This window comes from Ammodytes marinus (genome assembly GCF_949987685.1).
Source record: "Ammodytes marinus genome assembly, chromosome: 24".
NCBI lineage: Eukaryota > Metazoa > Chordata > Actinopteri > Uranoscopiformes > Ammodytidae > Ammodytes > Ammodytes marinus.
The window spans coordinates 1,550,480-1,694,658 of NC_137228.1; the positions used below are offsets into that span (position 1 = coordinate 1,550,480).

At 44.0% G+C, this 144,179-nt stretch overlaps 10 protein-coding genes and 1 long non-coding RNA gene across 11 annotated transcripts; 2 read left to right on the forward strand and 9 right to left on the reverse strand.

The window, feature by feature from the left end:
* The first annotated feature begins 4,426 nt into the window (after positions 1-4,426).
* On the forward strand, positions 4,427-38,477 carry LOC307269846 (uncharacterized protein). The gene is made up of 5 exons (XM_080052927.1): positions 4,427-4,698; positions 7,017-7,532; positions 26,271-26,780; positions 30,602-30,840; positions 35,860-38,477. The coding sequence occupies exons 1-5, from the start codon at positions 4,506-4,508 to the stop codon at positions 36,628-36,630; spliced, it is 2,229 nt and encodes a 742-aa protein (XP_079909053.1). The 5' UTR covers positions 4,427-4,505; the 3' UTR covers positions 36,631-38,477.
* A 988-nt stretch (positions 38,478-39,465) lies between these two features.
* LOC307269982 (histone H2B type 2-E-like) lies at positions 39,466-39,843 on the forward strand (the record flags this gene model as incomplete). Its single annotated transcript, XM_080053096.1, has 1 exon — positions 39,466-39,843. The coding sequence occupies one exon, from the start codon at positions 39,466-39,468 to the stop codon at positions 39,841-39,843; it is 378 nt and encodes a 125-aa protein (XP_079909222.1).
* Positions 39,844-58,382: 18,539 nt separating this feature from the next.
* On the reverse strand, positions 58,383-58,694 carry LOC307269989 (histone H4; the record flags this gene model as incomplete). Its single annotated transcript, XM_080053111.1, has 1 exon — positions 58,383-58,694. The coding sequence occupies one exon, from the start codon at positions 58,692-58,694 to the stop codon at positions 58,383-58,385; it is 312 nt and encodes a 103-aa protein (XP_079909237.1).
* Positions 58,695-65,290: 6,596 nt separating this feature from the next.
* Positions 65,291-65,602, reverse strand: LOC307269669 (histone H4; the record flags this gene model as incomplete). The annotated part of the gene is made up of 1 exon (XM_080052671.1): positions 65,291-65,602. One exon carries the CDS (start codon positions 65,600-65,602, stop codon positions 65,291-65,293), a length of 312 nt encoding a protein of 103 aa, XP_079908797.1.
* A 6,360-nt stretch (positions 65,603-71,962) lies between these two features.
* On the reverse strand, positions 71,963-72,274 carry LOC307269775 (histone H4-like; the record flags this gene model as incomplete). The annotated part of the gene is made up of 1 exon (XM_080052810.1): positions 71,963-72,274. One exon carries the CDS (start codon positions 72,272-72,274, stop codon positions 71,963-71,965), a length of 312 nt encoding a protein of 103 aa, XP_079908936.1.
* A 6,598-nt stretch (positions 72,275-78,872) lies between these two features.
* Positions 78,873-79,184, reverse strand: LOC307269807 (histone H4-like; the record flags this gene model as incomplete). The annotated part of the gene is made up of 1 exon (XM_080052857.1): positions 78,873-79,184. One exon carries the CDS (start codon positions 79,182-79,184, stop codon positions 78,873-78,875), a length of 312 nt encoding a protein of 103 aa, XP_079908983.1.
* A 7,911-nt stretch (positions 79,185-87,095) lies between these two features.
* LOC307269796 (histone H4) lies at positions 87,096-87,407 on the reverse strand (the record flags this gene model as incomplete). The annotated part of the gene is made up of 1 exon (XM_080052839.1): positions 87,096-87,407. The coding sequence occupies one exon, from the start codon at positions 87,405-87,407 to the stop codon at positions 87,096-87,098; it is 312 nt and encodes a 103-aa protein (XP_079908965.1).
* Positions 87,408-117,023: 29,616 nt separating this feature from the next.
* On the reverse strand, positions 117,024-118,824 carry LOC307270084 (uncharacterized protein). The gene is made up of 4 exons (XM_080053226.1): positions 118,542-118,824; positions 118,221-118,380; positions 117,943-118,070; positions 117,024-117,842 (listed from the first exon to the last, which is right to left on the reverse strand). Exons 1-4 carry the CDS (start codon positions 118,641-118,643, stop codon positions 117,519-117,521), a joined length of 714 nt encoding a protein of 237 aa, XP_079909352.1. The 5' UTR covers positions 118,644-118,824; the 3' UTR covers positions 117,024-117,518.
* A 169-nt stretch (positions 118,825-118,993) lies between these two features.
* Positions 118,994-120,130, reverse strand: LOC307269810. The gene is made up of 3 exons (XR_013845518.1): positions 119,998-120,130; positions 119,754-119,890; positions 118,994-119,088 (listed from the first exon to the last, which is right to left on the reverse strand). It is a non-coding gene; the product is annotated as an uncharacterized lncRNA (long non-coding RNA).
* A 9,246-nt stretch (positions 120,131-129,376) lies between these two features.
* On the reverse strand, positions 129,377-129,688 carry LOC307270055 (histone H4-like; the record flags this gene model as incomplete). Its single annotated transcript, XM_080053191.1, has 1 exon — positions 129,377-129,688. The coding sequence occupies one exon, from the start codon at positions 129,686-129,688 to the stop codon at positions 129,377-129,379; it is 312 nt and encodes a 103-aa protein (XP_079909317.1).
* A 9,310-nt stretch (positions 129,689-138,998) lies between these two features.
* On the reverse strand, positions 138,999-139,310 carry LOC307270127 (histone H4-like; the record flags this gene model as incomplete). The annotated part of the gene is made up of 1 exon (XM_080053293.1): positions 138,999-139,310. One exon carries the CDS (start codon positions 139,308-139,310, stop codon positions 138,999-139,001), a length of 312 nt encoding a protein of 103 aa, XP_079909419.1.
* Positions 139,311-144,179: the final 4,869 nt, after the last annotated feature.

Below are 144,179 nucleotides of genomic sequence, written 5' to 3' on the forward strand. Positions count from 1 at the left end.
CCCTGCTGATTACTTCCACCTGGTCTAACCACACTCACCTGCTCCCCATCAGCTATTAGCCCCACAGTATATATACCGGTTCATTCCCTCAGTTCCCTGCCAGATTGTCTTTGTGTTACATTGCTCTCCAGCCATTCTGAATTCCTGCCTGTTTACTTGCCCGCCTATTCGTGTTTTGACCCAGCCTTTTTGGATTTCGGATTATCCCTTTGCCTGCCCCTCTTGGACTTGTTGCCTCGCTACCACCTGGTTTGATTCCTAATTAAACTTTGTTGCAATACCTGAACTGTTTGTTGTCGTGCTATTGGGTTCTGGCCTGCCATTTTGGTACAATCCTGACACTATAAGGCTCGGGTCAATATTGTTAAAACGCATATTCTGTCAAATATGTTATTTCTGTCTACCATCTTCCCACCACCACCCAAATTTCTCTTGAACTCAAACAAACAGTGTGTAAAGCTTATCTGGGGCACTAACCGAGAAGTCACAAAAAGAAATTTAATGTGGAAAAGTAAAGAAAATGGAGGCTTGGGGGCTCCAGATCTTAAAACAAGTCTCATCATCCCATTCATAAAAAATGTTTCCCATGCACTGAACAGAGATGCCTTTTGGACCCAAAATAACTGGGGCCATTGGAGCAAACAATATGGAAGAGCCAGGTCCAAAGCCCCATACTTCAAGATTATTTTTGGTGATTATGTTACAAAATATAAAGAACTGTAAATTGCATGGCTCAGCCACCAAAGAAATATATAAAACAATAAATAACTATATTAATGGTGGATGTGTAGAATACAGAGACACAAGTGAGGATGATAAACCCAAAATAAAAATAAACATCTTTGACAGGGTACTGTCAGAACCCATAAGAGACAAAGTCTGGTTAATATCAGTGTGGAGACTCCCTGTGAGAGCGGTAGTCAAGTGGAGCTGTTTCGTTAAAACAAAAAAATGTCCTATCCCTAATTGTGATGAAGACGAAACTGAAGAACATCTGTTGCTCCACTGCTACTGCTCCTCAGACATAAGGAGCAGAATGGCTGCTATAGGTTTCAACCCGCATTCCAATGTAAAAGCTGTAATGTATGGTCTTTTTCAAGAAACCTATACAAATAACAAAAGAAAGCTCTTCTGGCTGATAATGTGTATTATAAATACACACATATGGAAAACGAGATGCAAATTAATATTGAACCAGACAGAGATAACGGGTGAAGCAGTTTTTAAAACTATTGTAAGTGAACTCAGGCGCAGGAGGACAGTCAATCATCAGATTGGAAGTCCTCTGCCCTGGGACATTTTACGTATTTAAGATTAACCATTGTCTGTGTGTTAGGGGGCATCTCTACAATACACTTTGTTGTGCTTACTTGATTTATCGAAGGCAATCCGTTTCCTTCATTCTACTGAGTAAACATAACTTCAGACTAACTTGGTTTGATTACGTTAACTGCACTTTCCATTTCCAAGTAAATATAACTCAACTTTAAGTAAACTTAACCAGAGGATATAAAGTAAACAACACTTTTTAGTTAAGATGTGGATGGATGAGGATTAATGAAGAAAATTGTATAAGCTTCACATGTGCAGGCAGCTCATGTCAAGTTGTCCCTTCCAAGTTTGATGGTAAATTAACAGGAAAGTTCAGTATTTTTGAAAAACATTACCGTTCCGTAACATATCAGCAAAGGACTGTCATTTAACAAACTGCCTTTTATATTAACAGTTAAATGCTGTTTTTATAAATAACAGGTTAATGCTGATGAAATCTTGCTGTAAATTTACAGCAATTGTTTACAGTGCAGCCAAGCACCAGTGAATATCTCCTCACAATCTGACCTGTCTGTAATGTGTGCGCGCTGAACAAAACAAAAGTGTGAATACACAGCTTAGGCTCTGTTAACTGGTAGGTAAACAAAGGGAATGTGCGCTCACAGTACGAACAGGTAGCAGATTTTGTGGAGATATTCACTGATTTTGCCAAAAAGTGATTTGTCAAAAAACATTCTCCAGAATGTCCTATGTTTTTAATGGCCACTTCAAATCAAATGGAGCATTGTGGCCACCTACTGTATCCTTATTTTACTTATATTTCTGAGATGTTTCCAGTGTTTTGTAGAAAGAAGATCATGATGTATCTTAACACTATCTTTTCCAGAGTTATTTGCAAACACTGTTTTAATGTCCAAGACAGTGTTCTATTCCTTCACGTTCCAGTCCATTCCTCTATGGTCCCTTCTCACATTAGTCTGTGCTTATCTGTAACACATCAGGTGCTGGTGTGAAGCATACAATTGATTTGGTTCCTATACCTAATGTCAAGACAATATGAATATACTTCTTATAACTTATTGGGATTCGTCACCCCAGGGGGGCTCTGTAGTAAGCTAGTTGTACAAATCAGTTACATTTTGCAGTTAGAAGGGTTTATTAGTATTTTCATGTTTCAATTGATTTTAATGTCAGTAAACATGTTCATGTGTTGTATGTAATGTCATTGTATGGTTTGTCTAAATGGTTTGAAAAAATATAATAAAATATTCTAAAAATAGGCCTATATGTATCTAAAATAAATATCTAATATTTTATAATTTATTTTAAAATAAATTAAGCAAAGAAAAAAATAATTGGTTTACTCTGTCTCTGTTTTATTCCCCGCTAAACGCTCAGTTATGCTCCCATTGAGTGCGTAAATAGAGACATATGATTTCAACGTTTTATTTTGTCACTGCCCTCATTCTTCCATGCGTCCTTTATGTTGGAATGGACATTAAGCAAATGAACCACTAGTGGGCAGCAGAGTCAATAGTTACTCAAAGAGGAAGACAAGAGTCAAAGAGTGAATGAACTGGAAGAAACCTTTTATAATAGGTCCATGGAAGAAACAGCTTTAGCATAAGTCATAAGATGACTGGACATGAAAAGGAAATTGTGCTTCATTGTGGACATCCTCGACTTTCTTTTTGAAGGTTATTCGCAGGCCCGGATTAAGAAGAAAGATTACACTAGGCATACCGCATTTTTTCGGGCCCCCTTCAAACGGATACTTCACGATTTGGTGAAAAACTACGTACATTTGAACTGCCACAAGAGTAGGCTATTATGCTCATTCATTTGTTTAAGAGTTGCGCGTTTGTAAACGGGAGTAAAGAGAAACGTAACCGAGTGTGCGAGCTCACTGCAGGAGCATTTCTGTAAGGTGCGTGCAGAGTCCAGTGTGGGAGCAATTTTTCCAACTGGATGAAAAACAGTGCAGTGCAATGCTTTATTCAGCATAAAGTTAAAACGCTCGTGCAAGCCTGATCTAACACAAAAGCCTTGCGCGAGCGAAGCAGCGATTCACCTGGTGAAACCTGGCGTGGAACTCTGTGGTGGGTAACGGCGAAATTCACAGTGAGACATCGCCGGTCTGAGACGCCGCACAGAAAAACTCTGGTTTGACGACTAAAATTATAACCCGGGAGCAGAGCCGGCCCAAGCCTTCATGGGGCCCTAAGCCGAATTTGATTAGGGCCCCCCTCTCCAATGTTATCGTGGTCAAATGATTGACTATTGTTAAATGTCATTCACACACCCAGTTCATCCCTAGTGCCTCCAATGTCCAGTTTAGTGAAAATAGTAGCCAGCCGAGATCCTGACTCTCCTAGGGGGGTCCGGGGTATGCCCCCTCGGGAGATTTTTTTTACCTTTTTAAAGTGAAATGCATGAATTTGGTGCACTTTGAGAGGGAAATTAAGAGGCTAAATCTGAGGAATTTTGTGTGAACAAACAATTTGGAGATACTGGCTCGAATGAAGTAGAAATAAAAGCTATCGAAGAAAGACATGGATTTTCCATAAACATATTAATATAGAAAAAATATAATATATAAATAAAATAAAAAATATAATTCAGTGTCCTCTGGGATGGTGCTTTTTTTTCTTTTACGGGACATATTTCTCTTTAATATTATGAATGCATTTAAATGCAGTGAGAGGAACGAAGCAGAAGAACTCTGTTGTCCAGCTATCTTTTTTTTCCACAGATGAGGCTGAAATAGGCTATAGGCTACAGTATACACAGTGCATGGGCAACTGAGGGCAGCCCAATTTCCAATTTTTTTAAATAAACTCAATACCGAGTGATAAGTTAACCTCGGATGAACTGATTAAATTAATTGGCTATTAACTATCCAGACCAAAAATTTGTATTCCTTTTTTTGTATGATAACTTACATAATATGATGTTAATATCAAAACACATACCGTAAAAAAAAAAAAAAAATGTTCCTTCTCACTGGGCCCCCTTGTGGAAATGGGCCCTAGGCACGTGCCTAGAATGCCTATGCCTAGATCCGGCCCTGGTTATTCGCCCTGTTTCCCCGGAACCGGATGTCCCCCTCTTTGTATTTGGGTCGTAACCAAAACAGCACAGTGCCGTTGTTTTGTTGAGAGAGGAGATTTGATACTGATAAAGAGTTTGTGACGGAGTTTGTGGAGACAGAGTCGTCGTGACTGTGGGGAAACATGTCTAAAGCGGATATGGTGAGAGTGTTGGTGAAGCAGCGACTGAATGCGGCCGCTGAAGAGATATTTGGGCTGTTTGAAAGAACCATAGCAGAGCACGAGGAGGAACGTTGTCGTTTAAAGAAGGAGAACGAGCGTCAACAAAAACTACTGGACGCTGTTTGGAAGCCTGAAGTCCGGTTATACTTAGCAGGTATGTTCCACATTACAAGTCAATCAGGGAAAACACTGGCTAACACATATGAGCCACAGTGAGCGTGAAGTGAAAAGGCTAACTGATGCTAAACTATGCTAACTAATGCTAAACATGTAGCCCTCCTGTAGTCTATTGGTAAATGGAAAAAGGGCCACCGTCGTTTTAGCTACTAGATTTTATTTGATATTATTGGATACTTTTTTAAACTTTAATATATACTTTAGATAGATTGAGGGATGACCCTCATTTGCAATGACGTCAAGTCAATCAAATGCAAAGCAAAAACAACAATATACACAAACAATGTAAATACATCAAATACACAACTGATAAAGAGACAAAACAATTTAGACAGTGATGTAGAATGACTGCAATTAAAATTAAATTAGTGAAAGGACAATATAGCCTCATTAAAACAGTTACAGGTAGAGTTTGGCAGATTTAAGATAATATGTCTAAATTTGTTAAAGGATATGAAGGTATTTATCTTAAATTGTTGCTGTAAGTTGTTCCAGGAGTCGGGCACTAAAGCGAAAAGCTGACTTTCCAAGCTCAGACAGGGCTTGTTGTGAGACATGAGCATGTCAGTGGAGCGGATCTGATAAAGCCCATCTGAAATTTGCTGCATTACAGTCAAACAATGTGGTAGCTTCCCGGTCAGGGCTTTGTACAATTTGCCAATGTGCGTCACGTCTCTCTTTAAGAGAGGACCACCCAACCTTCTCATACATTGCATTGCATGCAAGCTTAAAGGTGAAGTAAGTGATTTATTTATTTTAATATAAGTTTTAAATCGCTCTTTATTCATACAGTGATCACATAGTGTGCGCGTTTCATAAAGCCGATCTCTCAGTCACCCGCTCTGCATGTAATCGGCAAATAAACTTTTCGGGGATCCTGAAACTGATATCCAATCAGAAGAGAGAACGCTACAAACCGGCACCTGTCTCACTGCCGGTGCACGCGCAGAGCTACAGATCGGTGAATGTGTATGGGCCTACAATGGCAGAGCAGGTACAAATCCTTCCCAATGTCTGTTTTGATGGTTTTTATCATGTTTTATCACACTTACTTATATGAGATGATGCTAGATAACTCGCTGCTGGAAGACCGCAGTGCATTAATGTGGTGACGTGGGGATGAGGGAGGGGACTTCTAACTGCAGTCAGTGACAGGAAGTTAGCCAAACTGACCATTCCGCTTACTGAACATTTAAAGAGATTTTTTAACAATGAAAGGTTAAAGATTGCTCTGACTTATTCATCAAATCAATTTCTGTAGTTAAAGCTTTGTAATAGTGTTTTCAAATATGTGATCTGACTGGGGATAAACACTTTTTGGATGAAATTACAGAATATGGCCGCCCTTTAAATTTTTTCTTTTGCTTTAGCCAGACAATAATCCAACTACATGTTAAAGGGCACTAGAATACAGGAAATCACATCTAGGCTGGATTCAAACGTGCAGACTTCAGTGGACCTGCGGATTACACAGCTTTTGCGACCGTATCAGGGAAAGTCCACAATTCCTCAGGGTTTGTGTCCAAAACAAGCGTTAATCTAGTTCACTGCGGACTTCCACTTAGTCCACTGTCTTCATAATTTATTTAATCACAATGCATTGCAGTTAAGACGAGATGTATTATCAAATAAACCAAAGCAAAGAAATGACTAAAGTAGGGTATGAGTATTATGTTCTAATGTAAATGAAAATACAAACAATGCTATTAGGCTATATCATTATAAATGTACATTGAATAACATAACTATGTAGATCTTAATGCATACTTGTAGTCTAATAAACTTCCAAGATTTAGAATTGTATTTGTTAGATTTCAGATCAAACAAATACAATTTGAAATCTGATAAATTCATTTGAGTATTAGATTATATCAACATAAATTAATATGTTTATTATAACCATATCACACCAACATTAAAGGAACGCTACAATTTCTCCATCAGTTTTTTATTTGGGACCTTTTGAATTTCCCAAAGGACCCACTCAAATCACCAACCATCCATCCACCCACCAACCCTAGCTCCCTATCTTTCCATTTTCCTCTATCTGCTTTTGTCCTCCTCCAAACTACCGTCATTATATCAGCCTTTAAAAGTCAACTATGGCCCACCTCTAATCTTGCACGTCTTGTCTAAAGCAAATGTTATGGAAATATGAATCTTTTCATTTACCAGCAGACAGATGACGGCACTTTGGATTTTTAGATGCTGTTTCTTACATCAGAGTCTCCATGTTAAGTTTGTCTTCAACATAAACTCATGTGGTTTTCCTTGTGTTTGGCCTTTTCCCTGCAGACGTCCAGCAGCTTGTGGTGGTTAAAGAAGAGGTTCCCCCTGAGCAGCAGGAGTGGAGCCCCAGTCTGGACCAGGAGGAGCCACCACCAGAGCCCCCACACATTAAAGAGGAACAGGAGGAAGTGTGGAGCAGTCAGGAGGGAGAGCAGCTTCAAGATATCATCAAGTTCCCCTTCACTCCTGTAACTGTGAAGAGTGAAGATTGTGAAGAGACTGAAGACGGTGGAGAAAAGACCTTGAAATACCACTGGATTTCTGGATCTCAGCTCAACAAAACACTTGAGGTTGTTGGTCCTTGGTCCTCACAGCTTCATCAAAGACTAACTGAACAGATGGAAACAGCAGCTGATGGAGAGGACAGTGGAGGACCAGAACCATCCAGGAACTCCCATCCAGATCCACATTCACAACCTGAGACTGAAGACCAGCCTGAAGACTCCTCTAAGTCTGAAGACAGGGGTGATGAGTCTGAGGAGACCAGAGAGCTTCAGTTGGGTTTAAAGAGTGATATAAAAGGTAATACTTGAGAGAAAGTACACAGCTGCTCTGAGTGTGAGAAACAGTTAAATATGAAAGGGACATTTGACAGAACACATAGTCATCCGCACTGGAAAAAAAAATCAAAAGCTGCGATGTTTGTGAGCAAAGATTCACTTGGTAAGATCAACTCAGAAGACACAAGACACAGTGTGTTGGCCTTCAGTGCTCTCAGCTTCATAATAACCAAACTGAACATATGAAAACAGCAGCTGATGGAGTGTAGGAAAATATTTAGTGTACAGTCTACAAAACTTATATTTACAGTCAAAACCAAACAGCTGGGTAATGTAGCGGTATTAATATAAAGTAATATGCACCTAAAGATGCAACATAAATGGCCCAATTTCCTAAAGAAAACAATACATTAACGAGGAAGGGTCTTTACTAGGGATGGGCATTTTAAGAAATTCAATTGATCGATCATCGGGAAAATTAACGAGCAATTATCGAGTAATCGTTATCTTTTTTTACATATTAAAAAATGCCAACAGAACATCCAAAATACAGCGTGTTTACCATAGACTGTATACAAGAGGTTTTTACTCAATTACATCTTTATTCCAAGATCTTCTAGGCAAACAACAATCTATTAAGACAAGGCAACTTTTTAAAATAAAATAATAATAAAATGCGGCCCGAGGCTATGAGCCAACAAGGAGCCAATGCTACGATACCTTTAAAGTTTAAACACATGCGCCTCCTAAGATGCTGCCAAAGACTGCATAAGGGCACGGCACGTTTCTCTGAGTGATAAAGGACCTAACGTTACTTCATCTAATCATCATCTAAAATGTGCAAATTAGTTACCTGATGAAGGCGAAGTAGGAAAGCATAGACGCTAAAGTTAGCGGCGCTAACGTCACATGTTAAACAGGGTCGGATGTAGGCTTCAATGTACAAGTGGTACATAATTTGGTTTGTTTAAGTGTTGTACTTATACAAGGTTTCACAATGCTTAATGCACTTTGTTATTTTCGGTTCTAAAGCTGTCCGGTCCGATGCCAAACTTCTCCTTAACTTCTTCCTGTTTATGTTTTGACATTAGGGCAGCTCGCAGGCTGCTGCCTCTGCTGGTAGAATGTTTAATTGCTGCCCATACAGTCTTTGGTGCTGCCACATAGTGAAACTCATTGCTGTGCTGCCGGACTCCCATTGTGCAACACAACGGCTATATGATCATAACAATTTCACGTGATCGACAATATTCTTAACGAGCAATGATCGATTAATCTATTAATTATGCCCATCCCTAGTCTTTACACACAGCAATGCAATACTACAGATTGAGGGGAAACGGAAACCTTTATTAGGTACACCTGTTCAATTGCTTATAAAAACAAAAAGCTAGTCTTACAATCACATGGCCGCAACTCAATGCATTTAGTCATGTAGATGTGGTCAAGATAACATGCTGAAGTTAAAAACGAGCGTCAGAAAGGGGATTTAAGTGACTTTTAACGTGGCATGGTTGATGGTGAAAGGCAGGATGGATCCATGCTTTCATGTTTACACCAAATTCTGACCCTACCATCAGACTTTCACAACTGAAATTGAGACTCATCAGATCAGGCAAAACTTTTCCAATCTTCTATTGTCTAATTTTGGAGAGCATGTGTGAATTGTAGCCTCAGTTTCCTGTTTTTAGCTGACAGGAGTGGCACCCTGTGGGGTCTTCTGCTGCCGTTGCCCGTCTGCTTCAAGATTGGTCGTGTTTTGCATTTAGAGATGGTATTCTGCATACCCTGGTTGTATCAAGTGGTTATTTGAGTTACTGTTGCCTTTCTATCATCTTGAACCAGCATGCCCATCCTCCCTCTGACCTCTGACATCAACAAGGCATTTCTGTCCACACCAATGCCGCTCAATGGATATTTTTTTCTTTTTTAGGCCATTCTCTGTAAACCCTAGAGATGGTTGTGTGTGAAAATCCCAGTAAATCAGCAGTTTCTGAAATACTCAGACCAGCCCTTCTAGCACCATCAACATTGCCATGTTCGAAGTTACTTAAACCCACTTTCTTCCCCATTCTGATGCTCGGTTTTAACTTCAACAAGTTGTCCCGTCCAGGTCTACATGCCTAAATGTATTGAGTTGCTGCCATTTGATTGACTGATAAGATATGTGTTAACAAGAAAATGAACCGCTGTACCTAATAAAGTGGCCGTTGAGTGTATATAACATGAGCATGTCAGTGGAGCGGATCTGATAAAGCCCATCTGAAATTTGCAGCATTGCATTCAAACAATGTGGTAGCTTCCCGGTCAGGGCTTTATACTGTAACGTATGCAAATGTGTGTCACGTCTTTCTTTAAGAGAGGACCACCCAGCTTTTCCATATAAAACCCAATGGTGTGTGTCATAAGGCAAGTCAAGGCAAGGCAAGTTTATTTTTAGAGCACATTTCGGACACAAGGCCATTCAAGGTGCTTTACATAAGCAATAACAAAATACATCAAGCATAGAGCACACATTCAAAAAAGAATTTAAGCAAGAACAAAATACATCAAGTATAGAGCACACATTCCCAAAAAAAATAAAAATAATAATAATTAATTCAAAATGAGAAATTAAAATTTCAGGTTAAAACGGAAACAGAACGGTGATTTAAAAGAGCCGAGTGTTGAAGCGGACCTCAAGTCCCCTGGAAGTTTATTCCAGAGCTTGGGTGCATTAAAACTAAAGGCTGCCTCTCCCTGTCTGGTCCTTACTCTGGGGACTTTCAATAGCCCAGTCCCAGACGACCTGAGAGCTCTGACTGGTTCATAAGGGACCAGTAGGTCAGATATGTATTTTGGCCCTAAACCATTTAGGACTTTGTAGACCAACATCAATATTTTAAAATCAATTCTTTGGTTAACAGGAAGCCAATGTAAAGACCTCAGAACTGGGGTGATGTGATCCACTTTTTTGGTCCTAGTGAGGACTCGAGCAGCAGCGTTCTGAATTAGCTGAAGCTGTCTGATTGATTTTTTAGGAAGGCCAGCAAGGACACTGTTACAGTAGTCAAGTCTACTAAAAATAAATGCATGGACAAGTTTTTCTAAGTCCTGCTGAGACATTAGCCCTTTAATTCTCGATATATTTTTAAGGTGGTAGTAGGCTGACTTAGTAATTGATTTAATGTGTTTTTTGAAATTTAAGTCGGAATCTATCACTACTCCAAGATTTCTAGCTTGGTGTGTGCTTTCTAACATAACAGATTTAAGCTGTGCGCTGACTTTTGATTGTTCATCCCTGGCACCAAAGACAATTACTTCAGTTTTGTCGCTGTTTAATTGAAGAAAGTTTTGGCACATCCAGCCATTGATTTGTTCAATGCATTTACTTAGTGCTTGAATCGGACTATAGTCTCCTGGTGATATGGTTATGTAAATTTGTGTGTCGTCTGCATAATTATGGTAGCATAATTTGTAGGGCTGCCCCCTGAAAGTCGATGATTCGAATCATCAGTCGGGAACCCCCGCAGTCGACGCAGATTCTTCAAGTCGAACCATCGTTTTTTTTTTTTTTCAGCCAGTGTACATTATAATAAAAGAGAAAATAAGAGCAAAATACTGACGTTATCATGCCAGGGCAATAGGTGGCGGTAATGTGTCACGTCCCTGGTCACATCAGGCCGCCATAGAAGAAGAGTGGTGAAAACTAAAGAGGAAATGGCAAAAGAAAAAACCAAAGCAGATGTATACGTTTGCGCTGTGCAAATTGCGCGCCATATATGCCTATTGATTCTGCTCTGCTATGTGCTGTAATAAAGATAGGTCGCCTTGGAAACAATTAAGCCCCAGTAGACCGCGAGCATCTCGTCTTTTTTACTCGTGCAAATCACCATTCTCTGCAGCCGTCACCGGCTCTGTGTTGTTTCCCTCTCACTGGCTCGCCGAGGCTCGGGCACGCTCGCGCTTCAGCTGCGCTCCAACTCCCTGGTTCACTCGTAATTTTTTTAATATATCCAACCTGGAGGTTGTTTATTTTAAGCTCTGTTTTCGGTGGTCTTAAAGTCTGTTTTCAACTGTTTTCGGGTTGACGGTTGGTCAAATATCTCACTCCAATGCACTTTTCTGATTGACAAATAGTATCACGAATAGTCGAATCTCTGGTTTGAACAGGCAGATCCGATTCGACTGAGAAAATTCTGAGTCGGGGACAGCCCTAATAATTTGTTTTTGTTCATAATCTGAGCTAGCGGTAGCATGTATATGTTAAACAGAAGAGGCCCAAGAATGGAACCTTGGGGGACCCTGCATGTAATATTTGTTCGCTCGGATGTGAAATTGCCTATTGACACATAGTAGTCTCTTTCCTTTAAGTATGATTCAAACCAGTTTAGCACAGTTCCAGAGAGTCCAACCCAGTTTGCTAGTCGATCTAGTAATATGCTGTGGTCAACTGTGTCGAACGCAGCACTGAGATCCAATAAAACTAATACAGAGCTTTTGCCACTGTCTGTGTTTAAGTGGATGTCATTGAGGACCTTAACCTGAGCAGTCTCAGTGCTGTGGTGTTGTCGAAAACCTGACTGAAAGACATCAAAGCAGTTATTCATTGCTAAGTAGTTATTTTGCTGATGCTGAACAGCTTTTTCAATGATCTTGCTTAAAAATGGTAGGTTGGATATCGGCCTATAATTGTTCATGAGTGATGTATCTAGATTGTTCTTTTTTAGGAGTGGCTTGATGACAGCTGTTTTCAGGGCCTGTGGGAATACACCAGTGCGAAGGGACATATTGACAATTTCTAGGAAATCTTAGGCCATACAGCTAAAAACAGTTTTAAAGAAGCCTGTGGGCAGAATGTCAAGGCAACAGGAGGAGGAGTTCAGGTGTTGTATAATGTCATCCAGGTTTTTCTTGTTTATCAGAAAAAACTCTGACATGGCATCTGAATTTGTTTTTAAATGGGTACAGAGATAAAACATATCTTGAACCTGGTATTGATGCAGTGACAGCTTGTCTTATTTTATGAATTTTCTCAGTAAAGAAGGAGGCAAATTCATTGCAGGCCCTCGTGGAAAGATGCTCAGACGCTACTGCCACAGGAGGGTTTGTTAGCCTGTCAACAGCAGCAAACAGGGCATGTGCATTGTTGCTGTTCTATTTCGTTCCTACTGACCGCCAGAGGCGGTGCTTACAGCACTGGATGTTCCATCGCGCGCATGCGCAGGTCGAGATCTTTATACCAACAAAGTCACCTGTGACACCTGGGTGACTCCGGGAATGTATATATTCCGGAAGTCACCAGAGGTTCTGTTCCTTCTATATTCTCGCGGACTAGCAGGTCGCACACATTGTTGTGTGCTAATATACCATTAGCTTGTCGCAAGTAGCTCGTACCTAAGGGTTGGTGCTTCGATTTGACTTCGACCACCAAGGGCTGCGACTTGCAATTCGTTCGACTTGGCTGCGGCCGGTAGGGGTGAGTAAAGTGTGAAGGCTACGCGTAGCCCGAGGCTACCGCGGAAGCTAATATCACCTTTCCACCTTGCTTTGATTAGATCAGGCGGCGGCTGGGTTCACAGTCGCCGTGTTATTCTTTCGTTCGCACCGTTGCTTGTGTGTTTCGCTAGCCCGGTTGCTAATTGTATGCTCGAATGTATTGTCTTTCTAGCATTGTGCACTGTTGATCGGGTGCTACGTTCGCCCCGACCGGTTGCCTACTCTGATTTAATCGACAGCGAGCGGCTTGGGGTACCAAGCCGCCGCCACAGTACTTTGTAGCATTGTCGCACTGTTGCTCGGCTGCTGAGTAGCCTAGAGCGGCTGCATAGGCTACTTAATTTGCTCGTCAGGTGCGGCTTCGGGTCAGGAGCCTCTTTCACTGTTGTTCGCACCGTTGCTTGTGTGTTTTTCGCTAAGGCGGTTGCTAATTGTATGCTCGAATGTATTGTCTTTCTAGCATTGTTGCACTGTTGATCGGGTGCTACGTTCGCCCCGACCGGTTGCTTACTTTGATTTAATCGACAGCGAGCGGCTTGGGGGTACCAAGCCGCCGCCACAGTACTTTGTAGCATTGTGAGTAGCCTAGAGCGGTTGCATAGGCTACTTAATTTGCTCGTACCAGTGGGTGAGCCGTGCCACACACTAGTATGGCTCGCCGGTGGACGAATTAGTTTCCTAAATCGCCTTCACCGTGTTATTTTAGCCGTGTCACACTGTTGCTCGTGTGTAGGCTGCTGTAGTGTGTCGCCAGTTGGCAGCTTAGTTTCACGGCACGGGTGTCGTGTCTGTGCCGCTGTGTTATTATAGCCGTGTTGCACGGTAGCTCACGCCTTAGCCTGACTGCATAGGCTACTTAATTTGCTCACCAGTGAACGTCGTTGCCGTCACCAAGAGCCGCTGACACTGCCAGGGGACTGCAGATGGAGAATAGCATTTTGGCTAATTCTAGCATTTTTTAACCCATGTATGATCATGTGGTTTATTGATTTGCACTGTCCCCTTCTTAAGTAAACTGAATTCAATTGAACTGTGTTATTTAGGGGGTCGTGGGTGCGCTCTCGTAAAGCTCGATTGCCTAGCCTACTGTAATTATGCTCGCCAGTGGGCAGCATAGTTTTGCACAACAGGTCGCATTGTTGCTTGGGTGCTCTCGCCTAAAGCTCGATTGCCTAAAGCCTACTGTAATTATGCTCGCCAGTGGGCAGCATAGTTTTACACAACAGGTCGCATTGTTGCTTGGGTGCTCTCGCCTAAAGCTCGATTGCCTAAAGCCTACTGTAATTATGCTCGCCAGTGGGCAGCATAGCTTTACACAACAGGTCGCATTGTTGCTTGGGTGCTCTCGCCTAAAGCTCGATTGCCTAAAGCCTACTGTAATTATGCTCGCCAGTGGGCAGCATAGTTTTACACAACAGGTCGCATTGTTGCTTGGGTGCTCTCGCCTAAAGCTCGATTGCCTAAAGTCTACTGTAATTGTGCTCGCCAGTGGGCAGCATAGTTTTACACCACCACCGTTTTATTCTAGCGGTGTCGCACCGTGGCTCGGTTGCTCTCGCCTGAAGCCCGGTTGCATACATTAGTTGCTAGCCAGTGAGCGTCTTATGTTTCCAAGGGCCGCCTTCACTGTGTTATTGTAGCTGTCACACAGTTGTCGTGTCTGCGCAGGCTACTGTAATTGCTCGCCAGTGGGCGCTATAGTTTTGCACCGCCGCTGTATTATTCTGGCGGTGTCGCGCCGCGGCTCGGTTGTTCTCGCCGCGGCTCGGTTGTTCTCGCCTGGAGCCCGGTTGCATACCTTAGTCAGATGCATATTTAGTTGGCGCGACAGTGGGCAGCTTACGCCTTCATGACCTCCATACAGTGGGGAATGGCCATGACAAGTGCCCTGCAGGTCTCAGGGTTGAGTACCTGAGGGAAGCGCTGTCAGATAGCCCATGCATGAACTGTAGTTTCATGTCTCAGGCACTTAGGTTGCTAGGTAGAGGCTCTTCTACTAGCCTCCAACCAGCGGCAGGCCCTCAATCCTCCGTTCCTGTGTGCCTCCCTCTGAGCCTTATTCCGCTCAGCTCCGTAGATGCTGGCCAGATCTAAGGGCTCTCTCCCATCACACTGTGACAGCAGAGCTCTGGCAGCCATGCACAATGCTGATAGTTAGGGCTCGGACTGGTTAGCTCCGATTGAGCCTGCTAGCATCCCTGGTTGTCTCCCCAGACGAGGCTCTGAGAGCCGATGTGCGCTGCCCTCGGCCCCAGTGCCGGATTTCAGGCGATCTCCTTATTAGGAGTTACGACATTGCTGCCTGTGTGGGCCATCTGGGAATTTGCTTTCTCACACAGTCCTGGCTCGGTCGCTAACCATACAGGGGTCAGGTGCTGGTCACTCAGCATGGACCCTCAGTGATGCTTCACTGCAGACTTTGCATTATGACTTAGGGAGCTAGGCAGGTTGACGTCAACTGTGACGTCGTCCCAGTCGGAGGTGTGTCGACTGACCCTCCATTCTCTTTCAGTGATCCCAGGCCAGACGTTCGGCCAGCTGCTCTTCAGGCCCGGTGCGAAGTGTCCAGGTTGACCAGGCTAGACAGTAATTGCACGCTGCGACGTGCACCTCTGCCTGATTCCAGGCCGGGAACCTCTGTGGTACCCCGTGCCAATAGCTTCAACCACGTTTAGGTGGACAATCAAGGGGCCAGTGCTTCTTAGCACATTCTGCACAGTGCCGTACACTGCGCTACAGCTGCATTTCAGGCGCCAGGAGGTCGGCGTCCAGCCTCCGCCCTCCCCCAGAGTCCTTGGGGGTGCTACTCGATGCTCGGTAGGTTCTACTCAACCGAAGTTCAGGTACCAGGAGGTGGGGCGGGGTCGCCCCGTTCTGGACTAAGACGGCGGAATCAGTGCCTCACGATTCTTCCTTTCCCCATGCTGCGTGTTGCAGGGGTACTCCAGTCTATCGCTCAGGCGGACTGGGTTGTGTCATAGCCCTGAAAGATGCTACTTCAAGTCCCTACTGCCCAATGTCACAGGTGGTCCTCCCCTTTGCATTTCTGGGCAGGGTGTACCAGTTCAGGGTTCCTCCGTTTGGGCCGTCCCTGGCTCTGCGGATATTAGACAGTGTGGCAGCATCCCTTCCACCATTACAGCTCAGCTGGTGCTCGAGTCGGCGGCCATGCGAGCCTGCCTTTCTCCATAGCGCGTAGCTACCGTTCAGCAGCTACTACAGCACTCCATGCAATGGAGGCTGCTGGAGTACAGCCTCTTCCTTCGACTGATAAGTAGGCTGACCTCAGCATAATCTAATTATCATTATCCAAGCTGTCCAAGTTCCAGGTGTCCGGAACACAGCGATAGAAAAGGGCCACCCCCGGGGGTGGAGACTCCATCCGGGGGTGGTGGGCATGATTGGGACAAGTATGGCAGGGCAGTGGCATATCTCTTTGCTTCCGAAGAGATGACCCACTGTCCCCCTGGGTTCTCCTAGATGGAGAGGACCAGTCCCCTAAGGCAGGATGCTCTGGCTAGTGCTTGGCCAGTCATCCTGCTTTGTGCATTTCCTTCGCACCGTTGCTTGTGTGTTTTTCACTAAGCCCGGTTGCTAATTGTATGCACGAATGTATTGTCTTTCTAGCATTGTTGCACTGTGATCGGGTGCTAAGTTCGCCTAGACCGGTTGCTTACTTTGATTTAATCGACAGCGAGTGGCTTGGGGTGAGCCAAGCCACCGCCACAGTATTTGTAGCATTGTCGCCTAGAGCGGTTGCATAGGCTACTAATTTGCTCGTCAAGTGGGCGGCTTCGGGTCAGAAGTCGCTTTCACTGTGTATTGAGCTGTGTCCCACCAGCGTGGGCTCTCACCTAAGCCTTGCGTGCATAGCTTACTTATTGCTTGCCAGTGGATGAGCCGTGCCACACACTATGTGTGTAGCTTTTGTTACTGACAACACTGGATGGGGTCCAGCATTGCAGTTACAGCCTACGTTTGGTGGCTCCACATTGGCCAGGAAGGCCATGGATCCCAGCGTTACTAAACTCCTCAAGGAGAGCCTTGGTGCCTTCCAGGGAGACAGGACCTTCTGTCTCAGGTAGGCGGACACATGTGGCACCCGAACTCGGGGCGCCTGCAGCTGTGCGTGGGGCTCCTGGTAGCCAGGACCCACTGTTGACGTATTGCGACCAGTCAGAGGTCCATACCGTTTTAACTTCAGGGGCACTCGCCACTACATGGCGCTATGCAGACAGGTGGAAGTTGTTTTCACAGTGGTGCATGGCACATGGCGAAGTCCCATGGACTTGTCAGTGGTAGTGATACTACACTTTCTGCAGTCTGTGTTGGGCAGCAGGACAGCTGCTTCCACCCTGTGCGTCTATGTGGCTGCGATATCGGCCGCACATGCAGGGGTGGACAACCAGACGGTAGGGTCCCACTACCTAGTCAGGCCAGAGGCTTCATTCAGCCACCATGACCCCTGAGGGCACCATCATGGGACTTACAAGTAGTCCTGAGGGCCTTAGGTCTACCCCCATTTGGGCCGCTGAGTCAGGCAGACCTGACGCGGCTGTCTATGAAGACGGCATTCCTCCTTGCCATTGCGACTGCAATCGGTCGGTGAACTCCATGCCTCGGCAGTGAGCCAGGCGTGCTTGCTCTGGCATGCAGAAGGGTCAGGAGTGGTGCTCTCGCCAATCCATCCTTCCTATCCAAACGATTGTCTCCCCACCATGTAAACCAATCGATCGAGTTGGCTGCTTTCAATCCCCTGGGCTCACCAGGGGGTGCAGAAAGAACGTCAGACCCACTGTGCCCGGTGCGGGCGCTTAGGGCATAGGTTGTGGCAACAACCAGCTTGCGTAAGACAAATACCTCTTTGTCTGCTATGGGAGCTGCGGGAAGGGGGCTGCCCTGTCCAAACAGAGACACTCCCACTGACTTGTGGAGGTGGTCTTGAATGCATATAGAGCACAGGGGCTCCCCATGCCTTGGCCGTTGAGTGCCATTCTACCAGGAGTATGGCTACATCAGGGGCTGCCTTGAAGCGGATTTCACGGCAGGACATTTGCGCCACGGCTACATGGTCTTCATCATGTACGTTGCGCGGCTCTGCAGAGTAAATGTTGCTGCACCTCATCCGGTGGGATGACAGCTGTCTTGTTGATGGCTGCAAGCCCTTAATTGATGAGTACTCTTCGTGACCTTTTTGGTATAAGTCATCCAGTGCTGTAAGCACCGCCTCTGGCGGTCAGTAGGAACGAAATAGAACGATAGTTACGTATGTAACTACGGTTCTATGAGTTCCGGATGACCGCCAGAGTTCTCTGTCACTCAGACTTCTCAGACACCGCGAGAAGATCCAGTTGGAACAGAACCTCTGGTGACTTCCGGAATATATACATTCCCGGAGTCACCCAGGTGTCACAGGTGACTTTGTTGGTATAAAGATCTCGACCTGCGCATGCGCGCGATGGAACATCCAGTGCTGTAAGCACCGCCTCGGCGGTCATCCGGAACTCATAGAACCGTAGTTACATACGTAACTATCGTTTTTGGTGATGATGTCAGAGAAGAAAGACTGTCTTGCATTTCTTAGTTCTAGGTTAAACGTGCGTAGTTTCTCTTTGAAGATGTTATAGTGAACATTTAGATTTGTTTTTCGCCACCTGCAGGGTTCAACATAACTTTTTTTTCCTACTGGCCCGCCGGGCCAGTGGATCCGAGTTTTACTGGCCCCTTGTATATTTTCACTGGCCCTGCACACACTTTTTTTTCTTCATAATTTAGTGTCAATCATTATAATACCTGTATTAGAAAAATAAAGAAAATAACCAGATCTAAAGGGAATATCTATACTGTAACAGTATATATATTCCCTTTAGATTTGGTTATTTTTCTTTTAGTTAATTATATGAAATGTTGATATTGCTCATACACATAATATAAAACCAGGCAAACATATTGAATTTGAAGCCTACAACTGAAAGTATGTTGAAAGAGTGGGCCAGTATTTTAAAGTCCAGTAGTTTGATGGTTGTTTTTATTCTTTAATTTGGGCAGTTTAATGAATAGTTCACCTGCAGAAGTCATGTTCAAACATAAAAAAAAAATAAGAGATGAAGGTCTGATCAGTCTTTGTGGTGTGGTAGGCTGTTTTTATTACTTTCTCTATGCATTAGGGATGTGAATGACCGAATGACCGGTTTTCCACTTGCGCTCAAGTTGACTTTAAAAATAGAATAGAAATCCGAAAATCAGGGGGTTATGCTGTTTTTTTAATGGGAGATTTCACCGTATATGCGAGTTCACGTCTGGTCGTGAGCGCGCAGCGAGTGTCACTTCTCCATGAAGTGTCAGCTTCACATAAGAGTCCAGTGTGGGACCATTTTTTCAAACTATTGATAAAAAACAATGCAGTGCAAAATATGCAGCATAATGCTAAACGCTCGTCTAAGACTATGACGTTAAATCACCTTAGAAACACACAATGCCTTCGTCCGATCACAGCAGCGTTTCACCGTGTGATCTCGCTAGCGAGTGAGCCGTCGCGCAGATGAACTGTGGTTTGTGGCTAAAATAATAACCGGGGATATTCCCCCCGTTAGCGATTTCAATGGGAAAGACTTCCGCGATCTGATTGAATGTCTCGAGCCTGAAAACACAGTGCCAAACTGCGCGACTATAGGAACTGTACAGTGAGCGGAGTCCCTCCGTTGGTTTCTGTCTACAACCGACACAATCACCGGAGACGCAGTCACAGCGTTTAAATAAAGCCTCTCATTTGTATTACCATTGGGGCTTGCATGCAAATACTGTAACATAATGGCGGCAGCTAAAGGAAAAGCGCAGTTATAATTTTCTGCACCTGAACCTCTGCTGTGGGAAGAAAGAAAGGGGGCAAAGCAAGTCGATTGATTTGTCGACTCGCAGGCGGACGGTAGGCAGCTCTGCCAACGGAGCGAGAGTGCACCCGCTTGTTGCTCCGCCTGTCAAAACGCCCACGCATCGGTTGTCCACTGGCCTTTCATTAAAAAATATATTTTATATTAGGTTTATTATATTGAGTCTTAAATAAACACTGCTTTCATTCCGACTCTCAACGCGCATTTCAATGAACCATGATGTAGTCACAAAAAGATACTGAACTGTGATTGGCCAGTCACTGGCCCGGGCGGGACAGTGACTGGCCAATCAACTTGCCCTGCATATGATTTTACTGGCCCCGGGCCATCGGGCTATACGTTATGTCGAACCCTGACCTGCGTTCTGCTTTACGGCACTCTCTTTTTTCAATTCTGACCTGAGGGGTATTTCTCCAGGGAGACCTTTTTTTACCAGAGATGATTTTCACCTTGGTGGGTGCAATAGCATCGATAACATTTGTAATTTTTGAGTTGAAGTTACATACAAGCTCATTAACTGAGATACAGGGGAGGAGCGGGGACAGAGAAAATGCCTGGATAAATTGTTCACTCGTATTTTCAGTAATATACCGTTTTTTGATAACCTTTGTTTTTGCAGTTGTGTGCAAAGATATTGTACTCCCAAAAAACAAACCTGAATGGTCGGAGAGACCCACATCAGACACTAAAAGGTTTGAAATGTCCTGGGGCCGGTTTCCCAAAGCCTTCTTAGAGCCTTCTTAACGCTACGTCATTCGTAACCCCTACGTAGAGTTCCTACTTAACATTTCGCCTGTTTACCGAAACGTTCTTTGCTACGAATCTCTTTCGTACGTCATACGTTGGTAAGGTTGGTCCGGAGCGCCCTCAGAGCCTTCTTAGCTCTACCGTAGGGACGTTTCAGCTCTCACTTGTGTCATTTAACTAATAAATCTGACTGTATTTCATATCAAACGGACACAGCGATGACTGTATTTAATAACAAACTGTTAAAAACTATCCAACTGTATATAGCGTATATCACATTTAAAGTATGCTATTAGATATTTGAGCAGAATACCATTCACTCTGATTCACAAAGTGTTCAAACTATATGAACAAGTACATAGTCATCTAACTGACTTGACAATCAGCATTAACTGAATGGATGCGATGTCCGTCAATATGAAAATACTTTATACGTGATACACTATAGCCTGCAGTCGGATCGTTTTTATCAGTTTGATATTTAATACAGTCATCGCTGTGTCCCTGTGATATGAAATACAGTCAGATTTATAAGTTTAATGACAAGTGAAGTCCCTGCGATCGCTGTGGCATCGCCACAGATAGGCTACTACAGACCCCCACATATCTTTCCGTTAAAGCACCATGCGTAAAACGGACACGAGTGACATCCCTGTTGCGCATGGAACTGCCACAAGTCATTCATGAAGAAAATAATTGCTGGAAACAATCTTAATCTCCTCCGCTGTTTCTATATTGTTCTATAGCCTAGGCTACCCTTTTTAAATCAGTATAGGCTATGGTAGTACGTTCGACCATGGTTAACAGAACCATCGCACTGTGTTCCACACACTGCGGAGCTGTCAGCTGAGCCGGCTCAGCTGACAGCTGAATCTGACTGTAACAGGCTTGTGGACAACAGTCCACAAGCCTGCTTTTCGATGTTGGTGTAGCCCGCAGGGAACCAAGAAGAGACCAAAGGTCCACAAAAAAACACTTTTTAAAATAAAATTTACCAAAATTGTCCCAAAAATAGCTTGGAGAAGCGGCGAACAGACAGCGCCAGCGTCCTCTCCAGCTGATGTTTTTGAATAGCTGGGCTATTATAAGCATCCCCTGTGATGAATACACTCACTGACTGACTGCAGTTGTCCTCTTCACTTACTGTAACTCAGTGACTTTATGACAAACAAACTTCACATACATAGCATTGCATGCAGGCTTAAAGGGGACATATTATGAAAAACCAAACATTGCTGGTGTTTTGGCACCCTTTTTAGGTTATTGGGGTCCCTACCAGCACACACACGCTTCAAAAAAACCAATATGTCAGTTTCTTCTGGGATGCTTATTTAAAAAAAGGGGGGATTTGATGGTCTGTTCCAAAAAACACAGACTGATGACGAAATTGGTCGGTTTTCATTAACATAAATACTCCCACGGGAAAGCTCGCCAGAAACTCAGTAGTTGATTGGCAAATCAAGACGTCCCCGTTCGTAACCACACACACCTGGAACTGCACCTGCTAATGCAACAACAGAGTAGAAGCAAGCCGCAGTGTTAGCTCATCCTCAAGCTACCATCACACCCCAGCCTCGAAGCAGACCGGGGCTGAATGGATTTACTTCATTTTGTGTTAGGCTATGCTCAGCAAAGGTTGGCAATCTAGTGTGATCTGCCGTTATACTGGAGTGTGGAGGAGATTGTGCCTGGAAGACTGAGAGACACCATCTCTCCTCTGGAAATGTAAGTAGTCCTATTTAAAAAAATAAATAAAAAATCTGTCCGTTTATGAGTTCAATGTGTGTAATGTGCTTTGATTTATCCCTCCTATAATAACCAACGCCGACTGAAACGAGATAATGCCGCTGGATTAAGTAGTTAGCGTTAGCGATTGCGTCCGCTAGCTTAACCGTTAGCTTTATGCTAACGTTTAGATCTGTGAGTCTGTCCATGACAGCCCCTGTGTGAAAAACAGACGGGGAAACTGTACGGTGTGTTGGAAACTGAAAAGTATTTGTTTGTTGTTGACAGTTTGTAGTTATGCAAGCAGTCGTGGTACATGCATCAGTAGGCCTATTACATCTCCAGTGTTTATGTACACTATAAGAAACATGAGTTATTGAGCTTTGAGAATTTTAGGTTATTCGTCAATTTGTGTATGGTCTATAAAATTTTAAATGGTTTGGCCCCACAGTCATTATGTGTTTTTGTCCACGCTCGCTCGTCAAATTCCATCAGATCCACTAGAATATCCTCCATACGAGATTGTACCATACCATTTCGCCGCACTGTAGCGGGGCAATCTGCTTTTTGTGTAAGAGCCACAAACCAGTGGAATACCTTACCTGACGCCGTAAGGGGCAGTAGCTCTCTCAGAGTCTTCAAATCTAACTTAAAAAATCTGTTAAAAGCTGCTCAGCTCTGCAACCACTAATTTGGTCCTTAGACTTGTTTTTGTGTGTGTGGGCGTGGGTGGGATGAGGAAGGTGGGGGGAGTTGCATGCAGACGTGTGTAGCCATGTTGTTGTGGTGTTTTATCCCTGTATACTAATAATCTGTCTTGTTACTGTGTTTTTTTTGTGACCTGCCAAGGGACTACAGATGCAAATTAACTTAAAGCTATAATCTGGTATAGTGCATCAAATGGCAACATTTATGTTCTAACTGTACATTGTCCCTTTTTAAATAAAGATTTTAAATTAAAATTAAATTAATAGACAGGAATAGCCTACTGTAAGTTGCCTCTGCTGCTGTTTGTTTCCTGTCCATTATATTTCAAAAAGCACACAGTATCACTCAGAACTCGTTGCTTCTTGAGCAAGGGCTATACTGAATTTATTAGTAGCCTATCTTATTTAATAATCGAAGAAAATGTTTCATTATTTTGTAGCTTTGCCATAACTACAGATGTATGATGTATATTTCAGCTAGGCTACATGATATAACATTGAATGTGTCATGTTTTACAGATATGAGTGACCTGACGGACCACACTATCTGTTCCATCAGAGGAGACTGTTCACTGGGTGGGACAGGTGGTCTTTTTCAGGGCCCACCTGCAACAACTGGACAGTTACATACAAGTTATGGCTTTGCTTCTGTTTGATATGTACACTTTATATTTCAATTTCACTGGCTATGAATAAACTGCTTTATTTTTAAGTATGGTTTTGGTCTTTTTAAAATGTAATGATACTGTTTTATAAGAAATCTTCAGAGAGATAAAGGTTTGAATTAAAAAAACGTATAAGTCAATGCATGTAGATCGGTCAGAAAACTAGTCCAACATCCTGACTATGAAAATGTGAGTTTCAAGTAATCCTTTACTACACGAAGCAAACAGTGACAGTTAGCAACACAATACATTTTTTAACAGTAAAACTTTATTATAAACGAGTGATCACAATACAAATGATACATTATCTATTGGATATTGAAAGGGTGTCAGATAATTTGCAGCTCTGACTAATTATTTCTATACTTTTATTTTTTTACAAAAGATAATGCCTTTCCAGTGAGTCTTGACATGATACATTCCTTTCCTGCTTTTTCACTCCACTGGGTTGTAGATCATTCCCCAGTTTAACCTGTAGAGACATACATAAAACGTTGTATGTTACAAGTTAGAAGTTTTTTGCATAAATACTTAGCTCATATTCTGTTATTGACTGTGACATATTTAAACTGTATTTACCTGAGGATAATGTCAGGGAAACCAGAAATCTTGATGCAATGTTCACAGTTTTCAGCTCAGACTCCTGCCTGACCAGGTTCAGTTGTAAAGCTTTTGGTTTAGAAGTGGTAAGTGTGCTGACATTTGCTGTAGAAATGAAGCTAAACAGGGGTTACGTTCTGAATCGCATACTTTCTACTGTATAGTATGTAGAAAAAAGATTTAGGATGTCCCGATTCTTGTGGCCAGATTTAGGATGGTTAGAAGTACCCGGATGTCCTACTTCATGCGGCCAAGATTGTTAGTGTTGAAAACTGCATCCTATTTGGGCGATTCTGACCCACAATCCAGTGCGCACGTGAAGTGACGTCACATCGACGAAGCCTCCATATGAAAACAAACGGGGATGCGCCGGATATAAAAGCAAGAGGCAAGATCAAGGCGCAATGTTATGATGAAATAAGAGAGTAAATTATGTCCCAATAGTTTGCCTACTGCATCCTAACTAGATTCTTTTTATCGTCGGATGTAGTATGTAGAATAGAAAAAAGAAAGATTATGCGATCCGGAACGCAACCATGGTAACATCGATCTCCATGCTGCATTGGCCAAAAGTAAACAAAACTGACAGCTGGGCGTGTGCCATGCCCATATAGGTTGGTATAGAGTAAATGAGCAGGGCGGTGCATGCACGCCCATGTAGATCTGACCAGTCAGAGCAGACTAGGATTTTTGCGAAGGGGGGTAGATGTCAAAATCAACCTTTTGAGATGGAGAGCAGAAGAGGCTGGAAAAGGCGATGAAGAAATGGGAAATGGTAGAAAACGAATGGGTTTTTTGAAGAATAAACCATTAAAACCTTTTCTAGTAGACCTCGGAAATATACATTTAAACCAGAGTTTTTGCATAATATGTCCCCTTTAAAGAGATCCTAAATTCTTTAAACAATGAAAGGTTAAAGATTGCTCTGAATTATTCATCAAATCAAATGTTGTACTTAAAGCTTTGTAATAGTATTTTCAAATATGTGATCTGACTAGGGATAAACACTTTTTGGATGAAATTACAGAATATGGCCGCCCTTTTAATTTTTTCTTTTGCTTTAGCCAAACAATAATCAAACTACATATTAAAGGGCACTAGAATACAGGAAATCACATCTAGGCTGAATCCACAGTTTAGAATTACACAGCTTTTGCGTGTGTGTCCCCGGGAAAGTCTGCGAGTCCTCAGGGTTTGTGTCCAAAACAAGCGTTAATCTAGTTCACTGCAGACTTCCACTGAGTCCACTGAGGGGGTAGACTTCTCCGGACTTCATCATCTTCATCATTTATTTAATCACAATGCATTGCAGTTAAGACGAGATGTATTATCAAAAAAACTAAAGCAAAGAAATTACTAAAAGTAGTAGTAAAAATGCTATTAGGCTATATAATTCTGTACATTGAATAATTGAACTTTGTAGATTCGAATGCATTCTTGTAGTCTAATAAACTATTCGGATTTAGAATTGTATTTTTTTATTTCAGATCAAACAAATACAATTTTAAATCTGATACATTTATTTGAGTATTAGATTATATCATCATAAATGAATACATGTTAATTATAACCATATCACACCAACATTAAAGGAACACTACAATTTCTACATCTGTTTTTTTATTTGAGACCTTTTGAATTTCCCACAGACCCACTCAAATCACCAACCATCCATCCACCCACCAACCCTAACTTTCTTCTTTTTTCCTCCTCCAAACTACCGTCATTATATCAGTCTTAAAAATAATCAACTATTGCCCACCCCTAATCTCTTGTACGTCTTGTCTACTGCACATTTTTTAGAAATATTAATCTTTTCATTTACCAGCAGACAGATGACGGCACTTTGGATTTTTAGCTGCTGTTTCTTGCATCAGAGTCTCCATGTTAAGTTTGTCTTCAACATAAACTCATGTGGATTTCCTTGTGTTTGACCTTTTCCCTGCAGACGTCCAACAGCTGGTGGTGGTTAAAGAAGAGGTTCCCCCTGAGCAGCAGGAGTGGAGCCCCAGTCTGGACCAGGAGGAGCCGCCACCAGAGCCCCCACACATTAAAGAGGAACAGGAGGAAGTTTGGAGCAGTCAGGAGGGAGAGCAGCTTCAAGATATCATCAAGTTCCCCTACACTCCTGTAACTGTGAAGAGTGAAGATTGTGAAGAGACTGAAGACGGTGGAGAAAAGCCCTTGAAATACCACTGGACTTGTCAGCTCAACAAAACACTTGAGGTTGTTGGTCCTTGGTCCTCACAGCTTCATCAAAGACTAACTGAACTGATGGAAACAGCAGCTGATGGAGAGGACAGTGGAGGACCAGAACCAGCCAGGAACTCCCATCCAGATCCACATTCACAACCTGAGACTGAAGACCAGCCTGAAGACTCCTCTAAGTCTGAAGACAGGGGTGATGAGTCTGAGGAGACCAGAGAGCTTCAGTTGGGTTTAAAGAGTGATATAAAAGGTAATACTTGAGAGAAAGTACACAGCTGCCCTGAGTGTAAGAAACAATTAAATATGAAAGGGACATTTGACAGAACACTGAAGCGATCTGGACCGGAAAAGTCTGATCTTCAATGAAAAGCTAGTATCTAAGTTTATTAGTTATGTCCTATTAAACCTGTATTAACTAACTTGTAACACGATGCTTTAATTACAACCTTTTTCTTCATAAAGAAATATCCCCTTCTCTCACGGTTTCTGCTGAGCGGCGAACCCGGGCTCCTGCGGTGAGCGTGCGGAATTCTAACCACTAGACTACCAAGGATAGTTCTATAATGTTAAAACTTGTTCTACTTAAAACCACCGTGTTCAGCGTTTTACTTCATCAAAACCTATTCATCTATATAATGAATCCTGTTTAGGTATGAAATTTAACACTTTATATTTGATTCAGATAATCATTCACCACTTTTAGGCAGAAGATATCCTTCACAAATTATTTATTTCAGTTTTATGCAGCCTATGCTTCTTAACCCCGCTTCCTAAAAACAGAACATACAGTATCTCACAAAAGTGAGTACACCCCTCACATTTCTTCAAATATTTCATTATATCTTTCCATGGGACAACACTGAAGAAATGACACTTTGATATAATGTAAAGTAGTCAGTATACAGCTTGTATAACAGTGTAAATTTACTGTCGCCTCAAAATAACTCGACACACAGCCATTAATGTCTAAACTGAAGGCAACAAAAGTGAGTACACCCTAAGAAAAAATGTCCAAATTGGGCCCAAAGTGTCAATACTTTGTGTGGCCACCATTATTTTCCAGCACTACCTTAACCCTCTTGGGCATGGAGTTCACCAGAGCTTCACAGGTTCCCACTGGAATCCTCTTCCACCCATTCATGACGACATCACAGAGTTGGTCGATATTAGAGACCTTGCGCTCCTCCATCTCCCGTTTTAAGAAGCCCCAAAGATGCTCAATAGGGTTTATGGCTGGAGACATGCTTGGCCAGTCCATAACCTTTACCCTGAGCTTCTTTAGCAAGGCATTGGTCGTCTTGGAGGTGTGTTTAGGGTCATTATCATGTTGCAATACTGCCCTGCGGCCCAGTTTAAGAAGGTTGAGTGCACGTTTTCAGCGTCATACCAAGAGGTTGGCTTTGGAAAATAGACGTATGAATACTGCCAGCATTGCTGCAGGTCTTGAAGGGGTTGGGGGTCAACCTGTCAATGCTCAGACCATACGCCACACTCTGCATCATACTGGTCTGCATGGCTGTCGTCCCAGAAGGAAGCCTATTCTAAAGATGATGCAAAAGAAAGCCCACAAACAGTTTGCTGAAGACAAGCAGACTACGGACATGGATCACTGCAACCATGTCCTGTGGTCTGATGAGACCAAGATAAACTTATTTGGTTCAGATGGTGTCAAGTGTGTGTGGTGGCAACCAGGTGAGGAGTACAAAGACAAGTGTGTATTGCCTATAGTCAAGCATGGTGGTTGGAGTGTCATGGTCTGGGGCTGCATGAGTGCTGCCAGCAGTGGGGAACTACAGTTCATTGAATGCTAACATGTACTGTGACATACTGAAGCAGAACATGATCCCCTCCCTTCATAAACTGAGCCGCAGGGCAGTACTGCAACATGATAATGACCCCAAACACCCCTCCGAACGACCACTGGCTTGCTAAAGAAGCTGAGGGTAAAGGTTATGGACTGGCCAAGCATGTCCCCAGACCTAAACCCTATTGAGCATTTTTGGGGCTTCTTAAAACAGGAGATGGAGGAGCGCAAGGTCTCCAGTATCCACCAGCTCCATGATGTTGTCATGAATGAGTGGAAGAGGATTCCAGTGGCAACCTGTGAAGCTCTGGTGAACTCCATGCCCATGAGGGTTAAGGTAGTGCTGGAAAATAATGGTGGCCACACAAAATATTGACACTTTGGGCCCAATTTGGACATTTTAACTCAGGGGTGTACTCACTTTTGTAACCGGCAGTTTAGACATTAATGGCTGTGTGTCGAGTTATTTTGAGGGGACAGTAAATTTACACTGTTATATAAGCTGTAAACACGCTACTTTACATTGTATCAAAGTGTCATTTATTCAGTGTTGTCCCATGAAAAGATATAATGAAATATTTGAAGAAATGTGAGGGGTGTACTCACTTTTGTGAGATACTGTATATACTATTTCAAGATTTAAAACGCCTGCGTTAAATCCGGGAAGGAATTAGAGCATATTCTCTCCTTACAGAGAGGTTAGTTTTATGAGGTTGTGTGTGTTTTAAATCAGTAATGTGCCGTAGTGTGGAGTCAGATTGTACTTACCTCCCCGGGGGGGAAACGATCTCTTTGAAGAAAAAACCTATACCTAAAGTCCTTCTGTTCCAGCTATAAACTAATTCAAACTGAGGCTTTACAACATTTTAAGGGATTTTATTTACAAAATACAAGAGAGTATAGAAATATTACATAAAATGGACAAGAAAAGAAAATAGGTTATATGCCTAATGTACTCATCAAATGGAGTATTTGTTCATTTCCCCCAATAGATGTTAACTTGGTATTTTTCACAATTTGCCAAAGCACAAGATCAGAGTTATTGCATGCTCTCCAATTGTATTCTTGCGCCTATCCCTAATCTAAAAACCCCGCTGAGTCTGTAAAAATGGTGAGGACTTAAAGAAAGTTTCCCTTACATTTACCTAAATTCATTCACTTAACCTCTGTTAATTCCATCACCATTCTATAAGACCCCTAGTCTTATATTCCCCATCTAAAGTTTAAGAATTTTACCAAGTCATCTGTGTCAAGAGTTTTAAAGAAGTGTTTTAAAAGACTCTGCCTGTAAGTACTTCGAAGTCCAACATTTTTCAGAGTATTTTGGACTCACAAAGTTTTTCTAAGTTTTTCTTCTGCCTCCATGGTTGAAGGGACAGATAGAGTGTGCTGGAACAGAGCGTGACAAACTATAGAGTATATAGTAGTGCCCAGTTCTGCTCAAAACGTGCTGTTATATAGTGAACTGAGAACCAATGAGACTTGGAAGAGAGGGAGGAGTGAAAAAGGAACAGCTGCACGCTCCCTCTACTCCTTCCTACTGTATGGCCATATAAGGTCCTTCCCCCTACTACTTCCTATGGCCCTATGGTCCTCCCCCCTACTATGGTCAGCTTTTAACCTGATGAGCATTCACACTCTATTCTGTTTCATTAGAAATATCCTACTTTTACCTATGACAAAAAGATAGTAAGTAAAAAGTTGCATCAAGGTCACCTCACTCAACAACACATAGTCATCGGCACTGGAAAAAAAACTCAAAAGCTGCAATGTTTGTGAGCAAATATTCACTTGGTAAGATCAGTGCTCTCAGCTTCATAATAACCGAACTGAACATATGGAAACAGCAGCTGATGGAGTGTAGGAAAAGATTTTGTGTACAGTCTACAAAACTTATATTTACAGTCAAAACAAAACGGCTGGGTAATGTAGCGGTATTAATATAAAGTAATATGCACCTAAAGATCCAACATAAATGGCCCAATTTCCTAAAGAAAACAATACATTAACGGGGAAGGGTCTTTACAAACAGCAATGCAATACGACAGATTGAGGGGAAACGGGAGGTATGGACATTTAAGAGGGTACAGACAAGGCGATGTGCAGGTCATTTCCACTGGAAACCTGAATAAGAATGACAATGAATACAAAAATAACTAAGATAGAACTTACGAATACAAAGTTTAAATGAAAGTGCATTTTTAACTCTGTTACACATATGCTTTGAACACAGCTTTTAATGTGTGTGTCTGTTGTTTCTTTGACAGGAGAGCTGCTTGCTGTGGACTCCCTCCTGAGTCAGACTGGAGCCTTGATGATGGACCCTGACACTGAGGAGACAGAGGACATGATGGAGGAAGAAGCTGGTTCCACTCTAGCAGGTCTCCTCCATGAGCCGCATTCCTCTGCCTCCTTCCAGCCTGCTGCGTCCTCCTCCCAGCCTGCTGCCTCCATACCACCACCAGATGTCTCCGCACCACCACAGACACCTGCTGATGACTCTGGGGTACGTAGAAAATGTGATGTAAAAAATGTAATAATGCATAAATACAGTAATACAATAAGTGTCTGTGCTGTCCCCACTTAACTGCTCTTACATGTTGCTGTTCATCTCTGTGGTCTTCAGGCTGTGGGCTGAGCGGAAAACTCGCCGAAATGTTTTCATTATTATTATTATTATTATTATTATTATTATTATTATTATTAGTGCATTAAGAGCGAGGGAGAGAGAAGAGAAGGGACAGTCCGCGAGTGAACAGTTACACAATCAACTGCGCGGATCACGTGACCTACTTTCATCGCAGTGTCCAGCTGTCTTTAACATGTTGCCAACTGCAGAGTTTTTCCGCTATATTTGCCGACTTTCCGCCATAGCGCTATGGCTGTTAAAGTCCAGAGAGACACATCTTGCAACTTAAAAAAAAAAATGTGGTCACCAGAGCAGAGTAGCAGCTGCTGTCTACCCCTCATCGCTGACAGCACTCACTCACACGGCCAGTCTGATAGCTTCCCCCGCCACCTGCAGCAGCCAGCAGACAGACAGCACCGTGTCTGCTCTGTGCACGTTTTTAAACATGTACATTGTTTTATAGGTCCACATTCAATAGGCCAATGCATATCTATAACAAAGCTAATCTTGTTGTTATATGGCAACAAAGAAAGTTTGTAAATAGGCCTAGTTAATTTGTAAACTACCTGGTCAGCATTTTCTGTTCAATTTGCCTCTTTCAGAATAGCATGTTATGCAAATTAGTTGATTATGTCATCTAGCTACTACTAGTTACTTTTGGGCCAATAACAATTTTCCTTACAGAGGAGTCAGCAGAGATAGAGGAGGAACAATAAGAGGGCTCAGATGTAGGAATGTTTGAAGGATTTCACATGGTGATGCCAAATCAAAAACACAATGAACTGTATCATCTGTTGTCAGTGTGTTCCAAAACATGCTGGAAATACAATATCAGTAGGCCTCATATAGTTCAAATTGGGAAACATGTGAATAGATGCGTTCCAGCTCCATTTAATGTGTCCCCCTAAATGTTCTGCTTGCGCCCCTAAAATGTCGTCTGGAGCCCTGGACTTAATTAACTGATAAATAAAACTTTTGCCGTGGTCGTTCGGCTATGAACCTGGTGCACTTTGAGAGGAAAATGAAGAATTTAAATCTGAGGAATTTTGTGTGAACAACTGTTTCCTGTGTAGTAGGCCTACTCATTTTTGGAATAATTTGGCAACACTGGGTCGGATGAATAAGAAGCTATTGAAGAAAGACATGGATTTTCCATAAAAATATTAATATAAAATAGAATATTATGAAAATAAACATCCACAAAGTTGTGATCTTTCTATCTTATAAATGTAAAGTAATTTATTCTAAATGTTTTTAAATACACTCAATGTCTCAATAGATTAAATCAGTCTATTTCTGTCATCAGAATACTGAGGAAAGTTTAAAAGAATGAAAAACATGGTTCAGTATTCCTCCTCTCCTCTGTCTGTATCCTGCTATAGGGAGGAGGGGCTGCTAACACTAGTCTCAGTTAGCAGCGCTATACAAGTATGCATTATTTTATGATTCATGGCAAAGACAGACAGCTTGATTTATTTAGCTTGTTAACTGCTGAGCTAGCGTGCTGTTCTTCTCTGGGCCGACATAAGAGATTAAAATATTGCGTGTTCACGTTTAATGCAGGTTGAACAGGTGTAACCAACTGATTTGACAATATTGGGCTTACAACTTGTGTTTTATTTCACTTACTTGCAGTTACAACGAGCGTATTTCATGTCAACTCTGGTCCTCACGTTTGTAGCGTATTTCACCGAAACGCTCGTCCACCGTGAGTGATGCTTGTGTTTGTGCACCGCTGACGCGCACGCACACACACACACACACACACACACACACACACACACACACACACACACACACACACACACACACACACTCACACTCACACCACAGCGTGGAGCAGGCAGATTATTCAGAGACGCGAGGGTGGGGGTCTTCTTAGATCTTGAACTCTCTCAGTTAAACTGACTTTATTGAACAGTATAAGATGAGAATTCAGTTTAACATTTATGAGTCAGAGGCAAATGGAAAGAGAAAGAGTAATGTTTGTTTTTCTTGTGGAGTAGAGGTGCAAGAGTAGCCGGCTGGAAATGCTTTCACGCACGGCCGGCGCTAACGGAAAACACTGTGCACCTACTCAGCCTCAGTTCTTCATGTCGGGTCTAGAATATAATCTTTCATCTTGGGAATCTCAGGAATTTGATCGAGTTTGAAGAAAGTAATTGTATTCTGAATCATTTGGAGCTGTATTCTTGCCCAGCTCGCTCAGTTTGTTCTTCATATATAATCTTTCAGTTAGGGCCTGTGTCCACTTTGCGGCTTTTTTCGGGGCGAGAGAGAAAACGCTGTGAGTGGCGGAGGAAAAAGCTGTTTGTCATCTTGTCCACTGGCACTGTCAGGCAACACTGGTTTCACTGTTTAGGCAAAATAAGTTTCTCTTCCGTCTTCTGGGTTGCCAAGGAGTCCCGATGATCTACTCTCTGATTGGCCCATTGATAAAAACGCAGATGACAACCCCGACTCTTTTCTGAAAAGTTGAGCCTTTTTCAACTCTAAACGCTTGAAGCTGCAGCACTAAAAGGGTGAAACGCTCAGGAAAAGGACGCTGGGCACTGCAGCTTTTTTCCGAGACGCTCGCCTCTCATTGGGAATCAATGACGCTTGTGTGCGAAAAAGGCGTTAGGTGGACCCCGGCCCTTAAAGTATAAGTTGTGGACATTACATTTACTTTATAAAGGCAGTAAACTACTAGGTAAAGTGTGTTTTAACATCTTTAAAGGTTCACCTAGACTCAACTAACAAATTAACTGACTCCTGGGGTCTACTCTACAGGCCACTAAATGATATGTGTAACCGGTTAGTAAATCCTAACTCTATAGGAAAAATCAAAAAACTTTTTTAATCTTTTAGGTTTTGAAAATGACTTCAATGTGTTCTGGAAATTGTTGTCTTTTATTATCATGTAATAATTTCTTATGGAGAGAGGAATCAAAATATTGTTTGAGAGGTAATGAAGGAGGGTTAGCTCAAGGGTTAAACAGCATCTAAGAATGTTATGTCGATTAGAATACAGGGAATGAGGAATGAGTCACCAGTTTCTAGAACAACAGTCAAATAAAAACACTATAAGGCTAATGCTGCGAACACACCGCACTGGCAGCGCGGCGAGATTACATACAAAGTCAATGTACTAGCGCGTGGCCGTGCGTCCACCCAAGAATCGGCGTCCAGCGGCGTGGCCGCGCCACATCAATGCGCGTGAATCGAAGGCGCTGCCATTTGCGGCGCGGCGAACATATGCGGCGGACACAGAAGATGAAATTATTTATCTTTTTGGCGTCGCCGCGCCGCGATAGCCAATCAGCGTTGAGATTGCCCGGTGGTCTGCAAGACGAGGTGGGCGTGTGGAGTGAGGACATTGGGCTTCCAATACATTTGGCAAATATGTGTATTTTGCATCTGTTTAGCTGTTGGTTGTACTTTAGCCAAGATAGCACCAGTTAGCAAAGTGAAACTCACCCAGCTGTGTGCTGTTCCGGAGGATAATATGAACCCAAACTTGACGGCAGTGTCCGTGTGGAATTCCAATATAGTACAGCGAAGCACCGGTGTTGTCCTCCGTCAGACGCGGCACACTTTCATTTCAGGTAGGCTGATGTCTGCCTTTATTTTTGCAGCTGAGCACACACTGCTGTTATTATTGCGTTTGGTATGTTGCTGAATTGCTGTTAATGTGTGTGTATTTGCGATAGGGGTGCGTCTTCAAGCTGTTTTAATGTGTGACATGACTGCCGCTGGTTACACAGTGTACCTACATCTGTATTTTTTGGCACAGCTGGACCATGTTGTTGTTGTTGTTGCACCATAAGTGTGACGGGTCTGATCTCGGCGTCGGCGTCAGGAATATATGGCCCAATATGATCAAGCGGCGAGCCTCTTGCGTTCACGCGGTCAACCGCCGCCTTCGAAGAGGCGGCATGCGGCGGCGGCTACGGTGAATATGGCCCAATATGACCAAGCGGCGAGCCTCCTGCGTTCACGCGGCCAACCGCCGCAGGGGGCCAGTGCGGTGTGTTCCCAGCATCAGGCCTCACATAATTCTATGAATCTTGAATAAAGAAATAACTAGAGGCTAGATAACACTGTACACTTGGGTTACTTAATAAATAACTCATACTGAGCTAAGCTATGCATTCATAATATACAGAAACAAATATCCTAGAGTCACATACAGAATATTCCACTCAGACAAAATAAACAAAGTCCTGGTGACTGTGTATAAGAGCAGATCACACATAAAGGCAAAGCGCAATTGTGCCGCCTGCAGGTCAGAACGGCTACACTGCATGTGAAGGACATTCCCCTTTCACATGGAAAGCTATCAATTAACTACCATAGCAACCTAAACAGCGCTGCTTTAACTTAGATTAGAACCAAGGAAATTCAACGTCAAATTGGCACATACAAATGCGTGACAAAACTCACAATAAAGAAAACAAAGCAGCAGGCACTTAATTTATCAAGAACTTAATACCCGGAGTATTATACACAGTAAACAGACAGATAAAGATGAGCCGCCTGCTGGTGCACACTGACATGAAGCTCTCACTCAGACACACACAGCAGAAACTAAACTTAACTCACATGCTCTATGAAACATCAGCAACAGTGCAGCAGGCACCCATAAAAAGTCAAAGCCTGTTATACAACATTGATACTACTCTGTTATTGATATAAAACATTGTCTCTTTCTTTCAAGTGTCCCTTCTGTGTGATTACTGGCCCCATCCTAATGTGTGTGACTTGTGTCTCCAATGTATTTGAGTATTAAAGTCCTTGTCTTCTTTTCATTTGTTGTAAAATCCTAACGATTCCCATCCCTACTGCTGACCCTGACTGCACATCTCTGCCTCACTCATACTCTGTCTTTGTATTTCTGTCTGTCTGTCGCTACAGAAACAAAAAGGAACAAAGAAACCTAAACCTCACCGCTGTCAACAGTGTAAGAAGGAGTTCAGGTCGAGGTGGGCCTTAATGATTCATCAGAGAATCCACACCGGAGAGAAGCCGTTCAGCTGTGACCAATGTGGCAAAACATTCACTGAATCAGGAAACCTCAAAAGCCACCAACATATTCACACTGGAGATAATCCGTTCAGCTGTGACCAATGTGGTGAACCTTTCACTCAAGCAGGAGACCTCAATCCCCACCAACGTATTCACACCGGAGAGAAGCCGTTCAGCTGTGACCAGTGTGGCGAAACATTCACCACATCAGGAACCCTCAAAAGCCACCAACGCATTCACACTGGAGAGAAGCCGTACAGCTGTGACCAATGTGGGGGAACATTCACTCACTCAGGAGACCTCAAACGCCACCAACGTATTCACATTGGAGAGAAGCCGTTCAGCTGTGAGGACTGTGGCCAGAGTTTCACCCACAGAAGTTCATACAATAAACACAGAAACATCCACACAAAGGAAAAAATCTACCCTTGTCAGCATTGTGGGAAAGTCTTCAGTTCCTACGACTCATACTGGCAACATGAGCGTATCCACACAGGAGTCAAACCACACCAATGTCAACACTGTGACAAACGGTTCTACAGATCGTCTCACCTCTCAGTGCATGAGCGAATCCACACAGGACACAAACCGTACTGTTGTGTCAAATGTATGAAAAGCTTCACCCAAAACTCCAGCCTGAAGAGGCACAAGTGTGTTTAAACCTGGAGCGATCAGACCATGATGTGTGAACTCCTCTGTGCATTTCATTTGATTTAAGAACTCACTGAAGGAACTAGGGATGGGCATAATTAATCGATTGCTCGATCATTGCTCGTTAAGAATATTGTCGATCACGTGAAATTGTTATCGATCATATAGCCGTTGTGTTGCGCAGTGTGAGTCCGGCAGCACAGAAATTAATTTCACTATGTGGCAGCACCAAAGACTGTATGGGCAGCAATTAAACATCCTACCAGCAGGGGGAGATACTATAGAAGTAGGAGACAACAGAACAGGCTCAGGCAGCAGCCTGCAAGCTGCCGTAATGTCAAAACGTAAACAGAAAGAAGTCAAGGGGAAGTTTGGCATCTGACAGGTCCATGGGACAGCTTTAGAACCGAAAATAACTAAGTTCATTAAGCATTGTGAAACCTTGTATAAGTAAAACACTTAAACAAACTGAATTATGTACCACTTGTACATTGAAGCCTACATCCGACCCTGTTTAACGTGTGACGTTAGCGCCGCTAGCATTAGCTGCTAACTTTAGCGTCTATGCTTTCCTACTTCGCCTTCATCAGGGAACTAATTTGCACATATTGTTTATTAGATGAAGTAACGTTAGGTCCTTTAACACTCAGAGAAACGTGCCGTGCCCTTATGCAGTCTTTGCCAGCATCTTAGGAGGCGCATATGTGTTTCAAGGTATCGTAGCATTGGCTCATAGCCTCGGGCTATCACCAGCGCCGCATTTTATTATTACCAGTTGCCTTGTCTTAATAGATTGTTGTTTGCCTAGAAGATCTTGGAATAAAGATGTAATTGAGTAAAAACCTCTTGTATACAGTCTATGGTAAAACGCTGTATTTTGGATGTTCTGTTGGCATTTTTTGAATATGTAAAAAGATAACGATTGCTCGATAATTGCTCGTTAATTTTCCCGATGATCGATCAATGAAATTTCTTAAAATGCCCATCCCTAGAAGGAACACAGGATCACATCTGATTCATGAATTTCTGACATTTTGTGAATTTTAACTGTATTTTGTTCAGAATCATGGCAGTCCAAAATCACGGCCTACATTTAGGGGTTATACACTAATATAAACATACCTGTGAATATTATATTCCATTTCTACCAAGTCTGTCCTGAAAATGACAATGCATTCTACACACTGCTCCTTGAAAAGGCAAAATAAAAGATTGGAAAAGATCCCCATTTGAAAAAAAGAACCAAACCAATTGAAATATTCACTGAACAATATTTGTATTTGTTTCCATAAATGTCTGATGCATTGAATGTAACACATGAAAAAAGCTAAGATGTGTATGATGTAAACTTTTTGTTTAAATATGAATCATTTTCTGCCTTTTATTTCATGTGTTTTGGTTTAAAGGGTTAAATCTTGTGTTCACATAGAGGTGAGAACTCGACTCAACACCAATTGAAAACTCAAATTAAACTGTAGCATCAATTTATTTCAATAATTTAAAAATATCGCTCTGTGTAAGGCCACAGAGATCAGCGTGGTTTGATATGATTCAAGTGACACTATTATTATTATTATCTTCATAGTTGTTTATTTTGAACCAGCTGAAATAAAATATTTCCAAAAAAAAGACTTTTGAAGTAGATGTTCTACCTTTTCTCATGGACCCAAAGTAACTGATGTTTTGGTTTTTGAAAAAGGATTCTTTAATCACATTTAGAATGACCCTGAAGCTAACTCTGTATTCTTATATAATCATCTTTTTTTGACTTTTTAATGTTTGCCTTTTAAAATATCGTAAAAGTTGTGTATCTTTCCAATGTTAACATATCTCTAACATATCTCTTCTTGCATTAATCACGTTTCATTATTTTGAATCAATTTGAGGTTTTGATGTTGTATTTAATAATCAGTTTGTTCATTCTCATTAGAATCTGTTTATTTAAACATTTTTATAATCACGCTCACTCTGGTTAATGAACAGGTTACACATTGCTCCTTCACTGCTGAAGGTTTTGAGCTGTTTTGGCATTTTATTAAAGATTGGACTGAATAAATAAAATACATTTCAGCTTTGTTTCTGTAGAACAGATAAAAGACAGACACGTCTGAATTTCATATGCATTTTATTATCAGAGTTAAACATCAGCAAAAAATAATGTACTTTTTCTCTTCGTCATGTAATAAAAAAAATCTAGGGGATAGAACAACCCTAACCCTTTCAATGTATAGGGATAAAACATCTAAGAATTATATGGAGAGTAACCCCATTTTTAAGAGTTATTCTGATCCCATCACATAACTATGGAGAAACTGGGGGGTTGGGATGGATAGGAGTTTGAAAACAAATCTACATGTGTTTCTTATTGAGTTTTTTTTGCACTGTTCATGCTTTATTCGACACATGGAGACAGAGATGATATGGGGTGGAGAAGGGTTCACATGCAGAGAACGACCCGGGCTAACCCTTTGATTCTGTATAGTTTCCTGTTAAGCCTTCATTTGTGGCGAAGGCTGTGTTCGAAACGGCCTAAGTTCTCCCTCCTACATACTCAACATGTATATACTACATACTGTCTACTTAACGATCGATTGTGGATGCAAGGTTCATTGGACCGTTTACCCTTTACACACAACCAATTCAAATATATAAATTCATGATTAATCTTTAACATGTGCTCATAGGGACACATACATCGTGTCTGCGCATGCTCAGTCTAGAACACCAAAACAGTTAATCCTGTGCGAGGGATGACACATTCTAATTTACATCAGGCAGCATACAAAAGCAGCCTCGCAACTACACTTCAGCATTCTATTCAGTTGATCCTTCACTGATACGAACATGCCTGGAGCAGAGACCGTCAAAGCGCCCAAGAAGGGCTCAAAGAAAGCCGTGTCAAAAGCCGTCTCCAAGACCGGCAAGAAAAGGCGCAAGTCCAGGAAAGAGAGCTACGCCATCTACGTGTACAAAGTCCTGAAGCAGGTCCACCCCGACACCGGCATCTCCTCCAAGGCCATGGGCATCATGAACTCCTTTGTGAGCGACATCTTTGAGCGCATCGCCGGTGAGGCTTCCCGCCTCGCTCAATACAACAAGCGGCGCACCATCACCTCCAGGGAGATCCAGACCGCCGTCCGCCTCCTGCTGCCCGGTGAGCTGGCCAAGCACGCTGTGTCTGAGGGAACCGAGGCTGTCACCAAGTACACCAGCTCCAAGTAAAACACCCCGACGCTATCCAGCGACACAAAGGCTCTTTTAAGAGCCACCCACATCATCAAAGAGTTACAACGTCCTAAAATAAATTATGAATTGTAAAATGAAAAACTAGTCTTGTTAGAAGGCTAAGACAGTTTTTCACCAGTATAACAAAGTCATTTTCAGGACCATCCATATATATTTTTCTTCATAATGGATTGATTCAATATACTGAACTTTGACCCCAGCACTTAACAAACATTCAATTTTCTTTATACAGTAAAATGTACAACATGTAAAGCAATCATGATTACAACAATAGTAAAGTGAGACTGAACATGGAGTTGCTAAACTTGTTGGGTTGCATTGTGGTGGATGAGAGCTTAATATTTGTGTAGGGGAGAAAAAAAAGGATTATGTTTACAGGTAAGATTTATAAATAAATAAAAAATTACCCTTTTTATATCCAGTTTGGTTCTTTATAGAGCAGTTTTGAAGTGTTCTCATTGATAAGCTGCCCTTAATTAAAATATAATTCACACATTCATCATGTGATACAAGTATATGGTCATTAATGTAACTTAACATAGGCTACTGCCCACACTGTCACATATCTCTATTTCATAACATAAGTTTGATCTTGATGCACATGATCACTCTGTACAACTGTACAGCTCCCCCACAGTAAATGGACAATTGTATTTATTTTTATAATTTATTTATGTTATATGTATAATCTTTAAGATGCCTTTTCTCCATATTAACTTTTATGACATAGGCCTACTGTATGTGACACACAACCACTGCACTATTCTGGTAAACTATTTTTCTATATTATTACACTTTTCCTACAACAAGTATTTGAATTGATTCCATGGGATAGAAAATATGACTTGAATTGAGTTGTATTATCCTGTAAAAATGCTGTTACATTTGTTAAAGACAGGAAACCTACAGATACACTGAAGCTGATTACAGTGATATATTAATTATCACCGTGTGTAGCAGAAAACAGAAACATTTATTGTTATCTACAATTATAGCAGAAAATAGTTGGGACAGATGTGTTGAAGAGACATGTTCTCTGCAGTTGCTCTGTGCATTACTTAGTATTTAGAATTGATCTAATGTAAATATTGTTTAGGTTATGTTTATCTTATTCTACTCTATATTTTTTCTTTTTTTATCGTTCCTATTGCACCCTGGGCCAGTGATGAACGCCATTTGGATTCTGATGTCTTGCATATATCAGAACTGACAATAAAATACTTTGACTTTGACTTGACTTGACAGGCTATATGGGCATCATTTTGCATATTTGAAAAAGTCATGCAATCTTCAAACTGCCTATATTAATCATCGACCAAGTCTCCAAAATATCATCTTTAATCCCCAACATATTCAAGAGACTAGACTAGAAATGGTAAAAGTTAAACTAGGCTAAATAGGCATATCAGCCATTATGTAAGCTATTAAAAACTATTTGTCTATACACCTATTAACTTATTTTATTCTGCGGTTTACTTTGCAGCACTGTTCCTTTTGTTGCCTTAGCAACCTACATTTTCAAAATGTGGTACTAACAAAGAAATATCTTATCTATTAACAAGGAGCCAATCATCTACAGTCATAGCAACAGGGGGCGGGGTTTAGCGAAGTGGCCGCAAGACTTACTTCGAGATCTCGCAGCTCATTGTGACCGTCTCGTGCTTGAGAGCAGCAGCCACAGAGGAGAGCTGCTGGATCTCAGATACCAGCAATGGAGGAGGAGGACAACCAGAACCCGGAGCACCGACGTCCCCACGAGACAAACAGCAGGCTCGCGCAACGCTCAGGTCAGTGCTCATGACGTCACACTACAGACACGAGGGACACTACTGGCTGTGTCTGAAATCGCGCACTTCTGTACTTACACTTACTTTTTTGAGTGCACTTTGCGCAAAACCGGAGAGTGTGCCAAAATGAAGTGCACTGTAAGTTCCTCTGTCGTGCACTCAAAACGGTTTAAAACTTGAGTGTGGAGCGATGGACACTTTCCACACTCAACGGCCGCCATCTTGCCTACGTAACGGAGAGGACGGGACATTCTAATCAAAATAGAGGAGCTTGAAGCAACCGTGGAGACGGACGCGCTCCACAAAAGTTGAATTATATATTGTTTTAGTTTTTCCGCGACTAATGTGCCTGTTTTGGCTATCGGTAACGCAAGCAGAAAAAAATACCACCGAAGAAGAACTGTCAAAATGCAAAGTAATTTCCGGTAGGTGCGCGACGGCAGTTTGGACCAGGCCCCCAGGATGCTGCCTTCTCCGAGCAGCCAGCATGGACATGTGGCCAACCCATTGGTATTGCATGATAAGGGGTGGAGCTTATTTTCATGCGGCCTGTAGGCAGATGTCCCTGTCCACATAGTACAAGCAGCGAACAAGATTGTGTCTCTGCACATTTTTTCTGGATATCAATCATAGGCTCATACTTATCTTTAGACCATATACTATTAAAATGTAAGTTTTCTCATTTCAAAACGCCACCTCAAGCGTTTTATTAGCCCAACGGCTTTTAACGGCTTTCAGTTTGTTTTCGCCAGGCTAGATGCTACAGAACGAGACACCCGCCTCCAGTCCGGTACGCTTGCCGCCCTCTTTCTTGATAGGTCCATAATGCCGCTACGTCCATGCTACGTAATGCTTTGGGCCGCATGGAATTTCCGGATTATACTTCCTTGTTGCTTCTCTGCGCCTATGAGCAGCTTTCATAGGAATGAATGGGCGCCATGTTTCAATACGGTGTCCATTTCTTTATATGTCCATGGTTTGGACAGTGCTCTGTAGAAATGAGAGCACTGCGTCTATAAGTAAGTGTACTGTAGGGATAATAAAGTGCACTCAATGTAAGTGCACTTACGTAAGTGCGCGATTTCAGACACAGCCCTAGACTCTGTGGACACAGGCTATTTTGTAATTCACTGTGTATTTAAAAAATAAAACAACACATTTAATTGAAAGCAAAGTCATATTGGTCTCTAGAATTTTATCCAGGTTAGTGGCAATCATCAACTTCCTGTCAGAGAGAAAGCTTCCTCTGCGTGGCCCCTCTGACACACTTAATGAACTAGGACTAGGCAATGGACATGTCATGGGTCAGGTTCAGTTAATGGCTCAGTTTGACCCTGTGATGTGGGATCCTCTTAGACCAATCCAAGCTAAGAAAGCCTCTGACACGTACCTGAGTAGTCTCATCCAAAATGAAAAAAAGCTAGTGACTTTTGTTCATCCCTTGTATGGAGTATCTCAGTATGCGCGATATAAGGTACATTAGATGCAAGGGCCCCCAAATGACTGTTCGCCTGGAGCCCCAAAATGGCTAAGTTCGCCACTGTGCACAGCTTCATCATTTCAGTGACGCAAGTGAACTAGGTTACGGCACTGTCAGCTACCTCAGGTTCACCAACACATCAGGAAGGATCCACGTTGTATTTGTGTTGGGAAAATCAAGAGTGACTCCTCTCAAACAGATCACGATACCCAGGCTGGAGCTGACTGCAGCAACGCTTGCAGTGAAAATGGATCGGATGCTAAGGAGGGAGCTACAACAGGACCTCGAGGACTCTGTTTTCTGGACGGATAGCACAGCGGTATTGGGATATATCCACAACAAAAGAAGAAGATACCATACCTTTGTTGCCAACAGAGTTTCGTTGATCTGTGAACTATCCCAAGACAAACAATGTTAACTCTAAGGACAACCCAGCCGACGACGCTTCACGTGGGTTGAACATGGAGCCATTCTTGAAGTCGGTAAGATGGCTGAAGGGACCTCAGTTTCTAGAGAAGGAGGAAACTGATTGGCCTGAAATCCCAGAGAGACTAGGACAACTCCCTCCAGACGATCCCGAGGTCAAAAAGGAAGTCTCTGTAAACATTGTTAGTGTGGACACTAATCCAACCAGCATGTTGATTGAGTATTACTCATCATGGAACAGACTGAAACGAGGGATTGCATGGATGTTAAGGATACAGGCACTTCTCCTTCTACTTCGTGACCGGAGCCCAGAGTTGACCAAATTCAAGTCCTTGAAAGAAAAGATGAAGCATCTTAAGATGGAAACTGGAGCACAGGAGCTGTCTGTGGAAGACATCAGAGAAGCGGAAAACTCCATCATTCGCTTCGAGCAAAGACGCTTCCTACCTCAGGATTTTGCCCACTTGGAGAAAGGTATGCAAGTGAAAGCAAGTAGCTCCATTTGTAAACTGAATCCAACTCTGGATGAGGGCATGTTGAGAGTGGGAGGGCGGATAAGCAGATTGGCAATGCCGCTAGAGATGAAGAATCCGATTATCCTGCCCAAAGGTTCTCGCATATCCATGCTAGTCCTACTCGACATTCATCAGAGAGTTTGGCACTCTGGAAGAAGTCAAATGCTCTCCACACTGAACCAAAGATATTGATTACCTAGTGCCAACTCCTCCGCCAGAAAGATCATCAAGAGCTGTGTCTTCTGCCGGCGGATGCAAGCAGCAGCTGGAGAGCAGAAAATGGCCGATCTTCCGAAGGATCGTGTATCTCCAGACCTACCACCCTTTACACACGTTGGGATTGACTATTTTGGACCCATAAATGTAAAGCGTGGCCGGGCACATGTGAAACGCTGGGGAGTGATCTTCACTTGCCTGGTTAGCCGGGCTGTGCATTTGGAAGTAGCAGATTACTTGGACACAGACTCGTGCATTAATGCTCTGCGCAAGTTCATATGCCGCAGAGGACCAGTCACCAGCATACGCACAGACAATGGGACCAACTTTGTTGGAGCGCAGAAAGAGCTGCAGAAATCTCTTAAGGAAATGTGTCACCACAGGATTCAAAATGCATTGCTGAAAGAAGGTGTAAGATGGAAATTCAACCCCCCATTTGGAGCCCACTTCGGTGGAGTTTGGGAAAGGCTGATTAAGCCGGTGAAGAAGATTCTGCATTCTGTCCTAAAGGAACTAGTGTTGGATGATGAGACTCTGCAGACTGCTTTGTGTGAGGTTGAGTCTATCATGAACGACAGACCGCTAACAACAGTATCCAGTGATCCTAATGATCTGGAACCCCTCACCCCAAACCACCTCCTTCAGCTGAAGGCCAAACCAGTTATGCCACCGGGACTATCTAAAAAGGACGATCTGTATTCCCGGCGGAGATGGAAACAGGCACAGTACCTCGCTGACCTCTTTTGGAAGAGATGGGTAAGAGAGTATCACAGGTCTTTCTATTGTGTTCTTATCAGTTAATGGGTGACATAATTTATATGTAGCCTACATGAGAACATTTTTTTTTTCTACTAATCTCAAATGACATAAAAGCAATAATCATGATCTTTGGTTGGACTGTGTTTTTAGGAATATCAACATACAGGAAATCATGCCTGAACTGTCGCATGATTTACAGATACCAGGAGTGGGAGGAGGGTATCCACAACTTTGATGACCACATCATCCTGTCTCTGCACTTGTGCCTGATGGTCAGGCATGCACTACAGGTACTCTCTCTCTCTCTCTCTCTCTCTCTCTCTCTCTCTCTCTCTCTCTCTCTCCCTCTCTCTCTCTCTCTCTCTCACACACAGACACACACACACACGAAAAAATGTGGGGAGAATAATAATGTCAACGGGACTTAGATGTGCTTTGCTACCGCAAGCACACTAATGATAAGATATCATTGCTTGTTCCTCTTTTATTAAAATGTATTCATTACAGATAATTTCTGTAAAATAAATGACGATTGAAGATGCAACTCTTACAAAATATATTACTTTTATTTTGAAATGTTATAACATTGGAATACTCCTGTTTCTCATAATTTTCCAGACCCATACAGCTATCGGCAAAGTGATAGAAATTATAGAGACAACGGAAAAGGTGTCCTTTCCAAACAAAGAAAGAGTATTGCAGGTGTAGGTACCAGATCGACTCGGGCTGCAAGATTGACTCGGGGTCCTAGATGCGCGATTATGACGCACTTCCTGTAAACTTTGTCTTTTAAATGCGCATGCGCTATGGTTATGCGCATGCGCTCTGTTTATCCCACTTGGTTATCCCGCTATCTCGGTAAGTATTAAGGTTAACGATCTCTAATGATTTTCTAATTTAAGACTATGAATAATAATCTAATGTACAAAGATAAACCTTAGTCATACGCTTATCAAATTACTGAAATTAAACATACATTGTATAACATGACCGTTTGCTTTGATAAGATAATATTTTTGGCTTTAGATTGATAGCTAACGTGAGCTAATAAACATTAGCGGGGGGGGGGGGGGGGCGTTAGCCATATTTGGATGAGAATTCAATACAATTATATTCCTAGTTAAAAACACTATTAGGCTATTTTGAAGACTTTCCATTGGACCGCTTGTATTTCCTTTTCAGACCACACACTTATAATTTAATTTAATTTTGTGCTTTTTAGAAGATGCAAAGATCAAGCAACAGCAGGAGAAGGGCAGAGAGAGAGACAGGCAATGGTAAGAAAACGTATTCTTAACCTTTGATACACATTGTTAATAGTGAAACAGAAGGCTATTTTTCATCTGTAGTCCTTTATCACCCTAATGTGAATAATGTATTTATATGTGTATATTGTGTGTTTATATGCATGCAAAGCAATAATAAGAGGAGATGGGGAATTGCTATGAATTGTGGTATATAGACTGTCATTTAAACAACATTGCAATTATGTCTAATTTTAACAAACCTCTATAGGAAAGGAGTGAATTCTGGGCAGTTTTCTGTGTCACAATACCAGTCAAAGACAGCCCAGGGTTGTTGACTGGTTAAATGTTAGGGTGAAAAATGTGTGTCGTGTTTTTTTCATGCATATTTGTAAGTACAGGTACTCTCTCTAATGGTGTCCCTGTTGCTCCTTAGGGAACATTGCCAGCAGGTCCCAGAGGCCGGATGGGAGCTGGACGAGGAAGGTCAGGGAGGGCTACACCCCGCAAGAGGAGGTGCCCCTGTAAGTGCAGATTGTCTTCCCCTTCAGGACATAGTATGAATCACAATCTTGTTTTGACCTTTTTTTTTATATATATTTGGATCCGATCATTCTCAGCTCTGGTGTAAAGTCTTTTTTTAATCTATCAATTCAGTCTCATGTCATATCTGATATCTCATGTGTTTTTTCTGGCTTTTTTCAGATATAATGTCAGAAAGGCAAGGAGAGAGAGACAGAGAAAGGCAAGGAGAGAGAGACAGAGAGAGGCAAGGAGAGAGAGACAGAGAGAGACAGAGAGAGAGAGACAGAGAGAGACAGAGAGAGAGAGACAGCGCGAGAGACAGAGAGAGAGGGAGAGAGAGAGACAGAGAGAGACAGAGAGAGAGAGACAGCGCGAGAGACAGAGAGAGAGGGAGAGAGAGAGAGGAAGCTGCAGGAGAAATAGTAAGCAAACTTCTTGGCCAAGTGATTTCAACATAACAATTATTGTAACCCAACCACTGCTTATAATACATTTTGTATTATCCATAATGATAGAGCTAACATTTACTTTGTTTCCACAGCGCAGGTGTGGGTCCTGGGGGGCAGCTATGTCCGGCGTGGTGCCCAGGGAGCGCGAGGCAGGGTCCAGCCAGTGGGCACCACCGTCTGCTGGTTTGGACAGGGTGGGCTTCGGTGGAGAGGCCTTCTCAATCTCTTTTTTAAAATTCTTGGTAAAGGAAGAGCAGTGCCGGATGTCTTGGTCATTCACTGCGGTGGTAATGACTTGGGGGTGGTTAAGAGTGTAGAGCTGGTGAAGGAAATGAAGGAGGACCTGCTCTTCCTTCATTGCCTTCACCCGGCGATGACGATACTCTTTTCCGCCCTCACCCCAAGGTGCCATTATAGGGCGACTCGGCGCCCGGCATTGCATGACAAAGCCAGACGGTTTGTGAACAGTGTTATGGCTGGTTTTACACAAGGTAACGGAGGACTGATTCCCCACCCTCACATTAGGCATGACACTCCAGGACTTTTTTTAGCCGACAGAGTCCATTTGTCTCCTCGGGGAATGGCATTTTTTGTAGATAGTATTTTTAACCGCCTTAGAGACCACCTTCAAAGGGAGTAAATTGCGAAGAAGGTCGGGAGAAGGTGGTCTTTAGGGAAGCCCTCTGTGTCAGGTCTAATATTGAGGTTTTTTGCCATAACCTGTTTGCTAGCTGCTCTTCCTCCTCCCGTTCTTTCCCCTTCTTTCTGCTCTCCACCACCCACCCCATCAACAGTAGCTCCTTGGGCCCACGTCGGGCAGAGCAGCTGCATTACAACCCTGGGTCAGTCACTTATCCATTGGCTTACTTTTTTCTTCTACCATTAATCATCTGTTAGTCTTTATTAACGTTGCATGTCCTTAATCCAGAACCTTAAACTTCGAAAAAATAAATGTTACTATTTGCTGATAGTTATAGCAGCACTAACAGGACAGTATATTTACATATTTTACTTTAACATGGTGTATATTCATAATGGGGACAAACTCAATGTTTTTCTAACGGCCTATATGTTAGGGAAGTATGGGGATTGGAACGTGAACATCTCTTTAACACTTTGTTTCCTGTCTGTTATCAGGACCCCATCGTGCAGCCCATCCTGGACCCCATCAATCATGAAAATAAATAATAAAAATAATTGATGAAAATTAAGATTCAACACTGGCTTTATTCAACATCTAGATGTTTCAAACAAAAGTTGTTATACAAAAATTTATTGTTTTAATATTATCAACTAGCAGAGCTTCATGATATCTATTATTCCAAAAGTGTACCCTATTCACCTGCTGTGTCACACATTAAGTGAACTATTCCCATTGAGAAATGTTCTGCAGAGACTCACTGTAAATAGTAGGCTGTTTGGACAGTCGATGGCATTGCTGCAAGACACTACAAAAGGTGGTATATGTGGTTGAATAAGTAAAATACAAATCAGATTAAACAAAATCTGATGTACTTTTTTATTTTATTTAATGAAGGTTGAATGAATGAATCTATTTATCAGTGATGCAAGACACTACAAATGCTCCAGGGGCTGGAAATTATACATCTGAGCCACACCTTTACATTTTTTAACTGATAAATATCATTATGAAACTCTCATTATACACATTGTTTTTCAGTGTGATGTAAAATAACAGTGAACCCAGGGGATAGTTGTTCTTTTAATAAAATAGTATTTCTTAAAATACATGCTAGAGTACATTAAACTAAAATACTCATTCAATGTTTAAAGTATTATTAAATAAATGTTTAATTTAGCACTCAAACAGGGTTAAAACCGGGGGTTAAACCTTGCTAAACTATAAATTCGTATAAAATAAAATGTAATTTAACCTTAATAATGAGAGATGACTACTATAAGCCAAACGTAACAACTAATTTTAAACCTTGCAGAACAATAAATAAATCGATCTATCTATGGAGCCTACTGGCTAAGCTATCAGCTAGCGCGATCTTTTACATGTTGTTTGAGTTTCGCACCATCAGCTATCGCGATCTTTTCAAATGTTGTGTATGTCCACAATGCTTTGCAGTAGCGTAGCAGTATCTATGGTGACAACGTCAAGTGTCGATACGTCTTGCCGTTGCGTAGCAGTATCTATGGTGACAACGTCAAGTGTTGATACGTCATCAGTAGGCGCAGGACCCCGAGTCAATCTTGCAGCCCGAGTCGATCTGGTACCTACACAGGCATACCTCCACTTTGAGGCCCTGACCGACCATGAATACACGTACAGTTGTGTGTCATGTGGAAACAACCCAGCAGTTGTTGTTACGGACCTCCACAGAAAAGGGGTTTTCAATATGCCAGGTGAGTTATGCTATTATTTCACATGTTTTAGCTTCATTGTTTGTATAGCACCTTATTTGTCTCTGTATTGTGTAACATCATATTACCCATGCCCTTGGATAACCCTGCATCAAAATGTCGTGTTCGGAGTGTTTTTTTAGTGATTGTGCTATGAATAACAAACTATTGTTTTAACAGTGAGTGACATCCCAAGTCCACCTGAAGGCTATGATGGAAATGTTGACATGGACCATTTCTGGAACACTGTGGCCACAGAAATGCTCAGTCGGGGATTAATTCCATGTAAGTCTCGTCAAAAGACAGAACAGCTAAAGAACAGTTGGGGAGAGAGTAAAGTATATTAAAATGTGTTTAATGTTGTGATTATGATAGCTAATACTCATCACATTTGTTCACAAAGATGGACGGAAGAACCCTTTTGTTGTGCCACCAAGTTATAATCACTGGGCCCCCTGGATTGGCCCACACACCCGGAGGTCAAATTCTGTGTTGAACACAGAATTCGAAAAATTGCAAAGCCCCAAAACGGATGGAGATGATAACTTTAATGATGATGAAAAAATGAATGAGGAACGGGTCACAGATGAGCTTGTGAACCTGAAGGTGAAGGAGTTGATGAAATATGCCAAATCCACTTCTTTATGCAAACAAAAAATATGTTTATGCTATATTAACAATATCAACTTAATTGCATGTTCACAACAGGTACAGGAGGTCAGGGCACTGTGCAAACAGTGTGGTGTGGATGATAAGGGGTCCAAGATAGATATGGTTATGAGACTGTCTGACAAAATGTCTAGAGTCACCTACAACAAGGTGTTTGAGAAAGTGTGGGGTGCTTCTGGTAAGTGAAATTATATGGAATGTTGAAGATATTTTCACTTTGTTATACATTGTTGTGTTAAATAAATTACTTATCATTATGTAGTAGGTTAGCTATACATGCTCCTAATGTCAGTTATTACTGTTTTTTTCTGTTTCACAGGTGGTTGGGCAGTTATCACTTGCCCATGTGGGGTTGTCTTTTCAGTAAAATTCAACCTTAGAGCAGAGAGTCCACGTGACTTTGTCGACCTCTTGCTGTCCTGGAAACACCTACCATCTGGACAGTGGTAGTTCTGTTTTAAACCACTTGTCCTTTTGTTGGTTTTAATCAATGGTTCTGTTTTTATTTGATCTAAAATATTCCATTCCATATTCCAACAATTTTCATTCCTTAAACAGATGGAAACAGAACTATTTATCTTTTTTGAGTTGGGCAGTTCTGTTTAAGCCCGTTATGAAAACTTTTTTATTTGAAGTTCCAACCTCTTCCTTCTTCAGTTCAAGCTTTGTTCCAAGCGTTTATGCATGCTTGTCAATCAAAAGTTGATTGAAGTTGAGTTACTTTTATTTACTTCGCTTATTATTTGTACAGACACATTGCTTACAGCCTCTCTTCTGGCCCCTGGAGAGAGCTTGGTGTGGATGATGTCCAGGTGAGACATTACATAATAGCATTTGCTAACTTTTTACTATTTTCTTGCCATACTTTTATTAAAATACATTGTTCACACCTCAGGGCCTAACAAAGCAAGGGTTCTCCAACAACTGCGGCGTGTTTGTTTTGATGGTAAGACCTAATCAGCATGTTATAGCATTGCTGTTGTCTGTAAAAATGTTTGCTTGCTACATTAAAACCACATTAATTTGTATTGAAAAAAATGTATCATTGGGAATACGCCTGACATTATATTAACCAGTACCTCTTGACTTACAGTACACTCTGTACATTGTAATGGGGGCCAAGTGTGATTTCAGCGAGGTATGTGTAAATCGTGACACATTATGCTTAGTGTACAAGGTGTTATTTTTTTTTACAACATCTTCTTTTTAACATCTTCCTGCATTTCCTTCTTCAAAGGAAAACATGCTGCAAATTAGGAGATGGTGGTGTCTCACTCTCCTGCAGAACTTCCCCATGCCGTAAGTGCCCTGAATATCACACTTATGAATCAAATCACAAAAAAAAAAACTGTTTTACTCACTGTCAACAGACCAACATGAATGTTTTCATAGTAAATGTATGTTGTCATTAAATCACTAAGGTCTGAAGAAGACCGATTGCAGGACAGGAAACGGCGACGAGTGGAAGGAGGGCTACGGGTGAGAGGTCATGTGAGTAATTAGTCTTGTAGTCAACTATTGCTAGACTAAATGTCATGATCCCGTTTGGGCTCCTTGGCCTTATATGTGTTTTCCCTTTTCACCTGTGTTTGTGTGCTGAGCTAATTGCAGGGGTGGAGCCTGGTGTGCTGGAGTCAATTAACAACATTCGCAGCTGCCTTCAATCTTCATCAACTGCGCTACTTATACCCGGGCCTACCTTCCAGACACTGCCAGATTGTAGCTTCTGTTTTTCACACATTCTCCCGGCCTGACTCCAGCCACCAGCTCCAGCCCTAGCTCTCCAGCACTACTCCTCGGACCCCTCCTGCCTGCCCGCTCTAGCCTGCTTCCACTCAGCCCCCTGGACTTGCCCCGTTGCTCTCTCCCTGGACCCCCATGCCAGCCAGTTTCCCTCCCCGGATCCCGGTCCTAACACCCTGCTGGTTTTCTCCTAAAATAAATCTTCTTTTACTCACACTGTCTCTGCGCCTGTGTCCTCCAGACCCAACCGTAACAGTACAATCTGGCCCTAAACATGGACACAGCAGAGATGGACTCCCTCCACCAGGCATTGGCAGCGCAGGGAGTGCTCGTAGGGAAACACGAGTAGACTCTCCGAGATGTTTTCTCCACGTTAAGTGGGCTCTCCACCTGTGTTACTGCTATGGGGCAGCAACTCAACGTTGTCTCGGCACACCTCACTCCCCCATCTCCTGCCAACCCCGGTCGTCTTCAACAGGGTCCTGCCTCGGCTCCGCCGCTTCCCCAAGCCCGTGAACCCCGAGTCCCGGCGCCGCAGCGCTATTCAGGTGACTTTGGGGCATGTAGGCCTTTTCTAATTCAGTGCACCTTAGCGTTTGAGCAACAGCCATCTACCTATGTCACAGACAGAGCCAAGATCTCCTATATAATCAGTTTACTCACGGGTAAAGCATTAACCTGGGCATCAGCAGTATGGGAGGGTCAGTCAGCTGTTTGTTTTTCTTTTGCTTTATTTTTGGCTGAGATGAAGAAGGTGTTCGATCACCCGGTGCGCGGCAGGGATGCCACCAAGCGACTCCTCACACTTCGACAGGGTACCCACAGCGTAGCTGAGTATTCAGTAGACTTCAGAGCGCTAGCGGCAGAGACGGGGTGGAATGATGAGGCTCTGCAGGGGGCATTTCTCAACGGACTAGCCGATCCAGTTAAGGATGAGTTAGCAGTTCGGGACGAATCAGCTAGCTTGGACGAGTTAGTGGCCCTAGCTATCAGACTTGATAATTGCCTTAGAGAGCGTCGTAGGGAAAGAGCCGGGCGGTCTCATGACCCGTTCTCCTCCCGTTCTCCCTCAGTTCCTATAAGGCACTCCCCAGGTCGTAGCTCCAGTCAGTCCCCTGATTCCTTTGTCCTTCCCTCCTCCTCGGCAGAGGAGCCCATGCAGCTGGGCCGAGCCAAACTTTCCAATGCTGAGCGTTTTCGGAGGATAAATGAAGGGCTCTGCATCTACTGCGCTCAACCCGGTCACTTCCTGAGCTCCTGTCCCCAGCGGCCAAAAGGGAGTGCTCCCCAGTAACGGTGGGAATACTGGTGAGCAAGATCACATCGGAACCTTTCCCCCAATCTCGCATGCAACTGCGGGCTACGCTCTCCTGGAACCAACAAACCCATTCACTGTTCGCTCTGGTGGACTCTGGAGCTGACGAGAGCTTTCTGGATGCAGACTTCGTTGCCAGAGCAGGTATTGCCACTTGACTGCTCGCTACTCCCCTCAATGCCCAGGGACTTAATGGGAAGCTGCTGGCACGGGTTACCCATCGCACAGAGCCTCTTCGCCTTGTCCTGTCAGGCAACCACCATGAGGTAATACAGTTTCACATTATCTCTTCCCCTCACACTCCCTTAGTTTTGGGTCAGCCTTGGTTAAGGTTACACAATCCCCACATCAACTGGGCGACTAGTCGTGTACTAAGTTGGAGTGATTATTGCCTCTCGTCTTGCCTGCGGTCCGCCCTTTCCCCAGCAGAGGGAGCCACTGTGCCTTTAAAGCTTGAGCCCCCTGACCTGTCTGAAGTCCCTGCCGCATATCACAGTATGGGAGAGGTATTTAGTAAGCAACATGCTCTCTCTATGCCCCCTCACCGGCCCTATGACTGTGCTATTGATCTTCTTCCAGGTGCTCCTTTGCCATCCAGTCGTCTGTATAACCTGTCCCGGCCTGAACGAGAGACAATGGAGACATACATCAAGGAGTCCCTTGCTTCAGGTATTATCCGACCTTCGTCATCTCCTGTCGGGGCTGGGTTTTTCTTTGTGGCCAAGAAGGATCGTTCCCTGCGTCCCTGCATAGACTATAGGGGTCTTAACAATATCACTATCAAGAACAAGTATCCTCTGCCTTTAATTAACTCTGCTTTTGAATCCCTCCACGGTGCCACAGTTTTCAGCAAGCTTGATCTCCGCAATGCTTATCACCTTGTCCGCATTCGGAAGGGTGACGAATGGAAGACTGCATTTAAGACCCTCCTCGGACATTTTGAATATTTGGTAATGCCTTTTGGTCTCACTAATGCCCCCGCTGTCTTCCAAACTTTGGTTAATGATGTGCTCCGTGACCTCTTAAATCGCACTGTGTTTGTGTACTTGGACGACATACTGATTTTCTCTCGCTCACAGGAGGAACATGTCCAACACGTGAAGCAGGTGTTACAGCGACTCCTGGAAAACAAGCTGTATGTCAAGGCAGAGAAGTGCAAGTTCCATGTGGACTCCGTGGACTTCCTGGGGTACATCATAGAGCGAGGGCAGGTGAGGGCCGACCCCGAGAAGGTACAGGCGGTGGCACAGTGGCCTCAACCCGTGACCCGGAAGCAGCTCCAGCGCTTTTTGGGCTTTGCCAACTTCTACCGACGGTTTGTCAGGGATTACAGTCGAGTAGCGGCTCCCCTCACTGGACTTACCTCCCCAGCTATCCCCTTCTCTTGGAACCCTGAGGCTGAGGCGGCGTTCGTGGAACTGAAGAGGCGGTTCACTTCAGCCCCCATTCTCATTCATCCCAACCCGGCTCTACAGTTCGTGGTCGAGGTCGACGCTTCGGACTCCGGGGTAGGGGCGGTCCTCTCTCAACGCTCCCCGGAGGACCAGAAGCTTCACCCCTGTGCCTTCTTCTCCAGACGCCTGTCTCCCGCAGAGCACAACTACGACGTCGGCAACAGGGAACTGCTAGCGGTTAAGCTAGCGCTTGAGGAGTGGAGGCACTGGTTGGAGGGGGTGGAGATCCCTTTTATTGTTTGGACTGATCACAAGAACCTGTCCTATATCCAGTCCGCCAAGCGCCTTAACTCCCGCCAAGCCCGCTGGGCATTGTTCTTTGGTCGATTTAACTTCCAGCTCACCTTTCGACCAGGGTCCAAGAATGGGAAGCCGTATGCCTTGTCCCGACAGTTTGCCGTTGACCACGGTCTCTCCAGTCCCGATACCATCATCTCCCCTGGCTGTGTGGTGGGGGCAGTCAGGTGGCAGATTGATCCGAGAGGCGCTGAGGGAGGAACCGGATCCGGGAACCGGGCCGCAGGGTCGGCTGTTCGTGCCAAGTGCTGTACGCTCCAAGGTCCTCCAGTGGGTGCATAATTCACGTTTCTCCTGCCACCCGGGTGTTAACCGCAGCCCGTCCCTGGCCAAGCGACACTTCTGGTGGCCCACCATCGAGGCTGACACCCGTGCCTTCGTGCTCGCCTGCACTGTCTGCGCACGCAGTAAATCCTCGCATCAACCCTCCTCAGGTTTGCTCCGTCCCCTCCCGGTGCCTGGGCGCCCCTGGAGTCACATTGGTCTCGACTTCGTCACTGGTCTCCCGCTGTCCGAAGGTAATTCTACCATACTCACCATTGTTGATAGATTTTCCAAGGCTGTCCATTTTGTGCCTCTGCCCAAGCTTCCTACAGCGTCTGAGACTGCTGATCTCCTGGTTCAGCATGTGGTCCGCCTCCACGGGATCCCTGCTGACGTGGTCTCCGATCGGGGTCCACAATTCATGTCCCAGGTATGGAGGGCTTTCTGTCGTGAGTTAGGATCCTCTGTCAGTCTCTCCTCAGGCTACCACCCCCAGACGAACGGGCAGACGGAGCGGGCCAATCAGGACCTCGAAGCTGCGCTGCGCTGTGTAACTACTCGGAACCAGTCTTCCTGGAGCACTCACCTGCCATGGGTTGAATACGCCCACAACTCCCTGACAAGTGCAGCTACTGGTATGTCCCCATTCGAATGTTCCCTTGGATATCAACCCCCTCTGTTCCCAGCACAGGAGGGCGACATCGCGGTGCCATCTGTCCGGGCCCAACTTTGACGCTGTCGTAAGGTCTGGAGGGACGCTCGCGCTGCCCTGCTCCGTTCCACCGAGCGCAATCGGCGCATGGCAGACAGACACCGGGTTCCAGCACCACAGTTCACACCAGGTCAGAAGGTTTGGCTCTCTTCAAAAAACATCCCACTCAACACTGAGTCTAAGAAGCTGTCCCCACGTTACATTGGTCCTTTTGAAATCGAAACTGTTATCAACCCATCCGCTGTCAAATTAAAACTGCCATTATCTATGAAGATTCACCCCACATTCCACGTTTCCCAGCTTAAGCCTGTCTCCACCAGCCCTCTGTGTCCTCCAGCTACACCCCCTCCACCTCCCCGCATGATTGATGATCACCCCGCCTACACAGTCCGGCGGATCCTGGATATTCGCCGCCGTGGTCGGGGCTTTCAGTACTTGGTGGACTGGGAGGGTTATGGTCCTGAGGAGAGGAGCTGGATTTCTCGCCAGCTCATCCTCGATCCCTCCCTTATTAAGGAGTTCCACCGGGACAACCCAGGGAAGCCCGGTGGCTCGCCTGGAGGCTCTCATTGAGGGGGGGGTACTGTCATGATCCCGTTTGGGCTCCTTGGCCTTATATATGTTTTCCCTTTTTACCTGTGTTTGTGTGCTGAGCTAATTGCAGGGGTGGAGCCTGGTGTGCTGGAGTCAATTAACAACATTCGTAGCTGCCTTCAATCTTCATCAACTGCGCTACTTATACCCGGGCCTACCTTCCAGACACTGCCAGATTGTAGCTTCTGTTTTTCACACATTCTCCCGGCCTGACTCCAGCCACCAGCTCCAGCCCTAGCTCTCCAGCACTACTCCTCGGACCCCTCCTGCCTGCCCGCTCTAGCCTGCTTCCACTCAGCCCCCTGGACTTGCCCCGTTGCTCTCTCCCTGGACCCCCATGCCAGCCAGTTTCCCTCCCCGGATCCCGGTCCTAACACCCTGCTGGTTTTCTCCTAAAATAAATCTTCTTTTACTCACACTGTCTCTGCGCCTGTGTCCTCCAGACCCAACCGTAACACTAAAGCGTAATCCCTCCACTTATTTCAATTATCTGTTTTACATCTTGCATTGTTATTGTGCCTATAAGAACTGCAATCTGTTTCCTTTATAGACGCTGGGAAATTGACAACTGGAAACCGGGAACAGGGTTGGAAGCTTAAGGAATGTATTTGGCTAAAACATATATATATTTATTTTTTTGCCTGGGGTGAAAATAAAAAAAATCAATGATGCAAAGTCTTCTGTCTGGTTTATTTGACTAAGCTAATATAATTGAGTGTTCAAAATAACATGTGTCTGGTTTTTATATATATTTATTTATTTATTTATTTTTCATGGTAAAAAAAGACATTTGACAAGTTAAAAGTATGTCTCTAAGTCATTGTGCTGTGCTGTATTGACGTTTGAGAATGTGCTGCCGGATCTGCGCCACAAGATGGCGCCCCCGAGCTCGAGCGAAACGTTTAGAGCTCGAGCGAATCGTTTAGACCAGCCCACATTTAGGGAAATTTAAGCTCCTCCTCGATCTGCGAGCTGCAGTCAGGGGCACTTGCTATGAGCACATGTTAAAGATGAATCATGAAATTATATATTTGAATTGGTTGTGTGTAAAGGACGCTCGTTGAAAGACATGTGGAATGAGTCAAATAGTTATTACTTTAAAGGTGCACTATGCAGTTTCAGAGGCGGGGGATGTGTTTACATTTGCAGAGCCTGTTAGTTTATTTGTGTTGAATAATTCTATCATCAAAAATCTAAACAAAATTATTTTGAGGAGCCTTGAACCAAACGTAAGACTAGAATATGTTTGTAAACCAAACTGTGAAACAGTAACGTTTCAAGAAACGTTCTAACTTCAAACAGTGTTCCAGGGATCACATTTTCCTGTGAGGAAAGTTTGTTTATTCAGTTAATGAGTTATAATGAGTGTATATTGATGGGTAAGCATTAATATTGAATATGATCATGTCTTGGAGGGAAGGGGGAAATAGCCACATTCAAAAGAAAATATTGTAAATTATGTTCACATTGCCCATTTTCAATGTATTACTTTATATACTGTTTGTGCAAAACCTATATAGAATATGTATTACTTGTATTGCAGAAATAGAGAAGTTAGTTAAGGCCGACATGAAAATAGTACTGCATGAGCATTTTGGAATCATGATTTCGGTTGAAGATTTGTAGGAATAATCTCTTTCTACGTAGTGTGTGGCTCTTAAAAGAGCCGTTGGGTTGTTGTTATGATCGGTCCTGTTTATCCTCCGAAGCCGTAGAGCGTGCGGCCCTGCCTCTTCAGAGCGTACACCACGTCCATGGCGGTGACGGTCTTCCTCTTGGCGTGCTCGGTGTAGGTGACGGCGTCACGGATGACATTCTCCAGGAAAACCTTGAGCACACCGCGGGTCTCCTCGTAGATCAGACCGGAGATTCGCTTCACTCCGCCACGGCGAGCCAGACGGCGGATGGCGGGTTTGGTGATTCCCTGGATGTTATCACGGAGAACTTTACGGTGACGCTTAGCGCCTCCTTTACCGAGTCCTTTGCCTCCTTTTCCGCGACCAGACATTTTTGCTTTCACTAGATTAAAGGCCTACTTCACCGGTGGGAATATGAAGGTGTATTGCATTCTGAGATCCTATGTAGTATAAATGTGTTCATCCTAGCCTGAGAAAAGGCAGAAAGAGTGTTTTATGGTCTCACTGTCTAACCCTACATTTCTCTTACTGTGATGTCACACTTTCCCAGCAAGGTCTATTAGGGCCTACTCATGCTGGCTCATGTACTGCAGTCTGTAGGGCAACACAGCATATCAGTCATATCCATTTACATGAACTCCAACCTACCAGCTTTTAAACAGTAAATAATATTAATTTTGTATTTCTAAATCTTTTATACATACATATTTATATTTTAACCATATTTATATATTTGTATTCTATATATATTATTCATATTTAATTAATTTCTAACTATTTATCTATATGCTTGTCTCAAAGATTAAGCCATGCAAGTCTAAGTACACACGGCCGGTACAGTGAAACTGCGAATGGCTCATTAAATCAGTTATGGTTCCTTTGATCGCTCCAACGTTACTTGGATAACTGTGGCAATTCTAGAGCTAATACATGCCAACGAGCGCTGACCTTCGGGGATGCGTGCATTTATCAGACCCAAAACAAGGCCGGAGTCACTGGATAGGCGCTTGTCAGTGGGGAGGGACCGAAAGTCGATGAGGGACCCCTGACCGCCATGTGACCAAGAGGGGACATACACCCCTGGGGCCGCCACTACTGTAGGCCTTGTGGATGGGGGCTGAGGACACGAGCTGGGTGGGTGCGCACCGTGTGGACAAGCCCGGTACTGCACCCGATTTTTGAGGGGACCTTCTCCTCCGTGACGCCTTATCTGAAGTCCAATGAATAGGGATGGCTTTCCCGGCCCAGGAACCTGTCCCCCGGTAGCCAAAGCAAGATCCGTATGGATACCAAGAGGGGACCTCACCCCCAGAAAGTGCCTTGACTCGGGCCTCGATGGCTAAGGACCCCCCGATGGACGAGCTACTATCCTGAGGCCTTGCCATGATGATTAACTCTCGATGGGTGCCATGAGGGGACCTTGCCCCCTTCCCCTCTGGAGTACCACGCATGTTGGCCAAATGGATAAGGAGGGCCTCCCCGGCACCAGGACTCCTTTTGGGCGGCCCACGCAAGGATCACGGGAGGACCATGAGGGTACCTTGCCCCCTAAAAGTGCCTTGACTCGGGCCTCGATGGCTAAGGACCCCCCGATGGACGAGCTACCATCCTGAGGCCCTGCCATGACGATTAACTCTCGATGGGTGCCATGAGGGGACCTTGCCCCCTTCCCCTCTTGAGTACCGCGCTTGTGGGCCAAATGGATAAAGAGTGCCTCCCCGGCACCAGGACTCCTTTTCGAGCGACCCACGTAAAGATCATGGGAGGACCACGAGGGGACCTTGCCCCCTAAGAGTGCCTTGACTCGGGCCTCGATGGCTAAGGACCCCTTGATGGATGAGACGCCATCCCAAGGCCTTGCTATGATGAATAATTTTTTCGATGCCGTATCTAGGTGGCGGGAAGTGTTGAAGTGGATAGTATACTCGGTTGACTATCGGTGGGATCCTAACGGCAGAAAATTGACAGTGATATTCATTCAGCAGCGCTTGCACCGGACATTTTGGCTGCACTCTCCCAGAATGTCTACCCCGCCCCGGAGAGTGCCTCCGGGTTTCATCCGAACCAGGCTGGGGGAAGGCTCTCTGTCCCTCAGTCCGGGCCGCCTAGGCAGAACCAAGGTCCGTGATCGTTCCCTGTTGGCAGTGAGGGCCCTGGGCTTGGCACCAGGAACATTGAGTAGGACAAGCCCTACGAAAATGACAAACAGTGGCACGGCCAAGCGTGTCCTGTTTCCCACGACCATGGCTAGAAAGAGCATGCTCCTGATGAGCTGGGACAAGGAGTGGAGGGACTCCTGGACAAACAAATCGGCCTTGCCCAACACCGTGATTTTGGGCTTAAGAGTACCGTGGCTGAGACAGGACTGTACCCTGTGTGAGGTAACTCTCACTACCCTGAAGGAGGCCACCGACCATTTCAAGAAGGTGCACTGCCCGAGAAAGACCTTGTTCATATGTAAGAGATGTGCGACCTCGTGTCGAGTGGCGGCTTCGGCCATCCGCCACGCCGCCCAATGCGGATCTGCGACTAGAAAAGAGAAACGGAAAGGTGATCAGCCGTGCGGTCTGTGTGTAAAGACCTTTGGATCCCAAATGGGCTTGAGTCAACACATGCGGATCAAACACTCGGGGGCCTACATGAAAGAGTGCGAGATCAAGGCAGGAAAAGGTCCCAAGGAGGCTTGGACCGACAGTGAGGTTGGCTACCTGGAAGGCCTGCTGCATGGTGTGAAGCCGAGTCCAAAGAAATACATGATCGCGCAGCAGCACCTGCAACGGTTTACCCTCCGGGAAGTGACCGTCAGATGCAACGCAATATACAAAAGGGCAGTGGTGGTAGGCGACCGGCCAGCTGCCCTGGACCCGTATCTTGGCGGGCTCCAGGACCTCGGAATGCCGCTGCAGCCCGCCCCTGCAGTGGATATGGTGAAGGACGTGATTACCTGGTCATTGACCGGTAAAGAGGTGGAGGGGGCGCTTGACCCCCTGGCGGTTTGCGCCAAAACGATCAGCACATATGTCAGACAGTTGCAAAAGACCATTGGAGGCAAGCGGAGGAAAAGCAGACTAATCCGCAGGGTAAGAACCACAAAGGCTAAAGGTCGACCCTACCGACCTTCCATGAGGACCTTGTATAAGAAGAACAAGAACATGGCGGCCAAAATGATTCTTGATGGAATGGGGAAGGCCACGTGCAACATCGACCTCAAGGAGGTTGAGGCTGTCTACGCCAGGATCTGGGGGGGCGTGGATGGCTTCGTGGACCTGGGCCAATTTGCGGTACTACCGCGCGCTGACAATAGCCCATTCTACTGCCCAGTTAGCCCTAAAGAAGTCCTAGACGTAATCAAGCGGATGAGGGCTGGCTCAGCACCAGGCCCGGATGGCATTCGGAAAAGGGACCTGCTCAGGTGGGACTCGGGAGGGGTCAAACTGGCGAGCCTGTTTAATGCGATGCTCTTGACTGGGAAATTGCCCAGAAGTCTGAAGGGCAGCAGGACAACCCTATTACCCAAGACAAGTGATGAGGCCCTGAGAGGAGACATTCACCAGTGGAGGCCCATCACCATCAGTTCAATAGTCGTGAGGGCCCTGTCCAGCGTACTACACCATCGCCTGAAGGACGCCTGCGAGGTCCACGTGAGGCAGAGAGGATTCATTGAGGCCCCGGGCTGTGAGGAGAACCTGGCCGTCCTGGATAGTCTTATGAAACAAAGCAGGAGAGATGGACGATCGTTGGCCGTTGTGTTCATAGACTTCGCCAAGGCGTTCGACTCAGTGTCGCACAAACACCTACTGCAGGTGCTGGAACACAGGGGAGTGGATATTTCTGTTATCCGCTTGATCTCCAGCTGTTACCAAGGCTGCTTCACCAAAGTGGCCACGGGACAAGGCCGGACAGGGAGAATCATCATGGGCAAAGGGGTCAAGCAGGGAGACCCCCTCTCTCCGCTGCTATTCAACCTGGCAATTGACCCTCTCCTCCGAGTCCTGGAGGCCAGGGGTACCGCGTTCTCCTGCGGTTTGGCTAAAATAACGGCGCTGGCATTCGCCGATGACTTGGTACTATTGAGCGACTCCTCGCTGGGTATGCAGAGGAACCTGGCCATTTTGGAAAAGTTCGCTGGGCTTACGAGCCTCCAGGTTAACCCCAACAAATGTCATGGGTTTTTGCTGTCTCACCGCGGCCGGACATGCAAGATCAACGATTGTCAGCCCTGGTCTATCGATGGAGCGCCCATAAGAATGGTGGGCCCAGGGGACACGGTGAGATACCTGGGGGTGGAGGTAGACCCGAGGCGTGGGGTGCAAAAGGCCCCACTGGAACAGATTGTGCAGACGATGCTCCGGAAGATCTCAGAGTCCCGCCTGAGACCGACCCAAAAGATCGACTTACTGAAAGTGTATGCCCTGCCCAGAACCGTTGGACATTGTTGTGTTAAATAAATTACTTATCATTATGTAGTAGGTTAGCTATACATGCTCCTAATGTCAGTTATTACTGTTTTTTTCTGTTTCACAGGTGGTTGGGCAGTTATCACTTGCCCATGTGGGGTTGTCTTTTCAGTAAAATTCAACCGTAGAGCAGAGAGTCCACGTGACTTTGTCGACCTCTTGCTGTCCTGGAAACACCTCCCATCTGGACAGTGGTAGTTCTGTTTTAAACCACTTGTCCTTTTGTTGGTTTTAATCAATGGTTCTGTTTTTATTTGATCTAAAATATTCCATTCCATATTCCAACAATTTTCATTCCTTAAACAGATGGAAACAGAACTATTTATCTTTTTTGAGTTGGGCAGTTCTGTTTAAGCCCGTTATGAAAACTTTTTTATTTGAAGTTCCAACCTCTTCCTTCTTCAGTTCAAGCTTTGTTCCAAGCGTTTATGCATGCTTGTCAATCAAAAGTTGATTGAAGTTGAGTTACTTTTATTTACTTCGCTTATTATTTGTACAGACACATTGCTTACAGCCTCTCTTCTGGCCCCTGGAGAGAGCTTGGTGTGGATGATGTCCAGGTGAGACATTACATAATAGCATTTGCTAACTTTTTACTATTTTCTTGCCATACTTTTATTAAAATACATTGTTCACACCTCAGGGCCTAACAAAGCAAGGGTTCTCCAACAACTGCGGCGTGTTTGTTTTGATGGTAAGACCTAATCAGCATGTTATAGCATTGCTGTTGTCTGTAAAAATGTTTGCTTGCTACATTAAAACCACATTAATTTGTATTGAAAAAAATGTATCATTGGGAATACGCCTGACATTATATTAACCAGTACCTCTTGACTTACAGTACACTCTGTACATTGTAATGGGGGCCAAGTGTGATTTCAGCGAGGTATGTGTAAATCGTGACACATTATGCTTAGTGTACAAGGTGTTATTTTTTTTTTACAACATCTTCTTTTTAACATCTTCCTGCATTTCCTTCTTCAAAGGAAAACATGCTGCAAATTAGGAGATGGTGGTGTCTCACTCTCCTGCAGAACTTCCCCATGCCGTAAGTGCCCTGAATATCACACTTATGAATCAAATCACAAAAAAAAAACTGTTTTACTCACTGTCAACAGACCAACATGAATGTTTTCATAGTGAATGTATGTTGTCATTAAATCACTAAGGTCTGAAGAAGACCGATTGCAGGACAGGAAACGGCGACGAGTGGAAGGAGGGCTACAGGTGAGAGGTCATGTGAGTAATTAGTCTTGTAGTCAACTATTGCTAGACTAAAGCGTAATCCCTCCACTTATTTCAATTATCTGTTTTACATCTTGCATTGTTATTGTGCCTATAAGAACTGCAATCTGTTTCCTTTATAGACGCTGGGAAATTGACAACTGGAAACCGGGAACAGGGTTGGAAGCTTAAGGAATTTATTTGGCTAAAACATATATATATTTATTTATTTTGCCTGGGGTGAAAATAAAAAAAATCAATGATGCAAAGTCTTCTGTCTGGTTTATTTGACTAAGCTAATATAATTGAGTGTTCAAAATAATATGTGTCTGGTTTTTATATATATTTATTTATTTATTTTTCATGGTAAAAAAAGACATTTGACAAGTTAAAAGTATGTCTCTAAGTCATTGTGCTGTGCTGTATTGACGTTTGAGAATGTGCTGCCGGATCTGCGCCACAAGATGGCGCCCCCGAGCTCGAGCGAAACGTTTAGAGCTCGAGCGAATCGTTTAGACCAGCCCACATTTAGGGAAATTTAAGCTCCTCCTCGATCTGCGAGCTGCAGTCAGGGGCACTTGCTATGAGCACATGTTAAAGATGAATCATGAAATTATATATTTGAATTGGTTGTGTGTAAAGGACGCTCGTTGAAAGACATGTGGAATGAGTCAAATAGTTATTACTTTAAAGGTGCACTATGCAGTTTCAGAGGCGGGGGATGTGTTTACATTTGCAGAGCCTGTTAGTTTATTTGTGTTGAATAATTCTATCATCAAAAATCTAAACAAAATTATTTTGAGGAGCCTTGAACCAAACGTAAGACTAGAATATGTTTGTAAACCAAACTGTGAAACAGTAACGTTTCAAGAAACGTTCTAACTTCAAACAGTGTTCCAGGGATCACATTTTCCTGTGAGGAAAGTTTGTTTATTCAGTTAATGAGTTATAATGAGTGTATATTGATGGGTAAGCATTAATATTGAATATGATCATGTCTTGGAGGGAAGGGGGAAATAGCCACATTCAAAAGAAAATATTGTAAATTATGTTCACATTGCCCATTTTCAATGTATTACTTTATATACTGTTTGTGCAAAACCTATATAGAATATGTATTACTTGTATTGCAGAAATAGAGAAGTTAGTTAAGGCCGACATGAAAATAGTACTGCATGAGCATTTTGGAATCATGATTTCGGTTGAAGATTTGTAGGAATAATCTCTTTCTACGTAGTGTGTGGCTCTTAAAAGAGCCGTTGGGTTGTTGTTATGATCGGTCCTGTTTATCCTCCGAAGCCGTAGAGCGTGCGGCCCTGCCTCTTCAGAGCGTACACCACGTCCATGGCGGTGACGGTCTTCCTCTTGGCGTGCTCGGTGTAGGTGACGGCGTCACGGATGACATTCTCCAGGAAAACCTTGAGCACACCGCGGGTCTCCTCGTAGATCAGACCGGAGATTCGCTTCACTCCGCCACGGCGAGCCAGACGGCGGATGGCGGGTTTGGTGATTCCCTGGATGTTATCACGGAGAACTTTACGGTGACGCTTAGCGCCTCCTTTACCGAGTCCTTTGCCTCCTTTTCCGCGACCAGACATTTTTGCTTTCACTAGATTAAAGGCCTACTTCACCGGTGGGAATATGAAGGTGTATTGCATTCTGAGATCCTATGTAGTATAAATGTGTTCATCCTAGCCTGAGAAAAGGCAGAAAGAGTGTTTTATGGTCTCACTGTCTAACCCTACATTTCTCTTACTGTGATGTCACACTTTCCCAGCAAGGTCTATTAGGGCCTACTCATGCTGGCTCATGTACTGCAGTCTGTAGGGCAGCACAGCATATCAGTCATATCCATTTACATGAACTCCAACCTACCAGCTTTTAAACAGTAAATAATATTAATTTTGTATTTCTAAATCTTTTATACATACATATTTATATTTTAACCATATTTATATATTTGTATTCTATATATATTATTCATATTTAATTAATTTCTAACTATTTATCTATATGCTTGTCTCAAAGATTAAGCCATGCAAGTCTAAGTACACACGGCCGGTACAGTGAAACTGCGAATGGCTCATTAAATCAGTTATGGTTCCTTTGATCGCTCCAACGTTACTTGGATAACTGTGGCAATTCTAGAGCTAATACATGCCAACGAGCGCTGACCTTCGGGGATGCGTGCATTTATCAGACCCAAAACAAGGCCGGAGTCACTGGATAGGCGCTTGTCAGTGGGGAGGGACCGAAAGTCGATGAGGGACCCCTGACCGCCATGTGACCAAGAGGGGACATACACCCCTGGGGCCGCCACTACTGTAGGCCTTGTGGATGGGGGCTGAGGACACGAGCTGGGTGGGTGCGCACCGTGTGGACAAGCCCGGTACTGCACCCGATTTTTGAGGGGACGTTCTCCTCCGTGACGCCTTATCTGAAGTCCAATGAATAGGGATGGCTTTCCCGGCCCAGGAACCTGTCCCCCGGTAGCCAAAGCAAGATCCGTATGGATACCAAGAGGGGACCTCACCCCCAGAAAGTGCCTTGACTCGGGCCTCGATGGCTAAGGACCCCCCGATGGACGAGCTACCATCCTGATATCCTGCCATGACGATTAACTCTCGATGGGTGCCATGAGGGGACCTTGCCCCCTTCCCCTCTTGAGTACCGCGCTTGTGGGCCAAATGGATAAAGAGTGCCTCCCCGGCACCAGGACTCCTTTTCGAGCGACCCACGTAAAGATCATGGGAGGACCACGAGGGGACCTTGCCCCCTAAGAGTGCCTTGACTCGGGCCTCGATGGCTAAGGACCCCTTGATGGATGAGACGCCATCCCAAGGCCTTGCTATGATGAATAATTTTTTCGATGCCGTATCTAGGTGGCGGGAAGTGTTGAAGTGGATAGTATACTCGGTTGACTATCGGTGGGATCCTAACGGCAGAAAATTGACAGTGATATTCATTCAGCAGCGCTTGCACCGGACATTTTGGCTGCACTCTCCCAGAATGTCTACCCCGCCCCGGAGAGTGCCTCCGGGTTTCATCCGAACCAGGCTGGGGGAAGGCTCTCTGTCCCTCAGTCCGGGCCGCCTAGGCAGAACCAAGGTCCGTGATCGTTCCCTATTGGCAGTGAGGGCCCTGGGCTTGGCACCAGGAACATTGAGTAGGACAAGCCCTACGAAAATGACAAACAGTGGCACGGCCAAGCGTGTCCTGTTTCCCACGACCATGGCTAGAAAGAGCATGCTCCTGATGAGCTGGGACAAGGAGTGGAGGGACTCCTGGACAAACAAATCGGCCTTGCCCAACACCGTGATTTTGGGCTTAAGAGTACCGTGGCTGAGACAGGACTGTACCCTGTGTGAGGTAACTCTCACTACCCTGAAGGAGGCCACCGACCATTTCAAGAAGGTGCACTGCCTGAGAAAGACCTTGTTCATATGTAGGAGATGTGCGACCTCGTGTCGAGTGGCGGCTTCGGCCATCCGCCACGCCGCCCAATGCGGATCTGCGACTAGAAAAGAGAAACGGAAAGGTGATCAGCCGTGCGGTCTGCGTGTAAAGACCTTTGGATCCCAAAGGGGCTTGAGTCAACACATGCGGATCAAACACTTGGGGGCCTACATGAAAGAGTGCGAGATCAAGGCAGGAAAAGGTCCCAAGGAGGCTTGGACCGACAGTGAGGTTGGCTACCTGGAAGGCCTGCTGCATGGTGTGAAGCCGAGTCCAAAGAAATACATGATCGCGCAGCAGCACCTGCAACGGTTTACCCTCCGGGAAGTGACCGTCAGATGCAACGCAATATACAAAAGGGCAGTGGTGGTAGGCGACCGGCCAGCTGCCCTGGCCCCGTATCTTGGCGGGCTCCAGGACCTCGGAATGCCGCTGCAGCCCGCCCCTGCAGTGGATATGGTGAAGGACGTGATTACCTGGTCATTGACCGGTAAAGAGGTGGAGGGGGCGCTTGACCCCCTGGCGGTTTGCGCCAAAACGATCAGCGCATATGTCAGACAGTTGCAAAAGACCATTGGAGGCAAGCGGAGGAAAAGCAGACTAATCCGCAGGGTAAGAACCACAAAGGCTAAAGGTCGACCCTACCGACCTTCCATGAGGACCTTGTATAAGAAGAACAAGAACATGGCGGCCAAAATGATTCTTGATGGAATGGGGAAGGCCACGTGCAACATCGACCTCAAGGAGGTTGAGGCTGTCTACGCCAGGATCTGGGGGGGCGTGGATGGCTTCGTGGACCTGGGCCAATTTGCGGTACTACCGCGCGCTGACAATAGCCCATTCTACTGCCCAGTTAGCCCTAAAGAAGTCCTAGACGTAATCAAGCGGATGAGGGCTGGCTCAGCACCAGGCCCGGATGGCATTCGGAAAAGGGACCTGCTCAGGTGGGACTCGGGAGGGGTCAAACTGGCGAGCCTGTTTAATGCGATGCTCTTGACTGGGAAATTGCCCAGAAGTCTGAAGGGCAGCAGGACAACCCTATTACCCAAGATAAGTGATGAGGCCCTGAGAGGAGACATTCACCAGTGGAGGCCCATCACCATCAGTTCAATAGTCGTGAGGGCCCTGTCCAGCGTACTACACCATCGCCTGAAGGACGCCTGCGAGGTCCACGTGAGGCAGAGAGGATTCATTGAGGCCCCGGGCTGTGAGGAGAACCTGGCCGTCCTGGATAGTCTTATGAAACAAAGCAGGAGAGATGGACGATCGTTGGCCGTTGTGTTCATAGACTTCGCCAAGGCGTTCGACTCAGTGTCGCACAAACACCTACTGCAGGTGCTGGAACACAGGGGAGTGGATATTTCTGTTATCCGCTTGATCTCCAGCTGTTACCAAGGCTGCTTCACCAAAGTGGCCACGGGACAAGGCCGGACAGGGAGAATCATCATGGGCAAAGGGGTCAAGCAGGGAGACCCCCTCTCTCCGCTGCTATTCAACCTGGCAATTGACCCTCTCCTCCGAGTCCTGGAGGCCAGGGGTACCGCGTTCTCCTGCGGTTTGGCTAAAATAACGGCGCTGGCATTCGCCGATGACTTGGTACTATTGAGCGACTCCTCGCTGGGTATGCAGAGGAACCTGGCCATTTTGGAAAAGTTCGCTGGGCTTACGAGCCTCCAGGTTAACCCCAACAAATGTCATGGGTTTTTGCTGTCTCACCGCGGCCGGACATGCAAGATCAACGATTGTCAGCCCTGGTCTATCGATGGAGCGCCCATAAGAATGGTGGGCCCAGGGGACACGGTGAGATACCTGGGGGTGGAGGTAGACCCGAGGCGTGGGGTGCAAAAGGCCCCACTGGAACAGATTGTGCAGACGATGCTCCGGAAGATCTCAGAGTCCCGCCTGAGACCGACCCAAAAGATCGACTTACTGAAAGTGTATGCCCTGCCCAGAACCGTTGGACATTGTTGTGTTAAATAAATTACTTATCATTATGTAGTAGGTTAGCTATACATGCTCCTAATGTCAGTTATTACTGTTTTTTTCTGTTTCACAGGTGGTTGGGCAGTTATCACTTGCCCATGTGGGGTTGTCTTTTCAGTAAAATTCAACCTTAGAGCAGAGAGTCCACGTGACTTTGTCGACCTCTTGCTGTCCTGGAAACACCTCCCATCTGGACAGTGGTAGTTCTGTTTTAAACCACTTGTCCTTTTGTTGGTTTTAATCAATGGTTCTGTTTTTATTTGATCTAAAATATTCCATTCCATATTCCAACAATTTTCATTCCTTAAACAGATGGAAACAGAACTATTTATCTTTTTTGAGTTGGGCAGTTCTGTTTAAGCCCGTTATGAAAACTTTTTTATTTGAAGTTCCAACCTCTTCCTTCTTCAGTTCAAGCTTTGTTCCAAGCGTTTATGCATGCTTGTCAATCAAAAGTTGATTGAAGTTGAGTTACTTTTATTTACTTCGCTTATTATTTGTACAGACACATTGCTTACAGCCTCTCTTCTGGCCCCTGGAGAGAGCTTGGTGTGGATGATGTCCAGGTGAGACATTACATAATAGCATTTGCTAACTTTTTACTATTTTCTTGCCATACTTTTATTAAAATACATTGTTCACACCTCAGGGCCTAACAAAGCAAGGGTTCTCCAACAACTGCGGCGTGTTTGTTTTGATGGTAAGACCTAATCAGCATGTTATAGCATTGCTGTTGTCTGTAAAAATGTTTGCTTGCTACATTAAAACCACATTAATTTGTATTGAAAAAAATGTATCATTGGGAATACGCCTGACATTATATTAACCAGTACCTCTTGACTTACAGTACACTCTGTACATTGTAATGGGGGCCAAGTGTGATTTCAGCGAGGTATGTGTAAATCGTGACACATTATGCTTAGTGTACAAGGTGTTATTTTTTTTTTACAACATCTTCTTTTTAACATCTTCCTGCATTTCCTTCTTCAAAGGAAAACATGCTGCAAATTAGGAGATGGTGGTGTCTCACTCTCCTGCAGAACTTCCCCATGCCGTAAGTGCCCTGAATATCACACTTATGAATCAAATCACAAAAAAAAAACTGTTTTACTCACTGTCAACAGACCAACATGAATGTTTTCATAGTGAATGTATGTTGTCATTAAATCACTAAGGTCTGAAGAAGACCGATTGCAGGACAGGAAACGGCGACGAGTGGAAGGAGGGCTACAGGTGAGAGGTCATGTGAGTAATTAGTCTTGTAGTCAACTATTGCTAGACTAAAGCGTAATCCCTCCACTTATTTCAATTATCTGTTTTACATCTTGCATTGTTATTGTGCCTATAAGAACTGCAATCTGTTTCCTTTATAGACGCTGGGAAATTGACAACTGGAAACCGGGAACAGGGTTGGAAGCGTAAGGAATGTATTTGGCTAAAACATATATATATTTTTTTTTTTGCCTGGGGTGAAAATAAAAAAAATCAATGATGCAAAGTCTTCTGTCTGGTTTATTTGACTAAGCTAATATAATTGAGTGTTCAAAATAATATGTGTCTGGTTTTTATATATATTTATTTATTTATTTATTTTTCATGGTAAAAAAAGACATTTGACAAGTTAAAAGTATGTCTCTAAGTAATTGTGCTGTGCTGTATTGACGTTTGAGAATGTGCTGCCGGATCTGCGCCACAAGATGGCGCCCCCGAGCTCGAGCGAAACGTTTAGAGCTCGAGCGAATCGTTTAGACCAGCCCACATTTAGGGAAATTTAAGCTCCTCCTCGATCTGCGAGCTGCAGTCAGGGGCACTTGCTATGAGCACATGTTAAAGATGAATCATGAAATTATATATTTGAATTGGTTGTGTGTAAAGGACGCTCGTTGAAAGACATGTGGAATGAGTCAAATAGTTATTACTTTAAAGGTGCACTATGCAGTTTCAGAGGCGGGGGATGTGTTTACATTTGCAGAGCCTGTTAGTTTATTTGTGTTGAATAATTCTATCATCAAAAATCTAAACAAAATTATTTTGAGGAGCCTTGAACCAAACGTAAGACTAGAATATGTTTGTAAACCAAACTGTGAAACAGTAACGTTTCAAGAAACGTTCTAACTTCAAACAGTGTTCCAGGGATCACATTTTCCTGTGAGGAAAGTTTGTTTATTCAGTTAATGAGTTATAATGAGTGTATATTGATGGGTAAGCATTAATATTGAATATGATCATGTCTTGGAGGGAAGGGGGAAATAGCCACATTCAAAAGAAAATATTGTAAATTATGTTCACATTGCCCATTTTCAATGTATTACTTTATATACTGTTTGTGCAAAACCTATATAGAATATGTATTACTTGTATTGCAGATATAGAGAAGTTAGTTAAGGCCGACATGAAAATAGTACTGCATGAGCATTTTGGAATCATGATTTCGGTTGAAGATTTGTAGGAATAATCTCTTTCTACGTAGTGTGTGGCTCTTAAAAGAGCCGTTGGGTTGTTGTTATGATCGGTCCTGTTTATCCTCCGAAGCCGTAGATCGTGCGGCCCTGCCTCTTCAGAGCGTACACCACGTCCATGGCGGTGACGGTCTTCCTCTTGGCGTGCTCGGTGTAGGTGACGGCGTCACGGATGACATTCTCCAGGAAAACCTTGAGCACACCGCGGGTCTCCTCGTAGATCAGACCGGAGATTCGCTTCACTCCGCCACGGCGAGCCAGACGGCGGATGGCGGGTTTGGTGATTCCCTGGATGTTATCACGGAGAACTTTACGGTGACGCTTAGCGCCTCCTTTACCGAGTCCTTTGCCTCCTTTTCCGCGACCAGACATTTTTGCTTTCACTAGATTAAAGGCCTACTTCACCGGTGGGAATATGAAGGTGTATTGCATTCTGAGATCCTATGTAGTATACATGTGTTCATCCTAGCCTGAGAAAAGGCAGAAAGAGTGTTTTATGGTCTCACTGTCTAACCCTACATTTCTCTTACTGTGATGTCACACTTTCCCAGCAAGGTCTATTAGGGCCTACTCATGCTGGCTCATGTACTGCAGTCTGTAGGGCAACACAGCATATCAGTCATATCCATTTACATGAACTCCAACCTACCAGCTTTTAAACAGTAAATAATATTAATTTTGTATTTCTAAATCTTTTATACATACATATTTATATTTTAACCATATTTATATATTTGTATTCTATATATATTATTCATATTTAATTAATTTCTAACTATTTATCTATATGCTTGTCTCAAAGATTAAGCCATGCAAGTCTAAGTACACACGGCCGGTACAGTGAAACTGCGAATGGCTCATTAAATCAGTTATGGTTCCTTTGATCGCTCCAACGTTACTTGGATAACTGTGGCAATTCTAGAGCTAATACATGCCAACGAGCGCTGACCTTCGGGGATGCGTGCATTTATCAGACCCAAAACAAGGCCGGAGTCACTGGATAGGCGCTTGTCAGTGGGGAGGGACCGAAAGTCGATGAGGGACCCCTGACCGCCATGTGACCAAGAGGGGACATACACCCCTGGGGCCGCCACTACTGTAGGCCTTGTGGATGGGGGCTGAGGACACGAGCTGGGTGGGTGCGCACCGTGTGGACAAGCCCGGTACTGCACCCGATTTTTGAGGGGACGTTCTCCTCCGTGACGCCTTATCTGAAGTCCAATGAATAGGGATGGCTTTCCCGGCCCAGGAACCTGTCCCCCGGTAGCCAAAGCAAGATCCGTATGGATACCAAGAGGGGACCTCACCCCCAGAAAGTGCCTTGACTCGGGCCTCGATGGCTAAGGACCCCCCGATGGACGAGCTACTATCCTGAGGCCTTGCCATGATGATTAACTCTCGATGGGTGCCATGAGGGGACCTTGCCCCCTTCCCCTCTGGAGTACCACGCATGTTGGCCAAATGGATAAGGAGGGCCTCCCCGGCACCAGGACTCCTTTTGGGCGGCCCACGCAAGGATCACGGGAGGACCATGAGGGTACCTTGCCCCCTAAAAGTGCCTTGACTCGGGCCTCGATGGCTAAGGACCCCCCGATGGACGAGCTACCATCCTGAGGCCCTGCCATGACGATTAACTCTCGATGGGTGCCATGAGGGGACCTTGCCCCCTTCCCCTCTTGAGTACCGCGCTTGTGGGCCAAATGGATAAAGAGTGCCTCCCCGGCACCAGGACTCCTTTTCGAGCGACCCACGTAAAGATCATGGGAGGACCACGAGGGGACCTTGCCCCCTAAGAGTGCCTTGACTCGGGCCTCGATGGCTAAGGACCCCTTGATGGATGAGACGCCATCCCAAGGCCTTGCTATGATGAATAATTTTTTCGATGCCGTATCTAGGTTGCGGGAAGTGTTGAAGTGGATAGTATACTCGGTTGACTATCGGTGGGATCCTAACGGCAGAAAATTGACAGTGATATTCATTCAGCAGCGCTTGCACCGGACATTTTGGCTGCACTCTCCCAGAATGTCTACCCCGCCCCGGAGAGTGCCTCCGGGTTTCATCCGAACCAGGCTGGGGGAAGGCTCTCTGTCCCTCAGTCCGGGCCGCCTAGGCAGAACCAAGGTCCGTGATCGTTCCCTATTGGCAGTGAGGGCCCTGGGCTTGGCACCAGGAACATTGAGTAGGACAAGCCCTACGAAAATGACAAACAGTGGCACGGCCAAGCGTGTCCTGTTTCCCACGACCATGGCTAGAAAGAGCATGCTCCTGATGAGCTGGGACAAGGAGTGGAGGGACTCCTGGACAAACAAATCGGCCTTGCCCAACACCGTGATTTTGGGCTTAAGAGTACCGTGGCTGAGACAGGACTGTACCCTGTGTGAGGTAACTCTCACTACCCTGAAGGAGGCCACCGACCATTTCAAGAAGGTGCACTGCCTGAGAAAGACCTTGTTCATATGTAGGAGATGTGCGACCTCGTGTCGAGTGGCGGCTTCGGCCATCCGCCACGCCGCCCAATGCGGATCTGCGACTAGAAAAGAGAAACGGAAAGGTGATCAGCCGTGCGGTCTGCGTGTAAAGACCTTTGGATCCCAAAGGGGCTTGAGTCAACACATGCGGATCAAACACTCGGGGGCCTACATGAAAGAGTGCGAGATCAAGGCAGGAAAAGGTCCCAAGGAGGCTTGGACCGACAGTGAGGTTGGCTACCTGGAAGGCCTGCTGCATGGTGTGAAGCCGAGTCCAAAGAAATACATGATCGCGCAGCAGCACCTGCAACGGTTTACCCTCCGGGAAGTGACCGTCAGATGCAACGCAATATACAAAAGGGCAGTGGTGGTAGGCGACCGGCCAGCTGCCCTGGACCCGTATCTTGGCGGGCTCCAGGACCTCGGAATGCCGCTGCAGCCCGCCCCTGCAGTGGATATGGTGAAGGACGTGATTACCTGGTCATTGACCGGTAAAGAGGTGGAGGGGGCGCTTGACCCCCTGGCGGTTTGCGCCAAAACGATCAGCGCATATGTCAGACAGTTGCAAAAGACCATTGGAGGCAAGCGGAGGAAAAGCAGACTAATCCGCAGGGTAAGAACCACAAAGGCTAAAGGTCGACCCTACCGACCTTCCATGAGGACCTTGTATAAGAAGAACAAGAACATGGCGGCCAAAATGATTCTTGATGGAATGGGGAAGGCCACGTGCAACATCGACCTCAAGGAGGTTGAGGCTGTCTACGCCAGGATCTGGGGGGGCGTGGATGGCTTCGTGGACCTGGGCCAATTTGCGGTACTACCGCGCGCTGACAATAGCCCATTCTACTGCCCAGTTAGCCCTAAAGAAGTCCTAGACGTAATCAAGCGGATGAGGGCTGGCTCAGCACCAGGCCCGGATGGCATTCGGAAAAGGGACCTGCTCAGGTGGGACTCGGGAGGGGTCAAACTGGCGAGCCTGTTTAATGCGATGCTCTTGACTGGGAAATTGCCCAGAAGTCTGAAGGGCAGCAGGACAACCCTATTACCCAAGATAAGTGATGAGGCCCTGAGAGGAGACATTCACCAGTGGAGGCCCATCACCATCAGTTCAATAGTCGTGAGGGCCCTGTCCAGCGTACTACACCATCGCCTGAAGGACGCCTGCGAGGTCCACGTGAGGCAGAGAGGATTCATTGAGGCCCCGGGCTGTGAGGAGAACCTGGCCGTCCTGGATAGTCTTATGAAACAAAGCAGGAGAGATGGACGATCGTTGGCCGTTGTGTTCATAGACTTCGCCAAGGCGTTCGACTCAGTGTCGCACAAACACCTACTGCAGGTGCTGGAACACAGGGGAGTGGATATTTCTGTTATCCGCTTGATCTCCAGCTGTTACCAAGGCTGCTTCACCAAAGTGGCCACGGGACAAGGCCGGACAGGGAGAATCATCATGGGCAAAGGGGTCAAGCAGGGAGACCCCCTCTCTCCGCTGCTATTCAACCTGGCAATTGACCCTCTCCTCCGAGTCCTGGAGGCCAGGGGTACCGCGTTCTCCTGCGGTTTGGCTAAAATAACGGCGCTGGCATTCGCCGATGACTTGGTACTATTGAGCGACTCCTCGCTGGGTATGCAGAGGAACCTGGCCATTTTGGAAAAGTTCGCTGGGCTTACGAGCCTCCAGGTTAACCCCAACAAATGTCATGGGTTTTTGCTGTCTCACCGCGGCCGGACATGCAAGATCAACGATTGTCAGCCCTGGTCTATCGATGGAGCGCCCATAAGAATGGTGGGCCCAGGGGACACGGTGAGATACCTGGGGGTGGAGGTAGACCCGAGGCGTGGGGTGCAAAAGGCCCCACTGGAACAGATTGTGCAGACGATGCTCCGGAAGATCTCAGAGTCCCGCCTGAGACCGACCCAAAAGATCGACTTACTGAAAGTGTATGCCCTGCCCAGAACCGTTGGACATTGTTGTGTTAAATAAATTACTTATCATTATGTAGTAGGTTAGCTATACATGCTCCTAATGTCAGTTATTACTGTTTTTTTCTGTTTCACAGGTGGTTGGGCAGTTATCACTTGCCCATGTGGGGTTGTCTTTTCAGTAAAATTCAACCTTAGAGCAGAGAGTCCACGTGACTTTGTCGACCTCTTGCTGTCCTGGAAACACCTCCCATCTGGACAGTGGTAGTTCTGTTTTAAACCACTTGTCCTTTTGTTGGTTTTAATCAATGGTTCTGTTTTTATTTGATCTAAAATATTCCATTCCATATTCCAACAATTTTCATTCCTTAAACAGATGGAAACAGAACTATTTATCTTTTTTGAGTTGGGCAGTTCTGTTTAAGCCCGTTATGAAAACTTTTTTATTTGAAGTTCCAACCTCTTCCTTCTTCAGTTCAAGCTTTGTTCCAAGCGTTTATGCATGCTTGTCAATCAAAAGTTGATTGAAGTTGAGTTACTTTTATTTACTTCGCTTATTATTTGTACAGACACATTGCTTACAGCCTCTCTTCTGGCCCCTGGAGAGAGCTTGGTGTGGATGATGTCCAGGTGAGACATTACATAATAGCATTTGCTAACTTTTTACTATTTTCTTGCCATACTTTTATTAAAATACATTGTTCACACCTCAGGGCCTAACAAAGCAAGGGTTCTCCAACAACTGCGGCGTGTTTGTTTTGATGGTAAGACCTAATCAGCATGTTATAGCATTGCTGTTGTCTGTAAAAATGTTTGCTTGCTACATTAAAACCACATTAATTTGTATTGAAAAAAATGTATCATTGGGAATACGCCTGACATTATATTAACCAGTACCTCTTGACTTACAGTACACTCTGTACATTGTAATGGGGGCCAAGTGTGATTTCAGCGAGGTATGTGTAAATCGTGACACATTATGCTTAGTGTACAAGGTGTTATTTTTTTTTTACAACATCTTCTTTTTAACATCTTCCTGCATTTCCTTCTTCAAAGGAAAACATGCTGCAAATTAGGAGATGGTGGTGTCTCACTCTCCTGCAGAACTTCCCCATGCCGTAAGTGCCCTGAATATCACACTTATGAATCAAATCACAAAAAAAAAACTGTTTTACTCACTGTCAACAGACCAACATGAATGTTTTCATAGTGAATGTATGTTGTCATTAAATCACTAAGGTCTGAAGAAGACCGATTGCAGGACAGGAAACGGCGACGAGTGGAAGGAGGGCTACAGGTGAGAGGTCATGTGAGTAATTAGTCTTGTAGTCAACTATTGCTAGACTAAAGCGTAATCCCTCCACTTATTTCAATTATCTGTTTTACATCTTGCATTGTTATTGTGCCTATAAGAACTGCAATCTGTTTCCTTTATAGACGCTGGGAAATTGACAACTGGAAACCGGGAACAGGGTTGGAAGCGTAAGGAATGTATTTGGCTAAAACATATATATATTTTTTTTTTGCCTGGGGTGAAAATAAAAAAAATCAATGATGCAAAGTCTTCTGTCTGGTTTATTTGACTAAGCTAATATAATTGAGTGTTCAAAATAATATGTGTCTGGTTTTTATATATATTTATTTATTTATTTATTTTTCATGGTAAAAAAAGACATTTGACAAGTTAAAAGTATGTCTCTAAGTAATTGTGCTGTGCTGTATTGACGTTTGAGAATGTGCTGCCGGATCTGCGCCACAAGATGGCGCCCCCGAGCTCGAGCGAAACGTTTAGAGCTCGAGCGAATCGTTTAGACCAGCCCACATTTAGGGAAATTTAAGCTCCTCCTCGATCTGCGAGCTGCAGTCAGGGGCACTTGCTATGAGCACATGTTAAAGATGAATCATGAAATTATATATTTGAATTGGTTGTGTGTAAAGGACGCTCGTTGAAAGACATGTGGAATGAGTCAAATAGTTATTACTTTAAAGGTGCACTATGCAGTTTCAGAGGCGGGGGATGTGTTTACATTTGCAGAGCCTGTTAGTTTATTTGTGTTGAATAATTCTATCATCAAAAATCTAAACAAAATTATTTTGAGGAGCCTTGAACCAAACGTAAGACTAGAATATGTTTGTAAACCAAACTGTGAAACAGTAACGTTTCAAGAAACGTTCTAACTTCAAACAGTGTTCCAGGGATCACATTTTCCTGTGAGGAAAGTTTGTTTATTCAGTTAATGAGTTATAATGAGTGTATATTGATGGGTAAGCATTAATATTGAATATGATCATGTCTTGGAGGGAAGGGGGAAATAGCCACATTCAAAAGAAAATATTGTAAATTATGTTCACATTGCCCATTTTCAATGTATTACTTTATATACTGTTTGTGCAAAACCTATATAGAATATGTATTACTTGTATTGCAGATATAGAGAAGTTAGTTAAGGCCGACATGAAAATAGTACTGCATGAGCATTTTGGAATCATGATTTCGGTTGAAGATTTGTAGGAATAATCTCTTTCTACGTAGTGTGTGGCTCTTAAAAGAGCCGTTGGGTTGTTGTTATGATCGGTCCTGTTTATCCTCCGAAGCCGTAGATCGTGCGGCCCTGCCTCTTCAGAGCGTACACCACGTCCATGGCGGTGACGGTCTTCCTCTTGGCGTGCTCGGTGTAGGTGACGGCGTCACGGATGACATTCTCCAGGAAAACCTTGAGCACACCGCGGGTCTCCTCGTAGATCAGACCGGAGATTCGCTTCACTCCGCCACGGCGAGCCAGACGGCGGATGGCGGGTTTGGTGATTCCCTGGATGTTATCACGGAGAACTTTACGGTGACGCTTAGCGCCTCCTTTACCGAGTCCTTTGCCTCCTTTTCCGCGACCAGACATTTTTGCTTTCACTAGATTAAAGGCCTACTTCACCGGTGGGAATATGAAGGTGTATTGCATTCTGAGATCCTATGTAGTATACATGTGTTCATCCTAGCCTGAGAAAAGGCAGAAAGAGTGTTTTATGGTCTCACTGTCTAACCCTACATTTCTCTTACTGTGATGTCACACTTTCCCAGCAAGGTCTATTAGGGCCTACTCATGCTGGCTCATGTACTGCAGTCTGTAGGGCAACACAGCATATCAGTCATATCCATTTACATGAACTCCAACCTACCAGCTTTTAAACAGTAAATAATATTAATTTTGTATTTCTAAATCTTTTATACATACATATTTATATTTTAACCATATTTATATATTTGTATTCTATATATATTATTCATATTTAATTAATTTCTAACTATTTATCTATATGCTTGTCTCAAAGATTAAGCCATGCAAGTCTAAGTACACACGGCCGGTACAGTGAAACTGCGAATGGCTCATTAAATCAGTTATGGTTCCTTTGATCGCTCCAACGTTACTTGGATAACTGTGGCAATTCTAGAGCTAATACATGCCAACGAGCGCTGACCTTCGGGGATGCGTGCATTTATCAGACCCAAAACAAGGCCGGAGTCACTGGATAGGCGCTTGTCAGTGGGGAGGGACCGAAAGTCGATGAGGGACCCCTGACCGCCATGTGACCAAGAGGGGACATACACCCCTGGGGCCGCCACTACTGTAGGCCTTGTGGATGGGGGCTGAGGACACGAGCTGGGTGGGTGCGCACCGTGTGGACAAGCCCGGTACTGCACCCGATTTTTGAGGGGACGTTCTCCTCCGTGACGCCTTATCTGAAGTCCAATGAATAGGGATGGCTTTCCCGGCCCAGGAACCTGTCCCCCGGTAGCCAAAGCAAGATCCGTATGGATACCAAGAGGGGACCTCACCCCCAGAAAGTGCCTTGACTCGGGCCTCGATGGCTAAGGACCCCCCGATGGACGAGCTACTATCCTGAGGCCTTGCCATGATGATTAACTCTCGATGGGTGCCATGAGGGGACCTTGCCCCCTTCCCCTCTGGAGTACCACGCATGTTGGCCAAATGGATAAGGAGGGCCTCCCCGGCACCAGGACTCCTTTTGGGCGGCCCACGCAAGGATCACGGGAGGACCATGAGGGTACCTTGCCCCCTAAAAGTGCCTTGACTCGGGCCTCGATGGCTAAGGACCCCCCGATGGACGAGCTACCATCCTGAGGCCCTGCCATGACGATTAACTCTCGATGGGTGCCATGAGGGGACCTTGCCCCCTTCCCCTCTTGAGTACCGCGCTTGTGGGCCAAATGGATAAAGAGTGCCTCCCCGGCACCAGGACTCCTTTTCGAGCGACCCACGTAAAGATCATGGGAGGACCACGAGGGGACCTTGCCCCCTAAGAGTGCCTTGACTCGGACCTCGATGGCTAAGGACCCCTTGATGGATGAGACGCCATCCCAAGGCCTTGCTATGATGAATAATTTTTTCGATGCCGTATCTAGGTTGCGGGAAGTGTTGAAGTGGATAGTATACTCGGTTGACTATCGGTGGGATCCTAACGGCAGAAAATTGACAGTGATATTCATTCAGCAGCGCTTGCACCGGACATTTTGGCTGCACTCTCCCAGAATGTCTACCCCGCCCCGGAGAGTGCCTCCGGGTTTCATCCGAACCAGGCTGGGGGAAGGCTCTCTGTCCCTCAGTCCGGGCCGCCTAGGCAGAACCAAGGTCCGTGATCGTTCCCTATTGGCAGTGAGGGCCCTGGGCTTGGCACCAGGAACATTGAGTAGGACAAGCGCTACGAAAATGACAAACAGTGGCACGGCCAAGCGTGTCCTGTTTCCCACGACCATGGCTAGAAAGAGCATGCTCCTGATGAGCTGGGACAAGGAGTGGAGGGACTCCTGGACAAACAAATCGGCCTTGCCCAACACCGTGATTTTGGGCTTAAGAGTACCGTGGCTGAGACAGGACTGTACCCTGTGTGAGGTAACTCTCACTACCCTGAAGGAGGCCACCGACCATTTCAAGAAGGTGCACTGCCTGAGAAAGACCTTGTTCATATGTAGGAGATGTGCGACCTCGTGTCGAGTGGCGGCTTCGGCCATCCGCCACGCCGCCCAATGCGGATCTGCGACTAGAAAAGAGAAACGGAAAGGTGATCAGCCGTGCGGTCTGCGTGTAAAGACCTTTGGATCCCAAAGGGGCTTGAGTCAACACATGCGGATCAAACACTCGGGGGCCTACATGAAAGAGTGCGAGATCAAGGCAGGAAAAGGTCCCAAGGAGGCTTGGACCGACAGTGAGGTTGGCTACCTGGAAGGCCTGCTGCATGGTGTGAAGCCGAGTCCAAAGAAATACATGATCGCGCAGCAGCACCTGCAACGGTTTACCCTCCGGGAAGTGACCGTCAGATGCAACGCAATATACAAAAGGGCAGTGGTGGTAGGCGACCGGCCAGCTGCCCTGGACCCGTATCTTGGCGGGCTCCAGGACCTCGGAATGCCGCTGCAGCCCGCCCCTGCAGTGGATATGGTGAAGGACGTGATTACCTGGTCATTGACCGGTAAAGAGGTGGAGGGGGCGCTTGACCCCCTGGCGGTTTGCGCCAAAACGATCAGCGCATATGTCAGACAGTTGCAAAAGACCATTGGAGGCAAGCGGAGGAAAAGCAGACTAATCCGCAGGGTAAGAACCACAAAGGCTAAAGGTCGACCCTACCGACCTTCCATGAGGACCTTGTATAAGAAGAACAAGAACATGGCGGCCAAAATGATTCTTGATGGAATGGGGAAGGCCACGTGCAACATCGACCTCAAGGAGGTTGAGGCTGTCTACGCCAGGATCTGGGGGGGCGTGGATGGCTTCGTGGACCTGGGCCAATTTGCGGTACTACCGCGCGCTGACAATAGCCCATTCTACTGCCCAGTTAGCCCTAAAGAAGTCCTAGACGTAATCAAGCGGATGAGGGCTGGCTCAGCACCAGGCCCGGATGGCATTCGGAAAAGGGACCTGCTCAGGTGGGACTCGGGAGGGGTCAAACTGGCGAGCCTGTTTAATGCGATGCTCTTGACTGGGAAATTGCCCAGAAGTCTGAAGGGCAGCAGGACAACCCTATTACCCAAGACAAGTGATGAGGCCCTGAGAGGAGACATTCACCAGTGGAGGCCCATCACCATCAGTTCAATAGTCGTGAGGGCCCTGTCCAGCGTACTACACCATCGCCTGAAGGACGCCTGCGAGGTCCACGTGAGGCAGAGAGGATTCATTGAGGCCCCGGGCTGTGAGGAGAACCTGGCCGTCCTGGATAGTCTTATGAAACAAAGCAGGAGAGATGGACGATCGTTGGCCGTTGTGTTCATAGACTTCGCCAAGGCGTTCGACTCAGTGTCGCACAAACACCTACTGCAGGTGCTGGAACACAGGGGAGTGGATATTTCTGTTATCCGCTTGATCTCCAGCTGTTACCAAGGCTGCTTCACCAAAGTGGCCACGGGACAAGGCCGGACAGGGAGAATCATCATGGGCAAAGGGGTCAAGCAGGGAGACCCCCTCTCTCCGCTGCTATTCAACCTGGCAATTGACCCTCTCCTCCGAGTCCTGGAGGCCAGGGGTACCGCGTTCTCCTGCGGTTTGGCTAAAATAACGGCGCTGGCATTCGCCGATGACTTGGTACTATTGAGCGACTCCTCGCTGGGTATGCAGAGGAACCTGGCCATTTTGGAAAAGTTCGCTGGGCTTACGAGCCTCCAGGTTAACCCCAACAAATGTCATGGGTTTTTGCTGTCTCACCGCGGCCGGACATGCAAGATCAACGATTGTCAGCCCTGGTCTATCGATGGAGCGCCCATAAGAATGGTGGGCCCAGGGGACACGGTGAGATACCTGGGGGTGGAGGTAGACCCGAGGCGTGGGGTGCAAAAGGCCCCACTGGAACAGATTGTGCAGACGATGCTCCGGAAGATCTCAGAGTCCCGCCTGAGACCGACCCAAAAGATCGACTTACTGAAAGTGTATGCCCTGCCCAGAACCGTTGGACATTGTTGTGTTAAATAAATTACTTATCATTATGTAGTAGGTTAGCTATACATGCTCCTAATGTCAGTTATTACTGTTTTTTTCTGTTTCACAGGTGGTTGGGCAGTTATCACTTGCCCATGTGGGGTTGTCTTTTCAGTAAAATTCAACCTTAGAGCAGAGAGTCCACGTGACTTTGTCGACCTCTTGCTGTCCTGGAAACACCTACCATCTGGACAGTGGTAGTTCTGTTTTAAACCACTTGTCCTTTTGTTGGTTTTAATCAATGGTTCTGTTTTTATTTGATCTAAAATATTCCATTCCATATTCCAACAATTTTCATTCCTTAAACAGATGGAAACAGAACTATTTATCTTTTTTGAGTTGGGCAGTTCTGTTTAAGCCCGTTATGAAAACTTTTTTATTTGAAGTTCCAACCTCTTCCTTCTTCAGTTCAAGCTTTGTTCCAAGCGTTTATGCATGCTTGTCAATCAAAAGTTGATTGAAGTTGAGTTACTTTTATTTACTTCGCTTATTATTTGTACAGACACATTGCTTACAGCCTCTCTTCTGGCCCCTGGAGAGAGCTTGGTGTGGATGATGTCCAGGTGAGACATTACATAATAGCATTTGCTAACTTTTTACTATTTTCTTGCCATACTTTTATTAAAATACATTGTTCACACCTCAGGGCCTAACAAAGCAAGGGTTCTCCAACAACTGCGGCGTGTTTGTTTTGATGGTAAGACCTAATCAGCATGTTATAGCATTGCTGTTGTCTGTAAAAATGTTTGCTTGCTACATTAAAACCACATTAATTTGTATTGAAAAAAATGTATCATTGGGAATACGCCTGACATTATATTAACCAGTACCTCTTGACTTACAGTACACTCTGTACATTGTAATGGGGGCCAAGTGTGATTTCAGCGAGGTATGTGTAAATCGTGACACATTATGCTTAGTGTACAAGGTGTTATTTTTTTTTTACAACATCTTCTTTTTAACATCTTCCTGCATTTCCTTCTTCAAAGGAAAACATGCTGCAAATTAGGAGATGGTGGTGTCTCACCAGTGGCGGCTCGCCCATAGAGGGCGATAGGGCGCCGCCCTCCTTGAGCCATATCAGCAAAAAACGAAAATATAATAATGAATAATAATGATGTTTTTTTTGTTTTTTTTTGTATTAATAATCATAATTTATGATTTCAATACAGTTTTTACCTGCATCTAAGTCTGAATATCATTGTACAATCAGCGTCTGTGCTCTGTACCGTCACTCTGGGGCGATGTCGGGCTGGTTGAAAATCGCCCCCAGCGCTCTCATAGACATCAATGTAAAACTTTTTTTTTTCAAACTGCAAGCCTCGCAATGCAATCTCTATGGGTTCCGGGGGTGCTCGCCCTAACGTGTTGTCGTCATACGTACAGTAAACAATAAACCAATTACAGTGACTGATACAGTCACATGTCCAGTATGCAGCCCAGAGCGGTCATATTCAAGACCAACACAACTTTATATCAACTCAGGCTAGGCTGGCAAGCTACTTACTTGATCGGACTCGGACTAGGTCTTTCCCAGACAAAATGTAACCATCAAGCAAGTATCTACCAAGATGGATTGGGGGATCTTATAAACGCGGATTTTCACGGGGCTCGTTTGAACGGCTAACGAGGTTAGCAGGATGCTAATGCGCTAACGCTCTGTCCTGCTGCCGCTGCATGATGATATGGACTGTATACTGGCTTTTTATCCATCCTGATGGCAGCACAGAGACCGCATGGATAACTTTGGGTGTCACCCCTATGCATCATCTCTCAGAAAAGGTAAAACAAACATTAAACATCAATCTGCATATACGAGCCAGCGCCGTTCAACAGCTGATCGGCTATTGAACGGCGATCAGCTGTTGATCGTCGTTTAGCTGACAGCTGCTTTCACCGTCCGACATAAACCCGCCTACCAAGTGCTGTAGACAGTAGTAACCCAAACCAATGTGATGATTAGCACTGTTAATGTTGCACATGCTATGCCAGCATCCATTTTTGTCTCCTAACTTTTAAAGGAAGCCTATCTGAGGAGCACACTGGTAGATGACAAGTTATCTGTGATGGCCACAGCCGGATAATTAAATCATTTTAGAGCTAAAATAATTTTATTCAAGAAATTAACTAACTTAATTTCCAAAAATACTGTACAGTGCAATGCTTGTCTAATGTTGCCAGAGTGGTTATGCCAGATGAACAGGAAAAACAAACAGTTAAATGCAATATGACATTGTCATATGCTATCTGATTTAGGTTGATTTTGGGTCATATTTCCCATCATGGCAACAATTGCCCCCCCTGAGATTATTGTCAGGAGCCGCCACTGTGTCTCACTCTCCTGCAGAACTTCCCCATGCCGTAAGTGCCCTGAATATCACACTTATGAATCAAATCACAAAAAAAAAACTGTTTTACTCACTGTCAACAGACCAACATGAATGTTTTCATAGTGAATGTATGTTGTCATTAAATCACTAAGGTCTGAAGAAGACCGATTGCAGGACAGGAAACGGCGACGAGTGGAAGGAGGACTACAGGTGAGAGGTCATGTGAGTAATTAGTCTTGTAGTCAACTATTGCTAGACTAAAGCGTAATCCCTCCACTTATTTCAATTATCTGTTTTACATCTTGCATTGTTATTGTGCCTATAGGAACTGCAATCTGTTTCCTTTATAGACGCTGGGAAATTGACAACTGGAAACCGGGAACAGGGTTGGAAGCTTAAGGAATGTATTTGGCTAAAACATATATATATTTATTTTTTTGCCTGGGGTGAAAATAAAAAAAATCAATGATGCAAAGTCTTCTGTCTGGTTTATTTGACTAAGCTAATATAATTGAGTGTTCAAAATAATATGTGTCTGGTTTTTATATATATTTATTTATTTATTTATTTATTTTTCATGGTAAAAAAAGACATTTGACAAGTTAAAAGTATGTCTCTAAGTCATTGTGCTGTGCTGTATTGACGTTTGAGAATGTGCTGCCGGATCTGCGCCACAAGATGGCGCCCCCGAGCTCGAGCGAAACGTTTAGAGCTCGAGCGAATCGTTTAGACCAGCCCACATTTAGGGAAATTTAAGCTCCTCCTCGATCTGCGAGCTGCAGTCAGGGGCACTTGCTATGAGCACATGTTAAAGATGAATCATGAAATTATATATTTGAATTGGTTGTGTGTAAAGGACGCTCGTTGAAAGACGTGGAATGAGTCAAATAGTTATTACTTTAAAGGTGCACTATGCAGTTTCAGAGGCGGGGGATGTGTTTACATTTGCAGAGCCTGTTAGTTTATTTGTGTTGAATAATTCTATCATCAAAAATCTAAACAAAATTATTTTGAGGAGCCTTGAACCAAACGTAAGACTAGAATATGTTTGTAAACCAAACTGTGAAACAGTAACGTTTCAAGAAACGTTCTAACTTCAAACAGTGTTCCAGGGATCACATTTTCCTGTGAGGAAAGTTTGTTTATTCAGTTAATGAGTTATAATGAGTGTATATTGATGGGTAAGCATTAATATTGAATATGATCATGTCTTGGAGGGAAGGGGGAAATAGCCACATTCAAAAGAAAATATTGTAAATTATGTTCACATTGCCCATTTTCAATGTATTACTTTATATACTGTTTGTGCAAAACCTATATAGAATATGTATTACTTGTATTGCAGAAATAGAGAAGTTAGTTAAGGCCGATAGGAAAATAGTACTGCATGAGCATTTTGGAATCATGATTTCGGTTGAAGATTTGTAGGAATAATCTCTTTCTACGTAGTGTGTGGCTCTTAAAAGAGCCGTTGGGTTGTTGTTATGATCGGTCCTGTTTATCCTCCGAAGCCGTAGAGCGTGCGGCCCTGCCTCTTCAGAGCGTACACCACGTCCATGGCGGTGACGGTCTTCCTCTTGGCGTGCTCGGTGTAGGTGACGGCGTCACGGATGACATTCTCCAGGAAAACCTTGAGCACACCGCGGGTCTCCTCGTAGATCAGACCGGAGATTCGCTTCACTCCGCCACGGCGAGCCAGACGGCGGATGGCGGGTTTGGTGATTCCCTGGATGTTATCACGGAGAACTTTACGGTGACGCTTAGCGCCTCCTTTACCGAGTCCTTTGCCTCCTTTTCCGCGACCAGACATTTTTGCTTTCACTAGATTAAAGGCCTACTTCACCGGTGGGAATTTGGAGGTGTATTGCATTCTGAGATCCTATGTAGTATAAATGTGTTCATCCTAGCCTGAGAAAAGGCAGAAAGAGTGTTTTATGGTCTCACTGTCTAACTCTACATTTCTCTTACTGTGATGTCACACTTTCCCAGCAAGGTCTATTAGGGCCTACTCATGCTGGCTCATGTATTGCAGTCTGTAGGGCAACACAGCATATCAGTCATATCCATTTACATGAACTCCAACCTACCAGCTTTTAAACAGTAAATAATATTAATTTTGTATTTCTAAAATTACAAAATTTTAGAAATAAAATTTTGTATAAAATGTATGTATAAAAATACATACATATTTATATTTTAACCATATTTATATATTTGTATTCTATATATATTATTCATATTTAATTAATTTCTAACTATTTATCTATATGCTTGTCTCAAAGATTAAGCCATGCAAGTCTAAGTACACACGGCCGGTACAGTGAAACTGCGAATGGCTCATTAAATCAGTTATGGTTCCTTTGATCGCTCCAACGTTACTTGGATAACTGTGGCAATTCTAGAGCTAATACATGCCAACGAGCGCTGACCTTCGGGGATGCGTGCATTTATCAGACCCAAAACAAGGCCGGAGTCACTGGATAGGCGCTTGTCAGTGGGGAGGGACCGAAAGTCGATGAGGGACCCCTGACCGCCATGTGACCAAGAGGGGACATACACCCCTGGGGCCGCCACTACTGTAGGCCTTGTGGATGGGGGCTGAGGACACGAGCTGGGTGGGTGCGCACCGTGTGGACAAGCCCGGTACTGCACCCGATTTTTGAGGGGACCTTCTCCTCCGTGACGCCTTATCTGAAGTCCAATGAATAGGGATGGCTTTCCCGGCCCAGGAACCTGTCCCCCGGTAGCCAAAGCAAGATCCGTATGGATACCAAGAGGGGACCTCACCCCCAGAAAGTGCCTTGACTCGGGCCTCGATGGCTAAGGACCCCCCGATGGACGAGCTACTATCCTGAGGCCTTGCCATGATGATTAACTCTCGATGGGTGCCATGAGGGGACCTTGCCCCCTTCCCCTCTGGAGTACCACGCATGTTGGCCAAATGGATAAGGAGGGCCTCCCCGGCACCAGGACTCCTTTTGGGCGGCCCACGCAAGGATCACGGGAGGACCATGAGGGTACCTTGCCCCCTAAAAGTGCCTTGACTCGGGCCTCGATGGCTAAGGACCCCCCGATGGACGAGCTACCATCCTGAGGCCCTGCCATGACGATTAACTCTCGATGGGTGCCATGAGGGGACCTTGCCCCCTTCCCCTCTTGAGTACCGCGCTTGTGGGCCAAATGGATAAAGAGTGCCTCCCCGGCACCAGGACTCCTTTTCGAGCGACCCACGTAAAGATCATGGGAGGACCACGAGGGGACCTTGCCCCCTAAGAGTGCCTTGACTCGGGCCTCGATGGCTAAGGACCCCTTGATGGATGAGACGCCATCCCAAGGCCTTGCTATGATGAATAATTTTTTCGATGCCGTATCTAGGTGGCGGGAAGTGTTGAAGTGGATAGTATACTCGGTTGACTATCGGTGGGATCCTAACGGCAGAAAATTGACAGTGATATTCATTCAGCAGCGCTTGCACCGGACATTTTGGCTGCACTCTCCCAGAATGTCTACCCCGCCCCGGAGAGTGCCTCCGGGTTTCATCCGAACCAGGCTGGGGGAAGGCTCTCTGTCCCTCAGTCCGGGCCGCCTAGGCAGAACCAAGGTCCGTGATCGTTCCCTGTTGGCAGTGAGGGCCCTGGGCTTGGCACCAGGAACATTGAGTAGGACAAGCCCTACGAAAATGACAAACAGTGGCACGGCCAAGCGTGTCCTGTTTCCCACGACCATGGCTAGAAAGAGCATGCTCCTGATGAGCTGGGACAAGGAGTGGAGGGACTCCTGGACAAACAAATCGGCCTTGCCCAACACCGTGATTTTGGGCTTAAGAGTACCGTGGCTGAGACAGGACTGTACCCTGTGTGAGGTAACTCTCACTACCCTGAAGGAGGCCACCGACCATTTCAAGAAGGTGCACTGCCCGAGAAAGACCTTGTTCATATGTAGGAGATGTGCGACCTCGTGTCGAGTGGCGGCTTCGGCCATCCGCCACGCCGCCCAATGCGGATCTGCGACTAGAAAAGAGAAACGGAAAGGTGATCAGCCGTGCGGTCTGTGTGTAAAGACCTTTGGATCCCAAAGGGGCTTGAGTCAACACATGCGGATCAAACACTCGGGGGCCTACATGAAAGAGTGCGAGATCAAGGCAGGAAAAGGTCCCAAGGAGGCTTGGACCGACAGTGAGGTTGGCTACCTGGAAGGCCTGCTGCATGGTGTGAAGCCGAGTCCAAAGAAATACATGATCGCGCAGCAGCACCTGCAACGGTTTACCCTCCGGGAAGTGACCGTCAGATGCAACGCAATATACAAAAGGGCAGTGGTGGTAGGCGACCGGCCAGCTGCCCTGGACCCGTATCTTGGCGGGCTCCAGGACCTCGGAATGCCGCTGCAGCCCGCCCCTGTAGTGGATATGGTGAAGGACGTGATTACCTGGTCATTGACCGGTAAAGAGGTGGAGGGGGCGCTTGACCCCCTGGCGGTTTGCGCCAAAACGATCAGCGCATATGTCAGACAGTTGCAAAAGACCATTGGAGGCAAGCGGAGGAAAAGCAGACTAATCCGCAGGGTAAGAACCACAAAGGCTAAAGGTCGACCCTACCGACCTTCCATGAGGACCTTGTATAAGAAGAACAAGAACATGGCGGCCAAAATGATTCTTGATGGAATGGGGAAGGCCACGTGCAACATCGACCTCAAGGAGGTTGAGGCTGTCTACGCCAGGATCTGGGGGGGCGTGGATGGCTTCGTGGACCTGGGCCAATTTGCGGTACTACCGCGCGCTGACAATAGCCCATTCTACTGCCCAGTTAGCCCTAAAGAAGTCCTAGACGTAATCAAGCGGATGAGGGCTGGCTCAGCACCAGGCCCGGATGGCATTCGGAAAAGGGACCTGCTCAGGTGGGACTCGGGAGGGGTCAAACTGGCGAGCCTGTTTAATGCGATGCTCTTGACTGGGAAATTGCCCAGAAGTCTGAAGGGCAGCAGGACAACCCTATTACCCAAGACAAGTGATGAGGCCCTGAGAGGAGACATTCACCAGTGGAGGCCCATCACCATCAGTTCAATAGTCGTGAGGGCCCTGTCCAGCGTACTACACCATCGCCTGAAGGACGCCTGCGAGGTCCACGTGAGGCAGAGAGGATTCATTGAGGCCCCGGGCTGTGAGGAGAACCTGGCCGTCCTGGATAGTCTTATGAAACAAAGCAGGAGAGATGGACGATCGTTGGCCGTTGTGTTCATAGACTTCGCCAAGGCGTTCGACTCAGTGTCGCACAAACACCTACTGCAGGTGCTGGAACACAGGGGAGTGGATATTTCTGTTATCCGCTTGATCTCCAGCTGTTACCAAGGCTGCTTCACCAAAGTGGCCACGGGACAAGGCCGGACAGGGAGAATCATCATGGGCAAAGGGGTCAAGCAGGGAGACCCCCTCTCTCCGCTGCTATTCAACCTGGCAATTGACCCTCTCCTCCGAGTCCTGGAGGCCAGGGGTACCGCGTTCTCCTGCGGTTTGGCTAAAATAACGGCGCTGGCATTCGCCGATGACTTGGTACTATTGAGCGACTCCTCGCTGGGTATGCAGAGGAACCTGGCCATTTTGGAAAAGTTCGCTGGGCTTACGAGCCTCCAGGTTAACCCCAACAAATGTCATGGGTTTTTGCTGTCTCACCGCGGCCGGACATGCAAGATCAACGATTGTCAGCCCTGGTCTATCGATGGAGCGCCCATAAGAATGGTGGGCCCAGGGGACACGGTGAGATACCTGGGGGTGGAGGTAGACCCGAGGCGTGGGGTGCAAAAGGCCCCACTGGAACAGATTGTGCAGACGATGCTCCGGAAGATCTCAGAGTCCCGCCTGAGACCGACCCAAAAGATCGACTTACTGAAAGTGTATGCCCTGCCCAGAACCGTTGGACATTGTTGTGTTAAATAAATTACTTATCATTATGTAGTAGGTTAGCTATACATGCTCCTAATGTCAGTTATTACTGTTTTTTTTCTGTTTCACAGGTGGTTGGGCAGTTATCACTTGCCCATGTGGGGTTGTCTTTTCAGTAAAATTCAACCTTAGAGCAGAGAGTCCACGTGACTTTGTCGACCTCTTGCTGTCCTGGAAACACCTCCCATCTGGACAGTGGTAGTTCTGTTTTAAACCACTTGTCCTTTTGTTGGTTTTAATCAATGGTTCTGTTTTTATTTGATCTAAAATATTCCATTCCATATTCCAACAATTTTCATTCCTTAAACAGATGGAAACAGAACTATTTATCTTTTTTGAGTTGGGCAGTTCTGTTTAAGCCCGTTATGAAAACTTTTTTATTTGAAGTTCCAACCTCTTCCTTCTTCAGTTCAAGCTTTGTTCCAAGCGTTTATGCATGCTTGTCAATCAAAAGTTGATTGAAGTTGAGTTACTTTTATTTACTTCGCTTATTATTTGTACAGACACATTGCTTACAGCCTCTCTTCTGGCCCCTGGAGAGAGCTTGGTGTGGATGATGTCCAGGTGAGACATTACATAATAGCATTTGCTAACTTTTTACTATTTTCTTGCCATACTTTTATTAAAATACATTGTTCACACCTCAGGGCCTAACAAAGCAAGGGTTCTCCAACAACTGCGGCGTGTTTGTTTTGATGGTAAGACCTAATCAGCATGTTATAGCATTGCTGTTGTCTGTAAAAATGTTTGCTTGCTACATTAAAACCACATTAATTTGTATTGAAAAAAATGTATCATTGGGAATACGCCTGACATTATATTAACCAGTACCTCTTGACTTACAGTACACTCTGTACATTGTAATGGGGGCCAAGTGTGATTTCAGCGAGGTATGTGTAAATCGTGACACATTATGCTTAGTGTACAAGGTGTTATTTTTTTTTTACAACATCTTCTTTTTAACATCTTCCTGCATTTCCTTCTTCAAAGGAAAACATGCTGCAAATTAGGAGATGGTGGTGTCTCACTCTCCTGCAGAACTTCCCCATGCCGTAAGTGCCCTGAATATCACACTTATGAATCAAATCACAAAAAAAAAACTGTTTTACTCACTGTCAACAGACCAACATGAATGTTTTCATAGTGAATGTATGTTGTCATTAAATCACTAAGGTCTGAAGAAGACCGATTGCAGGACAGGAAACGGCGACGAGTGGAAGGAGGGCTACAGGTGAGAGGTCATGTGAGTAATTAGTCTTGTAGTCAACTATTGCTAGACTAAAGCGTAATCCCTCCACTTATTTCAATTATCTGTTTTACATCTTGCATTGTTATTGTGCCTATAAGAACTGCAATCTGTTTCCTTTATAGACGCTGGGAAATTGACAACTGGAAACCGGGAACAGGGTTGGAAGCTTAAGGAATGTATTTGGCTAAAACATATATATATTTATTTTTTTGCCTGGGGTGAAAATAAAAAAAATCAATGATGCAAAGTCTTCTGTCTGGTTTATTTGACTAAGCTAATATAATTGAGTGTTCAAAATAATATGTGTCTGGTTTTTATATATATTTATTTATTTATTTATTTTTCATGGTAAAAAAAGACATTTGACAAGTTAAAAGTATGTCTCTAAGTCATTGTGCTGTGCTGTATTGACGTTTGAGAATGTGCTGCCGGATCTGCGCCACAAGATGGCGCCCCCGAGCTCGAGCGAAACGTTTAGAGCTCGAGCGAATCGTTTAGACCAGCCCACATTTAGGGAAATTTAAGCTCCTCCTCGATCTGCGAGCTGCAGTCAGGGGCACTTGCTATGAGCACATGTTAAAGATGAATCATGAAATTATATATTTGAATTGGTTGTGTGTAAAGGACGCTCGTTGAAAGACATGTGGAATGAGTCAAATAGTTATTACTTTAAAGGTGCACTATGCAGTTTCAGAGGCGGGGGATGTGTTTACATTTGCAGAGCCTGTTAGTTTATTTGTGTTGAATAATTCTATCATCAAAAATCTAAACAAAATTATTTTGAGGAGCCTTGAACCAAACGTAAGACTAGAATATGTTTGTAAACCAAACTGTGAAACAGTAACGTTTCAAGAAACGTTCTAACTTCAAACAGTGTTCCAGGGATCACATTTTCCTGTGAGGAAAGTTTGTTTATTCAGTTAATGAGTTATAATGAGTGTATATTGATGGGTAAGCATTAATATTGAATATGATCATGTCTTGGAGGTGTGGTTTCTGGATTCTGGTGGTGGTGTGGCGTGATGAAAGAAGTTGACAGCTGACGCAGGTTTGAGGAGGCTTTCAGGAACAGCTTAATTTATTCAACACAACAAATCTCATACTGCAGTAAACGAAGCCAAATAAAAGTCAGAGTAGTTTAGCCAAATTGAAACAGAGGAAGATACAAGACTGATCCTGGTCAAACGTAAAAGCCCCCCGAAATGCTGTTTGCTCGTTATCTTATTCAGGGGTTCAGTAAGTTGATTGGTCGTCAAAGACGACCTTCTTTGTGGTGATTGGTCAGTTTTAATTATTGCGCAATCACCACTTCTAAACATCTGTGGAATAGATTGACAGAGGCGATGCCTAGGCTGGCGTCTCCAGGTCTGGTCCTTGACCAGTAATACCAACAATTTTGGACAGTTGTCATATATTATACCATTTCCTGATGGGTGGGAAAAGCCCGAATCCGGCTTGTGCTAACTCAAATCTATAAAACAGTCATGCAAGTGTCTGTCTTAACTTAAACAGAAATAAGGTGATTTACAGAAGCTCAGACCTCATCGCCAACTTACACATTCCTATGAAATGGGGGTCGGTAAACTGTTAGGCCTTTCAGCCAGTCTACAGAAATGTGCTTTAAGAAGTTAATACACTACATTCCCCACTCCGAGACAAATTAATGTCTCGCAAAAAGATACAAAAACACATTTCAATGATTGGCATTCGTTAGACATAACTGCAGTTCACAAGTTGCTGTTCAGAAGAGACCTCCACAAAAAAATTAAACTTCTAAGATCTTCAGAGTTCTAATTTGAACTTTGACTTTGGGGTTTAAATGTATTATCTATGTCCTATTTACTCCATATCACATTACTTTAGATTTAAAATAGACTAGAAAGCTAAATGCTTAATTCTTTATAAAGATCAAATTCGGCTACTCTTAGCCTACTTGCAAGACTAAAAGGCACGCTCTTTCCAAATTCAGGAAAGTTCAATGGAGTGGCCATAGTCCTGCAAATAAGCCGATCTCCTAAGCCAAAACCGTCCCGTCTAGACAAGCCGTAAAAAGGATTTTAGGAGACCTTTCTTGTCCAACGTGAAGAGTCCGCACCTGTTAAGTCAATTAAGGTGGGGAAGCTCCTTTTAATTTTAACAATTATCATTATCCATTAACCTAAGATTAAATGACCATGTGCCAATCGGCCATTAGAGTCTAAACCTATTTTAGAATATTTTCAAAAAAATACATGTATTAGAGAGTAAACCAGATTAACCTATTATTATAAGATTATTGATGAGTATATTTGCATAAAACTTTAAAGATTACATTACAGTCATAACCGCCATATCACCGGTTACAACAAGACAATATAACTTCAACATTGTAACATATACCAGTATATGTAGGCATAACAAAAAACATGTATACTTCAATGTGTCGATGTGTCAACCAAACTTCAAATTACAACAGCGTTGCTAGTGTGGGGTGTTTATCCACAATGTCCAGGTTAGTGCATTCTGTTTTGAGTCCAAAGGCCCTGTCCAGGACCTCCCTTCATTCCAAAGTCCGTTTGAATTACAAAGTCCATTGATTGTCCATCGTCCTGCTGGACAAGCACTCGTTCTCTGAAAGAAGAGAACAGGAACCAGTATTTTGCAAATAAAAGAACATCAACTTATTTTATGCATTGTGTGTAAACATCCCCATATTATCTAGACCGAACATGCTCAAAGTTCTGCTGTGGGAAATTGGAGGTGCGCTGACCTCCATAGTGTTATCTCCCATAGCACTCTCAGCGCTATTTATTTATATTAAAAAGATTGAAAATTCCAGACCAGACAAGTTATTTATCTGTCTAACCTCCCCCCCTTGTCAAAACAAAATCCCATTGAAGGTTTGAACATATCCGGGCAACGCCGTACAGTAACAGTAATCAAAGACACCTAAGAAGCTTGATAACCAACGACAAGTCGAAAAACAGGACTCAGGCAAACAATAAAAAAAACAAAAAAAACAAAGAAATATAAAGAAAGAAAAACAATGTCCTGTAAAAAATAAAAACATAGATGAAAGCACCAATAAGACCTCAAACACTGAATATAATTCACTTCAAAAATACTGGAGAAATGAACGTTTAAAGGTTAACTCAAAACACTCCCATGTGATAAAATATAATGAGGTAAGATGTTCAAATTGGGTACATATCGAACAATTCACCCTCCATCTCCACCCTCTCATTGTCACTGTCAGAATCAATTCCCTGAAGTAACGGCATTTGTGTTTGGTCCCCCGGCATCACGACCCCAACCCAACGGAGGATCATGGCCTTAGCAAAGGTCAGTAGCAGTGTGCAGAAGCAAAACATTGCGCACAATGCAACAAGGAGCACCACCAGCGTTTGAATAAGAGCGGCACCTAATGGTCCAAATCTCTCTTGAATCCAAGAGTTAGCGGACACTCCTGCTCCATGTGATGCCCCGAATGCCGCCCTGACCGCACGTAAGCCATCCATAATATCTGTCATATTATCGGAGGTGTCAGGTATCAGAGTGTAACAAGCGCTATCGGTTAAATTCAAAGCCTCACAAAGGCCTCCCTGTTTTGCCAGAATGTATTCAAGGGCCAAGTAATGTTTTAATAATGTCAGCCTATGGCTTCTCTGAGTGTTGGTTAAGTGCTCGAAACCTTTGATCGTTTCGTTCGCGAAACCCTGCAGAGTGTAGGTAATATTATCGATATGGTCCGCCAGAAAGGTCACACCATACCATGGAAATATACCGATTCCCCATTTCTCCCCCAAGCTTATTCTCCAATGAAAGGACTTAATTACATTGTGTTGTGCAAGCTCCCTCTTCATTCTACCACCCGGACCGTCAATGTCGTTGCTACTACCAGTAAAGTTAAAGCTATCAGTAGAGTTAGTATTGGCAGGTCGTTGTCCGTGTCTGAATGTCGCAGCCTCATATGGGAGTTTCAGCTTTGCCAAATAACAACACCCAGTCCATCCATGTGGTAAAAATAAGTATGCCTTAGCACCACACACCCACCAAAGATCTTTAAAGCTCCCTATAGTGACATTAACAGGAAGATCATGGTTGCTCACCTTAAGGGTCACATTGTCACCCTCGGACGTATTAAAAGTTACCAGATGAGTCCCTTTACCAATATGTCGCCCATGTGATTTAAAAGACATTATGTAACTGTCGCATCTAGAGATCCCCATAAACATGCCTGGTCCCCCATGCGTATTATTCGAACAAAACCCTAATTCAGCTTTCACTGGGTATATGTCCATTGAGTCGGGGACGGCTTGGGTGATGTTCTCCAATGCATCAAGCAAATTCAGATAAGGCAGCTTACCAATCCATCTGCATTCCCGTCGAGGCCTAAACAGAACCGTTGAACCGGCTAACACAGGGTCTGTGGGTGCTAATTGCATGTACAACAACCATGACAAAGCATATGATTGACAAACAAGACTCAGAGGCTCAGCGCTTGTTTCCATAATTGAGAGCAATGTACTTGGAGGTGGAATTCTAACTATGCATGGACATCCGTTTTTAGTAGAGGCCCTAACCGAGTGAGTCAGTTGTTGAAACCACATATTCCGGCCAGCCCATGGGTCGGCGATTTGTAGTACAGAGGAATCAAACCCAAATGCCTTCCATTTAGCCTCTCGCTTACGTACTTCATGCATCTGCACTGTCCTGTCTTCATTGACAGATGGTGTCGGAGTGTATTCGATTATTGGGGGGTCCCCACTCGGAGTAAAGTCTACCTTGGTAGTAGACACCACTGTTGTTTCTATAAAATCGGCGGGCGCTGGGAAAGTCATGCCATCTTTCTGTGTTGTAACTACAAGCTCTGCCTTAGCTGTGGAAAGCCCTGTTGTGTTGTTACTAACTGTGGCAGCTGTTGGCCCTGTCAGATTCACGTCTACTTGTTTCTGTAATTTAGTAACGTTGAAAGTTTCAATTGTAGGAAACTCTCTTGTCAAGTGTTGGTGTGTGTTATCAATAAAAGTAGCAGAGATGGGGGTTTCCATAATTTCCGTTGTGACCTCTATTTTCTCTAAGGACATAAAGGTAGGATTAACTAAGATTGGAGCATAAGTACTGTTAGGGGTTTCTAAAGTATTATCTACCAAGGGATCTACTGTTTCAGCATGCAATGTAGTTTCCAATAAAACCCCTGAGTGGGAGGGAATGGGATACCGGTCATTCACCTCAAGTAATACTCTGCGAGTTATGTAACCCGCCACCCATAAATTGTGTTCAGAGACAAATTTGCTTTTTAAGGCATAGTAGGTGCAAGTATATACCCCTTGGTCCTCCTTCTGAGCATTAATTAATACAATTGAACAATCAGTTTCAGCTTTAACCCGTATGTCATCAATAAAAACATAATGCTTTTCCTGAACAACGGATACACCATCAACAACAGTTCCTGACATCTCTATTCTCTTATCCTGATTGTCTCTCCAAATGGGAGGATTTCTGCTAACAGTGTTCCATTTCGTACAGTTACATGGTAAATGAACAGAATTTCCTAACCTAGCTTCCACTCTGATTGGTTCAAAGGTTGGAGTTGTGTAGGTGGTCCCCGTTGACTCCACTGTGTCGTTGTTTTGTTTCCATTCCCCAATATTTGAGTGAGGGGTAGGTGTCGGAGTCGTTAGTCTTCCAGTAGGGGTGTGCGGAGACGTCATTATCTGTATCTGTATCTGTATCTGTTCAACCAACAAAATTATCTGTATCTGTATCTGTATCCGGATATATAACCGGAAGTGGGCGTGGCTTATACCGGAAGTGCATTTTTTTTACATTAGATAAAGGAAGTCACACCTAAAATGGATTTTATAAACTAATAATCATTGTCAATGCAATTATTGTCCTTTAATAGCATCAAATCGTTTTAATATTGTCATATAAGTCATAAGTCAATTATACTTCTACCTTTTCATCTCTCTCTCTCTTTCTTATTGGTCCTCATTTACTAATAAGTGAGTGAAAATGTTTTTACTTGCCACATAAAAAAAAACTCAGTTGGTAAACGTTGTGTCGCATAAGATACGTGGCACAGGTGAATGAAATGAAAATGAAATGAAAAAGAAATTGTTTGATATCAAAGATAAAGATAAATTACACCAGCAATTAAACAATCTGAAACTAGAACAAATATTTACAACTGTATTAGACAACAGTAATACATGAACTTTTTTTGGGTATTTTGCTTTGTATTTCTATCTCTCTGATATCTAATTTTTTAACGAACCAAAGTGTTATGAACTGTATAGCAATACACTTTAAATTTTAGACTAAACTCAGATTTATGATCTGTCTGAACCCCACCACCACCCCCCCTTTAACTGGGGGACATTCAACAATCTGAAACTGGAAAACATATTTACAACTGTATTTAGACAACAGTAATACATTTTTTTTTGTATTTTTTGTATTTCTATCTCTCCATATTTTAACTAACCAAAGTGTTATGAACTGTATAGCAATACACATACTTAAATTTTTAGACTTAACTCAGATTTATGATCTTTCTGAACCCCACCACCACCCCCCCTTTAACTGGGGGACATTCAACAATCTGAAACTAGAACAATATTTACAACTGTATTTAGACAACAGTAATACATTTTTTTTTGTATTTTTTGTATTTCTATCTCTCCATATTTTAACTAACCAAAGTGTTATGAACTGTATAGCAATACACATACTTAAATTTTTAGACTTAACTCAGATTTATGATCTTTCTGAATCCCACCACCACCCCCCCTTTAACTGGGGGACATTCAACAATCTGAAACTAGAACAATATTTACAACTGTATTTAGACAACATTAAAACACAAACTTTTTTTGGGTATTTTTTTTGTCTTTCTATCTCTCCATTTTTAACTAACCAAAGTGTTATGAACTGTATAGCAATACTACATACACTTTTATTTTTAGACTTAACTCAGATTTATGATCTGTCTGAACCCCACCACCACCCCCCCTTTAACTGGGGGACATTCAACAATCTGAAGGCCTTTGCACACCGGGCGCGACGCGAATAAACGCAACGTAAAAGCGAATGTTTTGAAATGTGAATTTTGTCGCGTCTCACTTTAGAAGCGGCGTCCCAGAAAAATCGAACTCAGTTCGAAAAAATAAAAAAACGCAAATTCGCGATGCGAAATGACGGCGCTGGTGTGGAAGCTTGTATTGACTCTGTATACGTTCGTTAATTAACGGATTAATCGCACGAATAAAACGCGCCCGGTGTGCAAAGGCCTTGAAACTGGAAAACATATTTACAACTGTATTTAGACAACAGTAATACATTTTTTTTTGTATTTTTTGTATTTCTATCTCTCCATTTTTTAACTAACCAAAGTGTTATGAACTGTATAGCAATACACATACTTTAAATTTTAGACTAAACTCAGATTTATGATCTGTCTGAACCCCACCACCACCCCCCCTTTAACTGGGGGACATTCAACAATCTGAAACTAGAACAATATTTACAACTGTATTTAGACAACAGTAATACATTTTTTTTGTATTTTTTTGTATTTCTATCTCTCCATATTTTAACTAACCAAAGTGTTATGAACTGTATAGCAATACTACATACACTTTTATTTTTAGACTTAACTCAGATTTATGATCTGTCTCTGAACCCCACCACCACCCCCCCTTTAACTGGGGGACATTAAACAATCTGAAACTAGAACAATATTTACAACTGTATTTAGACAACATTAAAACACAAACTTTTTTTGGGTATTTTTTTTGTCTTTCTATCTCTCCATTTTTTAATTAACCAAAGTGTTATGAACTGTATAGCAATACTACATACACTTTTATTTTTAGACTTAACTCAGATTTATGATCTGTCTCTGAACCCCACCACCACCCCCCCTTTAACTGGGGGACATTAAACAATCTGAAACTAGAACAATATTTACAACTGTATTTAGACAACATTAAAACACAAACTTTTTTTGGGTATTTTTTTTGTCTTTCTATCTCTCCATTTTTTAACTAACCATAGTGCAACTATTCAAACTTCCCCATGTTATACTTGGTGAAAACCAGCTGCTGCACATGAGCTGGGATCAGTCTGGACCGATGGGGAGACACAACATCTCCTGCTGTGCTAAACAGTCTCTCTGATGAGACACTTGTTGGGGGACAGCTCAAATATTTTACAGCCACATATGCTAGTGCTGGCTGTGTGACAAGCTTGCTTGACCAGTAGGTGACTAGTGGATCTGAGGACAGGGTCTCCTTGTTGCACTCTGCTAGATAGTTTTCTACTAAACTACTGGATGACATTGACAGGTGTTGTGTTGCCAAAGATGTCTCCGTCACCTCTGACATCCTTTGCATGGCCCCCCAAAAGAGGCTTTGAGTGCCCTGTACTTGCACTCTATTTGGGGATGGAACCCAGGATGCATCGAAAGCATCTGCTGCGGCATTTTCTCCAGTCAGCTCAGCCAACTTTTGCTCCACCTCGGAAACAACCACAGCCTTCAGCCTCAGAAAGTCTGAGTCACTGAGAAGTGACTTTGGCATACTTTTAAACCTAGGGTCCAACAGGGTGGCCTTAAAGTAAGGACCAGTGGGGTCCTGAAAAACTGGCTGAAAGCGTTCCACCAAGAGTGTCTCCAAGGAGGTCGCAAGCTTGCGAGCCTCTGGCAGAGCTTGCACAGTTTCATGTGCCTTCAAGTTTCCCATGGCAGCTTTTAGAGCCTGTACACATGGGATTAGTGAGGACAAAGATGTAACATCCTCACATATATTGCGAGTCGCTTCCTCAAACGGCTGCAATATTTTAACCGTGGCCTCCACAAGGTGCCATTGCTGGTGTGAGAAGGACCCCCCTAGATCCATCTGTGTCCCCATGGCGATTATTGCCTTTTTCTGCTCTAGCATCCGCTGGAGCAATAGGAACGTGGAATTCCACCTGGTGGACACGTCCTGCACCAGGGCATGTACAGGGAGGCCAATCTCCTCCTGGATTGTGTGAAGCTTCACGGTGGCCTTGTTTGATCTGTGAACAAATCCCGAGATTTTCCTGCTGATGGTGATGGCATGGCTCAGTCCTTGGCACTGTTTCAAAGCACCTGAAACGACCAAGTGCAAGGAGTGAGCCATACACCTGATGTGCACAAAGCCACCATCAGCGATGGCCTTGACCATGTTTGCAGCGTTATCTGTCACAAAAAACTGTACAGAAAACTGCCCATTGACTGCCCTTTTCCACACTGCAATCAGGCTCTGAAGCTCGTCAAGAATATTTACTGCAGTGTGATCCACATTAATCACAGCCAAGTTGAGTAGGGCAGTGACACGTCTGTGTGTCAGTGCCCCAGATTCCGTTATATCCCTTTTTAGCCAATGCCCTGTGAGGGACATGTAGGCATTGGTGGAAAACCTGCTCGTCCAAATATCCGTGGTACAATGTACCACATTGCCTTCCATACTTAACAGGGATTGTTTCAACTTTGTTTGTACATCACTGTACAGCTTTGGCACAACAGTACGCGCAAAGTGGAAGCGTGATGGTACCCGGTAGCGTGGAGCAGTGACCGTTAGTAATTTACGGAATCCTTTGTTTTCCACAACGGAGTAAGGCAAAAGGTCCATGCAAATCATTTCACCCACCGTTTCTGTTATTTGCTTGGCAGTCGGGTGGTCATCTGGATACAGAGATTTAGAGGTGAAAGCAGCCATTATTGGTGACAAAGAGGACTCACCAGCACCTCCTCTTTGCTTACAAAGAGGGGTTGCTGATTGAGGCTGATGAGCAACCACAAACGGATGTTTGTGAAGGACATGGTTGTGTAAAGGCTGAGTGGAAAGATGTTTAACATCTCGGCCTCTGCTTATTTTTGAGTAGCACAACTTGCAGATGGCTTTAGTTGGCTCTGTTGGGCTGATTGTAAAGTGGTCCCAGATAACACTAGTTGTTTTGCGAGTCCTTTTTGCTGCCGTTGCTGTAGAGTCAGACTCAGAGTCCATTACTTATTTCAAATTATACAGCAGTTGGTTATGACTGAGTATAAAAGACCTTGTAGAACCCTGTATAAGAGCTTACAAACAGAAAAACACAAATTAGCTGTCACTTATTAGAACAAAAATCACTATGCTGTCACTTTAACATGTGTCCTAGCTGAATTGCCGGAGTGAAGTGAAGTGAAATTCAAAAAATGCATTTAGAATGTTATATAAAAAGTACCAACTGCCGTCCGTTAGAACCTGGCCAATCAGAGGGCCAGATCTCTGATGGTAACCACATAGCAACCGCATAGCAACCGCATCCGCCTCCGAGTTTCACGTTACACTGAGCGGACTACATTCATTTTCATAGAAACTTCTAATACAAAAATTTTTAATTTTCATGGATACTTTCATTGTGTAAAGTTTAATTTTGATAGGAGTAAAGGAAAAAAATAGCCCTATTGGGGTGTATTGTTGTCTCGCCTCATTGGCAAACATCTTTTAGTAGCCTATGTTGTTCTGGACACCTCATAGAAATTATCTGAGCTGAAAACAAATATTTTACAATTAATTCTATTTTTGGCCCCAAAATGCCTTACTTTGCCTGGCCTAATGCTGTTATCACCAAGTACACAAACCCTAAAGAAAACTCCCATAAACAAATGTTGTTCAGTTTGATGGAAATTATGGTGAACCCAACGGTCAGGTGTCCTTTTAATAAAATAATACATAAAATACTTATATTTCCTAAAATACATCAAACATTTAATTAAAATAGACCTTTTTGTATTATTACATGTTTAAAGTAATACTATTTCAGTATTTAATTGTACAATTAAGCAAGGTTGAATGTCCAAAACTGGACCCAGGGACAAAGGGTATAAAGCCAATACAACATATTAAACACAACTTTTTGTATAATAAAAATATTGACTGGTGTACGATTTATTTTTCCAAGACTCATTATAGTGTAAATTAAGTGTGACAAACATTAAAAATAAGAAATGTGCTTTTGTTTTCATTATGTCTGCCAGGGACACAAAAATCACCCTAGTTGAAGAATGACCATAAAACGTCAATTGTATGTTAAATGCTTTTATTTCATTAGATTAGCCTACATCACTGACACTTTTATCTAAAGCGTCTTCCAATAATTTTATTCAACCATGAAGGTACAAACTCAGAACAGCAAGAATCATGCAAGTAGCCTACATTAGCTTCAAATAAATCAAACTACAAAGTGCTACATCATGCAAGTGCTTAATGTAGGTGTAAAATGTGTTCAAACATTTTTGTTGTATCCTGTTTGTGCTTAGGATTTATTCACAAGTTCGGGTGGAAGAACTACACCACCCAGAATCCTAGTGTTAGAGAGAGGTCTCTAATAGGTTGTTTTCAGATGACGTCACACCATTCGCGAATTGTTCAAGTGGAGGGAAGGAAGTATATGAAGGCGCTGTAATGCAGGTAGAAGAGCTGCCACTATACAAACAAACATGCAACAAGTGGAGAACCACAACTTCCAGGACAGACCACAGGTGTACCGGTACTCTGGTCACGCAAAATTCTCTCTACAAAGAGATGTGGAGCTGAGCCTGTACTTGATAGAAGTAGGCATGGCTCCTGTCCAGCTTCACAGTTCCCCCATCGTTGACGAGACAGAAGCCCTGGTTCCCAGCACACAGGTGTAGATTTGCCTCCTCTTGTTTGCCGTTTGGGCCCTAAAAGTTCACAATGAAATAAAGTCACATTCAAGTGTAAATAAGTGTTTGCAGTTCAAAATTTCTGAGGGGAGGATCCCCAGGATCAGATGTCAAAATCCCTATACCTTCAGGTACCTACTCTACTGTAGCACAATACTGAACAAATAAATAACCTTTTCTCTATGATTCATTTACAAGATTTTCAATACAAGACACAAAACAGACAGTGTGTAAGTACTTACACGTGTGGAGAAGAAATGACAAATTAATAATATAAAATATTATTGTGAGGATAGTCTCGCAAAGCCAGACCAAACTACAGCAAGTAGTGTGGTTTGGAATCACGCCATTTAGAGCCGTCTATCCGGGGGGGAAACTGGGCTGGCCTGTTTTTATTTCTTTAAACCAACCACAATAATCTAGGGCGGGGCTGAGCCCGGGAAGCAGCAGCGGTGTCCGTGCAAAATAGTGCCGGGGGGAAATATTTTGATGGAACGTCTTCACGTCCAGAGGCTGTCAGAGAAATGGCTAAATCCCACCCGCAAATGCCACAAAAAAAACTATTTAAGACAAAAGGAATAGACATAGTGGGTTGCTTTCTCACCAGCATGTCAAGACACCATACACTATAGCCCCCGAGGAGCTCACGGATAACTTAACGGGAATTAACTAGTCACGCAGTATTATCTCTGGTAACATTATCAACGGCGGCCTGTTGTCCTGTAAATCACCAAAGAAAAGGTATTATGTCCTAGCAGTTGTGTCCAAACAATAGCAATAGACAGATAGCGAACGGCAAAGAATCAGGCTGGTTTGTCTTCTTAAGATTTAGGGGCACTTTACACGACAACACGAAACGGTGCAAACGCGGAAAAATTCCTGCGGTTGCACTATATCATTTACAGGAAAACAGCAAACGCAGGCATGAAACTGCAGGTTTTTGAGATCACCTCCCAGGGAGGATTTTTTGGAAAACTTAACGGTTTTGGTTTCCTGTAAACACCGAAACCATTTCCCCTGATAACGCTGACGTCACGGCTCCACCCTCACACATGCGTAGTGTATAACATTTGCTGTCAAAATACCCACAACACAAGCGAGTTAGAAGACAACATGAACGGTGTCTCCACGGCACCATCACTGTGATCAGCGGAGAGTGACGTGCAGGGCTAAAATATAGGCTAACACTCGCCAATTTAGTCCAAGCGATTACCGCAGTAAGTTATTGAGACCACCCGCCACTTTGGCTAGGGAAAGATTTGTGCTCTGCCTGTTTTTCTAGCTAAATAAACGTGTGTCACTTCTATATGCCAGGGACACGGCTCTCTCTACATTAAAAACACTATCAGCGTGTAGCGGTTAAGTTAGGCTACTGTTCAACAAAAGGAGCATTAAGGCTACGGCTTCACAGTAAAAGCATTTCACTGGCTAAATATTAATAGCATTTCACTGGACACACGTGAGTTGACTTTTATTTTGAAGTACGCCTAACAGGAAGGTATCCGCTCACGAAGCCCCTTCACTAACAGCAAGTCTTCTGTTTTTACGAGTTCAATGCGGTGAAATAAGAGGACAGAAAGCTTGTCTTTTACAATATTTGTAACCCCAAGCTTACACCAACCGCTTTATGAACGTTAGTGGCATTAATTTTCGGTTACAGTAAGGTTTTATGCATCAAATTGTACCGGAAGAGCTATCTACTAGGCTGTGTCACCGCTGACTATTGGCTTGGCATGGCTGCTACTACAGCGATTTCGGCCCGTTTCCTCTGAAAACGTGTACGGGTGAAGATGTCAGATAAATTGTGTCTGAACGGGGTTTTTTTTTTAAACCAAAAACTGGAAAACTGTCACGTTTTCACCGTGTAAAGTGCCCCTTATTGCTCAATCCAAACCCCCACGCTTCATTTTCCAGAGTTAATGAGGGTATTTCTGCCCGGGGGAAGTTGTACAATGAAGCGGGACAGCTAGGCTAGGCTGCGTCTCGGACCGCCGCCGCTATTATTATCCCAAAGTAACGCCACACTTCATTTCTGTCTACAGTAATGTGACTTCTCACACCCTGTCTGTGTGTGTGTGTGTGTGTGTGTGTGTGTGTGTGTGTGTGTAATAGATTGATTTATATTATCATTAGGTATGGTAATCTATTATTAGAAAATCTCCGGGAAAATGTATAATGTTAGAAATGTGTAATGTTAGAGATTAAACCTCTGTGATCGACTTATAAATCTATTAGATCTGTTATCGTTTAGTAATGGCTGCTTAATCGAGTACGGAAGGGGGAGCTCTTGGCCACATGCCTCATTCTTGTCATGCTACGACAGAGAGCGCACGTTTCAAGAGTCATTTATTTTCCCCTTTTCAGGTACAATTGAAAATGACTATGTAGGGTCTTAAATGTTTAGAATAGGGTTATGATATGTTTAGCTAACGTTTCGCTTATATTGTTACCGAATTTGTATGTTTGGAGTGTTGTTTGTTTTGTTTGCTGGAAATTGTATTTGCTAGCTTGAATGGTTTAGCTGCTGTTCCGCCACGGCCACTAGAGTGCGCCATGAGACCACGGTTGAGTTTCGTCAATACAAAACACATTGTGATTAAATAGGAAATGTTAAAATGCTTATCTAGGCTTGATTATTATATGTGTTTATTTACTATTATACATGGTAACTCTTTAGAGAGATAAATTACAGAAGTTGTATATTTTCTGCACTTTGTTGTTTAGTGTTTTTAGGGCATTGTGTGTGAAACTTTTTGAATTCAATACAATTCTTGTCATGCTACGACAGAGAGCGCACGTTTCAAGAGTCATTTATTTTCCCCTTTTCAGGGTACTACATGTGTGTGTGTGTGTGTGTGTGTGAGTGTGTGTGTGTGTGTGTGTGTGTGTGTGTGTATGTGTGTGAGGGAGAGCGGTGAACAGACACACACAGGTTGACTGTGAGCGAATTGTTTCCTAGTTTGAGGGGAAGCTCAATACGGGAACACCAGCGAGAGGAAGGGGAGGTGTAGCGTTGGTAGCCGACGCCAGCGCTAAACCTGTTCAGTCAGACTATTGTGAGGATGATATTTGTAGACATAATATAAAACCACAACAAAGAACTTACCTTTATCTCACAGATACCAGTTCCATGACAGGTGCAGGTGACACATCCATCTGGTGATGCTCCCATGTATGGCCATTTAGGATTCAGCGACAGGAGAAGCTCTGGTGGTTACACCCATACCTGTAGTGCAATGAATAAAAATAGGAAAAGAAAAAGAAAATTGCACAATAATAATTAGTAACTGACAATGTCAATCTTAAACATACCTCAATGCCAGCCTTATCCAGTGTGTGGCATAATGCGCAAATTGTAGATTTTCACACCTGTGTTGTCCTTACCTAACCCTTATCTTTGCCTAATAAATACCTTGACAGAGCCATAAACGTTGATTGGATTAGCTAGTAATTGATATAACATGAATATTATACCAAGCATTACTTTGTTTGAGCTAAAGTGTTGTGTTAAACATGCCTTGGGTTGTGATATTTATGTTATTACTTACCCAGCCATACAGTTACAGTGTGCTGTAACTGTATGGCTGTTTTCAATGGTGTTTCTCCGGACCTCTGGGAATGATTGACCTACAAAATTGTAGCTAGCCTACATAGGGCCCTATGATTTCCACGATAACGAAAACGCGGACAGAATCACGGAATCCGGCAATAAAAACGGAATCTACTGTTAACACGGAATGTCACGGAATTCGCCATTATTTTGGTGAAATTCGACATTATTTTGGTGAAATTCAGTTTCCAAGGCAAAGGAATAAGCTGCAACACGGTTGAAATTAAAGCAGAACTAGGGAGGAATTTTGGTTTGGCGACATCTAAAGACCAAACTACTGCCGTGGAAAGTAGAGCCTGGCTGCAGTACCGGTAATGTAACACACGGCGCCAAACCCCTTTAACAAATCTGTCTATTGAATGTTTATTTACTATTGTATCCATAAACGTAACTCTGGCATGCACATAACTTAAGTTATTGTTAATAATATGGTCTGTTTATACATTCGGCATATGAATAAAACCATGTAATCATGTTAAAAGTTTACTGTTTTTAAGTTATTAATGTACTCGCTCCCGCAGATACACAGCACTGGGAAGTCTTATAATCAGCCATTGCTAAAGGGAGTGTTGTTGTATTATGGAACGACCGCTGCGGTATAAATTCCAGTCTCAACAATGTTTCTTTACACGCAATTATAACTCTAGCGTCTACAGCCCGTTGTTTTCATGTAGTGCAACTTGTGTTTATGTATTACATTATTCAGCTGTTGCCGTGATGTCGGCTAACGCTGATGCTAATGTTCACTAGCTCTCCGTCGCACAACAGACTATAGGTTGGTGTTGCAGCCCGCTGTTGGGTGAAGCCCTGTCCCACATGTAAAAGCCATGGACCTATAAAGCCTGTCCAATATTCACTCTAGTCCAGCTTCTTGAAAAGTTTATAAGGACTTTATTATTTATGCAAAAATAAATTATACCCAACAAATCTGTTTTTTCGTTTTACAGCAATGTAGCCTAGTTGTTTTTATTTGAAGCACGAAAAACAGTGCAATGTAGTGATTTATTTTAAATGTAGTCTTATATCTGATTAAATTGTTAGAATATTATTTGTTCGCATTAATTAGACACTCGTTCTGATGATTAAATTACTGTTAATTGTCAAAAAACGGAAGTCTTAAAACGGAATTTGTGAAAAAATAAAACGGATTTCATAGGGCCCTATCTACAGTTAACAGCTAGCAAAATACTTTTAACAACATCGAGGCACACATCAGGCATGCAAACTAGTCAGGGCATTAGCTACCTGACGTGAGTCCGTGTTGCAAGCTAGTTCAACGGTCGATTCGGAATAACAGTAGCCTAATGTTATTAAAAAAAACAAAAGAAAGAAAGTACATTTACTCACCCGGGCAGAAAGGAGTCGACATTTAATTTAATGCCTCGTTGGTGCCGAAGTCATTGACCCATCCACATACGTACGGTAGTTGAATGCCTCCAGACTCTTGTATGCTTCCCGATGTTATTGAATGGGTCCTGAAGTAGGCCTGGGCGTATACGCATTGATTATCAGGCTAAATTATTTTTCCCCCTTTCCTCCTCCTCGATACAACATACAAGACAGACGCACATCAAATGCAATGCGTTGTAATCTAGTGATCTCAGTGATCTGCACAAAAACGATAATTGCAGCGTATTCCATCGTTTCATCTCTTCTCAGCCACCGGCCGCAGCGGTTTACGAGGAAACACAAATAAAACGGCAGCGAACGCGCTGCCTTTATCAGTGGATAAAAAGAAAGAGACGCGGCCGGCCCTTCTCTTGTCCACTGCGGAACAGTTGTGGGGTGTCATTCTTAAACGCGCTGTGCAATATATATATATATATATTTATATATATATATATATATATATATAGGCAATATATAGGCCTATATTAAAAAAAAAAATCCCCGAATAATAACGGGACTATTCGGGAACTATCTGTATCCGTATCCAACTCATTATCCGTGCTTATCCGAATACATATTCGGATTCGGGCTCATCCCTATCTTCCAGCTTCGTCAACAACTCTTGGATCCATAGTTACACTATCCGTTATTACTGTCAGAACCACAATTCTGGTTCTAAGAGCTGATCCTGTCCAAGTGCCTTGTTCGCTTTCCTGCTTGAGTTGTGGATCAACAAAGGTACACTTATATTCTCCTTGGTCTTCTGACTGAGCTCTGCGTATGACGAGACTGCAGTCATCACTGATCTTTATTCTTCGGTGATCGTTGAGCAGTAAGTACTTATCGGTTCGAGAAGTCTCTTCTAGCTCAAGAATCTTGCCGTTGTTGTCTTCCCACTGGACCCTAAGTCTCCCTGAGTCAGTATTCCCTGACGTGCACTGGCAAGGAAGAAGCGCCGTTTTACCTAAGGCTACTTCCTTCTCAATCCTCGTAGCGTCGGGGTCGGGTTTTTTGTCGAAGGGGTCTTGGGTTTGTTGTTCCAGTGGGATCTCCTGTTTCCCCTGGGTCGCTATGGTCGCTCCCTGGTGCCTTTTGTGGGTCACCCTCTGGGACGGGAAGCTCTGCTGCTGTTTCTCCTTCTCCTTCATCACTTGAGTGATCATCCCTGACATTGTCAGGAACGTGCACACCATTATCATGAGTGTTAATGACCTGGTCGTGCATTTCTTCTGGAACCTGTTCCTGGGGGGCCGCTTGAGCTTCTGCTCCTCCGGCATCTTCCCCAGGTGTTCCTGTGGTTTCGACCTCTTCGTCATGAGGTATGTCTTCTTCAACTGGTGCCTTGACACAGTGTGTCAGATGAAACCAAGTAGGTGACCCTTTAACCTGGACTGCTGTTCCAGTGCTTCTAACGACTTCAAATGGCCCTTCTCTGCGCTCATTAAACCATTTACGTCGGAACACTTTGACGAACACCTTGTCTCCAGGTTTTACAGTATCCCTTCTTTGTCCTTCCAGCCTCTCTAGCACCTCCTCTTGCTTCTGCCTGTCAGAGACATACGTGGATATACTCCGGTGTAAATTAGTCAAATACTTCACGTATGCTTTCATGTCGTCTTCCAAAAGGGATAGACTTGGACCTTTACCGCTTGTGCGCAAACAAGGTGTGGGCATTCGTCTGCCCGTGGCCAATTCATGAGGTGTCATGTGTAAGTCTCGCAATTCGCTCGAACGACACGCCATTAAAGCTAGAGGCAGTGCCTCTACCCAATTCAGACCTGTGTGTTGGCAAATCTTTATAATGCGATTTTTCAGAACGCCGTTCATTCTTTCACAGATCCCTTGACTTTGAGGATGGTAGACTGCTCCTAAACGTTGTTTAATTCCCAATTTCTGCAGAATTAATTTTACTGTGTTGTCCACAAACTCTTTGCCATTATCAGAAGATATACGATCTGGAAGTCCCCATCTGCTTATTACTTCTCTACATAGAAACTTGGCGACCGACTGTGCATCTTTACGTTTGGTTGGACAGGCCTCCGGCCACCGTGAAAACCTGTCCACAACGACTAGCATGTATCTCTTACCGCCAATTGGTTTAATCATGTCAACAAAGTCCATGACTAACTCTCGCATAGGACCTTTTGGGGTCGGAATGTAGCCAGGAGGGACAGCCACTCCTCGTCTGATGTTGTTTTTAAGACAGATTGTACATTTAGAAATGACATGATCAATTTGTGCATGTAAGTAGGGAGCCCAAAAACCATACTCTTTTGTGATTTTTCTCCTGACCTCTCCCCTTGAAACATGGGCTTGTCCGTGCGCCTCTTGGATTAACAGGCCCAATAGGTCTGGTGGCGCTACCATAAACCCCTCGTGGTTTCTCCACAGGCCAGTAGTATCTTGACTGGCACCTCTCTCCACCCATAAATGTTTATCTATTGCATGAACTGCTTCCTGCATAGAAATTACGTCTCTGAGTGTAATTTTGTCTTCTAAGTCGACCTCATGAGTAACCAAAAGGGCCTCAACTGATCTTGCAGCGCCCGTGACTGCCTTTGCAGCCTCGTCTGCGGCCCTGTTACCTTTTGTAATCCGAGACATATCTGATCTGTGTGCTGCACATTTGGCAATTGCAATTTCTGCGGGTTTTATCATAGCATGTAGAAGTTTAATTATCTGCCCCTGGTGTTGTATGGGAGAACCGTCCGTCTTTTTAAAACCCCGTCGTTTCCATACTGACCCAAACAAATGACAGACATTGTGCGCATAAGCAGAGTCTGTATAAATTGTTACTCTCTTGCCCTCTGCTAACAAACATGCTTCTGTAAGACCCACCAGTTCAGCAAGTTGTGCTGAGGCGGGCTGGGGTATTATTTCAGCTTTTTTAATGACAAATTCCGACCCTTGAGCTTTGACTATCGCATAACCAGCGCTCAATTTTTCTCCAATACGATAACAAGAACCATCAGTCCAGTACTCCAAGTCCACTTCTTGTAATGGAAGGGCCTGTAAATCTGATCTAAGTTTTGAATATTTCTCTGCTTGTTTAACACAATCATGCGGTTCGCCGTCCTCTGGGGATGGCAAGTGTTCCGCTGGGTTTACCGTAGTGCACCTTGCCAAAGTCACATCTTCCTGTTCCAGAAGTCTGTGATAGTCTCTGAGCCTTGACATAGTCAAGGCGTATTTACCATGATTTAATAAGTTTCTCAGGCTATGGTGTGTAAGGATAGTCACCGGATAACCCATTGTCACCGCTGATGCTTTTTCATACATCAAATAGACTCCAACCATAGCCCTATGGCACAATGCTAGCCCCATCTCCACCTCTGAGTAAGCGGTGGAGTAGTAGGCGACAGGTTGAGGTTTCGTCCCCATCCCTGTTGGCTGACAGAGTACTGCACATGCAAATTTACCTCCTGTTGACGTGGACACATATAAAACAAAGTTCTTAGAGTAGTCGGGTAGAGCAAGAGCTGGGGCTTCTTGTAGTTTTTGTTTAATTGTTTCAAAGGCCAGATTGCCATCCAGTGTCCACGTGAGGTTACCGTGGAGTTTGTCATTTCCTGTGTCTTTGATCATGGTCCTCAAAGGTCCTGCTAGCTTTGCATAGTCTTCAATCCATGCCGATGAATAGCCAGCAATACCAAGGAATGTCATCATTTCTCTAACTGTTCTGGGCTTTGGAACCTTTTGTATGGCTTCCAAATGTCCATCAGAGATACTTCTGTGTCCTTGAGTGATTGTCTGGCCCAGATAAACCACTCGTTCCTGCACATACTGCAGCTTCTTCTGAGAGACTTTATGTCCCTTTTGAGCCAGAATCTGCAGTAGCTTGATTGAATCCTTATGACACGTCTCTCTATCTTTTGAGAAGATTGCCACATCGTCAACATACTGAATTACTGTGCTGTTTAGTTCCTGGCCAATGCCCTCCAGATCTTCCTTCAGTATTTTGTTAAACACATGAGGGCTATGTTTGTATCCCATGGGGAGCCTTAGGTATTGGTAATGTTGTCCCTTGTATGTGAAACCGAACAAGCTCTGGGATTCAATACTGAGAGGAACGCTGAAGAAGGCTCCACACAAATCCAGCACTGTGAAGTGTGTGGCTTCGGGAGGGATTTGAGCTAACAGTGTATGGGGGTCAGGTACATCTGCTTGAAAATCAGAGACAACTTCATTCACTGCTCTTAAATCATGTACTAAGCGAAAGGAGTCATCTGGCTTTTTAATGGGTAGCAACGGTGTGTTGCTCTGAGGGGTCTGAGTTATTTTCAAAACACCTGCCTGTAGTAGGCCTTTAATCTGGGGCTCAATTCCCTGTATTGCCTCCCCCTTCAGTGGGTATTGATTCTTCCATGGAGGCCGAGCACCAGGTCGAAGCTCCACTGTCACAGGTTGTGCTGACTTAACAAGTCCAATGTCGGTGCTGTGTTTTGCCCACACACATTCTGGAACTTGTTTCAGCATGTCTTCTTTCAGGCTTTCTGCTTCTGAGGTGGCGCTAAGCATTGATTCTTCTGTCAATTGTATAGTCTGTGGTTCACCGATTCCCTGGGCGGAAATCATGATTTTTATGAACCTCTGATCTTTGCTTTCCCAAATGGCAGAGTTCTCTTTTGTTGGAGTAAAGATGACATCTTCTGCTTCTGTCACCATTTCTCCTAGGTGTTTCTGTTCATAATCTTTGGCTATCAACAGAGTCACATGTGGAAGGCCTCCTTTAATGTCAAATTCTTTGTCAAAGTATTCATCTTTGCTCATTTTCATAGCAGCTCCTTGTGGTCCCAGGAGTATGCATCCTGAGCTGAGTGGAACTTGCCTTGGCTGTTGACTCAACCATTCATCTGAAGCTGATTGTGAAGCATACTTAAAATACTTAAGAGTGCAGTGAAATGGATATTCAGGGAGAGTAGCCTCTGGAATGTTAGCTACACAGCAAAATCGGCAGTGTTAATTCAACACCTATAGAGTTAAATTCAACACTTTGAAAGTGTGTATATAGGTCCACACCAGATCGAGTAAAAATAACACTTTTAAAAGTGTTAAATACTTTACACTGTGATTGAGTTGAATCAACTCTCTCGATAGTTGAAATTTAACACTGGTCAACACTCACCAGGGTTAAATTTACACAACACTAGTGTGCAGTGTTAAAATCTAACACCCATCAGTGTATTCTTTTTTAACACTGAATAGAGTTGCTCCCATTTAACACCACATCAGATTTAAAATTTAACTCGATATCTAACCCTCTAAAGAGTTGATTTATATATTTTTAAAAACACTGTGGGGAGTTATAATCCCTAATGCTATACATGGTCAAATATTTAGCTTATATTATTACTTCTAAATCACATTATATTCCTACAGTACGGTATTATTATAAGGAAGAAACAAACAATGCAAAAAGTTTGTATTTCAAAATAAATTGTATTTTCAAGTACACCACATTTAACACAGCATTGGCTTTAACATGTTTCACAGCTGCCAGCCTCAATAGCACAGGTCACAATATGGCAATATGTACATTTTTTTCATCCATCTCATTAGAGTACTGTTCCTCATAGGGTCACACAATATGGCAATGTGGCACAATGTATACTTTTTCATCCATCCCATTAGAAAACTGTTTATCATAGGGTCTATAATAAATCAACTTATCAACAGAAATAACAGAAAATGAATCATTCCTCTCCTGGATACAGTAGGCATTAAGGTGCTCATCAAAATAAAGAGTATCAACTGTGCCAGTCAAAATGAAAGTTTGATCGTCATTTATAATGATACGGTTGATCTTTCCAAAAACAGGCATTTCCATATTTGTTGAAATACAAAGAAACATACCAGTTTGATACTCAGTTCCATAGTTCTTCACCCACTTGGTAGTTGACACATCAGAGTATGCATTCAAGTTTAACATTGCAAGTAAAGTCTCACCACCTTCCAAATTATCAATTGTTTCCTTCCTTACTGGACCAAACTCAAACCTCTGAAAATTAAAATTCTCCCAGTGATAAGCTAACTGTCTCTGGTGTTGTTTTACCAATGCTTTTGTGATATTTTTGAAATTCTTGACAGATCTTTTAAAGAAGTTATGTTTGGCTTCAAACCTCATACACCATACATGAAGGAGTGGGCCTATTTTACGAATACACCTGGGGTAATGTATCATAAAATGATGCTTCGGAATAAGTCTTCTCTCAGGAACCAAAGACTTGAACAGGTTGTGATGATCATTAATTAAATGCTTCAGATAATATGTCATACCGTTAGTAACAACTGGTGAAAACACTATATTCACAATTTGAATCAAGAGGAGGAGCAAGTTCCAAAAACTGTTATTTCTTTCAACTACATCACCAAAAATGAGAGGAGCGTTTCGCACAAGGCACCATGACTGAATAGCATTCAAACCAAGATCTTTGCTACCTTCATCCATTTTCAACCCACTGGGCCTGTTTCTTCTCTCATTAAAACCATAGTTGAAACTTTGAATTCTCTGTGATAATGATTCCAAAGATAGATGTTTCTCCTTGACAAGGTATTGAAAGACAAGTTTCAGTTCGTACTGCACTACACCTTCAAGCAAGTCGTGCATGATGTCAACCGCATAGTTATCAGAGATGTGAAAAAAACGCAATGTATTGAGCTCACATGTTTTCTTGACACCAAATGTTGACGCCAAACTAGGATCTTCCTGTAGAGCTGCACAATGTTCTGTATGGATTTCTTTTGTACGAAAAATCAAGCCGGGGTGATCTTCGGTGAAGACAGATTGAAGCTCTTCCTTAGTGGTTAAACAAAATCTACAACAATATGTTGCAGAGAAGGACTCAACATAACCAAACAGCCCGTGTAAACCTAGGTTATCACCTGTTACTTGTATAATGGACCCTAGCAATGGTGAGTCAGAGAAAGGCACTTCTATTCCTTCATTTTCTAGTTTTTTAACATCATCAATTAGAGGCTTCAGTATTTCACTAAAGCCATACTTTTTCAGGTCTTGTGAATGAAAAAGTGCCACAACATGAATATTCATCAAGACAGAATTGCACTTTGGGGGCAGGTTCCTCAATATAAAGTATATACAACCAAGTTTGTGTATCCCCTTCTTTGACCCTAAAGGATTTGCGGTCTCAAAATCATCATAATACAGTTGAATCTGTAAAGCATGTTTTTCCTGGCAAAACAATGCATTTGTTTTGAAGTATGAACCATCACATATATCTTTAAAAATACCTTCTTCCTGTTGTTTGTCCTGCAGGAAACTTTTGCACAATTCACTGTTTATGAACATAGACTTCAAGGTTCCTAAGATGGGTACATACACAAATTTATCCGTTACAGGGATCTGATTGTAAACTCCTGTTGTTCGATCTCTACGTACATCGAATCGCACCCCAAGAACATATTCAACAGGCTCAACTATTTCCCACTTTTCCTTAAAGAACTTCTGTCGTTTGGCTCCTGTATTTAAGACTGCGAAAGGATTTGGTAGTTGTTCAAAACAACTTTCCACCTTCTTTTCAAAATCTGTGCCTTGAATTTCTGAAGCAGTACAGTTGAGAACTGCATCTCTTGCTTGCCTGTGAATGTCATTTACAAGCTCTTCCATTGACCCTACCATTGCTTGTACAGTGCTCTCAGCAACACCCGATGATTGCAACTGTGCTACAACAGAACCACACATGTTTAACAAATCATGCTTATCAACAGAGACCTGGGTGGCTACTGGAGTTACTGTACAGACTGAATGAGAAGTTGAAGGCACATCATCTTCTATGTGCATGTCCACATTGTCAGTAGTATTTGTTGAAACAGTGTCCCAGTGCAAACGAATAAGGTGTTTCTTGAACCCTGAATAAGTGCAAAATAATGAAGAACACCCCGGCTGTCCACATTTCAAACGTAACGTCTTTCCTGGATATAATCCATGGTGAAATCTCAAATGCTGACAAAGCAATACAGAACTTCTGTGGTGTACCTTACAGATAAAACAAATCAACATATTTGCACCCAAGGATGTGTATCACCTCAAATCTGTGTATTCAGCAGTCTTGCTCTGAGCTCCTTCACACGGGGAGTTTCCTTGGTACTTCCCACATCAATGTTGAACACAGTGGTTTGGATGAAGGTATAGAAGCTGTTGAGGGATTCATGGTAGTTCACGCTGAAGATGAAGTGTGCCTTGAAGAGTTCATCGAAAGCTGCCAGGGATGTCTGCGCCTTGCATGGGATGGCCTTGTGGTCAACAATGACATAGAATCTTTGGATGTTGTTCTTCTGTTCACCGACACACAGGAGGAAAGGCTGTCCTGGTTCCAAACTCCCAAGGAAGGTCTCAACACTGACTCCAATCTGCAAAAACAAAGAGGAACAAGGAAACATTTTAATGACCTGCTACACTGCTAAAAACATATGCAGCCCATGCACAAGTGGCACAGAAGAACTTGCTTACCGTCAGATATCTCACAAGATGTTCGACAGCTTGATATGAGCTTATTCTAGGACCCTTCTTGTGTCCTTTTGCAGTGGGGGGAAGTAGGTGAAGCAGCAGTAGTATGCTTGACAGGTCACTGTCCCAGTCTAGGGGGAAAGCAGAAGAAAGTAGAAGATTGTCAGAAAGATTTACATCTGAAAACAACCTTAAATAAAACCAGATTATGCAACATACATTATTTGGAGCATTCAGGTAAGTAATTAAATGTTTTAAAAGAGATAATGAACCATGCTTACCAGACCCATCGGAGCTTTGATTTCCAGACAAGAGGTCTTTGACGAACTCTTTAGAATTCTTGGAGTCTGCCAGGATCCTAGGTTTGAAGTAGGTGGGCCATTTTGCCAAAAATCTGCCAGATGCATCCTCTCCAAACATCATGGTGAAGTCTTGGTCAATCTACAGAAGAAACACTTTAAGTCCTTGCAACCTCTCATAGACATAGGAAACCATCCACAAACTAAATGTCAGTATTTTTACACTTGTTTAAATAAAAGTGTAATCCTCCAGTTATCATTGTTCACTTTAAAATGAATTAAACAATGGTGTGTCTTTCCTACCAAGCCAGGGGTATCGAGGAAACGTGGGAAAACATCCAGGACTGTGGAGGAGTTTCGCTGGTCTTGAACCAGTTTCTGGCGGTATTGAAAGGTTGCCCTCATCTTCTCTTTGACAATTGTTGCATCAGTCGTGTGCTTCAATAAAGAAATCGCCTCGCGGCATTCCTCGCCAAACAGTTGCTTGTCAGTTAGTAGAAAATCCCTCTTGCTCTTTGGACCATCTTGATATGTAGCGGTGGTTGAGCATCTCCGGGACTGGACTGCAGAGCTGCGTTGGACTGTCTTTATCCTCCATGCCAAATAGCCAGACCCGCAGTCTGCATCATAGTAGTGCTCCTGTAAAATCCCAAAAGAACAAAGATAAACATAACTGATGTATCGCAGCATTACAGGGCAAATTCAGAATAACCTCCCTATATCAATTTATTATATGCCATTAATTTACAAACTTACATATCCATTTTTTGAGTAAGGATCCTTGAGGTAGGGAAATAGAGTAATGATGCCAAGAGCATATTTAGTTCGCACATAGGTTGGTGGGAGCCTCCTTTAAAAGAAGAAAATATATTATTTTTCAAGCTTTAAATTAGTAGTAAAGTATTGAATCAGTGTTAGTGTCATTATAATCAATCAAAATATCTTAAATGTCAAACTAAAATAAGAATATGAGAGAACAAAGCACAATAAAGCAGAGGTTAAACTCAAAAGTAGACTTTCAATACAAACAAATGATGTGTGTAATCATGTCAACTGTTAGTCCTGTGCTTATTTCTTTTTTGATACCATGTCCTTTTGTTTACAGCTCCCTTTTGTTACTATCTCACTGATCATATTTTCGCCTGTCAGTCCTGTGATTGAACTACCAGCTATTAACAACCTCTAACATGCAGTTTTAGTTGTTCAGGGATGTGTTCCCATTGAATAAGTTTTGCTGTAGAGATTACTTTTTGTAATCTTTTGCTTCAGTTTTATTTTCTCTCACAATTTTTTTGTTTGTTTGATTATTCTGACACAAATTTGTTTTGTATAGAAAAGCCAACTTTATTATATTACTGAAATAGGAGACCACAATAATTAAATAGCTTTTAACTATGGAACAAGGTTATTTGAGGAAAACATCCATTATTGTTTCTAAAATGTACACCTACATCCTCTAAACCTATATTATTTGTAGAGACATGATGAGCACTAGAGAGAACATGACATGCTTACCCATGAACTTCAACCATGTCAGCCACCAGTAGGTTTACCATCTGTCGCCGTGTACCTTCCGTCAATGTCTTTGTTTTGTTATATTCATGCAACACCTTTTCTCCCCCTGGCTTGGACTGAAGTATATCTCTCACCATCTGAAGACAAAGAAACAAATACATTTTAATTTTAACCTCCCCTGCAACAAGACCACAGTACAATGTCTATGATTAGTTAATACATTAAAAAAAATTAATTTATATACCGCCTCTGCTGATTCCTGATCGGCGTGGGTCCTTTTCACTCCACTACCTTTCTCAAGAATGATTGTTGCATCAGATGAATCTGAAGGCACAGAGGATGAGGTGTCTGACACAAGCGACTCCGATGAAACATCTAATTGATCTTGATGAAGCACAACTGCAAGACAGTTAAAAGAAATACACACACAACTGAATAAAATTTTTGTTTGAGGCCCCCTAACAAATTCTTTGGCTTTTCAGCCAAACTGTAACTAAAAAGTCCCAACAGGTTAGCTGACTGAAACAAACATACCATCACAATACATACTATTACAGTACATCTGGTTACTGATCCTTATTTTTCCCTAACAAGACTAAATCTTACCTGTAGACTTTTCTGTAGAAACATTGATTGTAAGGTCCCCTGCTTGTAAAAGGTCCTCAAAAACATCTGCATCCACCTCTGTCCCTGATTCATCTGTTAAGTGTAACTCAGTCTGTAGTGGAAGACCTAACTTTCCTATTACTGAGAGAATATCAGATTTAGAAAAATGGTCCTTTGTATGCTTCCTTTATTGACACTTTTTTATCATTAATTATTAATCAATAATCAAATGGCTTTTAACTATGGAACAAGGGTCTATGACATGTACACAACTTATTCCTTGTTGTTTCTAAAATGGACACCAACAGTCTCAAAATATATTAGTAGAGACATTTGTTTTTTCTTATTCTACATTTTAGATATATTACCAATTGCATTTTAACTTGTCCATAAGACATGATTACAATTGGTCAGCATAATAAACAACAATTGATGGATGGGGCAATGTAACCGTATTAAAATCAAATCACATTGTAGCATGAACTAACATTTTAGCAACTTATTAGTTTACTCCAACAATCAGGGCTGTGTGAAAAAAGTAGTACCAACCTTTCTGAAGAAACGAGCTGAAGTCTTCATAGCCTTCTTCAGTCTCTGCCACCTTAACGTACTTCTGACTGCCACCAAATCTCACCTTGACCAACATTATGTCCTTAAAAACAAAGTACATTCATGAATAGTCCACACCTGTTTCAGTCAAATTTTCTTTTTTTGTTGCCTTTATTATGCCACTGGGTAGCAACAGTCAATGTCGTTTTTCTAGCTTAGCCAGTAAACAGACTTGACTGTGCACACGCTAGCTTGTATGGCCACATGGCGGCCCTGCTAACAGTCCTCGATGCACGTATTCTCTAATTAGCATATTTATACATGGAAATGGATGAAATCACTAACCCAGTACATAACAATGTCAATAAACTCACTGTACATGTGTTTTTAAATACCTTGACTTCATAGTTTGAACAGAAAACAACTAAAGTGCAGCGAGCAGAGTGGAAACGTAGCTTACCGCGAGGAGTCCCGACCCAAAGAGGAAGTAAAGCGAACGGAAGCGCGACAAGTGCCGTAAAATAAAAGGCGCTCGATACTTAAGCGATAACCCCCATCATTTTCCTGTATTTAAAAGTATCTAACCTTTACATGAACCCCAATATACTTAATTAAACAATTTAATAAAAACGTTCGGTCGACATATCAGCAAAAATAAGAAGAATATGGAGGAAATATGATAGCGGAAATCGAAACCTAACCAGCCACCTTCAAAATAAAGGTCTGAGCTACCAGAGTACATAATCCTTCCAACATGTAGGTTACATGCCGGTTCATGAACTAAATAATACAATAAATAAAGCGCAACGAGTCACAACATCACATTACTGTACTAAACTTATTGTTGTGGATAGTTTAAGTGGTCCGTGATACCAATACAATACTATGGAGTGGCAAACAAGCATCTAACTTGCTCTAAAACCAAATTGACTGTTGTGCGCATTGCCGAATCAGTGTGTTGCTGATACTTTTCTTAATAAGAAAAGGGGCCGTGTCCACCTAACGCCTTTCTCCGAGCACACAAGCCTTTTTTCAATAGATTCCCAATGAGACGCGGCTGCCTCACTGTATAATGTTGCTGCGTTGTTAGCTAAGCATGGTTTGCTGATGCTAGCCAACCAATACTGATGGTTAACCTTAGCTTCTTGTAAAACATAGTAATACACATGATTGGGTATACATTTGAATTAAATATACATATTTGCTTAGACATACTTACACATGGATGTTCCTAGCCACAGTTTGAGGGATGTCTGATAATTTTCCAGTCCAAAGAAAAGAGTGTGTCTGGAACTTTATAGGTCCATGGTCTGGAATAGACTCCCGCCTCTTTCAGACAACCACCAACGGTTTGACTTCTGGAGTAACACTAGCTATATTTTGAAATCAACACTGTAGAGTGTTTTGCAAAATATGAAATTTGACTCCCTGTATTAACACCAACTCTTTTAGAAGAATAACTCTCATGTAGTTAAATTACACTAAACCAGTGTTGAAACAACTCTATATGTTTTACACTCCACTCCAACACTGAATATCTAACACTTTGGATTTTGCTGTGTAGAAGGTACTTTTCCCACAGTTTAAATGGCTTTATTAGGTCTGGGCTCAGATTCCCAAGCCAGAATACTGAAGGAGTCTCCGATTTTGCTGTCATGAGCAGTTGGTGTTCAGTCTTAGGTGGTATGTCAATCAGACAGCCGTCTGGTGTACACCTAATTGTGCAGTTTAATCTACATAGAGCATCTCTTCCCAAGAGTGCGACTGGAGTGTGTTCTGAGACTAATATAGGTATTTTTATCGTTTGGTTCTGATAGCGGAGCTCAATTGGTTTTGTGGAAGGAATCAGCTGTTTCACACCCTCAAACCCGACTGTCCGTATAAATTTGCCGGACATGGGAAGGTGGGTAGCGTTTTCAGGTCGGATACAGGTGAAGGCAGCGCCACTGTCAACCAATACTTCTATTGGTTGTTTGTTCACTTCCACCTGAATTGTTGGTTCTTGTTCCGGTCCTGACACTACCAGCTGACACCTTACCGTTGGGTTATCTGGGCACCCCTAGTATCCCGGTTCCGGGCCCCTATTAGGGTTAGCTGGTCCCCGGGGTGGCTGGGCTTGCCCCCTGAATCCTCCTCTGTAGCCCCCTCGTGTGTTTCCACTGTTTGGATTGCTACAAGACCGAGCAAAATGTCCAAATCCTCCGCAGTTGTAGCATGCTCCTTGACCAGGCTGACCGCCTGAATTACCTCCTCTTGTGAAGTTGCCCCGTCCATTTCCTCTCCATGTTGTTGTCTGATTAAAGAATGGTTGTGAAGGTCGGGCAAAAGGGAGTGACTGTTGTGGCTGGAACTGAGAATGAATTGGTTGTAGCTGTGGTTGGTTTGGTTGTACAAAAGGAGTCTGCTGCGTCATGACCATGGCTTGTATCTTCTCCTTCCTTTTACAGTCTGTCAATTGCACTTGGTTGAGCTTCCTGAGGGTTTCCTGGTCTTGCTCTTTCTGAGCATTCTCCTTTTTCCGATATAGCTCTACTTGATGAGCCACATGATCTGTGTATAAACTTAGGATGGAGTTCCCAAGTCCAACCTCTTCTGCTAGCTTGCTTTTTACTGGCACAGGCAATCCTTCCTGTATTTTGGCTCGCAGGATTGCTTTCTCCATCCGATTTGTGTCTGGGTCGTTTCCTGTGACATTTCTCCATGTTTGATGCGCTCTTGTTACATATGCACGTGGGTTCTCTGTTGGTCCCAATGGCTCAAAAAGAATGTTGTCAGGGTGCATGTTGGTTATGTATGTCTCTCGCAGTGCTCTCCACAGTCTTCCTCTGAATCCTGAAAACAAATCTGCATCATTTACAGCAGTTCCCACAAATTGATTAAGCCCTGCCTTCTCCAATATCTCCTCCATTGCCGGGACACCGAGAAGACTGGCTATAAGTCTCTTGATATCTCCCATGGCCAACTGTGTTCCTATCACCATTTCATCCAACTTGGAGATCCATGGGTGTGCTCCATCTTGAAGAATGGGTAGTTTTTCAATGATGTGTGACATATCCGTATTCTGCCATGGCTTGTACTCCAAAGCTTGTCCTCGTACTAGCACTGGAAGTATCTTCCTGCTTGTGTCCCTACTGCGCAGGTTGTATCCTGAGGATCCTCCCCTCGCTCTGGGGCTTGTGTCTTCGTCCTCTGACGCCTCTCTACTCTTTCCTTTTTTCTTGCTTTTCCGCTTGGCCCCATAGGTCGAATCGGACTCTCCTTCTTCGTCTTCATCACTGTCACTGGGCTCATTCTTTACCTGTGTAGTTTTCTTAGAGGATTTGCCCACTTTGCTCCCTTCTTTCTCAGCTTTGGCCAATATCTTCTTGATTGATTCCACATATCCCCCAATGTCACCACCCAACTCACTTGGGTGTGACTTCTCCTGAGGGCTGGGGCTTGGGGAAAACAATATGGTTGATGTAGCCTTCCCTGCTTGTATTGTTTCATCATCATCATTTGTAATGTGGTAATTGCCCTTTTGCCTAAACATGGGTAATTGGGGATATGTATCAGAGAATTTAACCTCCTTCTCATAGGGTGGTGGTACCTTCACAGAAGCAGTGTGGGAGAAGGGCGTGTTAGCTTCTGCTAGAAGCTTCTCAGTAAGGACAGAATTCCTGTTAATTTCCTCTGTAATCCGCTCCCTTTTTTCTCTGGATTCCTTCAGCCATTTCTGTCCCTCTTTTTCAAACAAGTCCAGAGTACCCAGTTCTATCCGTCTCTTTTCTTGTCTTTTGTTCCCCTTTATTCCCTTTTTCTGTTCTGCCTTATATGCGGACACAAGCACTCGCATTGTTTTAATCACATCAGAATTTAAAGTACCGTCCAGTGGCCATGGTTGTTCAATTGCAGACCACCGTTTGCTCCACTTCTTTGACATTTCTGAAATTCCCTTGATGAGGGGATTATTCCTTTGCACAACGTCAACAGGAGTATTTGTTTTTGCAACTGCAGAACTCATCTTTGGTTTTGGCTTTGTAAAATGTAAACGTGTAGGCATGTTATTTTAACTTTTTTTTTTTTTTTTTTTTTTGATTAATTAATTGTCTATCAGAATTAGTTTGCGAAAATTAATGGTATGTAGGAAAATAGTAAAAGTCAAGTAAGGACAATCAATTAAAATGACTGAAATGTAATCAAAGGCTATCAAAAGTAATGGAAGAAGATCAGTAAATGAAATACTGAAAATCTATTTAAAATAATTACCAATCAATGAGTCAAACAAAGAGTCACTGTGAAGGAATTAATATTTGCCGCAATCAAGTAAAAAATAAAAAATAGAAAATGCCTCAAGTGTAATTAAACTGTGGTCAGGTACAAGTTTGTTTACAGAGCAAGTGACACCATAACTACACCCTGTGAAAAAACAGAAACTCTACCATCCCCAAAAAACAGGAATCAATGACGCAAAGCAGTATAAAATCAACAGTCTTTTATTGAAAAAGGCACAAATGACAAAACCTGTAAAACCAAAGGGTATATTGAAAATGACAAGGAAAACCTACTGCTGAAACTGAAAAACCCCAAACACCACTGAAGCCTTGAGCTTTTACGCCAAGACCCAGTCGTAAATCAATCTAGAAATAGAACAGTTAAACCTTCACCGTCAAAGTAGACGCAAATGGCAGGAAAAAAATCACTACCAACCATTAATATACGTCAAAAGCGATCAGTCAGTTGCCAAGTCTCTACTTCAAGCTACACACATGACACTTGTCATGTATTCGATAAAAAGAAATAAGCAGTGTACATTCAATTTATGTGCGAAACAATTGTAAGATAATCAATGTGTTATGCGAATATATGTGTGACTAAGTATGTGTAATCAAGAGTTTGTGGAGAAAAGTTTCACTAGCCTGATTATGGGTTTCGGACGCACCGATCAGGGGGATGTAACTGTTTGGAGGACACACCGATTAGAGGTCTCGGGATGTCATCCGTCTCACGGACTCAGATTAACACGTCACGGCTTCCTCCCTCTGGACGCTCGTGGCCCAACAGTGTATAAATGGAAAGAAAAGAGAACATACAAACGGGCTTTAATGAAGTCTGTGCAGACAGTAAAGAAGTATACAAAATGCAATTGCAAGAAATCATGTACATTCTCAGCAAAACACAGCCATTAAAATTCCCACAACACACATGTAAGGAGATGAGATTATCAATGTGTCAAAATTCTGTAGGCCTACTAGTTAGGTAGATCCTATCTACTTCGATTATTTATGTTGTTTACATGTAATCAGCTAGTAGCCTACCTGCTGAGGGAAAACCTAAGTTCTCAGCCAAAAAATAGAATTTATCATAGTATTAATCGCATTGCGACCTTTAAGTTCAGAAAGAAAATAGTTACTATTTTTTTTTTTTTTTTGACCTCTCATTCAACATGTAACACAACTGTGGAGAAACCAAAGGTTCTCTCCCCTTATTCTAAAATTTATTTATTCTGTCGAAAGGGTATAGTGTAACTGTAAATGTATTTGTAAATAGCACTAATTGTGGCATAAAGAACCTTTGCGGGACATAAACGGCATATTTCCCTTGATTTCATCACCACCTCAAGGCTCAAATTATTTCACGTAAACCGGCGCACAGCTAGGAGCCCCCGAAGTGCAGCCCCGCCTCTCAGTCACACAGAGCACCAGGCCCTTGACAGGCACTAAATTCGGATACAGTTTATGAGGTACAGCCGGTGGAGGAGCCGGTTCATTATAATCTCTCTAATTTTTATTTTTTTGTTTTTAGTTATTTGTTTCTTCTTGTCTCTATTTATTTTAGTATTCTGCCTTATCCTTTCTCACAGATATAGCAAAGTAAACATGCAAAGCGTCATGTGGTCACTTGGCCAAAATAACCTCAGTCAGCCAACACAAATTATCAGCATAAATCAGTCCAAATTTCCTCCTGAAAAAATAGAACTGATCACTCCCTTTGGAAAATGTAAATTGCGACAATATCAGTCCTGGGAAGGAGCTACTTCCCTTTTTAGAGCAAAAGACGGACAGATTATTGAAACAGAAACCTTGCATTCAACATGCAACTGCGGGTCGCTATGAGAGCGTGCAAGGGTAAAGTCAGAAGCAAATTAAATTAATCGTAGGCTATTTGTACAACCCAAAATCCCAAATTGGTATATAACAGTGGGCAACACAGTCATGCCAACTTAAAATAACATGCCACGCTGCTCACACACTCCCAGGTCGGCTAAAGGATGCCGAGACATGGGACACACGCGTCATGGGATTAACACAGTTGTATAGTTCAACATTGCAGTCATGCACACAACGTAACACATGCATCAACACAAGCATATGAGCAAATCAAAATACGTAACAACAAGGAAACGTGAACAATTAACAACCATAATATCAGGAAACAAATGACAAATGTTACATCGAGCGTGATTCAAACAAATGAGCGTACCCATTAGTGAAAGCAGCCAACGCGTCAGGCAGGAAGCAACGCAGGTGTTTAGCAGGCTATCACACATGCAAGTGAAATCACACACGAGCGTGCCAACCCTTCCTATGTCTCTGAAAGGTCATTATATTTATACATCTTATTAACTTATCACGATATAGGTCTATATTACAACCAGACAATGCTTAAACATAGAACAAACATCTACTGCTCAAAGCACGTAACAGACTAACAATGCTCAAAGCACACAGACAGACACACAATTAAGCACCATACTGAAACTCAAGACTGCGCACACAAACATAAACTTCAACACATATAGCCCGGGACCTCTCTGCAGCTCTTAATTCTCCGTAAGCCCGCCGTTACCTTACTCGTCAACATAAATCAAAGAAAATGGAGAACAATTTAACTGAAACCTCGTTAGCCAACCGTTACCTAACACGCCAAAGTAAAGTAAAGTAAATCATTTAATCGAGAACAAGTTACCTCAAACATCATAAGCCAACCGTTACCTTATACGCCAAATTAAATTAAAGTAAATCTTTTAATCGAGAACAAGTTACCTAAAACATCATAAGCCAACCGTTACCTTATACGCCAAATTAAAAAGTATGATGAGAAGAAGTTGTCTCAATCTCAGTTGTTATCATAGCCCACACGTCAAACAAAAAATGTAAAAGAGAACAAGGTTATCTCTCACACTCTTGGCACCACAAACTTAAAATGTAGCTATGTATAACAAATATAAAATATGCATTCCTCTGTTTTGTTTTAAAATTTATTTATTTATTTATTTTTTATTTGTATTGTTAAAATCGAAACAAAAATAATAATAATTAGACAGCATCCTCGTTCATCCAACCAAACCACCAAAGCAGTCCCCACACCTCAATGGTAATTAATGCCTAGAGACAGGGGAGACACAGACGCATCCCACCAGGGGCACGAGCAAAGCACCACAGGGCAAAGGGAGCTCACCTTAAACCGGGCTGGAGCAGGGCTTCTGCCCCCGGTCGCGGCAGCGTCTCTCCTGCGTCCAAAAATGGCTCCGTGTTCAGTGACGTCACTTTGTGGTTTCTGGATTCTGGTGGTGGTGTGGCGTGATGAAAGAAGTTGACAGCTGACGCAGGTTTGAGGAGGCTTTCAGGAACAGCTTAATTTATTCAACACAACAAATCTCATACTGCAGTAAACAAAGCCAAATAAAAGTCAGAGTAGTTTAGCCAAATTGAAACAGAGGAAGATACAAGACTGATCCTGGTCAAACGTAAAAGCCCCCCGAAATGCTGTTTGCTCGTTATCTTATTCAGGGGTTCAGTAAGTTGATTGGTCGTCAAAGACGACCTTCTTTGTGGTGATTGGTCAGTTTTAATTATTGCGCAATCACCACTTCTAAACATCTGTGGAATAGATTGACAGAGGCGATGCCTAGGCTGGCGTCTCCAGGTCTGGTCCTTGACCAGTAATACCAACAATTTTGGACAGTTGTCATATATTATACCATTTCCTGATGGGTGGGAAAAGCCCGAATCCGGCTTGTGCTAACTCAAATCTATAAAACAGTCATGCAAGTGTCTGTCTTAACTTAAACAGAAATAAGGTGATTTACAGAAGCTCAGACCTCATCGCCAACTTACACATTCCTATGAAATGGGGGTTGGTAAACTGTTAGGCCTTTCAGCCAGTCTACAGAAATGTGCTTTAAGAAGTTAATACACTACAGAGGGAAGGGGGAAATAGCCACATTCAAAAGAAAATATTGTAAATTATGTTCACATTGCCCATTTTCAATGTATTACTTTATATACTGTTTGTGCAAAACCTATATAGAATATGTATTACTTGTATTGCAGAAATAGAGAAGTTAGTTAAGGCCGACATGAAAATAGTACTGCATGAGCATTTTGGAATCATGATTTCGGTTGAAGATTTGTAGGAATAATCTCTTTCTACGTAGTGTGTGGCTCTTAAAAGAGCCGTTGGGTTGTTGTTATGATCGGTCCTGTTTATCCTCCGAAGCCGTATAGCGTGCGGCCCTGCCTCTTCAGAGCGTACACCACGTCCATGGCGGTGACGGTCTTCCTCTTGGCGTGCTCGGTGTAGGTGACGGCGTCACGGATGACATTCTCCAGGAAAACCTTGAGCACACCGCGGGTCTCCTCGTAGATCAGACTGGAGATTCGCTTCACTCCGCCACGGCGAGCCAGACGGCGGATGGCGGGTTTGGTGATTCCCTGGATGTTATCACGGAGAACTTTACGGTGACGCTTAGCGCCTCCTTTACCGAGTCCTTTGCCTCCTTTTCCGCGACCAGACATTTTTGCTTTCACTAGATTAAAGGCCTACTTCACCGGTGGGAATATGAAGGTGTATTGCATTCTGAGATCCTATGTAGTATAAATGTGTTCATCCTAGCCTGAGAAAAGGCAGAAAGAGTGTTTTATGGTCTCACTGTCTAACCCTACATTTCTCTTACTGTGATGTCACACTTTCCCAGCAAGGTCTATTAGGGCCTACTCATGCTGGCTCATGTACTGCAGTCTGTAGGGCAACACAGCATATCAGTCATATCCATTTACATGAACTCCAACCTACCAGCTTTTAAACAGTAAATAATATTAATTTTGTATTTCTAAATCTTTTATACATACATATTTATATTTTAACCATATTTATATATTTGTATTCTATATATATTATTCATATTTAATTAATTTCTAACTATTTATCTATATGCTTGTCTCAAAGATTAAGCCATGCAAGTCTAAGTACACACGGCCGGTACAGTGAAACTGCGAATGGCTCATTAAATCAGTTATGGTTCCTTTGATCGCTCCAACGTTACTTGGATAACTGTGGCAATTCTAGAGCTAATACATGCCAACGAGCGCTGACCTTCGGGGATGCGTGCATTTATCAGACCCAAAACAAGGCCGGAGTCACTGGATAGGCGCTTGTCAGTGGGGAGGGACCGAAAGTCGATGAGGGACCCCTGACCGCCATGTGACCAAGAGGGGACATACACCCCTGGGGCCGCCACTACTGTAGGCCTTGTGGATGGGGGCTGAGGACACGAGCTGGGTGGGTGCGCACCATGTGGACAAGCCCGTTACTGCACCCGATTTTTGAGGGGACCTTCTCCTCCGTGACGCCTTATCTGAAGTCCAATGAATAGGGATGGCTTTCCCAGCCCAGGAACCTGTCCCCCGGTAGCCAAAGCAAGATCCGTATGGATACCAAGAGGGGACCTCACCCCCAGAAAGTGCCTTGACTCGGGCCTCGATGGCTAAGGACCCCCCGATGGACGAGCTACTATCCTGAGGTGTTGAGATAGGTGAACTTTGTGTAACTTTGGGTTGTGTATTTTTGCTGTCTAGAGGGGGTTGGGGGATGTATTATTATTTTTATTTTCATTTATACTACTTACTTACTTGTTTTAAGATTGTCTTAAAGGACATACATATATGTGGTCTGCCTTGTGGTGCAGGACATGTCCGAACATGTCCGGATTTTATGAGCATGTGGAGGGAGGGAAGTGGGGGCCTGTAACCCTGACCCCCCCCTCAGTTGGCCAGCCCACATGCTCCCTGTTCACCCTATATAAGCAGGGGCTTTGGCAGAGGAGAGGCAGTTATTTTTTCTTTTCAAGAAGGGGAAGAGGCTCGGAACCAATTCTTCCTTTTCTATTCTGAGAAGTTTGGTAAGGGACCATTTGGGTTATTGATGGGAACTAATTGATGAACCAGGTTGTAGAATAGCATGGAGTTGAGGTTGAAAAACTGTTGAACCAACTTTTCCTGATTGTTGTGTCGCAAAATCAAGCTTGTCATAGCATTTGAAGATATTCAAATATATATGACATGATTGAAAGACTCGGCCAACACCCAGAACTATTGAAGTTGTGTAGACAGTGGACAAACTTTTACTCCTGATCTCTTGTGGATCAACCAAATAAACTGTTGAACCAACTTTTCCTGATTGTTGTGTCGCAAAATCAAGCTTGTCATAGCATTTGAAGATATTCAAATATATATGACAAGATTGAAAGACTCGGCCAACACCCAGAACTATTGAAGTTGTGTAGACAGTAGAGCTTTAAAAAACCTGAAGATGAGAAAACTCCTGATCTCTTGTGGATTGAAAATGGGAGAACTCATGAACTAAATTCAATGTGAACACAAGACATACAACACATAAGTTAAGTCTTATACTTCTCTACATATATTAACCACTTTAATGGGAGTGTAGGTACTTATTTTCCTTCCTTTCATTTTATTTTATCTTTTCTTTTTATATTGTGAAAGTATAATCTTTTTGTATTGGTTAAATAAAATTTCTTGAAAACGCTATAACTCTTTGGCCTGAATTTTTAGTTTAGTGTTGGGAACAAGGACCTAATTAGGGTTTTTCTTTAAAGAGATCGCGGCGCCTCTGAGGTAAGCAATTCAAACCTACACTACGGCTACACTACTGATAACAAAGAATACACATCCCATAAACACACTCCTTGAATTAGGAGGGAATTGCATTTATCTATTGGCCTAAGCTCATCCAGGTGTATGAACTTAGTGAGGACTTAACGGTAGTCTTTTGAAGCTAGGGGTAAATGTGAGGTATTCATCCACCAGAATAATTAAAAACCTATTATCTAATCTCCTCCTTTCTAAACACTTATCAAGGATAAAGGTCTGAAATCTGGACTTAACCTAGGATAAAATTAGAAGAGACAATTGTAAGGGTCGTTAGGGGATCAACACAGGGGGAGATCTGGAGATAGGCAGGGGTCAAAGGGTAACATGCTTTAAAACCAGAGCCTTTAAGGTAATATATGGGGTGTGAAGGTTTTTGGTGAAAAGTAAAACCTTTTGGGAATTGTGTAAATCAGCTTTTGGTCTTTGTTTGCCATAAATAAAGAGCAGGGGTCGATGAACACATAAACTTTATAGTGGAACAGGTTTAAACCAGGAACAAACGAACTTGGCAGGCTATATATACACACAAACGTCCTGATATTAATTTAGGGGTGTTTAAATCTGGTGAAGGGAATACCGGCATAATCATTAGAGGCCTTGCCATGATGATTAACTCTCGATGGGTGCCATGAGGGGACCTTGCCCCCTTCCCCTCTGGAGTACCACGCATGTTGGCCAAATGGATAAGGAGGGCCTCCCCGGCACCAGGACTCCTTTTGGGCGGCCCACGCAAGGATCACGGGAGGACCATGAGGGTACCTTGCCCCCTAAAAGTGCCTTGACTCGGGCCTCGATGGCTAAGGACCCCCCGATGGACGAGCTACCATCCTGAGGCCCTGCCATGACGATTAACTCTCGATGGGTGCCATGAGGGGACCTTGCCCCCTTCCCCTCTTGAGTACCGCGCTTGTGGGCCAAATGGATAAAGAGTGCCTCCCCGGCACCAGGACTCCTTTTCGAGCGACCCACGTAAAGATCATGGGAGGACCACGAGGGGACCTTGCCCCCTAAGAGTGCCTTGACTCGGGCCTCGATGGCTAAGGACCCCTTGATGGATGAGACGCCATCCCAAGGCCTTGCTATGATGAATAATTTTTTCGATGCGTATCTAGGTGGCGGGAAGTGTTGAAGTGGATAGTATACTCGGTTGACTATCGGTGGGATCCTAACGGCAGAAAATTGACAGTGATATTCATTCAGCAGCGCTTGCACCGGACATTTTGGCTGCACTCTCCCAGAATGTCTACCCCGCCCCGGAGAGTGCCTCCGGGTTTCATCCGAACCAGGCTGGGGGAAGGCTCTCTGTCCCTCAGTCCGGGCCGCCTAGGCAGAACCAAGGTCCGTGATCGTTCCCTGTTGGCAGTGAGGGCCCTGGGCTTGGCACCAGGAACATTGAGTAGGACAAGCCCTACGAAAATGACAAACAGTGGCACGGCCAAGCGTGTCCTGTTTCCCACGACCATGGCTAGAAAGAGCATGCTCCTGATGAGCTGGGACAAGGAGTGGAGGGACTCCTGGACAAACAAATCGGCCTTGCCCAACACCGTGATTTTGGGCTTAAGAGTACCGTGGCTGAGACAGGACTGTACCCTGTGTGAGGTAACTCTCACTACCCTGAAGGAGGCCACCGACCATTTCAAGAAGGTGCACTGCCCGAGAAAGACCTTGTTCATATGTAGGAGATGTGCGACCTCGTGTCGAGTGGCGGCTTCGGCCATCCGCCACGCCGCCCAATGCGGATCTGCGACTAGAAAAGAGAAACGGAAAGGTGATCAGCCGTGCGGTCTGTGTGTAAAGACCTTTGGATCCCAAAGGGGCTTGAGTCAACACATGCGGATCAAACACTCGGGGGCCTACATGAAAGAGTGCGAGATCAAGGCAGGAAAAGGTCCCAAGGAGGCTTGGACCGACAGTGAGGTTGGCTACCTGGAAGGCCTGCTGCATGGTGTGAAGCCGAGTCCAAAGAAATACATGATCGCGCAGCAGCACCTGCAACGGTTTACCCTCCGGGAAGTGACCGTCAGATGCAACGCAATATACAAAAGGGCAGTGGTGGTAGGCGACCGGCCAGCTGCCCTGGACCCGTATCTTGGCGGGCTCCAGGACCTCGGAATGCCGCTGCAGCCCGCCCCTGCAGTGGATATGGTGAAGGACGTGATTACCTGGTCATTGACCGGTAAAGAGGTGGAGGGGGCGCTTGACCCCCTGGCGGTTTGCGCCAAAACGATCAGCGCATATGTCAGACAGTTGCAAAAGACCATTGGAGGCAAGCGGAGGAAAAGCAGACTAATCCGCAGGGTAAGAACCACAAAGGCTAAAGGTCGACCCTACCGACCTTCCATGAGGACCTTGTATAAGAAGAACAAGAACATGGCGGCCAAAATGATTCTTGATGGAATGGGGAAGGCCACGTGCAACATCGACCTCAAGGAGGTTGAGGCTGTCTACGCCAGGATCTGGGGGGGCGTGGATGGCTTCGTGGACCTGGGCCAATTTGCGGTACTACCGCGCGCTGACAATAGCCCATTCTACTGCCCAGTTAGCCCTAAAGAAGTCCTAGACGTAATCAAGCGGATGAGGGCTGGCTCAGCACCAGGCCCGGATGGCATTCGGAAAAGGGACCTGCTCAGGTGGGACTCGGGAGGGGTCAAACTGGCGAGCCTGTTTAATGCGATGCTCTTGACTGGGAAATTGCCCAGAAGTCTGAAGGGCAGCAGGACAACCCTATTACCCAAGACAAGTGATGAGGCCCTGAGAGGAGACATTCACCAGTGGAGGCCCATCACCATCAGTTCAATAGTCGTGAGGGCCCTGTCCAGCGTACTACACCATCGCCTGAAGGACGCCTGCGAGGTCCACGTGAGGCAGAGAGGATTCATTGAGGCCCCGGGCTGTGAGGAGAACCTGGCCGTCCTGGATAGTCTTATGAAACAAAGCAGGAGAGATGGACGATCGTTGGCCGTTGTGTTCATAGACTTCGCCAAGGCGTTCGACTCAGTGTCGCACAAACACCTACTGCAGGTGCTGGAACACAGGGGAGTGGATATTTCTGTTATCCGCTTGATCTCCAGCTGTTACCAAGGCTGCTTCACCAAAGTGGCCACGGGACAAGGCCGGACAGGGAGAATCATCATGGGCAAAGGGGTCAAGCAGGGAGACCCCCTCTCTCCGCTGCTATTCAACCTGGCAATTGACCCTCTCCTCCGAGTCCTGGAGGCCAGGGGTACCGCGTTCTCCTGCGGTTTGGCTAAAATAACGGCGCTGGCATTCGCCGATGACTTGGTACTATTGAGCGACTCCTCGCTGGGTATGCAGAGGAACCTGGCCATTTTGGAAAAGTTCGCTGGGCTTACGAGCCTCCAGGTTAACCCCAACAAATGTCATGGGTTTTTGCTGTCTCACCGCGGCCGGACATGCAAGATCAACGATTGTCAGCCCTGGTCTATCGATGGAGCGCCCATAAGAATGGTGGGCCCAGGGGACACGGTGAGATACCTGGGGGTGGAGGTAGACCCGAGGCGTGGGGTGCAAAAGGCCCCACTGGAACAGATTGTGCAGACGATGCTCCGGAAGATCTCAGAGTCCCGCCTGAGACCGACCCAAAAGATCGACTTACTGAAAGTGTATGCCCTGCCCAGAACCGTTGGACATTGTTGTGTTAAATAAATTACTTATCATTATGTAGTAGGTTAGCTATACATGCTCCTAATGTCAGTTATTACTGTTTTTTTTCTGTTTCACAGGTGGTTGGGCAGTTATCACTTGCCCATGTGGGGTTGTCTTTTCAGTAAAATTCAACCTTAGAGCAGAGAGTCCACGTGACTTTGTCGACCTCTTGCTGTCCTGGAAACACCTCCCATCTGGACAGTGGTAGTTCTGTTTTAAACCACTTGTCCTTTTGTTGGTTTTAATCAATGGTTCTGTTTTTATTTGATCTAAAATATTCCATTCCATATTCCAACAATTTTCATTCCTTAAACAGATGGAAACAGAACTATTTATCTTTTTTGAGTTGGGCAGTTCTGTTTAAGCCCGTTATGAAAACTTTTTTATTTGAAGTTCCAACCTCTTCCTTCTTCAGTTCAAGCTTTGTTCCAAGCGTTTATGCATGCTTGTCAATCAAAAGTTGATTGAAGTTGAGTTACTTTTATTTACTTCGCTTATTATTTGTACAGACACATTGCTTACAGCCTCTCTTCTGGCCCCTGGAGAGAGCTTGGTGTGGATGATGTCCAGGTGAGACATTACATAATAGCATTTGCTAACTTTTTACTATTTTCTTGCCATACTTTTATTAAAATACATTGTTCACACCTCAGGGCCTAACAAAGCAAGGGTTCTCCAACAACTGCGGCGTGTTTGTTTTGATGGTAAGACCTAATCAGCATGTTATAGCATTGCTGTTGTCTGTAAAAATGTTTGCTTGCTACATTAAAACCACATTAATTTGTATTGAAAAAAATGTATCATTGGGAATACGCCTGACATTATATTAACCAGTACCTCTTGACTTACAGTACACTCTGTACATTGTAATGGGGGCCAAGTGTGATTTCAGCGAGGTATGTGTAAATCGTGACACATTATGCTTAGTGTACAAGGTGTTATTTTTTTTTTACAACATCTTCTTTTTAACATCTTCCTGCATTTCCTTCTTCAAAGGAAAACATGCTGCAAATTAGGAGATGGTGGTGTCTCACTCTCCTGCAGAACTTCCCCATGCCGTAAGTGCCCTGAATATCACACTTATGAATCAAATCACAAAAAAAAAACTGTTTTACTCACTGTCAACAGACCAACATGAATGTTTTCATAGTGAATGTATGTTGTCATTAAATCACTAAGGTCTGAAGAAGACCGATTGCAGGACAGGAAACGGCGACGAGTGGAAGGAGGGCTACAGGTGAGAGGTCATGTGAGTAATTAGTCTTGTAGTCAACTATTGCTAGACTAAAGCGTAATCCCTCCACTTATTTCAATGATCTGTTTTACATCTTGCATTGTTATTGTGCCTATAAGAACTGCAATCTGTTTCCTTTATAGACGCTGGGAAATTGACAACTGGAAACCGGGAACAGGGTTGGAAGCTTAAGGAATGTATTTGGCTAAAACATATATATATTTATTTTTTTGCCTGGGGTGAAAATAAAAAAAATCAATGATGCAAAGTCTTCTGTCTGGTTTATTTGACTAAGCTAATATAATTGAGTGTTCAAAATAATATGTGTCTGGTTTTTATATATATTTATTTATTTATTTATTTTTCATGGTAAAAAAAGACATTTGACAAGTTAAAAGTATGTCTCTAATGCCTCATTTCCACCGAGTAGAGCGGGTCGGATCGGAGCGGCTCAGAGCGGGACTGCTCACTTTTAAGAATCTCGGTGTTGTTTCCACCGCCGACCCTACCCTTACTGGTAGGGCGGGGTTTAGGCTGGACTGCGATAGCCGCCGCCAGGTTGTGGGTCAAACTATCGGGCTGTGGAACAACTGTGGTCAAGCCAGCGGTCTCTTGTTTTTGCTTGGTCAAACCAGCCGCTTCTTTATTTATTCCCCCCTGTGTTGTGAACACAGAGACGGTTCAATGCAACTGATAAGAGACGGTGAGCGAACAGCGCTGGCTGCGGCAGCTACGTGACATCGTCGCAGTGGGACACAGTGTAGCCAACTGATTCATTTAATGACGAGGAAAAACACCACACAATAAACAGTGCCGCGCTCACATTGTCGCCAAAACTCTCTTCACTCTAGCCGAGGTGACTACAAACGGCGGAAATGATTAAAACCAGCCGCTTCTTTATTTATTCCCCCCGTGTTGTTGTGAGCGTGTATTTACAACTATCTATGGCGTAAACACACAGAGACGGCTCGGCGCAACTCACAGAGACAGTGAGCGAACAGTACTGGCTGCGGCAGCTACGTGACTGTGGGACACAGTGTAACCAACTGATTAATTTATTGACGAGGAAAAACACCACACAATAAACAGAGCTGTGCTCACATTTTCGCCAAAACACAAGACTATCTTCACTCTTGCCGAGATGACTACACATGGCGGAAATGATTCTTTCGACCAATCAAATGACGGCTCCGCCGTTTCGGCACCCTTTCAGGCGGCCAGTACCCCTACGGAGGAGTACTGAGATTTGGAGCGGCTCAGAGCGGTTAGGTGCGCTTAAACCGTACCCTACCCAACTTTTGGCAAATGAAAAGCCAAACTACCCGGACCGAACCGCTCCGATCCGACCCGCTCTACTCGGTGGAAACGAGGCATAAGTCATTGTGCTGTGCTGTATTGACGTTTGAGAATGTGCTGCCGGATCTGCGCCACAAGATGGCGCCCCCGAGCTCGAGCGAAACGTTTAGAGCTCGAGCGAATCGTTTAGACCAGCCCACATTTAGGGAAATTCAAGCTCCTCCTCGATCTGCGAGCTGCAGTCAGGGGCACTTGCTATGAGCACATGTTAAAGATGAATCATGAAATTATATATTTGAATTGGTTGTGTGTAAAGGACGCTCGTTGAAAGACATGTGGAATGAGTCAAATAGTTATTACTTTAAAGGTGCACTATGCAGTTTCAGAGGCGGGGGATGTGTTTACATTTGCAGAGCCTGTTAGTTTATTTGTGTTGAATAATTCTATCATCAAAAATCTAAACAAAATTATTTTGAGGAGCCTTGAACCAAACGTAAGACTAGAATATGTTTGTAAACCAAACTGTGAAACAGTAACGTTTCAAGAAACGTTCTAACTTCAAACAGTGTTCCAGGGATCACATTTTCCTGTGAGGAAAGTTTGTTTATTCAGTTAATGAGTTATAATGAGTGTATATTGATGGGTAAGCATTAATATTGAATATGATCATGTCTTGGAGGGAAGGGGGAAATAGCCACATTCAAAAGAAAATATTGTAAATTATGTTCACATTGCCCATTTTCAATGTATTACTTTATATACTGTTTGTGCAAAACCTATATAGAATATGTATTACTTGTATTGCAGAAATAGAGAAGTTAGTTAAGGCCGACATGAAAATAGTACTGGATGAGCATTTTGGAATCATGATTTCGGTTGAAGATTTGTAGGAATAATCTCTTTCTACGTAGTGTGTGGCTCTTAAAAGAGCCGTTGGGTTGTTGTTATGATCGGTCCTGTTTATCCTCCGAAGCCGTAGAGCGTGCGGCCCTGCCTCTTCAGAGCGTACACCACGTCCATGGCGGTGACGGTCTTCCTCTTGGCGTGCTCGGTGTAGGTGACGGCGTCACGGATGACATTCTCCAGGAAAACCTTGAGCACACCGCGGGTCTCCTCGTAGATCAGACTGGAGATTCGCTTCACTCCGCCACGGCGAGCCAGACGGCGGATGGCGGGTTTGGTGATTCCCTGGATGTTATCACGGAGAACTTTACGGTGACGCTTAGCGCCTCCTTTACCGAGTCCTTTGCCTCCTTTTCCGCGACCAGACATTTTTGCTTTCACTAGATTAAAGGCCTACTTCACCGGTGGGAATATGAAGGTGTATTGCATTCTGAGATCCTATGTAGTATAAATGTGTTCATCCTAGCCTGAGAAAAGGCAGAAAGAGTGTTTTATGGTCTCACTGTCTAACCCTACATTTCTCTTACTGTGATGTCACACTTTCCCAGCAAGGTCTATTAGGGCCTACTCATGCTGGCTCATGTACTGCAGTCTGTAGGGCAACACAGCATATCAGTCATATCCATTTACATGAACTCCAACCTACCAGCTTTTAAACAGTAAATAATATTAATTTTGTATTTCTAAATCTTTTATACATACATATTTATATTTTAACCATATTTATATATTTGTATTCTATATATATTATTCATATTTAATTAATTTCTAACTATTTATCTATATGCTTGTCTCAAAGATTAAGCCATGCAAGTCTAAGTACACACGGCCGGTACAGTGAAACTGCGAATGGCTCATTAAATCAGTTATGGTTCCTTTGATCGCTCCAACGTTACTTGGATAACTGTGGCAATTCTAGAGCTAATACATGCCAACGAGCGCTGACCTTCGGGGATGCGTGCATTTATCAGACCCAAAACAAGGCCGGAGTCACTGGATAGGCGCTTGTCAGTGGGGAGGGACCGAAAGTCGATGAGGGACCCCTGACCGCCATGTGACCAAGAGGGGACATACACCCCTGGGGCCGCCACTACTGTAGGCCTTGTGGATGGGGGCTGAGGACACGAGCTGGGTGGGTGCGCACCATGTGGACAAGCCCGTTACTGCACCCGATTTTTGAGGGGACCTTCTCCTCCGTGACGCCTTATCTGAAGTCCAATGAATAGGGATGGCTTTCCCGGCCCAGGAACCTGTCCCCCGGTAGCCAAAGCAAGATCCGTATGGATACCAAGAGGGGACCTCACCCCCAGAAAGTGCCTTGACTCGGGCCTCGATGGCTAAGGACCCCCCGATGGACGAGCTACTATCCTGAGGTGTTGAGATAGGTGAACTTTGTGTAACTTTGGGTTGTGTATTTTTGCTGTCTAGAGGGGGTTGGGGGATGTATTATTATTTTTATTTTCATTTATACTACTTACTTACTTGTTTTAAGATTGTCTTAAAGGACATACATATATGTGGTCTGCCTTGTGGTGCAGGACATGTCCGAACATGTCCGGATTTTATGAGCATGTGGAGGGAGGGAAGTGGGGGCCTGTAACCCTGACCCCCCCCTCAGTTGGCCAGCCCACATGCTCCCTGTTCACCCTATATAAGCAGGGGCTTTGGCAGAGGAGAGGCAGTTATTTTTTCTTTTCAAGAAGGGGAAGAGGCTCGGAACCAATTCTTCCTTTTCTATTCTGAGAAGTTTGGTAAGGGACCATTTGGGTTATTGATGGGAACTAATTGATGAACCAGGTTGTAGAATAGCATGGAGTTGAGGTTGAAAAACTGTTGAACCAACTTTTCCTGATTGTTGTGTCGCAAAATCAAGCTTGTCATAGCATTTGAAGATATTCAAATATATATGACATGATTGAAAGACTCGGCCAACACCCAGAACTATTGAAGTTGTGTAGACAGTGGACAAACTTTTACTCCTGATCTCTTGTGGATCAACCAAATAAACTGTTGAACCAACTTTTCCTGATTGTTGTGTCGCAAAATCAAGCTTGTCATAGCATTTGAAGATATTCAAATATATATGACAAGATTGAAAGACTCGGCCAACACCCAGAACTATTGAAGTTGTGTAGACAGTAGAGCTTTAAAAAACCTGAAGATGAGAAAACTCCTGATCTCTTGTGGATTGAAAATGGGAGAACTCATGAACTAAATTCAATGTGAACACAAGACATACAACACATAAGTTAAGTCTTATACTTCTCTACATATATTAACCACTTTAATGGGAGTGTAGGTACTTATTTTCCTTCCTTTCATTTTATTTTATCTTTTCTTTTTATATTGTGAAAGTATAATCTTTTTGTATTGGTTAAATAAAATTTCTTGAAAACGCTATAACTCTTTGGCCTGAATTTTTAGTTTAGTGTTGGGAACAAGGACCTAATTAGGGTTTTTCTTTAAAGAGATCGCGGCGCCTCTGAGGTAAGCAATTCAAACCTACACTACGGCTACACTACTGATAACAAAGAATACACATCCCATAAACACACTCCTTGAATTAGGAGGGAATTGCATTTATCTATTGGCCTAAGCTCATCCAGGTGTATGAACTTAGTGAGGACTTAACGGTAGTCTTTTGAAGCTAGGGGTAAATGTGAGGTATTCATCCACCAGAATAATTAAAAACCTATTATCTAATCTCCTCCTTTCTAAACACTTATCAAGGATAAAGGTCTGAAATCTGGACTTAACCTAGGATAAAATTAGAAGAGACAATTGTAAGGGTCGTTAGGGGATCAACACAGGGGGAGATCTGGAGATAGGCAGGGGTCAAAGGGTAACATGCTTTAAAACCAGAGCCTTTAAGGTAATATATGGGGTGTGAAGGTTTTTGGTGAAAAGTAAAACCTTTTGGGAATTGTGTAAATCAGCTTTTGGTCTTTGTTTGCCATAAATAAAGAGCAGGGGTCGATGAACACATAAACTTTATAGTGGAACAGGTTTAAACCAGGAACAAACGAACTTGGCAGGCTATATATACACACAAACGTCCTGATATTAATTTAGGGGTGTTTAAATCTGGTGAAGGGAATACCGGCATAATCATTAGAGGCCTTGCCATGATGATTAACTCTCGATGGGTGCCATGAGGGGACCTTGCCCCCTTCCCCTCTGGAGTACCACGCATGTTGGCCAAATGGATAAGGAGGGCCTCCCCGGCACCAGGACTCCTTTTGGGCGGCCCACGCAAGGATCACGGGAGGACCATGAGGGTACCTTGCCCCCTAAAAGTGCTTTGACTCGGGCCTCGATGGCTAAGGACCCCCCGATGGACGAGCTACCATCCTGAGGCCCTGCCATGACGATTAACTCTCGATGGGTGCCATGAGGGGACCTTGCCCCCTTCCCCTCTTGAGTACCGCGCTTGTGGGCCAAATGGATAAAGAGTGCCTCCCCGGCACCAGGACTCCTTTTCGAGCGACCCACGTAAAGATCATGGGAGGACCACGAGGGGACCTTGCCCCCTAAGAGTGCCTTGACTCGGGCCTCGATGGCTAAGGACCCCTTGATGGATGAGACGCCATCCCAAGGCCTTGCTATGATGAATAATTTTTTCGATGCGTATCTAGGTGGCGGGAAGTGTTGAAGTGGATAGTATACTCGGTTGACTATCGGTGGGATCCTAACGGCAGAAAATTGACAGTGATATTCATTCAGCAGCGCTTGCACCGGACATTTTGGCTGCACTCTCCCAGAATGTCTACCCCGCCCCGGAGAGTGCCTCCGGGTTTCATCCGAACCAGGCTGGGGGAAGGCTCTCTGTCCCTCAGTCCGGGCCGCCTAGGCAGAACCAAGGTCCGTGATCGTTCCCTGTTGGCAGTGAGGGCCCTGGGCTTGGCACCAGGAACATTGAGTAGGACAAGCCCTACGAAAATGACAAACAGTGGCACGGCCAAGCGTGTCCTGTTTCCCACGACCATGGCTAGAAAGAGCATGCTCGTGATGAGCTGGGACAAGGAGTGGAGGGACTCCTGGACAAACAAATCGGCCTTGCCCAACACCGTGATTTTGGGCTTAAGAGTACCGTGGCTGAGACAGGACTGTACCCTGTGTGAGGTAACTCTCACTACCCTGAAGGAGGCCACCGACCATTTCAAGAAGGTGCACTGCCCGAGAAAGACCTTGTTCATATGTAGGAGATGTGCGACCTCGTGTCGAGTGGCGGCTTCGGCCATCCGCCACGCCGCCCAATGCGGATCTGCGACTAGAAAAGAGAAACGGAAAGGTGATCAGCCGTGCGGTCTGTGTGTAAAGACCTTTGGATCCCAAAGGGGCTTGAGTCAACACATGCGGATCAAACACTCGGGGGCCTACATGAAAGAGTGCGAGATCAAGGCAGGAAAAGGTCCCAAGGAGGCTTGGACCGACAGTGAGGTTGGCTACCTGGAAGGCCTGCTGCATGGTGTGAAGCCGAGTCCAAAGAAATACATGATCGCGCAGCAGCACCTGCAACGGTTTACCCTCCGGGAAGTGACCGTCAGATGCAACGCAATATACAAAAGGGCAGTGGTGGTAGGCGACCGGCCAGCTGCCCTGGACCCGTATCTTGGCGGGCTCCAGGACCTCGGAATGCCGCTGCAGCCCGCCCCTGCAGTGGATATGGTGAAGGACGTGATTACCTGGTCATTGACCGGTAAAGAGGTGGAGGGGGCGCTTGACCCCCTGGCGGTTTGCGCCAAAACGATCAGCGCATATGTCAGACAGTTGCAAAAGACCATTGGAGGCAAGCGGAGGAAAAGCAGACTAATCCGCAGGGTAAGAACCACAAAGGCTAAAGGTCGACCCTACCGACCTTCCATGAGGACCTTGTATAAGAAGAACAAGAACATGGCGGCCAAAATGATTCTTGATGGAATGGGGAAGGCCACGTGCAACATCGACCTCAAGGAGGTTGAGGCTGTCTACGCCAGGATCTGGGGGGGCGTGGATGGCTTCGTGGACCTGGGCCAATTTGCGGTACTACCGCGCGCTGACAATAGCCCATTCTACTGCCCAGTTAGCCCTAAAGAAGTCCTTGACGTAATCAAGCGGATGAGGGCTGGCTCAGCACCAGGCCCGGATGGCATTCGGAAAAGGGACCTGCTCAGGTGGGACTCGGGAGGGGTCAAACTGGCGAGCCTGTTTAATGCGATGCTCTTGACTGGGAAATTGCCCAGAAGTCTGAAGGGCAGC

What these genes read in the sequence shown, in the direction of transcription:
- LOC307269846 (XM_080052927.1), top strand. Translation starts at nt 4,506, where the DNA reads ATGTCTAAAGCGGATATGGTGAGAGTGTTGGTGAAGCAGCGACTGAAT. An exon ending in TTTAAAGAGTGATATAAAAG is followed by an intron (nt 26,781 to 30,601) that starts GTAATACTTGAG and finishes TTTCTTTGACAG; the next exon opens with GAGAGCTGCTTGCTGTGGAC. An exon ending in CACCTGCTGATGACTCTGGG is followed by an intron (nt 30,841 to 35,859) that starts GTACGTAGAAAA and finishes CTGTCGCTACAG; the next exon opens with AAACAAAAAGGAACAAAGAA.
- LOC307270084 (XM_080053226.1), bottom strand. Translation starts at nt 118,643, where the DNA reads ATGAGGGCAACCTTTCAATACCGCCAGAAACTGGTTCAAGACCAGCGA. An exon ending in TCAAAGCTCCGATGGGTCTG is followed by an intron (nt 118,071 to 118,220) that starts GTAAGCATGGTT and finishes CTTTCCCCCTAG; the next exon opens with ACTGGGACAGTGACCTGTCA. An exon ending in ATCTTGTGAGATATCTGACG is followed by an intron (nt 117,843 to 117,942) that starts GTAAGCAAGTTC and finishes TTGTTTTTGCAG; the next exon opens with ATTGGAGTCAGTGTTGAGAC.